The sequence below is a fragment of the Coregonus lavaretus genome, assembly GCF_964263955.1.
Source record: "Coregonus lavaretus genome assembly, chromosome: 37".
Taxonomy (NCBI): Eukaryota; Metazoa; Chordata; class Actinopteri; order Salmoniformes; family Salmonidae; genus Coregonus; species Coregonus lavaretus.
This window is the reverse complement of record NC_140024.1, coordinates 6,219,151-6,336,029: the sequence shown is the minus strand read 5'-3', so window position 1 is coordinate 6,336,029 and position 116,879 is coordinate 6,219,151. Positions and strand designations below refer to the sequence as shown.

The 116,879-nt window shown below is 41.5% G+C and overlaps 9 protein-coding genes across 12 annotated transcripts; 3 read left to right on the top strand and 6 right to left on the bottom strand.

The window, feature by feature from the left end:
- Positions 1-5,707: 5,707 nt before the first annotated feature.
- On the top strand, positions 5,708-7,219 carry LOC311111775 (FAS-associated death domain protein-like). Its single transcript, XM_084154601.1, has 2 exons — positions 5,708-6,037; positions 6,514-7,219. Exons 1-2 carry the CDS (start codon positions 5,743-5,745, stop codon positions 6,801-6,803), a joined length of 585 nt encoding a protein of 194 aa, XP_084010727.1. The 5' UTR covers positions 5,708-5,742; the 3' UTR covers positions 6,804-7,219.
- Positions 7,220-7,305: 86 nt separating this feature from the next.
- LOC311111776 (low choriolytic enzyme-like) lies at positions 7,306-10,808 on the bottom strand. Its single transcript, XM_084154602.1, has 9 exons — positions 10,801-10,808; positions 10,598-10,692; positions 9,408-9,482; positions 9,165-9,311; positions 8,929-9,046; positions 8,484-8,662; positions 8,093-8,174; positions 7,789-7,913; positions 7,306-7,577 (listed from the first exon to the last, which is right to left on the bottom strand). Coding segments are annotated over exons 2-9 (810 nt in total). The 5' UTR covers positions 10,680-10,692; positions 10,801-10,808; the 3' UTR covers positions 7,306-7,575.
- A 14,575-nt stretch (positions 10,809-25,383) lies between these two features.
- On the bottom strand, positions 25,384-28,019 carry LOC311111774 (hatching enzyme 1.2-like). The gene is made up of 9 exons (XM_084154600.1): positions 27,922-28,019; positions 27,779-27,818; positions 27,542-27,619; positions 27,301-27,453; positions 27,060-27,177; positions 26,714-26,892; positions 26,236-26,317; positions 25,949-26,073; positions 25,384-25,671 (listed from the first exon to the last, which is right to left on the bottom strand). The coding sequence occupies exons 1-9, from the start codon at positions 27,988-27,990 to the stop codon at positions 25,652-25,654; spliced, it is 864 nt and encodes a 287-aa protein (XP_084010726.1). The 5' UTR covers positions 27,991-28,019; the 3' UTR covers positions 25,384-25,651.
- Positions 28,020-44,077: 16,058 nt separating this feature from the next.
- Positions 44,078-61,637, top strand: LOC311111288 (mitochondrial carrier homolog 2-like). Its single transcript, XM_084154004.1, has 13 exons — positions 44,078-44,251; positions 45,136-45,220; positions 54,304-54,410; positions 54,754-54,780; positions 54,906-54,962; positions 55,337-55,394; positions 55,532-55,583; positions 55,676-55,735; positions 56,006-56,099; positions 56,703-56,750; positions 57,096-57,163; positions 60,569-60,644; positions 60,849-61,637. The coding sequence occupies exons 1-13, from the start codon at positions 44,165-44,167 to the stop codon at positions 60,933-60,935; spliced, it is 906 nt and encodes a 301-aa protein (XP_084010130.1). The 5' UTR covers positions 44,078-44,164; the 3' UTR covers positions 60,936-61,637.
- A 475-nt stretch (positions 61,638-62,112) lies between these two features.
- Positions 62,113-70,324, bottom strand: LOC311111287 (26S proteasome regulatory subunit 6A-B). 2 transcript variants are annotated; one of them, XM_084154002.1, is made up of 12 exons: positions 70,215-70,324; positions 69,443-69,523; positions 69,120-69,245; positions 68,822-68,926; positions 67,260-67,322; positions 66,994-67,131; positions 66,757-66,900; positions 66,467-66,615; positions 66,242-66,338; positions 62,983-63,128; positions 62,741-62,822; positions 62,113-62,491 (listed from the first exon to the last, which is right to left on the bottom strand). In XM_084154002.1, exons 1-12 carry the CDS (start codon positions 70,254-70,256, stop codon positions 62,381-62,383), a joined length of 1,284 nt encoding a protein of 427 aa, XP_084010128.1. In that variant the 5' UTR covers positions 70,257-70,324; the 3' UTR covers positions 62,113-62,380. The 2 variants fall into 2 exon arrangements, with proteins under 2 accessions (XP_084010128.1, XP_084010129.1); XM_084154003.1 differs by having other exon boundaries at positions 70,221-70,303.
- Positions 70,325-72,410: 2,086 nt separating this feature from the next.
- Positions 72,411-73,765, bottom strand: LOC311111472 (apelin receptor B-like; the record flags this gene model as incomplete). Its single annotated transcript, XM_084154207.1, has 1 exon — positions 72,411-73,765. The coding sequence occupies one exon, from the start codon at positions 73,763-73,765 to the stop codon at positions 72,443-72,445; it is 1,323 nt and encodes a 440-aa protein (XP_084010333.1). The 3' UTR covers positions 72,411-72,442.
- A 2,778-nt stretch (positions 73,766-76,543) lies between these two features.
- Positions 76,544-79,759, bottom strand: LOC311111679 (CD59 glycoprotein-like). Its single transcript, XM_084154468.1, has 4 exons — positions 79,672-79,759; positions 78,032-78,113; positions 77,379-77,480; positions 76,544-77,291 (listed from the first exon to the last, which is right to left on the bottom strand). The coding sequence occupies exons 2-4, from the start codon at positions 78,084-78,086 to the stop codon at positions 77,092-77,094; spliced, it is 357 nt and encodes a 118-aa protein (XP_084010594.1). The 5' UTR covers positions 78,087-78,113; positions 79,672-79,759; the 3' UTR covers positions 76,544-77,091.
- An 8,555-nt stretch (positions 79,760-88,314) lies between these two features.
- Positions 88,315-101,163, bottom strand: LOC311111570 (F-box only protein 3-like). Of its 3 annotated transcripts, none has more exons than XM_084154324.1 (11): positions 101,033-101,163; positions 96,578-96,667; positions 96,087-96,250; positions 95,768-95,882; positions 95,424-95,628; positions 92,799-92,844; positions 92,136-92,220; positions 90,102-90,224; positions 89,865-89,980; positions 89,453-89,643; positions 88,315-89,230 (listed from the first exon to the last, which is right to left on the bottom strand). In XM_084154324.1, the coding sequence occupies exons 1-11, from the start codon at positions 101,122-101,124 to the stop codon at positions 89,099-89,101; spliced, it is 1,359 nt and encodes a 452-aa protein (XP_084010450.1). In that variant the 5' UTR covers positions 101,125-101,163; the 3' UTR covers positions 88,315-89,098. The 3 variants fall into 3 exon arrangements, with proteins under 3 accessions (XP_084010450.1, XP_084010451.1, XP_084010449.1); XM_084154325.1 differs by having other exon boundaries at positions 89,462-89,643; positions 101,033-101,136; XM_084154323.1 differs by having other exon boundaries at positions 89,022-89,233; positions 101,033-101,136.
- Positions 101,164-103,523: 2,360 nt separating this feature from the next.
- LOC311111556 (synaptotagmin-13-like) lies at positions 103,524-116,541 on the top strand (the record flags this gene model as incomplete). Its single annotated transcript, XM_084154308.1, has 6 exons — positions 103,524-103,697; positions 106,095-106,317; positions 107,823-107,960; positions 109,755-110,056; positions 115,934-116,054; positions 116,237-116,541. The coding sequence occupies 6 exons, from the start codon at positions 103,524-103,526 to the stop codon at positions 116,539-116,541; spliced, it is 1,263 nt and encodes a 420-aa protein (XP_084010434.1).
- Between the last annotated feature and the right edge of the window lie 338 nt (positions 116,542-116,879).

Below are 116,879 nucleotides of genomic sequence, written 5' to 3'. Positions count from 1 at the left end.
TACAATGCAGGAAATATTTTTTGAATATGCAATTTTGCTAGCTAATGTTTTTATTTTGTAACTTTTGCCTTTTTAAGACACTGAGATCAGGTAAAGGAGCTTGCCATTCTGTCTGTTTACCATGCCAATTTTCCCTTATGTCATGTTTTTTATGTCCTGTTTGTTATTATACTAATTAATATCTATCATGAGCTAGGTTTCCATCCAATTGGCTTAGATTTTCATGCGAATATTCTAAAATCTGCATAAAAACAATATGCACATTTTCCCACCAGAGATATTTCCATCTTTGCGGTTAAATTCCCACCTACCGAAAAAAATGTTTGCCTACAAGTTAAAGGTTTCCATCACATTTTCAACTCTACTGATGGTTTTCTCACAAAAAAAAGTTGTGTTATATCAGAGGCGCAACTTTGGTTTTAGAAGTGGGGGGGACATGATTTGAAAAAATTCCAGTCTAATAAACACTCCAAACAGCCTACCCGACCGCTCGGAGGCGTCCGCATGGTCATAAAGCACACCGTTGTCTAGTTTGGGATCACATTACAATGTTAAAATTGGGGGGGACAAAAATGCAATTTCAGAATGTGGGGGGGGACATCACCTTGCACTTTCACCACCATATAAAGTTCATCATAATTGATTTAATCTGTAGCCTAATAAACTGCATGCTTTCCCGACGAGTCGTAGTGGCAGGACCACACAACATTTCATCGCGTGACTCCAAGTTTACTTCGATATGATGGTTATTCCACCAATATTTCTCACATAATTAATTTTACTTACACAAAAAGAGCCCACCTTGTCTATCGTATTTTGTTTTGTCGACATTTGGAAAGTTTACTGAACATTTTTCTGTTTCCATCAGGCCTGTCATGACATTTTTGGACATGTACTTTACTGGCATAAAAAGATTGGATGGAAGCCTGGTTACAGAGACTTTATAATAGTAATGTTGTGAATAAAATTCTAACAATGCTCTGTCAAACATTTAGACAGGGGGACAGTGGCCTACATTTTTGTTTCATAAGAACAAAGCACAAATTATTTTTAAGGAGTTTATTTTCTGATTAACTGAAATTTGAATGGATCCCAAGCACAGACAACTATTTCAAGGAGAGGAAGAAGGTATTTTGTCAGCTCATTTTGTACATCATTTGTAAGTAAACGATATACTTTGTAATGCATATCCAGTCAACAGTGAATCCTATCAATATACACAGTCTACAAAACATTAGGAACACCGTCCTAATATTGAGTTCCACCCCCTTTTGCCCTCAGAATAGCCTCAATTCATCAGGATATGGACTCTACAAGGTGTCGAAAGTGTTCCACAGGGTTGCTGGCCCATGTTGATTCCAATGCTTCCCACAGTTGTGTCAAATTGGCTGGATGTCCTTTGGGTGGTGGACCATTCTTGATTCACACGGGAAACTTTGAGCGTGAAAAACCCAGCAGCGTTGCAGTTCTTGACACACTCAAGCCGGTGCGCCTGGCACTTACTACCATACCCCGTTCAAAGGCACTTAAATCTATTGTTTTGCCCGTTCACCCTCTGAATGGCACACATAAACAATCCATGTCTCAATTGTCTCGAGGCTTAATTTTTTTTATTTAACCTGTCTACTCCCATTCATCTACACTGATTGAAGTGGATTTAACAGGTGACATCAATAAGGGATCATTGCTTTCACCTGGATTCACCTGGTCAGTCTAGGAGAAACTTTCATAAAAAAATTCTTAACACAAGTAAAACAACATAATTAAAAGTATTTTTTACAGAAACTGTTTTATTTTTGATCAAACCAAGGCCATATTTACAAATGAAGCACAAAAAAAATATATATCCTTTGTGGTACCATGTCCTGTTTTGCTTGTTTGTGACAACTGTTTTTTATATAGTAGCGTCTGTAATTATGTGTCTGTGTTTAGGAATGTGACAGACCTTTTGATTTAGTCCCTTTTTTGTGACATAAGACTTCTGATCAAACAGAAAAAAATGTAGATACTTCACTTCAATGGAATGACATTTTTCACAATTAACAATTATGATATTTTATATTTTCAATGATATGTAGGATATATTTACATTTTCGTCATTTAGCAGACGCTCTTCTCCAGAGCGACTTACAAATTGGTGCATTCACCTTATGATATATAACTGTCTTAAACTTATATTTTGTGTATCAACATCGACCTCTTGCAATATAATATGTTTGGAATATTACATTACTCCTGGATGCATACCCTGGTGTTTCTACTTTGATACTGATTATATGAGATGTCTTTCATTTTGCTTATAGAAAGAACTGATGTCCATTAACATAGTCTAAAATGTATTTGTTAGGACTGCAGAATATTGCATCACCTCATATTTTAATTTCTGATGCAATGACATGTTCTTGTTTTTTTTTCTCCAACTACTAATCGACTTAATATTGTATGTTCACTGTATGACTTATAGGCCTATGCTGAATGGCAGCCACAATACCTTGCTTTTGATCTAGTGGCATCTTATTCCCAACTGATCCTTTGGATATTTCAGTCCTTGATATTCATCTTGATATAGATTAACTAGAGCAGTAGAGAAAAACTTGGTGTTTAAATATTTACCTGAATTGTACAGCAACATTACAACTATATTTGATTAGGATAGTACTACAGGGCTTATATTTCCACTAGAGGTCTCTTGTCAGCCTAAAGTAAAGATTTTAGGATATTTCAATTACAATAAAATAATACAAGTTATGAGAAGTGTATGTGTATCATGTGTTCTTTATAGAATTGATGTCTACTGTTAGCAATACAATACAATGTTTTCTCCCTGAACACGGAACAAAAGCGCCCCCAGTGTTAATCAAAAGTGAAACATTGGCAAGAGCTGTCGTGTGTGTGTGTGTGTGTGTGTGTGTGTGTGTGTGTGTGTGTGTGTGTGTGTGTGTGTGTGTGTTTGGAGCGAGGAGGGGGTAAGCAGGGGACGTACGGGTGGACAATTGGGCAGAAGGTGGTAGAATATGGACTGGGGGAGAGTGAGATAGGGCCACCAATTGCATTGGGGAATGTTCCCCCGTGGCTGTTTCCGAAACCAAGTGTACACTACCGTTCAAATGTTTGGGGTCACTTAGAAATGTCCATTAAAATAACATCAAATTGATCAGAAATACAGTGTAGACAATGCTAATGTAGTAAATGGCTATTGTAGCTGGAAATGACTGATTGTAAAAAAAAAAATGAATATCTACATATAGAGGCCCATTATCAGAAACCATCAGTCCTGTGTTCCAATGGCATGTTGAGTTTGCTAATCCAAGTTTATCATTTTAAAAGGCTAATTGATCATTAGAAAACCCTTTTGCAATTATGTTAGCACAGCTGAAAACTGTTGTGCTGATTTAAAGAAGCAATAAAACTGTCCTTCTTGAGACTAGTTGAGTATCTGAAGCATCAGCAATTGTGGGTTCGATTACAGGCTCAAAATGGCCAGAAACAAATAACTTTCTTCTGAAACTCGTCAGTCTATTCTTGTTCTGAGAAATGAAGGCTATTCCATGCGAGAAATTGCCAAGAAACTGAAGATCTCGTACAACGCTGTGTACTACTCCCTTCACAGAACAGTTCAAACAGGCTCTAACCAGAATAGAAATAGGAGTGGGAGGAGCAAGAGGACAAATATATTAGAGTGTCTAGTTTGAGAAACAGACGCCTCACAGGTCCTCAACTGGCAGCTTCATTAAATAGTACCCGCAAAACACCAGTCTCAACATCAACAGTGAAGAGGCGACTCCGGGATGCTGACTTTCTAGGCAGAGTTGCAAAGAAAAAGCCATATCTCAGACTGCCCATCTTTAATCTTTTATTTTTATTGGCCAGTCTGAGATATGGCTTTTTCTTTGCAACTCTGCCTCGAAGGTTAGTATCCCGGAGTCGCCTCTTCACTGTTGACGTTGAGACTGGTGTTTTGCGGGTACTATTTAATGAAGCTGCCAGTTGTGGACCTGTGAGGCGTCTGTTTCTCAAACTAGACACTCTAATGTATTTGTCCTCTTGCTCAGTTGGGCACCGGGGCCTCCCACTCCTCTTTCTAGTCTGGTTAGAGCCCGTTTGCGCTGTTCTGTGAAGGGAGTAGTACACAGCGTTGTACAAGATCTTCAGTTTCTTGGCAATTTCTCGCATGGAATAGCCTTCATTTCTCAGAATAAGAATAGACTGACGAGTTTCAGAAGAAAGTTATTTGTTTCTGGCCATTTTGAGCCTGTAATCGAACCCACAATTGCTGATGCTCTAGATACTCAACTAGTCTCAAGAAGGCCAGTTTTATTGCTTCTTTAATCACCACAACAGTTTTCATCTGTGCTAACATAATTGCAAAAGGGTTTTCTAATGATCAATTAGCCTTTAAAAATTATAAACTTGGATTAGCAAACACAACGTGCCATTGGAACACAGAACTGGTGGTTGCTGATAATGGGCCTCTGTACGCCTAAGTAGTATTCCATTACAAATCAGCCGTTTCCAGCTACAATAGCCATTTACAACATTAACAATGTCTACACTGTATTTCTGATCAATTTGATGTTATTTTAATAGACAAAAAAATTGCTTTTCTTTTGAAAACAAGGATATTTCTAAGTGACCCCAAACATTTGAACGGTAGTGTAGATGTAGATAGGACTAAGGCCAAGAGAGAATGGGGTGAGGACGCGAGAAGGTCTGTGGAGAGATATAGAGATAATCTGTTTTATTCATTTTTAAGGACATATACAAATGTTTCAAAGGATCCAGTCAGTGGAAGGGTGGGGGCTGGGGTGTATATCCCAGATTTTAATGTTGGAGGATGTCAGCGGTTAACTGATTGTGTCAGTGAATGTGGCATAGATGATTGCCATGTTTATAGGTTTGAGATGGGTGGAGGAGGTGAAACCTTGCAGTGGTAATCTGCTCTGATTCGACTGCAGGTGTTGAGTAGTGTGAAGACGGGCAAGTCGAATAGGGGAGAAGATGGTGCTGTTAATGGGATTGGAGAGGATGGGAGTGGTGGTCATCTTTTGTTGGGTTCCCACCCATGTAGGTGTCGAGGGTAATGAGAAGGCCGATGTGGTGGCTAAGAGTGCTGTGAGGAGAGAGGGGAAAGATATTCAAGTCCTGCTGGGCCGCAGGGAAGTCAAGTCCTTGATCCGGGTAAAAGGGCTCGATCTTTGGCAAAGGGAGTGGGATGCTACTACTAAGGGGAGGCAATTTTATTGCATGCATCGGTCAGTAAAGGAAGAGGTGGGGAGTATGGGATGTAGGAGAGAGGAAGTTGTGTGGAGTAGACTATGGTTTGGGCATACAGGTTTGAATGCCACGTTGTGGATGATCGGGAGACATGAAATAGGTCTGTGTGATGAGTGTTTAGTGGAGGAAACGGTGGAGCATGTGTTGATTATTTTGTGAATTGTATGACGTAGATAGGGAGAGATTGTGTTAAAGGGTTAGAGAAGCAGGATGGGTTTGGGTGGTGTAGTGGGGGGAGGAAAGAGGAGGGAAGTGGTGTCTAGGGATCTATTTCACTTTCTTAGAGGAATAGTACTAACGAAGAGAATTTAATGTAGTTTGGCCGTGCCTGGCCTCACACTCCAGTACAGTAGGTGGCGGTGTATGTACCTTAAAAGTTGGATGCGATCCGCCAACCAAATCCCAAAGAAGAAGAAGAGCTGTCGTGTATGTGTGTGCGGTAGAACTACTTGGTTCACTACAGGCAAGATGAGCGCGTTTAACAGTTTTTTGCTGAAGATTTCAGGTGAACTTGTTGGTGATCAATTGGAGAAAATGAAGTTCCTTTGTCTCAAAGAAATAGGAAAAAATCGTCTCGAGAAGATTACCAGTGGCTTTCAACTTTTCACGGTCCTAGAGGAAAGAAATAAACTAGGACCTGACAACACAGAATTTCTAGTTTCGCTTTTGACAGACATTGGTCGCCTAGATCTTGCGGACAAAATTACCAACAGTGAAAGTCAATATGCTGGGTCACCGAATTCTCTTCCTAACGATGAGCAAGGTAAATTAAGTGGTTATCCCCACTCCTGAATATTGATGGCAAAATGTTGACATACCATAGTATAGGCCATTTTGGGGGGGGGGGGGGGGGGGGGGGGGGGGGGGGGGCTGTGACGCCTGTGACGCCTGTTTCAACAGTTAAAGGGGAGGTGTTGCTTAGTCATTCTACAGAAGGAAGTGCCCTATGTCTCGTTGAATGTATGTAAGAATGTATCAGAGATCATCGCTACATGTTATTTGGGGAACCCTGTCACAACTGCTATGAAAGATATAACATGATTGCTATCTTTCTGACATGATCTCCCATACAGTAAACATTTGCCAATGTAAATATAATATTTCCTCTGAGGGAAAATATAAAACATGAAATGCAACTGTATACCTCAGAGAATGTATAGCCTACTGTATATAGTGCAGTGTGTTGGAAATATGACTTTTGTAGGGGACTTATTTACATTCCATCTTCTCTTTTCCCAGCAAAACTTGACATTGCAACGAAAGTGATCATTGACAACCTTGGAAGGAGGTGGCGAGCATATGGCCGTAAACTTAGCTTGCCAGAGGCCAAACTGGACCATATCTCACAGAAGCACCCTAATGACCTGGAGGAGCAAGTGGTGGAGCTTTTGAAGGAATGGCGGAAAATGCACAAAGCTGAGGCCAAAACAGACACTTTGATAAAGGCCCTTCGCTCCTGTGATCAGAACTACACTGCTGATCTGATACAGACAGAACTTGAAAAACTTAAAGCCAATGGTGGACAGTGAAAGTGTGACGATCATCTTTTCTTAGGCCTTTGTTATTTTGTTGTTTACTCAATGGATTATTTATTCATTGCTTTCACAATGAGTTTGGAGCATTTATAAGATTCAGTAAATCACCACACATTGTTGGCAATATTGGTATACCAGTATACTCATGGACCAGTATAATTTTATGGAGAGTAGCCCAGTGCACTCTGGGTACATACATTCCTACTACGTACTGTAAAGGAATTTGGGAGAAACATGATTGAACTATGGATATTATAAAATTGTATAGATAATGTGCATTCAAATTTGATATTGATGTATCCACTGTTGAGATTAGTTAAACTTTGTTCAAAATAAGTCTGTTTCCCTCAAGCTGGTAAAAATGCTTTTCTAATGATTTAATGTTGAAGTAAACACAAAGGGGATTTGTTTATGATTGTATTCATGCCATTCCAATTTCAACAAAACTCACAAATGTTTGTTTGGGGTTACTGTCAAGATGTTCCATAGTTGCTGTAATACTTGTTCAAAGCATTAGAATACTTATGTTGGGTAAAGCATGTTGTATGGAGACATATTTGGAGAACTGTATTGAAATGGGAGGATCAACACAGATTAAGCTTTTGATTTCAGTTGATCATATATTTATTGTGATTATTAGAGGTTGCACAGCCTTGATGTTTTGAGGCAAATTACATTCTAATAGTTCTACCACTAGAGGTCACTCTACTCCTTCAGCGGAATGATCTTGAGTCCATCGGAAGTGAGACCACAGGTATCCAACTGTTTCTATTGGGGAGAAAAAATGTGTGATTATTTAATCCTACACATAAAGCTATGTCCATTGTGATATATTCTCCCACCTTCAATGTCGCAATTCTCACAGTTATTAAGCTCTAGATATATTACAGCTATATTAGCTCTGGGGAAGAGCAGCCTTGGCCTAGATTGAATCATCCAAACCCAAGTACTGTAAATTGTTCAGTGTGCCAGCACTCACAGCAGCCATACAGCCTGTTCAGCCTGTCGATGTCGTTCTTGCTCATCTGAGTGGCTTCGCCGAAAGACACATTGTTGTTGGGGATGGGCTCCATGGTGGGGCGGTTGTTCTTGGAGAAGGCATACCTGGAACCACACAAATCACAATGCAACACAATTTAGGCCTACTCAACAATGTCACTGCTGAAGCCACAGTATATTTTGGCCTGGATGAAAGTGCACTGAGGAATGGATGGAAATGTACGTATAGTAGGGGTCCATTACAGAAATGTTTGCAATTATTAGAAAGACATCACATAGCTGACCTCTCATACTGCATGACAGAGTTGTAGTCATAGGGAGTTCCTTGGTTCAGGGTGGCGATCTTGTCGAAGTTGTACTTCATGTCTGGGAGAAACAGATTAAAGACAAAATGTTCATAGAGCTGAGAGGCTGTGTCGCACCCTACTTTATGAGCAAGATCAATGATCAGTTACAATACTAAATAGAAATGAACAACTATAGATATATAGATTACACTACAGCTTGAAAAACAAAAAGCAGGTTTGCTGACAAGTATTATGCAGCCCCCAAAATATACAACTGAACAAATCCATTGTCTTTTGTTAGAATGAGCAGTTAGAGATAGAGGCACTCTCTTAACATGTAAAGTGAACGTCAGTTAAAGGGAAACAGGATAAACGCATGGTATCAAACCATCAATGATGTTCTCCCAGTAGACATGGATGTGGTTGTCACGGTCGCTGCGGGTCTGCTCATGGTTAAAGCCCAGGGCGTGGAGGAGCTCATGCTGGACGGTGCTGTGGTACAGGCAGCCCTGACGGGCCAGAGACACAGTCTGGGCATTACCCTGACGGCCAACATAAGAGTAGCACCTGGGAAGAAGAGCAGAGGAGGGTCAAGGTGCACCAATCCAAGGCCAGAAATAGGGCCTACCCTAATCATCTAATTCATTGTAAGTGTTTTAGGAAACCTCAGGGTAATGGGTTCATAAGAGATAAAGGTGGTGGGGATCACCTGATAGTGCAGGTTTGGAAAAACAATTTTTGTATGGATTATGATCCTCAAAGGGAAATTAAATTACATATGTATTGATGTGATATTCTAATTGTTTAATGATGTTATTTAAATTCAGGCTCACCCGCTGCGAGACTCAATGCTGAGATAGTCCCTCTCATTCTGGCGCTGGAAGAAGCGGATGCAGGTAGTTTCGGCGAAGGAGTCAAGACCACGCTGGATGATGGCTATCTCACGAGATGCTGTTGTAGAGATCAAATTAACAACAAGAGATAATCAAATTATTGTCGTGAAATTATTGTATCGCTTGTACAATATCTCAACATATGAAATTAAATGTACACAAAAGTGAACACTTACAGAAGTGGTTGGCAATAACATAGGGCACCCAGATTCTTCCATCACTGTACTTTTGCCACAGACACCAGGTGGCGGTGCAGGGGTCAGCATTCTTCTCAGAGGGCATGGCAATGTCACCCATCAGAGTAGGCTCATCGGCCTCGGGTGCTTGAGTAAAGAACATGGAGAACAGGTTACTCTGGGAGCTAGTCCCAAATAATTAATCTGCACGCTCTTTATTCCTTGAGCATTGAACCAACTTACTGAGGTCCCTGTTGGCTCTGGTCAGCAGCTCACCAACAGAGAGCTCAGCAGAGGTGTCTTCTTCCACAACATTCTCTGTAAGAAAGAACATTGGATCCATTAAGTCTGCTAAAACATTGTTTTTATTATTTATATGCTTGGTAATGTGAGATAGTGCCAAAACAGTTTTTTCTCACCTTCAAACTTTGGATGACAATGTCAAATACAAACAATGACAAAGGAGAATGCATATAAAATTAATATAGAGTATATGAACTCATGAAGAACACAATACATGAATATACATTGAGCTCCAAAGGTATTGGGACATTTGTTGTTGTTTTGGCTCTGTACTCCAGCATTTTGGATTTGAAATTATACAATCACTATGAGGTTAAAGTGCAGACTGTCAGCTTATATTTGAGGGTATGTTCATCCATATCACACATATTATACCCCCATGACCTGCTAATTAGACATGCTAACTTCTCACCATTACAATAATGGGAGTCTAGCATTTTTTGGGGGGGTATGATATTTGTGCGTCTGTAACTTTCTCACTCATAATTATTCACGATTCATTCAGGATTATCGGTAATCATGGTAGCATCCATATTAATGTAGAAGTGTTTAGAAACATATTCTATTCTTATTTACAATAAAAGTGTCTCCAAAATGACACAATACATTATTTACCATTAATTTCTATTGGGCACAAAATAATCTGAAACACAACCAAAACAAACAGCAAATGCATCCAACACATTTTTAGAGTCACAAACTTGATGTAGTCATTGCGTGCTAGGAATGTGGGACCAAATACTTAACTTTTTACTACGTGAATACACATAATACATGTTTGGTCCCCTAAAATGGGGGGACTATGTACAAAAGGTGCTGTAATTTCTAAATGGTTCACCCAATATGGATGAAAATACCCTAAAATTAAAGCTGACAGTCTGCACGTTAACCTCATGGTCACTGTATCATTTCAAATCCAAAGTGCTAGAGTACAGAGCCAAAACAACAAAACATGTGTCACTGTCCCAATACTTTTGGAGCTCACTATTTATTGTGTGAAGTATTTTTAAGGTCCCACTGTTACTGGGGTCCCAGTAGGTCCCAGTGTTACTTTGAATTTGCATTAACTGTTTGATTGAGTTTAGCAAAGCAGCGATCTTATGGCATGGTAGCTCCGTATCCTGTGTCACTCACCTCAGTCAGTTCCTCAGCCCAGGCAGAGGACACCAGCATCAGGGCCAGGAGACCCACAGTGAACTTGAACACAAACATGGCAGCAAAAGGACTGTAGGATAAATACAACCACATAGGGAAAACCAGCATTAAAACCAGCCATAGTGTTAGTCATTGAAGCTCACACATATACAGTATGAATATTGAGCACAGTCCTTACCTCAGAGCTTCGAGAAGGAATGGGTGAAATGGCAGTAGTTAGGGTCCATTTTTATATTCTTTCCTCAGGCATATACACGTAGATAATGGATTCCCAAATAAGGGAATATGGGTACAAAAATATGCTGACAGTGCAGGACATTAGGTGGGAATCTAATCCTTGAAACAGGTGTGAAACATGACATGTGTGAGGTGTGCATGTAAACTTTTTGTGTTCTTATGTTCGACCTTGAGGATATCAAAGCAGGTGTTCCCTTCTCTGTGTGCCATTTTCCTTTTCTAATTTCATTCATTGCTTTTCTCATATTCAGAAATAGTAGTTATACTTTGAGGTGTATAAAAACATAAAACATTGTTGATGGATCTTTTTCGTCATTTTCTCATTGAACAGAAATCAACTTATTTTTAAATACACAACATGTTGGCAATCTCCAAAAGACCCCTCAAATAACACACTATGAAATCTTCTGATGTAATATCTGCTGCGGTGAAATCTTTGTTGGCAGCCCATACACTCCATTATGTGTCAGTGTGTTCTCTCATTCAATATACTGTAGATATCACATTACTCTTGTGCACGTAGAGTAATCAAATGTTGTCTAATTCATAACAGGTCTTATACTGTAGGCCTATGGATGGGGCTAGAAGTAGCTTGCTATATCCTTATTGTTGTTAACTTTATTTTTCTCTATGGTGGCCTGATTTAGTCATTTGAATGTGTGCAAGAACACACTGGATAAGATTGTAAAGGTTTCGCTCTGGATAAGAGCGTCTGCTAAATGACTAAAATGTTAAATGTTTCCAGCAAGGTCATAGAGGGGCATCCGACCCAATTATCAGAGGTTTTTCAGAAATAGACTTAAGTAGTAGGAAAAACAAATAGGCTACCATACTTGACTGTACTGGTCTCTCCCGCTACAATGATTGTAACCTCCTCCCCTCATGTCATTGTTTCAGACTTCCAAAATGCAAAAAGTAACAGAACAACGTTACATTTCCTTTATCCTGTATAATAAAGGATTTTCTGTCTGTGGGATTTGCTATTATGGAACCCTTTCACAACCACTATGAGAAATAAATAGGCTACATTGTCACTGTCATCCCATATGATCTCCCATACAGTCCAGGTTGCTGCACATCAGGTGGGAATTCTGCAGGAAATCCTTGAAACGTGTGCGAAACATGACGTGTGTGAGGTGTGCATGTAAACATTTTGTACCATGACATCATATCATGGCTAAATATGTTTGACCTTGAGGATTTCCAAACAGGTGTGCCCTTCTCTGTGTGTCATTCTACCTTTTCAGGATGCATATAAGTAATTCAATTAATGAAGCCTCTTATTTAAAGTTAGATTTTCTTTCTGCTTTCATTCATTGCATTTTTTCATATTCAGAAATAGTAGCTATACATTGAGGTGTGACAGGTGTGTTACAAGTGTTAAAATGTATTGATGGATTTAAAAATGAAATACACATTTTCAAAAGGCCCCTCAAATAACATTTTTACATTTGAGTAATTTAGCAGACGCTAAAGCGAGTTACAGTAGTGAGTGCATACATTTTCATTCGCACTGGTCCCCCGTGGGAATCCAACCCACAACCATGGTGTTGCAAGTGCTAGTAAAACCAACTGAGCCACACGGGACCACAATAACACATTGTGAAATCTTCTGATGTTATATCTGCTGCTGTGAAAGTAGCTGTATCTCCTTATTGTTGTGTTTATATACTCATTCTTTCTCTATGGTGGCCTGGTTTAGTCATTTGAATGTGTGCAACAAGAACAGACTGGATAAGATTGTGAACCAACACAATTATCAGAGGTTTTTCAGAAATAGACTTAAGTAGTGATAGAAAATGGTAACACTTTAAAATAAGGTTCCATTTGTACAGGGTTTATAAAGGGTTTGTAATTCCGTTATTAACGGTTATCTAAAATCATTTGTAAATGCATTATAAACCATTAATTAATAGTGCGATAGCCAGTCGGTGCTTGCCAGATAGTGAGCCACTATTTACCTCCAGCTATTAACCATTTATAAATGCATTTACAAATGCGTATAATATTGAACCCTTATGTATCATCATGCAACCTTATTTTTTAATGGTTGCACAGTTGAACAATAGTTATTTTCTCGCTGTGTGATGCATTGTTGCTCTGTCACAGGAACAGAAATGGTTGGTTTTCAGACCAATGGTCAACTCCCATGATGCGTCTTGCCCCACGTTTCAAACTCTGATGATGCATTGGAACACTTGTTTATTCCAGGAATGAAGGCTTCATCTGAAGATTTCAAGCCATATTATTGGTGTGGTTTGCTAGTTTCTGAGAAATTCTCCCAAATTTGTGAGATCTACCAATCTGTGAAACACTCTTGAAATAAAGACGACCTGGAACGTGGGCAGAATTTTGTGTTGACACTGACATCATGTGACAGTGTGTCGGGAAAGGATGGACAGAAGTCGCAGTGTCGCTATATTTAGCGAGTATTCAGATCCCTCTAGCGACACATTTTCAAAAAAGCGACTAGCGACAAATCTAGCGACTTTTTCTGGTGTTATTGGAGACTTTTGGAGACTCTGACGTGAAAGCACGTATCGTTCTTACTCTTCTCAACGAGCAGCGGATGCTTTGTTACCCCCGTCCCAAAGCACTCACGGGCGGCCCAGTCCTGGCGCAGCAGTCCCTCCCAGCTGCAGTCAGAGCAAGAGATGTTCACCCCTCCGTGCCCAGACTGCAACTGAATCACGCATGCGGGAAGCCGCCACTGACTGATCCCGCCCTGGCTTACATTCAGGGTGGGATGTAAATGTAAAACATTAAAAAAAACAAGAATTGACAGAAGAAAGTTCATTTGTAGTTCTAAACATATTTAGGGTGTTTTTTACTCACTTTTGTCTCTCCCACGAAGTTATTCCTCTCTCCTACAGCATCCATCACAATTACATGCACATGGCCAATTATGCAAATTAGGTGATGACGTCATTTAGCGACTACTAGCGACTTTTAGGACAGCCAATAGCTACTTTCCTTACTGAGGAGTTGGCAACACTGCAGAAGTGTGCAAAGGCCATTCAGTGTTGCCAACTTAGTGACTTTGCCGCTATATTTAGCGAGTTTTCAGACCCCTCTAGCGACACATTTTCAAAAAAGCAACTAGCGACAAATCTAGCGACTTTTTCTGGTGTTATTGGAGACTTTTGGCGACTGACGTGAAAGCACGTATCGTTCTTACTCTTCTCAACGAGCAGCGGGTGCTTTGTTACCCCCGTCCCAAAGCACTCACAGGCGGCCCAGTCCTTGCGCTGCAGTCCCTCCCAGCTGCAGTCAGAGCAGGAGATGTTCACCACTCCGCGTCCAGACTGCAAATGAATCACGCATGCGGGAAGCCGCCGCTGGCTGATCCCGCCCTGGCTTACATTCAGGGTGGGATGTAAATGTAGGGTGTTTTTTAATCACTTTTTGTCTCTCCCACAACGTTATTCCTCTCTCCTACAGCGTCCATCACAATTACATGCACATGGCCAATTATGCAAATTAGGTGATGACGTCATTTAGCGACATCTAGCGACTTTTAGGACAGCCAATAGCTACTTTCCTTACTGAGGAGTTGGCAACAATGCATACAGTCTGAGATTAGATTGTGCGAAATAAACTACCTAGCTAGCTGGGAAACGTAAACTAGCTAGCATTACAGTTGAAGTCTGAAGTTCACATACACTTAGGTTGGAGTCATTTAAACTTGTTTTTCAACCACTCCACAAATTTCTTCTTAACAAACTATAGTTTTGGAAAGTCGGTTAGGACATCTACTTTGTGCATGACACAAGTAATTTTTCCAACAATTGTTTACAGACAGATTATTTCACTTATAATTCACTGTATCACAATTTCAGTGGGTCAGAAGTTTACATACACTAAGTTGACTGTGCCTTTAAACAGCTTGGAAAATTCCAGAAAATGACATCATGGCTTTAGAAGCTTCTGATAGACCCATGGGGCGGCGCACAATTGGCCCAGCGTCGTCTCGGGTAGGGGAGGGAATGGCCGGCAGGGGATGTAGCTCAGTTCGTAGAGCATGGCGTTTGCAACGCCAGGGTTGTGGGTTCGTTTCCCACGGGGGGTATAAAAATAAATTTTTTAAAATAAAATAAAAAAAGTAATGTATGCACTAACTGTAAGTCGCTCTGGATAAGAGCGTCTGCTAAATGACTAAAATGTAAATGTAAATGATAGGCTAATTGACATCATTTGAGTCAATTGGAGGTGTACCTGTGGATGTATTTCAAGGCCTACCTTCAAACGCAGTGCCTCTTTGCTTGACATCATGGGAAAATCAAAAGAAATCAGCCAAGACCTCAGAAAAGAAATTGTACACCTCCACAAGTCTTGTTCATCCTTGTGAGCAATTTCCAAACGCCTGAAGGTACCACGTTCATCTGTACAAACAATAATACATTTACATTACATTTTAGTCATTTAGCAGACGCTCTTATCCAGAGCGACTTACAGTTAGTGAGTGCATACATTATTTTATTTTTCATACTGGCCCCCCATGGGAATGGAACCCACAACCCTGGCGTTGCAAACGCCATGCTCTACCAACTCTACATTCCCTCCCCTACCCTGGACGACGCAGGGCCAATTATGCGCCGCCCCATGGGTCTCCCGGTCGCGGCCGGCTACGACAAAGTATAAACACCATGGGACCACGCAGCCGTCATACCGCTCAGGAAGGAGACACGTTCTGTCGCCTAGAGATGAGCATACTTTGGTGCAAAAAGTGCAAATCAATCCCAGAACAACAGCAAAGGACCTTGTGAAGATGCCAGAGGAAACAGTTACAAAAGTATCTATATCCACAATATGACGAGTCCTGTATCGACGTAACCTGAAAGGCCGCTCAGCAAGGAAGAAGCCACTGCTCCAAAACCACCATAAAAAAGCCAGACTACGGTTTGCAACTGCACATGGGGACAAAGATCGTACATTTAGGAGAAATGTCTTCTGGTCTGATGAAACAAAAATAGAACTGTTTGGCCATAATGACCATCCTTATGTTTGGAGGAAAAAGGGGGTTGTTGCAAGCCGAAGAACACCATCCCAACCATGAAGCACGGGGGTGGCAGCATCATGCTGTGGGGGTGCTTTGCTGCAAGAGGGACTGGTGCACTTCACAAAATAGATGGCATCATGAGGAAGGAAAATTATGTGGATATATTGAAGCAACATCTCAAGACATCAGTCATCCAAATGGACAATGACCCCAAGCATACTTCCAAAGTTGTGGCAAAATGGCTTAAGAACAACAAAGTCAAGGTATTCCCACGGGGGGCCAGTATGAAACAAATACAAATAAAAATGTATGCACTAACTGTAAGTCGCTCTGGATAAGAGCGTCTGCTAAATTACTAAAATGTAAATGTAAAAAATGTATTGGAGTGGCCATCACAAAGCCCTGACCTCAATCCTATAGAAAATGTGTGGGCAGAACTGAAAAAGCGTGTGCGAGCAAGGAGGCCTACAAAGCTGACTCAGTTACACCAGCTCTATCAGGAGGAATGGGCCAAAATTCACCCAACTTATCGTAGGAAGCTTGTGGAAGGCTACCCTAAACGTTTGACCCAAGTTAAACAATTTAAAGGCAATGCTGCCAAATACTAATTGAGTGTATGTAAACTTCTGACCCACTGGGAATGTGATGAAAGAAATAAAAGCTTAAATAAATAATTCTCTCTACTATTATTCTGCCATTTCACATTCTTAAAATAAAGTGGTGATCCTAACTGACCTAAGACAGGGAATTTTTACTAGGATTAAATGTCAGGAATTGTGTGTCACGCTCTGGCTCCGGGACTTTGTATGTTGAGCCAGGGTGTGTTCGTTTCGTGGTGTTCTGTTTGGTTGGGTTGTTCTATGTGGTTGTATTTCTTTGTTTGGATGAGTGACTCCCAATCAGAGGTAACAAGTGTCAGCTGTTGGCTCGTTGTCTCTGATTGGGAGCCATATTTAAACTGTCTGTTTTCACCTTGTGTTTGTGGGTTTTTGTTCCGTGTCGGTGTGTTAACCGTTGGACTTCACGAGTCGTGTTTTGTTTGCTTTGTTAGAAACTTTAATTAAATAAAGTCATGTTTCTTTCACACGCTGCGCCTTGGTCTACTACTCCTTACCCAGACGATCTTGACAGAAAAACCCACCATACAAAGACCAAGCAGCGTGTCCAGGAACACACGCAGGAGGTGACGCTGGTGGATGTCCTCCTCGGTTGGGGGCAGATTACCGAGGAGGAGGCCGTCCGGTACCGGAAGGCGATGAAGGGGGAGACCCAGGCAGGAGTGGAGAAGCGGCGTCAACCGGGCCGTGGTCGGAAAGGCGAGAGGCACCCCCAATAATTTTTTAGGGTGGGGCACACGGCATGGGCGACTGGGCAGCAGGAAGCTGCCACAGGGCGAATTGGGAGATTAAGAGAGGAGGCCACCGGCTTTTGGGGGCCAGAAGGCAGGTTGGTGGAGCCTGGATGGAGAGCAGAGCCAACTCCCCGTACTCAGGCATGGCAGCATGAGACTGGGCAGGTTCCGCGGTATGCGGAGATGCGCACTGTGCCGCGAGTGGTCCGGCATATTCCGGTACGTCCTGTGCGAGCACCCCGCACGTGTTGTGCGAAGGTGGGCATGCAGCCAGGACGGAGTGTGCCGGCTCAGCGCTCGCGGCCTCCAGTGCCTCTCCTCGGTCCCGGATATCCTGCGCCAGTGTCACGTGCTGTTATGCCAGTACGGGTACACAGCCCTGTACGTCCTGTGCTGATGCCTCACACAGAGTGTGTGAAGGTAGGTATTCAGCCAGGACGGGTTGTGGCAGCTCTTCACTCCAGGTCTCCTATCCGTCTCCATAGACCAGCCCGGCCTGTTCCTGCTCCACGCACCAAGCCTACGGGGTGCGTCGTCAGCCCGGCCCGGCCTGTCCCTGCTCCACGCACCAAATCTACGGTGTGCGTCGCCAGCCCTGCCCGGCCTGTTCCTGCTCCACGCACCAAGCCTACGGGGTGCGTCGTCAGCCCGGCCCGGCCTGTCCCTGCTCCACGCACCAAACCTACGGTGTGTGTCGCCAGCCCTGTCCGGCCTGTTCCTGCTCCACGCACTAAGCCTACGGTGTGCGTCGCCAGCCCAGCCCGGCCTGTTCCTGCTCCACGCACCAAGCCTACGGGGTGCGTCGTCGGCCTGGTCCAGCTCGTTCCTGCTACTCGCACCAAGCCAAGGGTGCGAGTCGTCAGCCTGATCCAGCCCATTCCTGCTACTCGCACCAAGCCAAGGATGCGAGTCGTCAGCCTGGTGAGGTCCGTTCCGGCTCCACGCACCAAGCCAAGGGTGCGTATCGTCAGCCAGGTCCGGTCCGTTCCTGCCTCACGCGCCAAGCCAGGGGTGCGCGTCGTCAGTCCGGTGCCTGATCAGGTCAGCTACTCCACTACGGAGTTTGAGCAATCCACTCCGTCTATGTCCGGTCCAGATCCAGCCAGCGGGGTCAGACCGGACCGGGGGCGCTACGGGGGGATTGTGGAAGGGTGGTGGTCAAGCCCGGAGCCGGAGCCGCCTCCGAGGAGAAATGCCCACCCAGCCCTCCCCTGTTTGGGGTTTTGAGGCGCGGTCGCAGTCCGCGCCTTTAGGGGGGGGTACTGTCACGCTCTGGCTCCGGGACTTTGTATGTTGAGCCAGGGTGTGTTCGTTTCGTGGTGTTCTGTTTGGTTGGGTTGTTCTATGTGGTTGTATTTCTTTGTTTGGATGAGTGACTCCCAATCAGAGGTAACGAGTGTCAGCTGTTGGCTCGTTGTCTCTGATTGGGAGCCATATTTAAACTGTCTGTTTTCACCTTGTGTTTGTGGGTTTTTGTTCCGTGTCGGTGTGTTAACCGTTGGACTTCACGAGTCGTGTTTTGTTTGCTTTGTTAGAAACTTTAATTAAATAAAGTCATGTTTCTTTCACACGCTGCGCCTTGGTCTACTACTCCTTACCCAGACGATCTTGACATTGTGAAAAACTGAGTTTAAATGTATTTGGCTAAGGTGTATGTAAACTTCCGACTTCAACTGTATGTAAAACCTAAAATGTATTTTTTAATATAGGAATTCTGCTAGACGATTTAGCATGAGGTCATCTTTGGCATGATATAGTTAGCTAGCTAAGTAGATCATGTTTGCTGGCTATGTAGCTTCACTAGCTAACATCAACATGACAGAATTTCCATGCAATTTGATTAGCTAGCTTTTTGGATTAGCACACTAGCTAGCTAGTTATCTAACCTTTGAACTCAGGTACTGTCTAGATAGGTAGCTGGTACAGTGGCTTGCGAAAGTATTTACCGCCCTTGGCATTTTTCCTATTTTGTTGCCTTACAACCTGGAATTAAAATGGATTTTTGGGGGGTTTGTATCATTTGATTTACACAACATGCCTACCACTTTGAAGAAGCAAAATATGTTTTTATTGTGAAACAAACAAGAAATAAGACAAAAAAAACAGAACTTGTGTGCATAACTATTCACCCCCCCAAAGTCAATACTTTGTAGAGCCTGCTTTTGCAGAAATTACAGCTGCAAGTATCTTGGGGTATGTCTATATAAGCTTGGCACATCTAGCCACTGGGATTTTTGCCCATTCTTCAAGGCAAAACTGCTCCAGCTCCTTCAAGTTGGATGGGTTCCGCTGGTGTACAGCAATCTTTAAGTCATACCACAGATTCTCAATTGGATTGAGGTCTGGGCTTTGACTAGGCCATTCCAAGACATTTAAATGTTTCCCCTTTAACCATTCAACTGTTGCTTTAGCAGTATGCTTAGGGTCATTGTCCTGCTAGAAGGTGAACCTCCATCCCTGTTTCAAATCTCTGGAAGACTTAAACAGGTTTCCTTTTTAGAATTTCCCTGTATTTAGCGCCATCCATCATTCTTTCAATTCTGACCAGTTTCCCAGTCCTTGCCGATGAAAAACATCCCCACAGCATGATGCTGGGGATGGTGTTCTCGGGGTGATGAGAGGTGTTGGGTTTGCGCCAGACATAGCATTTTCCTTGATGGCCAAAAAGCTCAATTTTAGTCTTATCTGACCAGAGTACCTTCTTCCATATGTTTGGGGAGTCTCCCACATGCCTTTTGGCGAACACCAAACGTGGTTGCTTATTTTTTTCTTTAAGCAATGGCTTTTTTCTGGCCACTCTTCCGTAAAGCCCAGCTCTGTGGAGTATACGGCTTAAAGTGGTCCTATGGACAGATACTCCAATCTCCGCTGTGGAGCTTTGCAGCTCCTTCAGGGTTATCTTTGGTCTCTTTGTTGCCTCTCTGATTAATGTCCTCCTTGCCTGGTCTGTGAGTTTTGGTGGGCGGCCCTATCTTGGCAGGTTTGTTGTGGTGCCATATTCTTTCCATTTTTTAATAATGGATTTAATGGTGCTCCGTGGGATGTTCAAAGTTTCAGATATTTTTTTATAACCCAACCCTGATCTGTACTTCTCCACAACTTTGTCCCTGACCTGTTTGGAGAGCTCCTTGGTCTTCATGGTGCCGCTTGCTTGGTGGTGCCCCTTGCTTAGTGGTGTTGCAAACTCTGGGGCCTTTCAGAACATTTGTATATATACTGAGATCATGTGACACAGATTGCACACAGGTGGACTTTATTTAACTAATTATGTGACTTCTGAAGGTAATTGGTTGCACCAGATCTTATTTAGAGGCTTCATAGCAAAGGGGGTGAATACATATGCACGCACCACTTTTCCGTTATTTATTTTTTAGAATTTTTTGAAACAAGTTATTTTTTTCATTTCACTTCAAGCTAGCTTGCATCATTTGTCAGCACACTAGTGCTGAACAATGAGTGCTTTTTGAGGTCGGTTCGGTTTCGGTTCAATTATTAAAAAAATTAATCAGGGTTTTCGATTCAGGTTTTTATTCTTTTTTTAGACATTAATTGCACTATGCATTATGTGGGTTGAATGCTGTAACAACACTGAATAAAACAATTAATACAAGTCCCATGATGGTAGTGACTGCCATTACTGCTTATCACTTATTAACCATAATTTATTTGACATTACTTTACTTCTTTAATTTGATTCCTTTATTATTTCATTCCAAGTCATCGCATCTCTATAGAGCTGCTGCCTATGCTGTCTAACAAAATCATAATTTTAGTAGTTCTTCAAAGTAAATAAGGCATACTTATATGACTGCTGAATACCAACTAGATCAGGCATTTTCAGGCTCAGGAAGCAACTCCTTTCTATCCCTCTCAATCGCATGTTCTTTCTTCTCTCAGTCTCTGTGTCTGCTCCGCAAAGACCAGACAAGTTTAAGTGGGCGTGCAATGAATTATGGTCATTGTAGTTAATTACCGCGTTTTCTGTGCTAAACTTTGAATGCTGATTGGTTAAAACCGCATTCTAGCCAGTGTCTATTCCACAAGTTACCACAGGCTAAATCTATGACGTTAACATGCCTATTTACTCTGTTCCATCTGACTGTGCAAAACGCTTTCTCATCAGCCCAGCAAAGCAATTTATAAACTTGATCTCCACTATAAAAAGCATCTAGACATTATCTCACATTTCTTTTAGATTAACATTTAGTTTTCAACAGCAGAGATTTGTATAAACCTTGTCTGTCGCTCCGACATTTGCAACATTGTTTCAATATTCGAATACGATCTCCAGCTGTCCCATAGTATTGAACATGTTGGGACGAGAGACAGGAAGGCAGTGTTTCTCAGCCAGTCTAAATCATGAATCAGCTGGCATCATTTTTATGGATATATATACAAAGAAAATGTAAATGTAAATAATATAAAAGGAAACGAAATGCAGCTAGTTTCAGTCTTTCCAGCTTCAGTTTGAAGTGATTGTGTTAGCTGTGTTGTTGGCTAGCTCCTCTGAAGTGAGCACATTTTCTATGCCAGGCAAAATTGCGCCTCATTAGCTCATTTTTATGGATGTATCCAAATAAATGTCACTAGAAAACAGCTTTAACAAATGCAAATGCAGCTACTTTGCTGTTATTCTGGCTTTTGACGTGACTGTAAGTTAGCCATAATTGGCTAGCTCGCAAGCAAGGGATAAGAACGTTGCCAGCCAGTATGGCAATGGAATATTTAGAACGAACGACTGGGTCACGTCCATAGATACAGGACAAAAAGACTGAACGACTGGGTCACTTCTCTGGCAACTGAACCGATAGAACGAACGACCAGCTGGTTTGGGTAGCAACCCTAGATTTGTGTCGGGACTATATCTTGTGGAAGGATGAAATAGTATGAATAAATTAATACAAATAAAGTTTTTAATGAAAATATGTCAATCATTATTTGAATATGTTGGTAACCTGTTGTATAAAGTGATACTGCCCTCAAAGCCGGTGTTTGGAGGATATATTGGCACGGTTGGCCGGCACTCGACTTTGTCTCAGGCCTAACAACACCCGTGCAACTATATCCTCCAAACACTGTCTTCTCTGGCATTATGACTTAAACTCCCTACTACATCGCACAGTTCAGGCTTCATCTGATTTATCTCTAAATCAGATGAAGCTCACAGAAAGAAATGTAACCCATGTCAGTCAATTAGTTGTTTAAAAAACGAAAAATAACCAACATGTTGGTTAATCACTCAGCACTACAGTACACTAGTGGTAACAATTTTAACACTAACTTACTAGCTAGTGTATTAGCAAAAATTGTGATAACTAGCTAACCCCTTTAATCTGTGGTAGCTAGCTATTAGTGTTAGCAAGTAATGTTAAACACTAGCTAGCTATTATTATTATTAGCTAGCAGTAGATAACATAACAAGCTAAGCCTAAATTGTATAAATCATGATAATGAGGATAGTAGAGTTATGTGTAGCTAGAGTGTCTATGATAAATTGTCATATATTCCTCTTCTCTCCCAGATATTCCCATAAGGTCTTAGATTCCAGGATGGGGAAATGCTTAACAAGAAAGACACAAAATGGGACCATGAGACCCTATGTTAATGTTGTATTTTTAAATAGTTAATCTGTTGTCAATTTCTATTCTGACTTAATGTTAAAAAGGGGAGAAAATACAACCCCTGTTTATCTGATGGGGAATGTTAAAAAGGGGAGAAAATACAACCCCTGTTTATCTGATGGGGAATGTTAAAAAGGGGAGAAAATACAACCCCTGTTTATCTGATGGGGAATGTTAAAAAGGGAGAAAATACAACCCCTGTTTATCTGATGGGGAATGTTAAAAAGGGGAGAAAATACAACCCCTGTTTATCTGATGGGGAATGTTAAAAAGGGAGAAAATACAACCCCTGTTTATCTGATGGGGAATGTTAAAAAGGGGAGAAAATACAACCCCTGTTTATCTGATGGGGAATGTTAAAAAGGGAGAAAATACAACCCCTGTTTATCTGATGGGGAATGTTAAAAAGGGGAGAAAATACAACCCCTGTTTATCTGATGGGGAATGTTAAAAAGGGGAGAAAATACAACCCCTGTTTATCTGATGGGGAATGTTAAAAAGGGGAGAAAATACAACCCCTGTTTATCTGATGGGGAATGTTAAAAAGGGGAGAAAATACAACCCCTGGTTATCTGATGTAACATGGGTTACTAATCTGTAGCCTATACATTTTAGTCATCCATTTTAGTCATTTTAGTCATAGTATACCAATGATAGGCCACAGATTTTGAGACACTGCAATCAACAAAAAATCCCAATGTATCCTTCTATTAAATTACATTTTGTTCTTTCTGTGTATTGCATATTTGAGGAGATTATATGCCGTTATAAATATTTGCAACTCATTCATAAATTGCCAGAAGTTTTCCACTTTCTTTTAAGGTATATTTTTTGAAGTTATAAATATTGGTAGGCCTAACTCATTAATAAAATGGTCAGTAGGTTTCCACTTTCTTTAAAGATATATTTTCAGCAATTATAAATGTTGCTAACTCTTTTGTTAATGTGTAAGGGTTGGTGTGAGGTGTGACCCAGGTGCGGTGCAGGATAGACAGTAGGCAAAGATGGTGAAACAAGGATCTTTCCTTGTGGTCCCAAAGCCAGGATACAAAATAACGGACTTATCATGAAAAATAAAGGTGGAGCAAATTGGTCTCCAAAAACAGTCTGACAGCAAACACTTCTCATGTACCTGTACTTCCGTCTCGTGATCAGACACTGATTCGTACTGCTTGACATCAAGAAACTAGCAGAGAAAACTGAGCAAGGGAACACAGGGAAGTGAGGGCATAAATACACAGGGGAACAGATAGACACAGGTGACACCAATAGGATGATGATTAGTCCCGACTGTGAGTGAGGAGGTGCCTAAGGTTGTCGGAGGATGACACCTAGTGGGTCGCTCCGGAACTGCGACCCCCTCCTGTAACATTAATGGTCAGTGGATTGCCACTTTAAAATAAGGTATAATTTTATCAGCTATAAATGTTGATAACTCAGTTATAAATGTTCATAGGTCTGTCACTTTAAAATACGGTATACTTTTAGCAGTTATAAATGTTGATAACTCAGTTATAAATGTTTGTTGGTCTGTCACTTTAAAATAAGGTATACTTTTAGCAGTTACTGTATACATGTGGGTAAATAATTTATAAATGATTTGAGAGTTCCCTCAGAGCTTAGACATACTGTATTTATAGGCAGTGTTGGGTAATCATCACTACATACATGAGAGATGATTCAACACGTTGTTAAACATATTCAGTCAATGAATAGTGGGTATGAAGACCAAAACATTCAACGTTGTGAGATGATAGCTCCTCCACTGTTTCACCAACCGAAGGTATTATGTGTGTTGATATAATCTGGTAAGGGGTAATATACTAGGAATGATGATTGAATAATATCCTGGATACTACTTTGGCCAGGGCATCAGGGTTTCAAAGGTGGGTCAAGACACATCATTAAAACCAACCTCTTCTCTTCCTGGGACAGAGCACCAATACATCACACCCAAAAGTGAGAAAATAGCTATTGTTCAACTGTGCAACTATTGAAAATAAGGTTGCATGATGATACATAAGGGTTAATCGTATAAGCATTTGTAAGTGCATTTATAAATGGTTAATAACTGGAGGTAAATATTGGCTCACTATTTGGCAAAAACTCACTAGTTATTGCACTATTTTGACCGATGCGATATAACCGTTTATTAATGGTCTATAATGCCTTTACAAATGATTAAACAATCCTTAATAACGTCATTATAAACCCTTTAGAAATGGAACCTTGTCGTAAAGTGTTACCGAAAAAATAAATAGGCTACTATCATTGAATGTGCTCCCTCATGTCGTTGTTTCAGACTTCCAAAATGCAAAAGTTAAATTTCCTTTATCCTGTATAATAAAGGATTTTCTGTGCGTGTGGGAGTTGGGACGTGTGTTATTACTGTAGGCTTTGGTGAGATAGACTTGTTAAAATACAAAAGGTTTTAGTTTTACTCACTATACCAATTGGACACCTGTGCACGTTATATGATAATCACCATCAATGTACCATTTGCAATCAGAAAAATCAACATAAACCAAAACAAACATAGAGCGTTCTATCAAATACACCTTATTACACATGTTTATTGTGATAATGCTTCAGTAGTCTACAGTACTTTGCTTTGCCATACCAATGTTATATCTATGATAAGCTATGTCCGATCTGATATACAGACGTAAAGATATACTTGCACAAAAAAATGGTTATCTGCATCTCAATTCATTCTTTCAGCATTACATATCATTTGTTGAGTTCATGTTCAAAAGTCGAAAAGCAAGCTATAACTGCAGTTACAATCCTCAGCAGACGCTCTACCATCGCACTTATCAAATCACTCCAACGGCTGTCCCGCTAATAAAAGAGAAGGGAAAGAGAAAATATAATTAGAATTAACATACTGTATTACTGCCTTTTGCGTTGATGGTGCTCAAGGCTTTAAAAAATAAGGTGTACACCCATTTATAACAGTATAAAAACTGAATATTACTACGTTCAATTCAAATACTATATTCCCAAATATTTCTAATTGATTGAGCGACGATGGGGTGAAGCTTACAGGCAGGTACAATAATCACAACTTTTATTCTTCACAGTTATGATAAACAGGTCTTCTTAAAATAGCACTTACTGCAGTTGTAGAGACGGTTGATCCGCAGAATATCAATCGGGCTCATCTGAGTTGCTCTGCCAATAACTGCATTATTGTCAGGGATTGGAAGAATGGTGGGCTGTGTGTTCCTGGAGAAGGCAAACCTGGAACCAGACAACATAGGGCAGAAAGCTCTCACGCCATCAATTGAAATTAGAGGATGACATGAGTAGACTATGAAAGGGAAAATGATTTATCTTATTTTATGTAACATTACAGCTGTTATTGTAGTAAAGAAAACCTTTATATTAATTCCCTCAACTTACCTTGAGTAGTGCATGACAGAATTATAGTCATATGGAGTACCCAAGTTAATCGTGTCGATCTTTCTGAAATTGAATTCCATTCCTAGGATGGAAAATGTATGATAAATAATTTTCTTACACATTATAATAACTTTCATGAGTAAGCTTATAAAGAAATGCTTTACAGATTATGAATGTTATAAATGCTTATTAATTGTAAAGCTTATAATGCTTACAAATCCTTGTCAATGTTTCTACATGTTTACAAATAATTAAATACTAATGTATTATTATTATAATCAAATAGTAGTACACTATAAATAGTTTAATCAAGCTTTTCCATTAATATTATTAAAGTGTTTCTAAGATTTCTTACTCAAAATGGGCAGGAATAATATTTACATATGTTGTACACAATAGTATTTATTATTTCCCTATGAAATTGTTTCAATATATATATATTTTAAAGCCAGCATCCATGGACGTAGAAAGCACTAACCAGGAATAATGTTCTGAGTCAGGATCTGAACATTGCTATCACGGTCACTGCGTGTTTGCTCGTGGTTGAAGCCCAAGGCGTGCAGCAGTTCATGCTGCACCACAGACAGAAAGACACATCCGTTCCTACTAAGAGACACCACCTGGCCATTGCCCCGGCGTCCAATAAACGAGAAACAGCTGCAAACAAGGGTGTATACGGAAGACAAGGTCATTTCTAAAAGCGATAGAGTATTATTTGTATGTAGCAATAACAGTAAAGTATATAGTCAAGTAAATACTAAGTAAATAAGAGTGGCAGAAGACAAGTATAACAGGCCTAGCAATGTAATGTGCAGTGGTCATACCCTGATTGAGACTGGATGTCCACAAAGTCCCTCTGATTGGTTCGGGGAAAGAATCGGATGCAGGTTGATGCAGCAAAGGTTTGCAGGCTACCTTCAATTACGGACCTCTCCCGGGCCGCTGCTCAATGGAGCGATAAGAAAGTCCGAAACTCAACACACACGTGCACACAGACTCATATAATATAGTAAAACCAAACCATTAGGCTCAGCATAAACTCATTTCAGAGAACAAAATACTTACAGTATTGATTAGAGATCACAAAGGGCACATAAACGTTCCCATCAGAGGACTTCTGCCACTTGCAGCCACGAGCTGTGCAGGGGTCAGCGTTCATGAACCCAGTATCTACTGCGATGTCCCCAAACATGACTAGTGGCTCATCAAGTCTTTGTCCTAGAAAACAACACCATGTGAAGGTTATTATCTGTTTTTCATTCTTGATGTCATTAAATATAGAGTAGGAACATACAGACTGCCTTACCAAGATTTTTGTTGGCCTTCTCAATGAGGGTTGAAGCAGAAAATTCATCCTCCTCAACGCTGTTGGTTCTGGTGCTGTCTGTAGAATGGGATAAAAATGATCTTAAATGCAACTGTGTCCTTAATAACTAATATAATAATAAGATAATATATGTAATTTACATTATAACAATGAATGATTAATAAAACCAGGTTTAGATGACATGATACAATGCTTATAAAGACAGGATGAGCATACCAATTTCCATGTCATCTTCACTCCTTTCAAATGAAGCTTTCTGTATGGCAATAGCAGAAGGAAATATGTTCAAATTTGTTTAAAAGTCACATAATTCAGCATCATGCAAAGCTTTTTCCCAATAGTCTCAGATAGACCCTTACCCATGTAGATCGGCCCTGAACTGAGCAGAGAACAGCGATGAAAACAGTCAGCACGAAGACGGGTGCCATGGTGAATGACTGCAGGATGCCCAGGATCAGTCTGTTGTGAACATGATAGACCCGCAGTTTATATACTGTAGGCTGACAGATGCTGTGGTCTCTCAGTATATTGGAAAATTGCAAAAGCACAGCAGATGTTAACCAATTCAACCAAAGTCTTGCTTCAAGATGTTAAAAAAAAATGTTTCTCAAATCTTGGGAATGTGGTTTTGTGATGTCCAGTCAGTTATAATCTTGCACACGCTTATATGTCATGGGTAATTAATAAGATAAATACTATACAACTGCACTATAACGGAAGGATGCCATTGAACTAAAATATTGGAAACAACTAAATGAGAGCTTGCATAAAGGAATAAGAACACTCAGGTCACACAGTAATGAGATTTATTTTTACTAAAGAAAAATTACTTTTAAGAGGACAGAATAGTAGCCTGACTGATATTTCTCAGGTGGGCAGTCCATATGCCCCATGTCTGATATTTGGACTTGGACAGAAGAGCCAGAGTTTCTGAGGATGCTGGTGGGGATGTAGTTTTAAAGCAGTAAAGGGGGCCATGCCATGAAGAGCCTTGTATGTGATTACAAATATTTTGTAGTATATTTTGATCCTATGCAGCCATATACGTTTTCAAGAACCAATAATGGGGTCTCATTATATGGTCACTTGAGAACTTGGTCAGTAACACCATATTCAAACTCTATTGCAGTCCAGTTAGGAGGTTACATAGGTATCAGTGAACGTTATGCAGACATGACAGATGCAGATGGCATGTGGCAGGTTGAGACTGTTATGCAAACTCTCGAAAGGTGGTTTATGTTATGAAATCAATGTTGAAATACTACCCTTCATGTTTTGCTTTGTTCCTGTATTGTCTTTGTGAAAACTGTTGCATGATGTTTGCAGATTTTAGGTTTGAGTACACACTTGCAAAGGTATTCAATCTGGCCATGGGAGTTTTAATGTTAAAAAACACAGAAGGAAATAAATATTGTACATTATGTTGTCATCATATCAAACCTCTACCACGTGAGAGACAGCAAAAAAAGTATTTTAAAATATCTTCAGTTAATTGCACATCATTGTGGTTTCATTGCACACCCACATGAAGAAACTCATCCAGAAAAAACTCAGAGACTTTACATGATTTTACATGACTTTACATGATTTTTTGTACAAAAAATATACATTAAAGATAAAATAAAAGATAGAAGATACATTAAAAATAAAATAAGATAGCAATTAAAAACAGAAACCTAAAGTGATGAATATAAAATCTAAAAAATTAACTTAACTGTACATAAAGTAATAGTCAACAAAATGCATATTTAAAGCTTTTTCTATGTTCATAACTTGCTACTAACAATAATTCCCTAAAGGAACTACAACATCAATCTAACAATCAACCCACAGGTAGGGCTTTTATTCATTGTTTTCAATCAAAAATATTCTGGAAGTGCATAGTTGTACATTTGTCAAATTGATGGGCAGTGTTCCTCCTCAACCCCTTCACAACATCCCTCCCCAACTCCAACCCACATTCTCCAAACACTCAGGTGACCATCGAAAAAGGCATTTCATTGTGAGTAGTTCTTTTAGAGTATTTAAGAACAATGATAAGAAAGTTGCTACCTACCAGCTTGTTGATGTCTAACTAACACAGTAACTACTGTCTTGTGTTTCTGAGCCATTTAGTCATGTTTTATTTATAACCAAAATCCTATCAAAGCCACAATTACATCATGTCTGTTTTATCTTCCATTATGCAAGGTGAAGTAGATAATTATGTGAATGATGGCACTGTGGTTAAAATAACAATTTCCATTCGAATGCCCTTCTGTTTTTGTTTTTTTATTAGATTATTTTATTAGATTTATTAGGATCCCCATTAATCAAATCAAATCAAATTGTATTTGTCACATGCGCCATATACAACAGGTGTAGACCTTACAGTGAAATGCTTACTTACAAGCCGTTAACCAACAATGCAGTTTTAAGAAAAATAAGTGTTAAGTAAAAAACAGATAAGTAAAAGTAAAAAAATTAAAATAACAACTAATTAAAGAGCAGCAGTAAAATAACAGTAGCGAGGCTATATACAGGGGGTACCGGTACAGAGTCAGTGTGCGGGGGCACAGGTTAGTCAAGGTAATTTAGGTAATATGTACATGTAGGTAGAGTTAAAGTGACTATGCATAGATAATAAACAGAGAGTAGCAGCAGCGTAAAAGAGGGGGGCAATTCAATCTTAGTTCTGTATTGACGCTTTGCCTGTTTGATGGTTCGTCGGAGGGCATAGCGGGATTTCTTATAAACGTCCGGGTTAGAGTCCCGCTCCTTGAAAGCGGCAGCTCTACCCTTCTTAGTGTGGATGTTGCCTGTAATCCATGGCTTCTGGTTGGGGTGGCAGGAAGCTTGGCCCCAGTGATGTACTGGGCCGTACGCACTACCCTCTGAAGTGCCTTGTGGTCGGAGGCCGAGCAGTTGCCATACCAGGCAGTGATGCAACCAGTCAGGATGCTCTCGATGGTGCAACTGTATAACTTTTTGAGGATCTGAGGACCCATGCCAAATCTTTTCAGTCTCCTGAGGGGGAATAGCCTTTGTCGTGCCCTCTTCACGACTGTCTTGGTGTGTTTGGACCATGATAGTTTGATGGTGATGTGGACACCAAGGAACTTGAAGCTCTCAACCTGCTCCACTACAGCCCCCGTCAATGAGAATGGGGGCGTCTCGGTCCTCCTTTTCCTGTAGTCCACAATCATCTCCTTTGTCTTAATCACGTTGAGGGAGAAGTTGTTATCCTGGCACCACATGGCCAGGTCTCTGACCTCCTCCCTATAGGCTGTCTCATCGTTGTCGGTGATCAGGCCTACCACTTTTGTGACGTCGGCAAACTTAATGATAGTGTTGGAGTCGTGCCTGGCCATGCAGTCATGGGTGAACAGGGAGTACAGGAGGGGACTGAGCACGCACCCCTCAGGGGCCCCAGTGTTGAGGATCAGCGTGATAGATGTGTTGTTACCTACCCTTCAGGTAGTCCAGGATCCAGTTGCAGAGGGAGGTGTTTAGTCCCAGGGTCCTTAGCTTAGTGATGAGCTTTGAGGGCACTATGGTGTTGAACGCTGAGCTGTAGTCAATAAATAGTATTCTCACGTAGGTGTTCCTTTTGTCCAGGTGGGAAAGGGCAGTGTGGAGTGCAATGGAGATTGCGTCATCTGTGGATCTGTTGGGCCGGTATGCAAATTGGAGTGGTTCTAGGGTTTGGTGTTGATGTGAGCCATGACCAGCCTTTCAAAGCACTTCATGGCTACAGACATGAGTACTACGGGTCGGTAGTCATTTAGGCAGGTTACCTTAGTGTTCTTGGGCACAGGGACTATGGTGGTCTGCTTATTACAGACTCAGTCAGGGACAGGTTGAAAATGTCAGTGAAGACACTTGCCAGTTGATCAGCGCATGCTCGGAGTACACATCCTGGTAATCCGTCTAGCCCTGCGGTCTTGTGAATGTTGACCTGTTTAAAGGTCTTACTCACATCAGCTACGGAGACCGTGATCACACAGTCGTCCGGAACAGCTGATGCTCTCATGCATGCTTCAGTGTTGCTTGCCTCGAAGCGAGCATAGAAGTAATTTAGCTCATCTGGTAGGCTCGTGTCACTTGGCAGCTCGCGGCTGTGCTTCCCTTTGTAGTCCGTAATAGTTTGCAAGCCCTGCCACATCCGACGAGCGTCGGAGCCGGTGTAGTACAATTCAATCTTAGTTCTGTATTGACACTTTGCCTGTTTGATGGTTCGTCGGAGGGCATAGCGGGATTTCTTATAAGCGTCCGGGTTAGAGTCCCGCTTCTTGAAAGCGGCAGCTCTACCCTTCTTAGTGTGGATGTTGCCTGTAATCCATGGCTTCTGGTTGGGGTATGTACGTACGGTCACTGTGGGGACGACATCATCGATGCACTTATTGATGAAGCCAGTGACTGATGTGGTGTACTCCTCAATGCCATCGGAAGAATACCGGAACATATTCCAGTCTGTGCTAGCAAAACAGTCCTGTAGCTTAGCATCTGCTTCATCTGACCACTTCTTTATTGCTTTAGTTTTTGCTTGTAAGTAGGAATCTGGAGGATAGAATTATGGTCAGATTTGCCAAATGGAGGGCGAGGGAGAGCTTTGTACGCGTCTCTGTGTGTGTTTTCCTCTGGTTGCACATTTAACATGCTGGTAGAAATTTGGTAAAACGGATTTAAGTTTCCCTGCATTAAAGTCCCCGGCCACTAGGAGAGCCGCCTCTGGATGAATGTTTTCCTGTTTGCTTATGGCCTTATACAGCTCATTAAGTGCGGTCTTAGTGCCAGCATCGGTTTGTGGTGGTAAATAGACAGCTACAAAAAATATAGATGAAAACTCTCTTGGTAAATAGTGTGGTCTACAACTTATCATGAGATACTCTACCTCAGGCGAGCAAAACCTAGAGATTTTCTTAATATTGGATTTATTGCACCAGCTGTTGTTTATAAATATATACAGACCGCCACCCCTTGTCTTACCGGAGGCAGCTGTTCAATCTTGCCGATGCAGCGTATATCCCGCCAGCTGTATGTTATCCATGTCATCATTCAGCCACGCCTCGGTGAAACATAAGATATTACAGTTTTTAATGTCCCGTTGGTAGGATATCCGTGATCGTAGTTCGTCTATTTTGTTATCCAATGATTGTACGTTGGCTAATAGGACTAATGGTAGTGGCAGATGACCCACTCGCCGTCAGATCCTTACAAGGCATATATCTTATCTTATATCTTCGTCTCTTTCTCATGCGAATGACGGGGATTTGGGCCTTGTCGGGTGTCTGTAGTAAATCCTTCGCGTCCGACTTGTTAAAGATCAAATCTTCGTCCAGTACGAGGTGAGTAATCGCTGTCCTGATATCCAGAAGCTCTTTTCGGTCAGAAGAGACGGTGGCAGAAACATTATGTACAAAATAAGTTACAAATAACCCGAAAAACACACACAATAGCACAATTGGTTAGGAGCCCGTAAAACGGCAGCCATCTCCTTCGGCGCCATTATACCCAGCCGACGCCAATGGCAACAGCTTGTCTTACTGGGGTCCGACACATAACGAAAAACACATTACAGACAAAATACTTTACATACATTTAAAAACATTAACATGTAGTGTGTGTGCATCTATCTGTTACACACACAGTGGGGAAAAAAGTATTTAGTCAAATCAAATCAAATCAAATTTTATTGATCACATGCGCCGAATACAACAGGTGCAGACATTACAGTGAAATGCTTACTTACAGCCCTTAACCAACAGTGCATTTATTTTAAACAAAAAAAGTAAGAATAAAACAACAACAAAAAAGTGTTGAGAAAAAAAGAGCAGAAGTAAAATAAAGTGACAGTAGGGAGGCTATATATACAGTAAAATAAAGTGACAGTAGGGAGGCTATATATACAGGGGGTACCGTTGCATAGTCAATGTGCGGGGGCACCGGCTAGTTGAGGTAGTTGAGGTAATATGTACATGTGGGTAGAGTTAAAGTGACTATGCATAAATACTTAACAGAGTAGCAGCAGCGTAAAAAGGATGGGGTGGGGGGGCAGTGCAAATAGTCCGGGTAGCCATGATTAGCTGTTCAGGAGTCTTATGGCTTGGGGGTAGAAGCTGTTGAGAAGTCTTTTGGACCTAGACTTGGCACTCCGGTACCGCTTGCCGTGCGGTAGCAGAGAGAACAGTCTATGACTAGGGTGGCTGGAGTCTTTGACAATTTTGAGGGCCTTCCTCTGACACCGCCTGGTATAGAGGTCCTGGATGGCAGGGAGCTTTGCCCCAGTGATGTACTGGGCCGTACGCACTACCCTCTGTAGTGCCTTGCGGTCAGAGGCCAAGCAGTTGCCATACCAGGCGGTGATGCAACCAGTCAGGATGCTCTCGATGGTGCAGCTGTAGAATTTTTTGAGGATCTGAGGACCCATGCCAAATCTTTTTAGTCTCCTGAGGGGGAGTAGGCTTTGTCGTGCCCTCTTCACGACTGTCTTGGTGTGTTTGGACCATGATAGTTCGTTGGTGATGTGGACACCAAGGAACTTGAAGCTCTCAACCTGTTCCACTACAGCCCCGTCGATGAGAATGGGGGCGTGCTCAGTCCTCTTTTTTTTTCTTCCTGTAGTCCACAATCATCTCCTTTGTCTTGGTCACGTTGAGGGAGAGGTTGTTGTCCTGGCACCACACGGCCAGATCTCTGACCTCCTCCCTATAGGCTGTCTCATCGTTGTCGGTGATCAGGCCTACCACTGTTGTGTCGTCGGCAAACTTAATGATGGTGTTGGAGTCGTGCCTGGCCATGCAGTCATGGGTGAACAGAGAGTACAGGAGGGGACTGAGCACGCACCCCTGAGGGGCCCCCGTGTTGAGGATCAGTGTGGCAGATGTGTTGTTACCTACCCTTACCACATGGGGGCGGCCCGTCAGGAAGTCCAGGATCCAGTTGCAGAGGGAGGTGTTTAGTCCCAGGATCCTTAGCTTAGTGATGAGCTTAGAGGGCACTATGGTGTTGAATGCTGAGCTGTAGTCAATGAATAGCATTCTCACGTAGGTGTTCCTCTTGTCCAGGTGGGAAAGGGCAGTGTGGACTGCGATAGAGATTGCATCATCTGTGGATCTGTTGGGGCGGTATGCAAATTGGAGTGGGTCTAGGGTTTCTGGGATTATGCTGTTGATGTGAGCCATGACCAGTCTTTCAAAGCACTTCATGGCTACAGACGTCAGTGCTACGGGTCGGTAGTCATTTAGGCAGGTTATCTTAGAGTTCTTGGGCACGGGGACTATGGTGGTCTGCTTGAAACATATTGGTATTACAGACTCAGTCAGGGACATGTTGAAAATGTCAGTGAAGACACTTGCCAGTTGGTCAGCACATGCTCGGAGTACACGTCCTGGTAATCCGTCTGGCCCTGCGGCCTTGTGAATGTTGACCTGCTTAAAAGTCTTACTCACATCGGCTACGGAGAGCGTGATCACATAGTCGTCCGGAACAGCTGGTGCTCTCATGCATGCTTCAGTGTTGCTTGCCTCGAAGCGAGCATAGAAGTGGTTTAGCTCGTCTGGTAGGCTTGTGTCACTGGGCAGCTCGCGGCTGTGCTTCCCTTTGTAGTCTGTAATAGTTTTCAAGCCCTGCCACATCCGACGAGCGTCAGAGCCAGTGTAGTATGATTCAATCTTAGACCTGTATTGACTCTTTGCCTGTTTGATGGTTCGTCGGAGGTCATAGCGGGATTTCTTATAAGCGTCCGGGTTAGAGTCCCGTTCCTTGAAAGCGGCAGCTCTACCCTTTAGCTCAGTGCGGATGTTTCCTGTAATCCATGGCTTCTGGTTGGGGTATGTACGTACGGTCACTGTGGGGACGACATCATCGATGCACTTATTGATGAAGCCAGTGACTGATGTGGTGTACTCCTCAATGCTGTCTGAAGAATCCCGGAACATGTTCCAGTCTGTGCTAGCAAAACAGTCCTGTAGCTTAGCATCTGCGTCATCTGACCACTTTTTTATTAACCGAATCACTGGTGCTTCCTGCTTCAGTTTTTGCTTATAAGCAGGAATCAGGAGGATAGAGTTATGGTCAGATTTGCCAAATGGAGGGCGAGGGAGAGCTTTGTATGCGTCTCTGTGTGTGGAGTAAAGGTGGTCTAGAGTTTTTTCCCCTCTGGTTGCACATTTAACATGCTGGTAGAAATTAGGTAGAACGGATTTAAGTTTCCCTGCATTAAAGTCCCCGGCTACTAGGAGCGCTGCATCTGGATGAGCGTTTTCCTGTTGATTAATGGCCTTGTACAACTCATTCAGTGCAATCTTAATGCCAGCATTGGTTTGTGGTGGTAAATAGACAGCTATGAAAAATATAGATGAAAACTCTCTTGGTAAATAGTGTGGTCTACAGCTTATCATAAGATACTCTACCTCAGGCGAGCAAAACCTCGAGACTTCCTTAGTATTTGATTTTGTGCACCAGCTGTTGTTTACAAATATACACAGACCGCCGCCCCTTGTCTTACCAGAGTCAGACGTTCTGTCCTGCCGATGTAGCGTATAGCCTGCTAGCTGAATGTTGTCATTGTTGTCGTTCAGCCACGACGATATTACAGTTTTTAATGTCCCGTTGGTAGGATAACCGTAATCTTAAATCGTCAATTTTATTCTCAAAAGATTGAACGTTGGCTAATAGGATTGATGGGAGAGGCAGTTTACTCGCTCGCCGTCGGATCCTTACAAGGCACCCGGATCTGCGTCCACGATATCTCCGTCTCTTCCTCACGCGAATGACGGGGATCTGGGCCTTGTTGGGTGTATGTAGAATATCCTTCGCGAACGCCTCGTTGTGCAAGTTATCCCACTTAAAAAGATGAGAGAGGCCTGCAATTTTCATCATAGGTACACGTCAACTATGACAGACAAAATGAGAAAAAAAAATCCAGAAAATCACATTGTAGGATTTTTTATGAATTTATTTGCAAATTATGGTGGAAAATAAGTATTTGGTCAATAACAAAAGTTTCTCAATACTTTGTTATATACCCTTTGTTGGCAATGACACAGGTCAAACGTTTTCTGTAAGTCTTCACAAGGTTTTCACACACTGTTGCTGGTATTTTGGCCCATTCCTCCATGCAGATCTCCTCTAGAGCAGTGATGTTTTGGGGCTGTCGCTGGGCAACACAGACTTTCAACTCCCTCCAAAGATTTTCTATGGGGTTGAGATCTGGAGACTGGCGAGGCCACTCCAGGATCTTGAAATGCTTCTTACGAAGCCACTCCTTCGTTGCCCGGGCGGTGTGTTTGGGATCATTGTCATGCTGAAAGACCCAGCCACGTTTCATCTTCAATGCCCTTGCTGATGGAAGGAGGTTTTCACTCAAAATCTCACGATACATGGCCCCATTCATTCTTTCCTTTACACTGATCAGTCGTCCTGGTCCCTTTGTAGAAAAACAGCCCAAAAGCATGATGTTTCCACCCCCATGCTTCACAGTAGGTATGGTGTTCTTTGGATGCAACTCAGCATTCTTTGTCCTCCAAACACGACAAGTTGAGTTTTAACCAAAAAGTTCTATTTTGGTTTCATCTGACCATATGACATTCTCCCAATCCTCTTCTGGATCATCCAAATGCACTCTAGCAAACTTCAGACGGGCCTGGACATGTACTGGCTTAAGCAGGGAGACACGTCTGGCACTGCAGGATTTGAGTCCCTGGCGGCGTAGTGTGTTACTGATGGTAGGCTTTGTTACTTTGGTCCCAGCTCTCTGCAGGTCATTCACTAGGTCCCCCCGTGTGGTTCTGGGATTTTTGCTCACCGTTCTTGTGATCATTTTGACCCCACGGGGTGAGATCTTGCGTGGAGCCCCAGATCGAGGGAGATTATCAGTGGTCTTGTATGTCTTCCCTTTCCTAATAATTGCTCCCACAGTTGATTTCTTCAAACCAAGCTGCTTACCTATTGCATATTCAGTCTTCCCAGCCTGGTGCAGGTCTACAATTTTGTTCCTGGTGTCCTTTGACAGCTCTTTGGTCTTGGCCATAGTGGAGTTTGGAGTGTGACTGTTTGAGGTTGTGGACAGGTGTCTTTTATACTGATAACAAGTTCAAACAGGTGCCATTAATACAGGTAACGAGTGGAGGACAGAGGAGCCTCTTAAAGAAGAAGTTACAGGTCTGTGAGAGCCAGAAATCTTGCTTGTTTGTAGGTGACCAAATACTTATTTTCCACCATAATCTGCAAATAAATTCATTAAAAATCCTACAAATGTGATTTTCTGGATTTTTTTTTTCTCAATTTGTCTGTCATAGTTGACGTGTACCTATGATGAAAATTACAGGCCTCTCTCATCTTTTTAAGTGGGAGAACTTGCACAATTGATGGCTGACTAAATACTTTTTTTCCCCACTGTACATGTCAGTACATACACACAACAAGTAGGTCACATGGGGAGAGCCATTGTGCCATGAGGTGTTGCTTTATTTGACTATGCAAACAATTTGGAATTTCCAACACATTAATGTTTCTTATAAAAACCAGTATTTTCTCAACTCTTAGCAATGAGAGACTGGCATGCATAGTATTAATATTAGCCCTCTGCCTACAATCAGACGTGTCGCTCTGTTCTGGGCCAGCTGCAGCTTAACTAGGTCTTTCTTTGCAGCACTTGACCATATGACTGGACAGAAATCAAGATAAGATCAAACTAGAGCCTGCAGGACTTGCTTTGTGGAGTGTGGTGTCAAAATAGCAGAGCATCTCTTTATTACAGATAAAGCTCTCCAAATCTTTACAACCATTGAATCTATGTTTTGACCATGACAGTTTACAATCTAAGGTAACACCAAGTAATTTAGTCCTGTTAGTTCTGTTAATTAAGTGTTTACAGTGCTTGCTGAGGCTACTGTCCAGATTGGATTATGGAACATAAGATGTGTAGAGTCATTGTAGCCTATAAATTAAATGTAGACTACAGTGTAGTAGCAGAAAAGCTAGAATAGAGTACAGTATAATAATAACTATTGAGGGTTAAGAAAAAATCCCCAGAGAAAATCCTGTCTCCCAACTGGGAATTCCATCCATAGACTTATGATCAAACCTTGTCATCACAGTTAGGTGAACACTACCACCTACTGGACCAATTGAGAACAGGGTTGTGTTCAGTATTGAAAAAACGTTTTGAAACGGTGTGAAACAGTGGGGATACTGAATTTGTCCAATAACGAAGCACTATTCTGCAGCAGGCGGCCCATTATAATTGTATTGCTTTTGTACTTTACTCTCATCTGCGGAAATGGCCCTCAAATATCATTAGCCCAGCGTTTCCCACACTAATCTCAAACATCCCAAAGTCACATTTTCTTCCACATTGGGCTCCATAACTGGAAACCATATCAGGCACTATACCATATGAAAGTGGCTCGTCGTTTTCCAGGAAGTAGCCTTGTAGTTTTTGAACATTTGAAGGCTTTTTGAAGGGTATTCAATGGGTAAAAACATAGTGCAATGGTCTTCCGCGCAAATTGTTTATAAAAGGCATCTGGCAGAAGTACATTCATCCACAAACACTGAACAAAAATATAAACGCAACATGCAACAATTTCTACGATTTTACTGAGTTATAGTTCATATATGGAAATCAGTCAATTGAAATAAATTCCATAGGCCCTAATCTATGGATTTCACATGACTGGGAATACAGATATGCATCTGTTGGTCACAGATACCTTTAAAAAAAAATAGGGGCCTGGATCAGAAAACCAGTCAGTATCTGGTGTGACCACCATTTGGCTTTTGAAGCGCGACACATCTCCTTCGCATAGAGTTGATCAGGCTGTTGATTGTGGCCGGTGGAATATTGTCCCACTCCTCTTCAATGGCTGTGTGAAGTTGCTGGAAAAGTTTTAATATCACATGCACAAGTACAGTGAAATGCCTTTCTTGCAAACTCAAAACCCTACAATGCAATAATCAATAATAATGTATTATTAGAAAAAACACACAAGAAATAAGAATAGGAAATATAAAAGCAAGCATACTATATATAATATAATATGCCATTTAGCAGACACTTTTATCCAAAGTGACTTACAGTCATGTGTGCATACATTTTTACGTATGGGTGGTCCCAGGGATCGAACCCACTACCCTGACGTTACAAGCACCATGCTCTACCAATTGAGCTACAGAGGACTATACAGGAAGTATTTAAAAAGTAAGTTCCAATACCAAATGTACATGTGCAGGGATACTGGAGGGATGGAGGTAGATATGTATAAGGGTAAGGGGACTAGGCAACAGGATATAAGATAAACAGAGTAGCAGCAGCTTGCATGTGAGTGGGAGTGCGGGTGTGTAGAGTCAGTATAAATTGTATGTGCATCACAGGAGGTTGGTGGCACCTTAATTTGGGTTGTGGTAATGGATGGAGCGGAATAAATGGAATGGTATCAAACACATTCTTTCCATGTGTTTGATGCCATTCCATTTGCTCCGTTCCACTGGCTATTATTTTAATGAGCCCTGAATTGGTAGAGCATGGCGCTTGTAACGCCAGGGTAGTGGGTTCAATCCCCGGGACCACCCATATGTAAAAGTGTATGCACACATGACTGTAAGTCACTTTGGAAAAAAGCGTCTGCTAAATGGCATTTATATTATTATATTATAAACAAGACCACATTTGGTTGGTCCAGACCGGACCAAATCTGAACCAATCATAGACGTCTATGTTTAAGTTTGGACATCTTACATTTGTTATTTGTTTTTTTGTTTGTTCTTTTTTTGAGAAATAATGAACACACAATAGTCAAGTGTGTGTGCTAATTGCTTTGAGCCGTCCTCCCTTCAGCAGCCTCCACTGATGAGCAAATGTTGGAGTGAGTGTTTGTGTGTGTGTTGGAGTAACAGTGTGTGTGTGAGTGTGTAGGGCCCTGTGAGTGTGCATCATAGGAGGTTGGTGGCACCTTAATTGGGGAGGACGGGCTCGTGGTAATGGCTGGAGAGGAATAGTATCGAACACATCAAAGACATTGTTTCCATGTGTTTCATGACATTCCATTAGCTCCGTTCCGGACATTTTTATGAGCCGTTCTCCCCTCAAAAGCCTCCTGTGGTGTGCATAGAGACCGTGCAAATATTTAAATAAAAGGTCAATAAAGATACAAGGTAAACAGTCTGTGTAGCTATTTTGTTAGCTATTTATCAATCGTATTGCTTGGGGATAGAAGCTGTTTAAGAGCCTGTTGGTGTCAGACTTGATAGACCGGTACCTCTTGCCGTGCGGCAACAGAGAAAATAGTCTATGGCTTGGGTGGTCTGGGTCTTTGACAATTTTCTGGGCCTTCTTTTCACACCACCTGATATAGAGGTCCTGGTGGCAGGGAGCTCGGCCCCAGTGATGTACTGGGCTGTCCGTACAAACCTCTGTAGCGCCATGCGATGGAGGGCGGTGCTATTGCCATACCAAGCAGTGATGCAGCCAGTCAATATGCTCTCAATGGTACAGCTGTAGAACCCTTTCAGGATTTGAGGGCCCATGCCAAATATTTTCAACCTCCTGAGGGGGAAGAGGTACTGTCGCGCCTTCTTCACGACTGTCTGTGTGTTTGGACCATTTAAAGCAGGGGTGTCAAACGTACGGCCCGCGGGCCGGATCAGGCCCGCAAACGGGTTTAATCCGGCTGCAATTCGGCTGCAATTTTTCAATAAAATAAACTGCTGTTCCAATTGCGTCCACTGGATGGCGCAATAGCAATCGTGTTAAGCAAGCAAACTGTTTATACCGGGGCAGAGCAAGTAGGTCAAGCACGTGCAGCCAATGAGCTACTTTGTTTTGCCCGCGATATTTATTACGGCTTCTACTTTTAACATTATGTGCTTTGGCACCCTCATTGCCCCAATATGTCTCTGTCAAAAAAGAGAAAAGTGGACGCAGAGTGCAGAGTGTTCCAAGAAAAATGGTCATCCTATTTAATCACGGAATTGAATGGGAAAGCTGTATGTTTGGTGTGTTCAGAGCATGTTGCAGTGCTGAAAGAATATAACCTTCGTCGCCACTATGTGAGTCTTCATGCCGACAAATATGACAACTTTCAAGGACAGCGGAGATGAGAGAAGGTGAATGAACTGTTGGCGGGTCTGAAGAAACAGCAGTCAGTGTTTACTCACAGTGATCTGTGAAACAGTTCTGTTAATCACTGAGGCATTGTGTGTTTGTGTGTTCTTTGTCCTCAGAACTTTCAAATAACTTGAGGTCTTTTATGATTAATAGTGATGTTGTGCTTTTGGACACTGTCCTCAGGCTCCAGCTTTATGTTTATATGTTTTTATGTTGATGTGCTATTGTTTTTAATTGATTTTATTTTATTTGTATATTTAACCTATTCTTGACTCTGTGGTTCTTGCACTTGTTTGGGGAACAGGATTTCATTATTTTTATCTACATTTCTGCCTGAGAAATGACACCCTGATATAGTTCTGTGATCTGTGAAACAGTTCTGTTAATCACTGAGGCATTGTGTGTTTGTGTGTTCTTTTTCTATAGAATTTTCAAATAAACTTGACGTGTTTTATGATTAATAGTGATGTTGTGCTTGTACTATTTTGGACACACTGTCCTCAGGCTCCAGCTTTATGTTGTATGTTGATCGTATTAAAACAAAGAAAACAATCTGAAGTTGTTGTTTTTAAGTTATATATATACCATGATTTTTCCAGTCCGGCCCACTTGGGAATAGATTTTCCTCCATGTGGCCCCTGAGCTAAAATGAGTTTGACACCCCTGATTTAAAGTCTTTAGTGATTTGGACACAGAGGAACTTGAAGCTGTCTACCTGCTCCACTGCCGTGCCGTCGATGTGGATGGGAGAGTGCTCGCCCCCCCATTTCCTGTAGTCCACCATCAGCTCCTTGGTCTTTCTGACGTTGACGGAGAGGTTGTTGCAGGCCTATCACCGTCGTTACGTCAGCGAACTTGATAATGGTGTTGGAGTCGCGTGTGTCCACACAGTCGTGGGTGAACAGGGAGTACAGGAGGGGACTAAGCAAACACCCTTGTGGGGCCCTGTGTTAAGGGTCAGCGTGGAGGACGTGATGTTGCCTACCCTCACCACCTGGGGTCGGTCCGTCAGGAAGTCCAGGATCCAGTTGCAGAGGGAGGTGTTCAGACCCAGAGTCCTAAGCTTGGTGACGAGCTTGGAGGGGATAATGGTGTCGAACGCTGAGTTGTAGTCAATGAACAGCATTCTCACATAGGTATTCCTCTTATCTAGGTGGGTGAGGGCAGGGTGGATAGCAATTGAGATTGCATCGCCTCTGGATCTGTTGGAGTGGTATGCAAATTGGATTGGGTCTAAGGTGGCTGGGATGGTGGAGTTAATGTGTGCCATAACCAGCCTCTCAAAGCGCTTCATGATTACAGAAGTGAGTGCTACAGGGCGGTAATCATTGTGGCATGAAGACTTACAGTTCTTAGGAACAGGAATGATTGTGGTCATCTTAAAACGTGTGGGGATATCCTCCCGAGTGGCGCAGCAGTCTAAGGCACTGCATAGCAGTGCTAGAGGCGTCACTACAGATCCGGGTTCGAAATTGGGGAGAAAAAGGGGTACAAATAATCATGTGGGACAAGGAGAGGTTGAAAATTACTGTGAATATGCCTGCCAGCTCTGAGAATGTGCCCTGGAGTACAATTGGGGGCCCACAGCCTTGAGGGTGTTGACCTGATTAAAAACCCTTCTCACGTCGGCCTCTGAGAGCAAGATCACCCAGTCCTCTGGGTCGGTGATGGCCCTCACACCCGGCTCGATGTTGTTGTTGTCAAAGCGATATTGGCAGGAACTGGAACACGCTGTCGTACACGTCGATCCAGAGCATCCCAAACATGCTCAATGGGTGACATGTCTGGTGAGTATGCAGGAAATGGAAGAACTGGGACATTTTCAGCTTCCAGGAATTGTGTACAGATCCTTGCAACATGGGGCTGTGCATTATCATGCTGAAACATGAGGTGATGGCGGCGGATGAATGTCACGACAACTGGCCTCAGGATCTCGTCACGGTATCGCTGTGCATTCAAATTGCCATCGATAAAATGAAATTGTGTTTGTTGTCCGTAGCTTATGCCTGGCCATTCCATAACCATCAGCAAAACGCTCGCCCACATGACACCATACACAATGTCTGCCATCTGCCCAGTACAGTTGAAACCGGGATTCATCCATGAAGAGCACACTTCCCCAGCAGCCATCGAAGGTGAGTATGGATACTGCCGAGCTGCAGGGCTTACAGTGGGTTCCCTTACTTTGATCTTCATGGTCTTCTTTTCACCTCAAGGTGTTAAAAGCATAACACTATTCCTACAGGGGTCTAGGCCTACTAAAAATGTATGTGTATGCACAAAATTCATATAGCCACTAATCTTTCAGAGAGGATGAAAACAAATTACTTCAAACGTCTATACTCCAGCACAGTAGTCTGAAGTCTTGGCCAAAGTCATCTGAAGAGTCTGCGGCCTGTGCGGTCCGGGGCGGTCTCTTCTGTGTCATGTGAGTTGAGTTGCTAACCTACTGAAGCTTCCTTCCTCTCTTCCCGGCTGGTGGGAGGAGAAGAATCCTGTCAGTTTGCTCCATAATGGCGGACACGTGTGGCCAAGTACTTCTGGGGTCTGGATTAACTGTCCTTTCCCACCCCCTCATGTACATCAAAGTTCTAGTTCAGGTAAGATATATAGAGATTAAACAAACATAACTGACAAAAATGTTTTGATCCAGCTAGCTTTACGTCGAGGCGAGGTCGGTTCTGTAACTGACAGGCTACTGTAGCTAGCTGCAACAACAGCCGTAACGACTAGCTGGCTAACTAGAACTAACGTTACATTCCGGTGTTGAACTCTACATACTCCACACAGCCGATCGCTTCAAGCTGATCTCATGAAAAAAAATATGGCCTAAACGGCAGTTAATTTATTGTTTCAATACGTGTGTTTCTATAGCTAGCTAGCTAGAATTAGTACCTACGGGTTTGACGTCACGAAAAGGTCAAAGAGCTAAACTACGCTAGCTAGCGAACTAAGTGGGTTTCGACGGTTTGGTCGCAGATAAATAATGACCTTGTGATAAAATGATTTATATCTAGCGGTTTTGTGTAGAAGGGATGCAGCTTTTTGTCAAAATTGACTAAGTAGCAGGTTATGAGAATGAAAGTAAGGTTGAGAAAATGTTTAAGGTTAGGGTTAGCTAACAGTATCCCATCTAGACATTACCCTATCTAGCCAGCTATTATGGTAACGATTGCGACATTCTCAATACCATGACAATAACGACTGGCTAACGTAGCTAGCTAAGTCTCATTCAAAACGTTCAGGACAGAATGGGCGCCCTTTGGCCCACTCACCGAGTAACGCGAGCTAGGTAAGGTTATAACACGACAGGGTAGTTCGCTGGATCATTAATGCATTATGTGCGCAGTTATCATAATTGTACTGTCAAATTTCTACAAAGAAAGTAAAATCAATTTAGCATATTGTTAATTTAGCTAGCCCTAGCTATAACTAACACATACTGACATTCACTGCAATGTATTATGTCATTACTCCTTTTCAGGTTGGACATGAACCTCTCCCTCCCTCCCTTGGAAGAAACGTGTTTGGTAGACAAGTGTACCAGCTGCCAGGACTGTTTGCCTATGGTGAGACCTGAATTTCAGTCTACCCACTTGTAAAACGATTAGCTAGTTTTCTGTGGTCCTCTATAGCTCAGCTGGTAGAGCACGGCGCTTGTAACGCCAATGTAGTGGGTTCGATCCCCGGGACCACCCATACACAAAAATGTATGCACGCATGACTGTAAGTCGCTTTGGATAAAAGCGTCTGCTAAATGGCTTATTATTATTATTATTATTATTATTATTATTATTATTATTAGCATCAGGCCGGTTGCACCTGTTAGTTGTAAGTGGGTTGTAACTCTACGTCCAACGTGAAATGTGCTTAACGCCGGACCTGAAAATGATACCTGTTACACCACCTGGGCGTAAAGGGCGTAAGCCCTTCTATGAGTTACGCCTGACCCTAGATTCTACGCCTAGTAGGGAGCATGCGTGGGGTGTTAAATTGGGACTATCTTTCATGATATGTACAGAAAATAATAGCAATTTATATTTTCAAAAGGATGTGAGTCTCATGTTCATATTTCACAACCGCTTTTCGAGTTGCCTATGCGCGAGTCAATAGCAAAATAAAACCAAAGACATTTGTTAAGTTGGGTCAATTCAAATCTGGTATTAGGAACAAAAGAGGTCAATACACGTCTTCTAAAATAGACTAGTATTTTAATTAATGCAAACCACTTCAATGGTAAATATGATGTTCGTATATACGGGTTCACTGAAATACCACGCAGGGCACTCAGAGAACTGATCCATTGTTCTAAGTTCTTCTTCAAATACTCTGACAGAGATAGTTCCCGCTCCCTGCTGGCCAATCAGAGTAGAGACTGAGCGTGGTTTAGACTTACTCAGCCAATCGTTGGCGCACAGGCTGGTCCCAGCTCCTTGGCGCTTTACCGTTGCACACTGTTGCCAGGCATACGTTGTTATCATCACAACTTGTAGAGTCAGCACCCATAGACACTGTTCCCCTGTACTCCTTGTACCTACGTCCTTGGACGGTTCAAAGATCACAGAGGCAGTGTTCGTGTATGTACAGTACAGTACAAACCCATTATGTTTAATCATTAATGCATTCCTTCTAAGCTAGGCATCACATCCAGTTATGAGAAAATAGAGCCCCACACAGTACAGTATGAATATAGGCTAAAATAGGGCTGGGTGATATGTCCAAAATATAATATCAGAGTATTTAAAAACAAAAAAATGACGGTATTTGGCGGTATTTTATGTTTTTTGAATAATAAAAGTTCAAAATGTGCTTTATGAGTAGTGTGTGACCCTACCCTAGGGTGGCAACACATACATTCTAAGTGATTTCAATGGGTCTTTCTCTATTCTGATGGTTTTATACTGTTCAACTCAACTTCAACCCAAAATAATTTTCATCATTTTTTGCAGTTCCTGCACTCATTTGAGATCACTTTCACACTGCCACGTAGGGCTGCACGATATGTGCAAACAATCTAGGCCATATTTTTAACCAAATGTTACAATTGCGATTTGACTTGTGATTTAGAGCAAAGCACTTGGGTGAACTGTTGGAATCATGGAAATAGAACGATTATTCAAATTCTATAGTTAGAATATAATAGTGGGAGGTTTGAATACAGTGTTTGATAGGACAACAAATGAAAATGCCAGTGAGGAGTTATTGTGACAGGGTAGGAACCAAAGTGTTGACAAGTGTTTCCTAGGGGACCCTATAATATTTGGCTACATTGAATGTTTTCTCTTAACTACTTAATTTAGCTAACATATTGTTGCTTCGCGTTTTCCTCATTGATTTAGAAGATACTGTTGCACAAAAAACATGCAGATTTAGGTCTACACCCCCATATTGTTAGGCTGTATAGCTAGTTAGGTTTGCTCTGACTCAGTACATTTATTAGCTAGCTAGCGATTAGCATTAGCGGCTAACAAGATTTAGGCCCAATTTACAAAGAAAAGACAAACTAGCAGTTTGCAGATGTAAGAAACACAAACTAAAAGTGTAATTATAGAACGCTAGTGGATTTATATTAAGAACAACATTGTTTCATGTGTTGCATTAACCATGCAGAGACAGAATGCAATTGTCTTGCGGTAGAGGAACAACAAATGCGATCCTTGATTGAGGGGGGGGGGGCTAGGTCTGTGTGGAAAGCGGCATTTAGAGAGAGCACAGAGAGATGACTCAAGTAGCGAAGTAAACTATAAAAATTACACACAGCATATCACATTTTAACAAACCAAACATACAAATACCATTATAAAAGGTAAAGTAAAAAACCAAACCGGTCCATGCGTCAATACCGGTATATTGTAAAATATGGTATACCGCCCAGCCCTAGGTTAAAACTGCTTCTCCAATAGAAATCCTTAATCACACTTGTAGGCGATGTTGGCTAGCTATGCTCATGCGTAGAAAGACGTCATCAGGTCTAACGATCGTCTCGCGCCGAACTGCGCATGTGTAAGCCGTCAAAACAAAGGCACCCCTTCCATATAAAGTTGTTTTTGACAAATGATAACGTGTCAGTTTGTCACTTTCACAAAGGGTTTGGAGTAATAACATGTTCAACTACTTAAGACATTTTCTCGAATCTAGGTTGTCTTTATATTTTGAGAAAATGAACAACTAAGGAATAATTTTTCACTTCTCTCTGACTTCTCAAACCCCAAATCCTGGCCTGGTCTGTTTCGCAAACGTTCCCAGAAGTCTCGTGATGTTGAGCCTCTGGGTTTAGAAACTGTGATAATACACTTGATTTATGCTACATTATAGCATGCTACATTATAGCATGCTACATTTAGCATGCTACATTATAGCATGCTAAATGTGTCTGAGCATACATTAGCAAACTAATAGATGAGCTGCTACCGCCATTTGCCAGCCAGAGATCAAATAACAAATTATACATACTGAGATTCAGTTAAATGATAATCAACCAATGTGATTTTGTTTCAGACAAGTCCAGGGCTTTTAGTTGGGATATAGCCTAGGCTACTACGCAAGTGAAGAGCAAATTAATGGCATTAGTCAACTTTATTCCAGTATTTTCATTATTCAGTGATATTCATTTCTGAGGTATTTATTGATTGATCCATCCAGTTGTGGTTAAGAAAATGTGCATGCATACTGGTGGGCTTTGCGACGTTTAGAACTTCCATGACAATGGTAATAGCCTAGTAAAGGGCGCTGCCTAGCAACCATCATTATGAAGCATCAAATCTCATGTACGTGCATTGCTTACGCCTGGCTTAGACTAGTGTTATTTTTGGTTGGTGCAGCAGGTGTAAATTCTGATCCCAAAGTCAGATGTAACTACGCCGACCTAGCATTTAAGACCAATTTTTTATGTCTGACTGGTGCAATCAGCCACTGTTCCTTAATGGTACTAGTGATTAGTGGTGCGCCGGTCAGCTGTTTGTTCACCCGCACCCGCCTGCAATTGCTAATAGCCCAACCAAACCAACTATATGTGATAAAATGAAAATCTGAGGCCCTAAAAGGCGCTGCATGGTCAATCTGATGTCTGCATCGGGGAGACTGCCTCTGCAGAAGTCAGGGCATTCATACACTATACAAAAGTATGTGGACATCCCTTCAAATTAGTGGATTCGACTGTTTTAGCCACACCCATTGCTGACAGGTGTATAAAATTGAGCACACCGCCATGCAATCTCCATAGACAAACATTGGCAGTCGAATGGTATTACTGAAGATTTCAGTGACTTTCAGCGTGGCACCGTCATAGGATGCCACCTTTCCAACAAGTCAGTTCGTTAAGTTTCTGCTCTGCAAGAGCTGCCCCGGTCAACTGTAAGTGCTGTTATTGTGAAGTGGAAACATCTAGTGGTAGGCCACACAAGCTCACAGAACGGGACCGCCAAGTGCTGAAGAGCGTAAAAATAATTTGTCCTCGGTTGCAACACTCACTACCGAGTTCCAAACTGCCTCTGGAAGCAACGTCAACACAAGAACTGTTAGTCGGGAGCTTCATGAAATGGGTTTCCATAGCAGATCTACCGCACACAAGCCTAAGATCACCATGCGCAATGCCAAGCGTCGGCTGGAGTGGTGTAAAGCTTGCCGCCATTGGACTCTGGAGCAGTAGAAACGCCTTCTCTAGAGTGATGAATCACGCTTCACCATATGGCAGTCCGGCTGATAAATCTGGGTTTGGCGGATGCCAGGAGAACGCTACCTGCCCCAATGCAGTGCCAACTGTAAAGTTTGGTGGAGCAGGAATAATGGTCTGGGGCTGTTGTTCATGTTAGTTCCAGTGAAGGGAAATCTTAAAGCTACGGCATACAATGACATTCTAGGCCAGGGGTGTCAAACTCATTTTAGCTCAGGGGCCACATGGAGGAAAATCTATTCCCAAGTGGGCCGGACCGGAAAAATCATGGTATATATATAACTTAAAAACAACAACTTCAGATTGTTTTCTTTGTTTTAATACGATCAACATACAACATAAAGCTGGAGCCTGAGGACAGTGTCACTATTAATCATAAAACACGTCAAGTTTATTTGAAAATTCTATAGAAAAAGAACACACAAACACACAATGCCTCAGTGATTAACAGAACTGTTTCACAGATCACAGAACTATATCAGGGTGTCATTTCTCAGGCAGAAATGTAGATAAAAATAATGAAATCCTGTTCCCCAAACAAGTGCAAGAACCACAGAGTCAAGAATAGGTTAAATATACAAATAAAATAAAATCAATTAAAAACAATAGCACATCAACATAAAAACATATAAACATAAAGCTGGAGCCTGAGGACAGTGTCCAAAAGCACAACATCACTATTAATCATAAAACACCAAGTTATTTGAAAGTTCTGAGGACAAAGAACACACAAACACACAATGCCTCAGTGATTCACAGAAGTATATCACAGAACTATATCAGGGTGTCATTTCTCAGGCAGAAATGTAGATAAAAATAATGAAATCCTGTTCCCCAAACAAGTGCAAGAACCACAGAGTCAAGAATAGGTTAAATATACAAATAAAATAAAATCAATAGCACATCAACATAAAAACATATAAACATAAATCTGAAAGCGTTGCTCAAACTCCCGTAACAGTCCCGTTATTTTATCTTTGAACCGCTTCATGTCTGCCACATGTTGCGTGGCGCACACATTTTTCAGACAGGGGAAGTGAGCTGCATCACCACCGGCAAGTTGCGTCTCCCACAATGACAGCTTCAACTTGAAAGAACGTATGCTGTCATAATACTGCGTGACAACTTTGTTGCGCCCTTGCAGCTGTTTGTTCAAGTTATTCAGGTGCTCTGTAACATCCACCATAAATGCAAGGTCCGGCATCCATTCTGCGGAATGAAATTCTAACACTGGTTTGCCCTTTTCTTCCATGAACTGTTCAATTTCTTCTCGTAAATCAAAGAAACGCCTCAGCACAGCACCTCAGCTTAACCATCTTACCTCAGTGTGGTATGGCAGGCCATAGATGTGGTCTTTCTCTCTGAGAAGGCTGTCAAACTGACGGTGATTCAGGCTTCTGGATCGGATGAAATTAACAGTTTGGATGACCACCTTCATGACGTTATCCATCTTTAATGACTTGCAACACAAAGCCTCCTGGTGCAAAATACAGTGAAAAGTCAAAAAATCACATCCTCCATTTGCAGATTGCACTTTCTCTCTGAACTTTGTCACAACGCCTGCTTTTTTCCCGATCATTGAGGGCGCACCATCTGTAGCCAGGCTGACAGCGCAGGACCAGTCCACTCCGACCCTGTCCAGCGCGCCGACGAGTGCGGTAAAAATATCAGCTGCTGTCGTTGTATCTGTCATCGGCACCAACTCCACGAACTCCTCGTGACGGTCAATGTGTCATCAACTCTGCGGATGAAAATGGCCAGTTGTGCAACATCTGTAATGGCCGTGCTTTCATCAATTGCAACCGAAAACGCAATAAATGACTTTACTTTTTGCTTCAACTGGCTGTCCAAATCCACTGAAAGATCGGATATCCTGTCTGCAACTGTGTTTCTTGTCAGGCTGATATTTGCAAAAGCCTGCCGCTTTTCAGGGCACACAATCTCCGCTGCCTTCATCATGCATGTTTTTACAAATTCACCCTCACTAAATGGTTTTGAAGCCACTGCGATTTCATTAGCAATGAGGTAGCTAGCTTTCACTGCAGCGTCACTGATGTCTCGGCTGTGAGTAAACACAGACTGCTGTTTCTTCAGACCCGCCAACAGTTCATTCACCTTCTCTCATCTCCGCTGTCCTTGAAAGTTGTCATGTTTGTCGGCATGAAGACTCACATAGTGGCGACGAAGGTTATATTCTTTCAGCACTGCAACATGCTCTGAACACACCAAACATACAGCTTTCCCATTCAATTCCGTGATTAAATAGGATGACAATTTTTCTTGGAACACTCTGCACTCTGCGTCCACTTTTCTCTTTTTTGACAGAGACATATTGGGGCAATGAGGGTGCCAAAGCACATAATGTTAAAAGTAGAAGCCGTAATAAATATCGCGGGCAAAACAAAGTAGCTCATTGGCTGCACGTGCTTGACCTACTTGCTCTGCCCTGGTATAAACAGTTTGCTTGCTTAACACAATTGCTATTGCGCCATCCAGGGGACGCAATTGGAACAGCAGTTTATTTTATTGAAATATTGCAGCGCATTTTTATACTTTACAAAATTATTATTATTATTATTTTATTTTTTTCAAAATCATCTCGCGGGCCGGATTAAACCCGTTTGCGGGCCTGATCCGGCCCGCGGGCCGTACGTTTGACACCCCTGTTCTAGGCGATTCGGTGCTTCCAACTTTGTGGCATCAGTTTTGGGAAGGCCCTTTCCTGTTTCAGCATGACAATGCCCCCTGCACAAAGCGAGGTCCATATAGAACTGGTTTGTTGATCAGTATGGAAGAACTTGACTGGCCTGCACAGAGCTCTGACCTCAACCCCATTGAACACCTTTGGGATGAATTGGAACGCCGACTGCGAGCCAGGCCTAATCGCCCCACATCAGTGCCCGACCTCACTAATGCTCTTGTGGCTGAATGGATGCAAGTACCTGCAGCAATGTTCCAACATCTAGTGGAAAGCCTTCCCAGAAGAGTGGAGGCTGTTATAGCAGCAAAGTGGGGACCAACTCCATATTAATGCACATGATTTTGGAATGAGATGTTCGACTGGCAGGTGTCCACATATTTTTGGTAATGTAGTGTACTTGCGCTTCGCGGAGCAGCACAGAGCTGTTGTGGAGGAAGTTGTCAAGGAAGTGAGTTTGTGTTTATACAGGACCTCCCGCCCCTACCAACCGTCAACCAATCATTTCAATGCGGAGCAATACGGAGCCCTCCGCCTTGTTACAAAATTTGGGATGCGCACGGCAATGTGGCACTTAGCTCAATTTAGCCTCTGCATGCCTCCGGAGGCTCTGCAATTGCACATTTTCGGATCAAGCATAATATAGAAAATACGCTGTAGACTACAGTCTGAGATGGCAAACAATTTTTTGACAGGGGATGCAGGATCTTTTTTTTGCCTGATTTTAAGATATGTTGGTGCTTATAATTTCCGACATTTTGGTAGGTTATTAGTTAGTCAACTTGTCTATAATTAGATACATGCAGCTTATCTTCTGTCATTATGTTGTCCTAGAAGACTAAATAAGCCCTTGCTCACCAGAATGACATAAATCGATAGAATGCTTCAATCTTGTTGACATTGGTAAAGTTTTCTGTCATCTCTGCTTCTTTCGTGGAGCAAAGACGTTTAGGGACTGGGAAGAAATTGCAATAAATAAAATAAAAACGGGAAAGATTTTGCTAAATTTCCAAATGACATTAGTTTGACCGGTTGTAAGGAAATAGAAAGCTGTGAAAATGACCCAACATGTTTCTGATAAGATTTCAGTTTGGCTTGGATGCATATTTTATGTGGTTGAAATACTATCAGCTGTTATGATGCTGATAAAGATAGCATCTCTCTACAGACGGCATCTAAATGCGCATTCGCATGCTCTCAAGATGCTGAAAGAAATAAATCATATTTCTCCACTCCTGTTCCCGAGTCAAAATGTATCCTACATTTGGTCTATCATTTTACTGAAAGAAATGCTTAATTCTGCAGGAGTTAATATTACGGCTATGTGAGAGGTTATAGACCTACAGTCAGTGTCCAGATTTCAGTTTCCATTTAACCCATCTGAACAGTAGGCTACAGTTCCCTTGATGTGCCATAGGCCTATTTGAAGTCGCTGTCTTGTGACTGTCGAATTTGTATAGCACCTCACAATCATCACACGCAACATAGCCGGCACTGCTATCATCCTCTTTTACCACTTCACCAAATCTTTCCCAAACATTACTTTTCTGGCCTTTGATTCTCTTTATTTTCAACTCTCCTATTCGCCACTTTTCTCTTATTGAATGAAATTCCGACATTGTCCTTTTTGCCTCCGTGGATCAATGTTAACTCTTTCTGCCCGTTCCCAATAGCATTTGGCGATTGGCGTGTAGTCAATTTGGCGTGTGTACAGTTAGGCCCTAAAGCTTTATAGGCTTACGCACTAATGCCAGATAGCCTAAAATAATGACAGAAAAAATTATAATTTAGCCTATAGATATAAATTGCACAAGAATGATACATTTGTGTTTTTTTCAAGGTATTGTTTTCTCTTTATTTAACCTGCCCTTCATCCACACACTATTTCATGACCCTAAACCAGCCCGCCCCGTGGATATAACCACCCCATGGGTTATGAGTCAACCTGCACATTACTACTAGTGATGGATTTAAACTAGACGTATCGTTTTATTTTTTTTGTCATTTTAGCAGACGCTCTTATCCAGAGCGACTTAAAGTTAGTGAGTGCATACATTTTCATACTGGCCCCCCGTGGGAAACGAACCCACAACCCAGGCGTTGCAAGCGCCATGCTCTACCAACTGAGCTACAGGGGATCTTGATGTTAAACACCAGCTAGTAGGCTACCGGTATTAAGACTGGCCTGTCCATACCATACAGTCTTACTAATGAACATGTTGATTTTGTTTGCTGTATTTTCCATGTGTTTGTTCTTTGATCCTCTCATTTCTGTCTTTTAGCAAAGCACATCATAAAGATTGACGGCAAGGCAGGTCTCTTTAATGGCCTAGCCCCCAGGCTCTGTGCAGGGACCATCGGCACCCTTGTACACAGCAGAGTCTTGCAGGTGGGTCTAACTAACAAGCTGGCTTTATCTAACTTACTAAATACATGTTAGCTGATATTTTCAGACCTCAGCAGTAGTCTAGCCTCAATCCTAAAAGAATGGGAAATGTGATTACATTCTGTATGGAAAGTCATGCTTGTCAGAGAATAAGCTACATACTGGCTTGGGCATTGACTCTGTGACTTGAACTGGATTGGCCTTTCACTTTCTTAGGATGGTGAGTGTGACAAATGCTATTCGTTTCTAAATTCATAAACTGACATAAATGCTCTGGATGGCAATGTGTCAACACACCATTATGAAAATGGATCTCCGTTGAACTAATCACTGTTGTCTTTTACAGAGATGCCAGGATGCAGGCAAATATGAGGTAAATATTTTGGCCTGGTTATGGGTTAATGTATAATTGACTCTTATTTATTTTATTAAATTAAAGGTAACTATCTTTTAAATGCAGGCTGTGGTTATTGATGGTCATTTTTCAATCCTTTTTAGGTCTCTGGAACCAGTCAGAAAGCTGAAGAGGGATCCTTACAGCATGTTGTGAATGAGGTATGAATGAATTTGTCCAGTAAAGCAGATGGTTTGACAGATGTTTGTTTTTTTGCATATTATTGCCTTTGGAACAAAGTTGACACAACCAAGATCAACTGAAATATTCAGATTTGTTTCACAGTTCTGTTAGACGTGGTTTGAACAGACCTTGATCTATAAATGTAGTTGTGCTTTCTTTATTGCCGTGGACATCATCTGAGCATGTCTATTGCTTGGCTGTGTTTTTTCACCGTAAGCAAGTAAGTTAATATCTGGGGTGGAGATGGTTCTTGGTGTAAGGGGAATTATCCCCAGCTAAAGCTGTCCAAACTGGATTCATGTTTCCTCCCAAATTCTGCATCACCATTCTTTCTGTTTTTCTTTTACCACAGACAACCAAAGAGATGATAGCCCGCTCCTGTGCCACGATCGTCACGCACCCCTTCCATGGTAAGTGTACTGTTTGTGTCTAGCACCTTTTTGTCATGTCATCCTTTGCCCTAAATGTGTGTTCTTGTAGGATAATGACTACTGCATGGATACTGGGTTCTTAGTTATTGGATGGTTATTTTCTGTTTGTTCCAAAGTGATCACCTTGAGATGCATGGTCCAGTTTATTGGTAGAGAAACCAAGTACAGGTGAGTTTCTCTTATCCTAAGTTCAATATGGGTTTATACAATTTATAGCCATGTAATACTGAATATTACAAATGTTTCTTGTTTTCTTGCAGTGGAGTGTTTGATTCAATCGTCACTGTCTACAAGAATGAAGGAGTTCTGGGATTCTTTGCGTAAGTATGATCTGCCTTTGGCTACATGACCAATGTTCCATCAAGGGCATCCTTTACTCTTGACCAGCTAAATTACTAGAATACATTTGACCTCAGTAAATTCAGTCAATCGTTTTGAAGTTGTTATTTTTAAAGTAGGTTTATGCTTGCTCCTGAATCTTGCAAATATATTGTTATTTTCTGGATGCTGTTTCCTCTGGATGTCTGTACCATGACCTCTTTTTCCCTGACATCTTAACCTAACCGACTAATAGTTGTGCTGTCATGCAGGGGCCTTATTCCTCGTCTGCTGGGTGACGTGCTGTCTCTGTGGATCTGCAACATGCTTGCCCACCTCATCAACACATACGCCATTGATGACTCCGTAAGTCAGATGGATTTGGGATTTTGACACTTGTTTAAAGGTCCAGTGCAGCCGTCTTTATCTCCGTATCAAATCATTTCTGGGTAACAATTAAGTACCTTTCTGTGATTTGTTTTCAATTATAATGGTAAAAAAAGAACAAAAATAGCTTCTTAGCAAAGAGCCTTTTCTCAAGCAACAGTTTTGCTAGGACTGTCTGGGTGTGGTTTGAGTGGGGAGGGGGAAACTGAAAACTATCTGTAATTGGCAGAGAGGTTTGGAACTCCTTATTGGTCTGACTAATTTACCACCTGGTGATGTCACCAGGCAGGCCAAAACTCCATCCCACCAAAAGAGGCTGAACATTCAGGCGGCCTTTTCAAACTGCTCTTATACTAAAAGGGCATCATAATTTTCACAGTATTATTCCAACCTCATAGTGTGGTATTCTATGTATATTTTTTTAAACAAGGAAAATCACGTTTTTGACTGCACTGCGCCTTTAAAGTAGATGTGGACCTCACATCAAAAAAAGACCCTGTACTGAAGTACATTGTATGTCAGTGTAGAATGAATGGGTAAGTGAATTATGACATTATTTTATTTTTAATCCTTTCCTCACAGATGAGTCACACAGGAGAAATAAAGAACTGCTCTCAGGCTGTGACCGGGGTAAGTGTAAAACATTTGTTTAAATCTATAGTTTGTCAATGTAAGGTCATAACACAGGCAACTATTATTACCATACAGGTAATAAACAGTCAATGTCATTTTTATTTGGGTCCAGTGTGGCTCAGTTGGTAGAGCATGGCGCTTGCAACGTCAGGGTTGTGGGTTCAATTCCCACGGGGGACTAGTACATAATAAAATAAATGTATGCACTCACTACTGTAAGTTGCTCTTTATAAGAACGTCTGCTAAATGACTAAAATGTCAATGTATTGCTTTGGTTGCTCATGTTCTGTCAATTTGTTGGACTGTTTTAGTTCTGTAATTTCTATCTCCCTCGTGTTCCAGTTCTTCGCCAGTATGCTCACATACCCCTTTGTTTTGGTGTCAAACCTCATGGCTGTGAATGACTGCGGGTAAGTTGCTGCATTTTGATGTTTTTTTAATATTTTGCTTTTAGTTTATTTACAAAATGTAGAAAGCTTTGAAAGCTGTCAAGTTGCAATGTGTGGGTTGGGATCAGCGGTTTTCATGACATTTGAGGAAGCCTTTATTTCCTAATTGTTTTGCCTGAAATAAGTAGTTCTGTGCAGTACATTTTATCTTAACCTGCCTTAAGCAAAACATTACTGGTTTAAAGGCCCAGTGTTTTATATGTTTTTCCACATTGAGGTTGAAAATTATAATGCCCTTTTAGTGTAACAGCTGTTTGAAAAGAACACCTGAAATTTCAACCTGTTTTGGTGGGATTGAGTTTTGGCCTGCCTGGCGATATCACCAGGTGGTGTAAATTTAATAGACCAATAACACAAAGCGTTTCAAATAGGTCTGGGCGATATATCGAATTAATTAGAATTTGTTTTTCCAAGATATTCCAAATACCTGCCTGTATCGCAAGAATCAAGTTTATTTGTTGTTTTTAAACAGCGTTTATGTCCGCTTGTTCTCATCTTGTTGTTTTGGTCTCGTCTCCTTCGATCCTTCTGTGCTTTGTACACCTTCCCATTTACACCAGAGATGCGTATATAATGACGAGATGCTCATGTCTCCGCACCAACAATGGGAGTCATTGTCCCACATGCACGAAGGCAGGTGACAAGCTAAGGTCCAAAATAAACCCATAGAAACGCATTGAGATTATTTTTGACAGATTTTGGCGAGAGTGAAACCTCTCGCTTTGCAACGTCCTCTCTGTTTACACACACACCAAGCCCCTCCCCCTGCCACTCACAACAACAAAGATGAGAGATAACTTCTTCCTCTCTGACAAGCGGATTCAACTCGCTATTTGTATTTGAGGTTTGGTCCGACAAAATCGGTCATATGGACACCGAAACATTATTTTACTTTAATAGAGAAGTTAACCTTTCGAACGATACCCTTTTTATGTCTCCACTCCTCAAATTGATCCCAGAGCAGACTACTAAAATGGGAATATCAATGAACATTGATTCTGGAAAACGTATGATCGCGCAGCATTGCAGTACCGCTAGCAGCATTTTAGCCAAAGACTGTTATACTATCTGTCTAGTCTGTTTTGTGAATGTGCATTAAGCATAAGGTAGCTCACTTGATTTCAACATCTGATCAAAGTGTACAGGCTAGCATGCTGTTCAAACAGTTGAAGGACAGTAGTATGTTCACATCAATTCAACTGTTCTGCCTTGTTAGCTAGCAAATAGATCCAAATTGGCTAAACTTGAAATAAGAAGATTAGCTGGCTACTCACTAGCACGTGGATTTGAGAGATTAAGAGACCTGTGTTAATTTTCTAGAATGTATAATTTCACAAGCCCTGAATTCATTAATTATTGCTTACTGTTTGAAATGCAGTGTATTTGACCTTTAAAGCTTATTTTGATAACTTTTATTTTTTTGGATAAATTGTTTAACAGCCATAAGTGTGTGTGTATGTATGTGTGTATATACACTGCTCAAAAAATAAAGGGAACACTAAAATAACACATCCTAGATCTGAATGAATGAAATAATCTTATTAAATACTTTTTTTCTTTACATAGTTGAATGTGCTGACAACAAAATCACACACATTATCAATGGAAATCAAATTAATCAACCCATGGAGGTCTGGATTTGGAGTCACCCTCAAAATTAAAGTGGAAAACCACACTACAGGCTGATCCAACTTTGATGTAATGTCCTTAAAACAAGTCAAAGTGAGGCTCAGTAGTGTGTGTGGCCTCCACGTGCCTGTATGACCTCCCTACAACGCCTGGGCATGCTCCTGATGTGGTGGTGGATGGTCTCCTGAGGGATCTCCTCCCAGACCTGGACTAAAGCATCCGCCAACTCCTGGACAGTCTGTGGTGCAACATGGCGTTGGTGGATGGAGCGAGACATGATGTCCCAGATGAGCTCAATTGGATTCAGGTCTGGGGAACGGGCGGGCCAGTCCATAGCATCAATGCCTTCCTCTTGCAGGAACTGCTGACACACTCCAGCCACATGAGGTCTAGCATTGTCTTGCATTAGGAGGAACCCAGGGCCAACCGCACCAGCATATGGTCTCACAAGGGGTCTGAGGATCTCATCTCGGTACCTAATGGCAGTCAGGCTACCTCTGGCGAGCACATGGAGGGCTGTGCGGTCCCCCAAAGAAATGCCACCCCACACCATGACTGACCCACTGCCAAACCGGTCATGCTGGAGGATGTTGCAGGCAGCAGAACGTTCTCCACGGCGTCTCCAGACTCTGTCACGTCTGTCACGTGCTCAGTGTGAACCTGCTTTCATCTGTGAAGAGCACAGGGCGCCAGTGGCGAATTTGCCAATCTTGGTGTTCTCTGGCAAATGCCAAACGTCCTGCACGGTGTTGGGCTGTAAGCACAACCCCCACCTGTGGACGTCGGGCCCTCATACCACCCTCATGGAGTCTGTTTCTGACCGTTTGAGCAGACACATGCACATTTGTGGCCTGCTGGAGGTCATTTTGCAGGGCTCTGGCAGTGCTCCTTCTGCTCCTCCTTGCACAAAGGCGGAGGTAGCAGTCCTGCTGCTGGGTTGTTGCCCTCCTACGGCCTCCTCCACGTCTCCTGATGTACTGGTCTGTCTCCTGGTAGCGCCTCCATGCTCTGGACACTACGCTGACAGACACAGCAAACCTTCTTGCCACAGCTCGCATTGATGTGCCATCCTGGATGAGCTGCACTACCTGAGCCACTTGTGTGGGTTGTAGACTCCGTCTCATGCTACCACTAGAGTGAAAGCACCGCCAGCATTCAAAAGTGACCAAAACATCAGCCAGGAAGCATAGGAACTGAGAAGTGGTCTGTGGTCACCACCTGCAAAACGCCTATCATTTCCACCTGTTGTCTATCCCATTTGCACAACAGCATATGAAATGTATTGTCAATCAGTGTTGCTTCCTAAGTGGACAGTTTGATTTCACAGAAGTGTGATTGACTTGGAGTTACATTGTGTTGTTTAAGTGTTCCCTTTATTCTTTTGAGCAGTATATATTATATATATATATATATATATATATAATTTTTTAAAAATAGGAATGATTTTTAGGCCATATCGCTCATCCCTAGTTTCAAACCTCTCTGCCAATGACGTCTAGTTTTCAGGTTACATATCCCTCGTCCAAATTGGTCCCTCACTCTGACCACTGACAGCCATGGCAAAATTCTTGCTTGAGACCATTGACCATTTTAATTAAAAACAATCACAGTAAGATACTTGTTACTCAGAAATTATTTGATAGAATAATTGGCTGCATTGGACCTTTTTAAAGTTTCCCTGTAGTGTGTGGTTTGTCTAAGGCTGGCTTTCCACCTAAGCACTCCTGTCTTTTACAGGCTGGCTGGCGGCCTCCCTCCCTATGCTTCAATATATCCAACCTGGGTGGACTGCTGGAGGCACCTGAGCCTAGAGGTAGGTTGCTGCTTTCAAAACGTTAATGCTACACAAAAACACAGGTGTAACAGACACGGCTTGCCACCAGGATAAGATCCTTGGTTATTCACATTGGTTAACAAGTGTTTCAACATTTTCTAAATTGGTGAAATATTATGGATAATGAATTTGTGCCATTTAAGATGTTCCTGTTTTGTCTTTGTATTCCATCTCTATTTATAGGGAAACATGAGCAGAGGCAACAGTTTATTTTTCCGGAAGCTGCCTGTGGGGAAGACTTATGCAATCGACCAGAAGAGATTTTTTTAAGTCGAACTACCTGCATAGAATCACATTGTAATAAATTGACATTGCCTGAATGGGGGTAGATCGCTGGCATCTAATCCTTTGTATGCACTCGTTTACGATACTTTTTTTTTTTTTTTAACAACCTGTCTGCCATCAAGTAAAGATAAAACTGCATTATTTTACAGCAATGTGCTGCTTTGATTGGAAACGTGAAGATCTTTATTTTAATATAAAACTCTACTGCAGGATAATTAAAATGGAGCCGTTTCACCTAAATCCAGGAACAAACAAGATTGCAATAGTGCCCATTTCACCTCTTTCTGTGATGGCAGACGGAATCATGTCACCTATTGCCAATATATACAAACTTTCAGAATACCCTGTATATCTGGCTGGCATTGTGTAGAGTGGAGGCTCCCCCCGTGATCTCCTTGTTGATACGAGTTTAAGATGGCAGTTTTCAGCGAAAATCTGCATGTAATGTTTAATTCAGAAGTTATTGGGACCCTGTGTCAATGTGTTGTATTGATGTGTATGATCATTCTACAACTTCAAAGGGTCCATGTGATAAGAAATGGATATGTGCTGTTAAGGTAAAATGGGGCCACACTGAGCTATGGAAAGTAGTTTGAGTTGACAAATGTCTATCGCCTTGTCGACGCAGTCAGGTGCTTGTATTAACTCATTTTGACTGATCCCAATAAAGATGCTTTTGACTTCTTGCTTTCTCTTATAGCATTGGGTTTTATAAGCTTTTGATTTCATGCTCATTTTAGTTTGCGGATGTGTGTAGCTGTCCCCTAAAACCTTGATTCAAAACAAGTCATTTCAGTCAAGTTACACCCTGATCTGAAAATGAATCTTTGCTACACAAACCGAATAGAATGACAATAGGCGATTAGTTTCCCAAATGTACCTTTAGTCAGAGGGAGAATACAGGTGTCTGGTGCTAGAGAATGAGGCCAGAGACGGATGCATGAACACCGATTAAATCATGTGTTTTTCTGTCAAAAGTACAACTCCAGTGAACTATTTCCGGACGAGTAGCATCTGGCAAAATATGGTGGCAAAATTTCTCTTCACTAGTATGGTACTAGATAATATGGTGACGAAGTGCCCCTTTCATAATATTTTTGTAAATGGAAACAGATGTCTTTGCCACAGCTTGTTTTCATCCAGCCAAAGAAGGGCAAATGTATTAATGGAAAAAGCCTTTTTATTTTTTCATGGACCATAGATACTGTAAGAAGCCAAAACGTGTCTCCAGTCCCTGCCTCACAACTTAACTACCGAAGCCGCAATGAACCAATGAAACCCAAAGAGAGAGGTGGCAATTAGTGTTAATGTTGCACACTAATGGGGACAATCTATTATGGCTGCATTATAGTACAGAGATTGGTTCATGTTTTGGACACACAACTGGAGAGTATCACACACACACATCCTTCCCCTGAAGAGCCAGGCCCTTAGGCATAGTACTGCAGGTTGGCCTTCTTCTTGGCCTGTACTTCCAAGATGCCTTCCATGTAGTCCTCATGATTGAGCTCAGTTGCCCCCCTGCGAAGGGCAATCATACCCTGGAAGAGAAAAGATTAAGGGAAAGAAAGTAAAATCCTTGTTTGTTCTTGTCGTTGGTAAACGCATCCAGGTCAATATAGCTGTGATTTAAAAAATGTAAAGGGGAACAAATGGCAAATTACATCTTACAATCAAAATCTTGACATGCAGGTCACTGATAAAACTTTCACCAAGGGAAAGGAAACAACGTAACTGTACTTTAGTTAATAGGGCTGGTTTGTGCATGTTTATAAAAAGGTATTACTCACCGCCTCCACACACACTGCTTTGCACTGGGCACCGTTGAAGTCATCAGTGCACCTGGCCAGCTCCTCGTAGTTGACATCAGGGCTGTGGGAACAAAGCAGTGGAGGGGATACCAATCAGATTCTGAATAATACATGACAAACAAGTGTATAACTTTGACCTTTCGAGCTAGAGTTCACTTAATTATAAATCATAACATGCAGATCAATTTGGCTAACGTAGGATGAAGCATAGTGGTCCAAACCTGACGTTCATCTTGCGTGAGTGAATCTGCATGATGCGGGCTCGTGCTTCCTCATTGGGCATTGGGAACTCAATCTTACGGTCCAGACGTCCAGAACGCAGCAGTGCGGGATCTAGGATATCCACCCTGTTAGTGGCAGCGATAACCTGGCAAAAGAGGATCAGAAAGTCAAGGTGTCAGCGTACAAAATAGTAGTCTGGCTAACACCTAACTCCAAGTCCTCCTGACCTCAGTCTGTAAAGACTTGATGTTGTCGGCACGATGCGTCGATAATGAAGGGGGCTGGGTTTTACTGATCGTTTCTCCTCCGTGTCTTTCTCTCACACCCACACACAGTCCCTGATCGCCACCACATTTCATTACAACTGTTGGATTTTCAAATCCATACAACGAGAGGTCTCAACCCCCCCAGGAAAGACAAAACATTTGAGGGTGTTTAAAATAACCGTTCTCAGCCCTCTTTAAAAGTGAACTCTGTGGTAAAAAAAAGAGCAAAATAACTTGTTTGTATTCACTCTGCCCTTGCCTTGGAATGAGGACTCAACTCTTCTGCCAGTTCACTTCACCTATTTTGTGGTCCTGAGTCCTCTTTGCAGTCACATTGCTATGTTTAGAACGGAACCAAGATATTTTCCCAACATTCACTCAATGCACTCTGGGTTTTTACAAAGTGCAGGACCAGCCATTCCATCAGAACGTGTTATCGTACAGCTAGATATACCTACTCACATTTTGGAAGCTAGATTGCGTTTAGTTAAAAGATGAGACAATTATAATCAAAAGATAATATTAACATGTAAATATGATTGGTAACATAATAAATAGCTGAATAATAACTGCAGATTAAATAATGCTGTAATTCAAAATTGTACACCCACTGTAGGCTACTGCCCCTAAAATAACTAGCATTGACTTTGTACCCTATGTTGTGACCAAATATGTTGTCTTCTCACTATTCAAACCCCACAATCGAATAAACAGCTTATGAAACTCTTAGTCTAAAGTAGAGGTCTTCACGGGTACAAAAATTTGGACCCGTTCTGAAATTGATCTGTGGCATTCCCACCTGACCCGATATGCATAAATACATCTTCAAAAAACGAAGAGCCGTTCCGAATGGACCCGAGGACAGTCTTACCCGTTCAGAAAAGGCCCATGGCAAACAGACCACTGCTGGTTCGGATCTAAGAGGCCCGTTCAGATCCAAGAGTAGACAGAGGGAGAGAAAGAAACCTCCAATTGGTCGCTGCCAACGCCATCAATAAACAAGTCGTATTGGCCAAATGATCCAGTTACGTATCCTTATAAACTGCCAATAACAAATGACTAAAAAACGATTTGTGTTTCGATTCGTACCATATTAAAAACTTTCGTCTATCGTTTACTAAAACAATAATTGTCTACCTCACGGTTTAGCTGTCAGAGATTTGAGCGCTAAATGCATCAGGGCATTGCATGCATATAGGCATAGGCGTCCACTGAATGATATTCATATATATTATTTGTTAATATTAAGGGAGACAAGCTTAGGCCTAGCCCTAGAGAGACATAGAGAAAGATAGAGCTAAGCCGGTGCCATGTTCCAGACTTCTTTACACTAGTCAGATAGGCTACTACTGCTGTACAGATAGGCGTATAGGAGGCAAATTCGTTCATTTTCAATCCGAATATTATATTGTTCGATTAAAAGGAGTAACTCTGGTAGGCATAAAACATTATTTCTCACCTCAAGTTCAACTGTCGGAGTACCAGTGCGCCCTGCCTTCATAGGCCTGCAGTAGCCAAGCCTAATAATAACCATACCACACCAAACAAAAGTTGCTTAACTTTATTAGGGTAATGAAAGTAAGTCAAGTCATTGTTCATAGGGAACATAGAACAGGTTATTATATTGTGACATTAAATTACGTTTTGCATCTTGCCCTCTTTGGTTTATCCTTTTCATGGTTTGAGCGCGAGTAGCATAGGCCTACCGGTAATTCTATTAACGTTATATTGCGGCAAACAACATTACAGCTGGAACTTAATTTGGCTAATGAAAATGGCTCAACAGCATGAAATCTTCAAAAACGTTTAACAGGCTCGGCCTATATTGCAGCTATTACCAACAAAGGCGATTACCTACCGTAGGCCTACCAAACAAATGACAGCAATAGGCTAATGTTATTTATTTTACAACAAGCTTATCATTATTATTAATGACTAAACAATTAATAATACATTCCAAAATAAATAAATGGAAGTTATAAAATTGTATCAAACCTGAATAGTGAGTTGCACACAGTCCACTTGGCAGCGCCAACGTTCTTCTATTTGTCCACTACAATATTACAACTTTTTTGTCGGCTTCTTTTCACTATACTCTTTCTCCATCTTCACAATCAACAGTAGCCTAGTCCAAGGCCCCTTTTACGCTCTCTCGCTCTCCTCAGCAGCAGGAGCTCCTGAGGTGAGCAGCTGGACCAGTTTCAGCTGGACATAAAGCTATTTGTTTCATTGAGTTGCAATTTGCTGACATAACAAGCTTGCGCAGTTCTCAACACACAAACAATAAATTAACAGAGGTCAGGTCCAATCGGGTCCAGTTGGTAAATACAGATCTGAGACAAAAGTCAGAATTTAGGACCCAGACCCGCTCTGGGTTTAGGGTCAGTTAGAATTTCAGGTCTGTTGGACCCGTGAAGTTCTCTAGTCTAAAGATCACATATTGCAAACAAATAATCTGAACATCATGTCAGTATAAAACTTCACACATATTTTGTAATGTCTGTGCATCCTTGACAATCGCTAATCAATATCCAAAAACAGCACATGTTTTTTCCAAGAACCTGCACATCATCATCTTCTTTATTTTGTGGCACCAATGTGAGGGGTTATGGCAGGGGAAACGGTGCTTTGTGTTCACATTGCCCTAAAAAAGGGAACCGGACCGCGGAATTCAAGCAAACTGAACTAAGACCACCTCTCGAGATGGTTTCGGTTCGGGGGCTCTTTCGAGGGGTCTGTTTTCCTTTGGAGTGTTCACACTGCACAAAAAGATTATGCGAAGAGAACCAATCAATAATGCATTTACAACGGCCTCCTATCCAGACCAGTGTGTCACAGCTCTCCCTGCCTTCTGAGTCACGTGAGCCAGGCTAACACTATAGGGCCTCCTCATAGCATAGTGAAACAGTCAGGTCTCCTTCTTAGGTACCAGGTCTCTTGGGTACCTCAAGTACAGCTGATTAAGAAAAAAAAGTAAAGAACTGAGTAATACCTTAACTTGCATGTTGGGCTGGAACCCATCCAGCTGGTTGAGGAGCTCAAGCATAGTTCTCTGGACCTCTCTGTCACCTGCTTTCTCACTGTCAAACCTGGAGAAATCAAAGGGATCAGAGGTTTGTGTCGATGCTATTCAACAGCTATGGAAAGCAACTGTGAAACTTCTCGTCGGTAGCTGGTTTACAGTGTATAGGACTCATAGTTTAACTGCACCACTCACCGTTTGGTTCCAATGGCGTCCAGCTCATCTATGAAGATGATAGAGGGGGCCTTCTCCTTGGCCAGGGCAAAGGCATCTCGGACCAGCTTGGCACCGTCACCAATGAACATCTGGACCAGCTGTGGGCCAGCCAGCTTGAGGAATGTGGCCTATAGTAGGATGAAAGGTAAATAAATCAAACTCCACCTGTCCACACCATTTTACCTAAAGCAGAAGAGGAGTTGACACTTCCGCACTAACAAACAACCCCTTGCTAAAATGCAAGCCATAGAGTCAGTGTTTTGTTTTACCTTGGTCTGGGCAGCACAGGCCCTAGCCAGTAGGGTTTTCCCTGTGCCTGGGGGGCCATACATCAAAACCCCCTTAGGTGGCTGAATCCCCAGGTTCTCAAACTTCTCCTTGTGGTTCATGGGCAGAACGATTGCTTCCACCAGCTGTAAGTCAAAAGAATAGCATCACATGTTACTAAAACTGCAATTACATTCACGAGTGTCTAAAGAGATAAGATTCAAATGATAATATCGGACCTCCTGGATCTGTTTGTCTAATCCACCAATGTCACTGTACTGTTCAGTGGGGCGCTCGTCCACCTCCATGGCTTTGACTCTGGAGTCGTACTCCGTGGGCAGGGTCTCCAGGATCAGGTATGAGTCCTTGTTTACCCCCTGGTTATCACCACAGGGAAAGAGAAAAAGTAAATGTGACACACAAGCATAACCAAAAAATACATCCATTGCTTGTTGAGCAGAGGGAGCTGCTACTCAAGGACTCAAGTGATCACGTAAGGGCTTACCACAAGGTCTCCCGGCTTCAGTTTCTCTGCATCCACCAAGCCAATGACCGGGAGGAAGTATGTCTGCAAGAGCACAAAAAGGGTAGCCAATGTCAACTACCACTGCTGAATAACTCCTATTAATAACTGTTTTAGTTTACTAAGGAGGACACAGGAACAGTACTGATTGAAATGCAGTTGAACTTGGGAGTATAGATCGGACCAGTGTTTCCTCTGGAAACATTTGTAGCAGTGGGGGCAAAAGGTCGCGGGGGCTGATTTATTTTATTTTGTTCTGGTGACTTTTTAAAAGGCCATTTTACTCAAAAATTAATGAAAATAAAATTATGCTGACACCATCTAAAATATAATTTCCACCTACAGAAATGAGCAAAATAACATTGTTAAATTATTTGTTACATATTGTTAATAGCATATTATCAGGTATGCAATTAACAATAAGCATTTTCACCTGTAGCCCAACTGATGCAGCAATGTGGCTATAAATAAACAGGCTGAAGCATGGGGTTGCCTATCTGCATTTACCCTATTGGGCTAATCATTAGCAGAGTCCTGCATCGGGTCGGATACCCACGGTGCCCCGTGGGTGAGCTGCAACAACAACAAAAAAAATCAGCTGGCGGGTGGAATTAAAACATTCTTTCAACCCGTGGTCGGCTTGCGGTTCAAAACCATTACATGATGGTCGGAAACATTTAAAATCAAGATAATACAAATTTTTTTAAACCCAGGATTTTGTTGTGTTGTGAATTCCATTCTGTGAGTGGCGAGGCAGACATACGGCTACTAGCCACGCACGCATTGTGTGGTGCTAAAACGTTCAAATTTGTCGACGCACAGAGCTTATGTTCCCTCTTCCCACGTGATAATACGAAACATTTCCAAGTTTACTATAGCCTAGCTCACGTGAAAATGGCTAACGTAGGCCTAACCGGAGAAATTAAAAGAACGATTATGATAAGGGAATAGGCTACAACACCATCGTGGAGACCGGTGCTGTACGAGTGACATCCCTAGTTTAGAAGGACAACAACACCGTAGATGGATACACATCCGACACAAAGTTCAAGCAGGTAGGCCTATTTGTTTTTGATAATTCAGTTCATTATCACATTAATTCAGGCGTTCGTTCATTAGACTATACGCAGGCCATATAAAGTGTAAAACGGTGCGGCTGGTAAAAGTTTGAGTAGCCTTCTAAATAGATGTAGCCTATTTTTATATTCGATTCAGGGAATTCCCTCCCTAAGGCACTCGTAACTCGAATGCACCTCAAGAGGAATATTCATCTCGCATAGAACACAAAACAAGCCGACTACATCAATGGATAAACTATTCTATTATGGGGTTGTCAGATTTTTCTATTCATTACTAGTTTTGTTTGCAGAGGAAATGTAAATGTGGACTGTTCCAGCATCTTCAAAGAGCGCCTCGGAATAAATATTTTCTCATGTTCTATATTTTTTTGTCGTGGCGGCAATGATTTTGCCGTGGCGCAGCACCACAGCTAAATGACTGCTTCAGAAAACACTGGATTGGACATATTTCTAGTTGTTACTTACCTGTCTTGTAGATGTTTTGATGACAGCACATTTGCCCTTCCTCTGGGAGTCTAGATCAATGTTTGCTCCATCCTCCTCCTGGTCATTTGGGTCCACATCCAGAAGCTGCAAGACAGTTTTAAGACATCTCTAACCCAACCTGCGATGATCCAGACACTGTTGCATGGTCATAAACTGACAATTAGCTTCAACACAGCTTCACAAGAATTGAGCTTTTGATACTAAACTGTTCAATACAATAAAACAAACATTTTAATGTGACAGAGACGAAAGCGTACATATTTCTCCATGCTCCTACCTCGATGACATTGGAGACCAGGTACGGCAGGGTCTTGTTCACTTTGATCTTCTCTGTGTTTTCTTTGATTTTGTCCTTCATGGCCTGCAGCTCATGGGTTACCCTCAACACCTCACTCTTCATGATCTACAATATAAGAGTCCAATTGAATGTATAGACCTAGGCACAACATATTCACACTTTTCATATCGTCTTTTAAAAATGTTGGGGTAAAGTATAAGGTGGAGACATAACAGATATGAAGTAAAACATTAAAATAAAAAAGAATAGTGTGGGCCATCTGATACACCAATAGCAGCTAAAATGACTACCTAGCTATTCACCTTTATTTCACTGTCCAGAAGACGTGTCCGCTGAACGATCTCTTCAGTGGACATTTTGAGGACTTCTTCGCCGATCCCATCCTATTGTTGACAAACAAAACTGTAATGTTATGATACAACGTAGCTAGCTGCTACCGTTAAGGGTATACACTAACATCTAGCTAACCGTTACTGTACTAATGTATGACGACGTTTGTGAGTTAACGTTACTAGCTAGCTAGCCGACCAGCTAGCTAACGTTAACTTAGCAAGCCATTGAAGACACACATTGATCAAAAATTAGCCAATCATGATACCTAACTAGCCTAGATTGTTAGCTAGCTAGCGGCTATAAGACAAGCAAAATAGTCAGGCTAACGTTAGCTTGCCAAGTTAGCTAACAACTTGCAGATAGGTTTACGAATCTCAGTGTGTGTAACGTTAGTTACTAGCTAACAAAGTAGATAGTAAACGTCAGATATTAAGTGACCAGAAACTTGATAACTAGTTGACTACGTTAATAGGCTAAATACCAAGCCAACTATTCGTTTTGTGACCAAGCTAACGTTAAGAAAACCTGCAAATTACCTGTGTCACTCTCCCATCAATTTAAACAGGCTAGCTAACGTTAGCTTGTAGTTGTAGCTATGCTAGCTGGCGTAAGAATAAGCTCTTTCGTGGATTGGATACATGTTGACTTCATAATTACGATCACATATTTATTCAAATAATACATGTTTTAATCAAAATAAATTGATAAGCACATGCAAACCCATTAATTCAAGGAACAAACCTCCACCTCATCCCAAACTGATCTGTCATTCAGCGACGCCATCTTTCCTCTTGTCTACTTCTTGGTGGGCGCTTCTTCTTCTTCTTCTTTGAGCTTTATCAGCAGACTACAACCGATAAGGCGTATTGCCGCCACCTACTGTACGGATACTTCTTCTGCTTCTTCTTCTTCTTCTTCAATGAGGTTTAACAGCGGTTGGCATCCAATTTGTTGCATTACCGCCACCTACTAGACTGGAGTTCAACTCCCTTATCTTTCCTTGAAAAAGAAAATAAACGAAAGAAAATAAATATCCTAACACTATACCACTATACCACCCTTCTCCACTGTTTAAATACATTTACGTCAATTAGCAGACGCTCTAATCAAGAGCAACTTACAGTTAGTGAATGCATACATTATTTTTTTTTTCATACTGGCCCCCCGTGGGAATCAAACCCACAACCCTGGCGTTGCAAACGCCATGCTCTACCAACTGAGCTACATAACGACGCTTCGAGGGTGACAGTTGTCAATGTGTGCAGAGGGCAGTGGTGAAAAAAGTACACAATTTTCATACTTAAAAGTAAAGATATCTTAATAGAAAATGACTAAAGTAAAAGTGAAAGTCACCCAGTAAAATCCTACTTGAGTAAAAGTCTAAAAGTATTTGGTTTTAAATATACTTAAGTATCAAAAGTAAATGTAATTGCTAAAATATACTTAAGTATCAAAAGTATAAATAATTTCAAATTCCTTATTCCTTACATTCCAAATTATTTGATCCCCTGCTGATTTTGTGCATTTGCCCACTGACAAAGAAATGATCGGTCTATAATTTTAATGGTAGGTTTATTTGAACAGTGAAAGACAGAATAACAACAACAAAATCCAGAAAAACGCATGTCAAAAATGTTATAAATTGATTTGCATTTTAATGAGGGAAATAAGTATTTGACCCCCTCTCAATCAGAAAGATTTCTGGCTCCCACGTGTCGTTTATACAGGTAACGAGCTGAGATTAGGAGCACACTCTTAACGGGAGTGCTCCTAATCTCATCACGGACAACTTTAGCATTTTAGCTAATTAGCAACTTTTTCAACTACTTACTTATTTTTAGATACTTTGCAACTACTTAGTATGTTAGCTAACCCTTGCCCTAACCCTAACCTTAACCCTTTTAGCTATCCCTTCCCGTAACCCTAACCCTTTAACCTAACTCCTAGCCTTAACCCTAACCCCTAACCTTAACCCCTAGCCTAGCTAACGTTAGCCAGCTAGCTAACATTAGCGTCAGTCACCTAGCCACCTAGCTAACGTTAGCCTCAACAAATTGGAATTCGTAACATATCATACATTTTGCAAATTTGTAACATATTGTATATTTAGCAAATTCGTAACATATCAAACGAATTGTAATTCGTAACATATCATACGAAATGGATGATGGACATCCACAAATTAATACATAACATATTAAACGTAACATATACTAAATGGAGTGTTTCGGATTTACATACAGAATAATACAAATGCTCTGAGACCAGGTTGCCTCCAGTGCCACACTAGTCAAGCTTCCTCGATGAAAGTTTGGCACTAAAGATTCTGTATTAATGCAATCTTATGAGTCACAAAGGAACACATCATTCACTTCCTTATAAACTGGAAATCTCCCTCTCGCTTTGTGTGTGTGTGTGTGTGTGTGTGTGTGTGTGGGTGTGGGTGTGTGTGTGTCAGGGAGAGTGCCATGTGCCTCCGTGGGAAACTATGAACTGTACCAGTACCATGGCTAAAGGATTTCATTTGGTAACAACATTTCTGCCGCCTCCACCTCAGCGGGTCACATGATTCTCATGGACCGGAGAAAGCTTGTGTGAACATCACTGTCCTTAACAGAGAAGCATTCATTTAGAAAAACAGGGATTTTCGATTCACAATTCTTAGTATTCAAATTGAATGCGTATTTCATACATATTGTTATGTAGCTATATCAAAAAAGATATACAGAAAACCCATCTGTTGGCTTGGTAGCACATAATATACATTTTCTTTGTTGCAAGTGTCTTTCTAGAAGGTCTCCTTTTTATCTCCTTGGAAGAAATGACCATTCCCAGTGGTATTTATTGAGTTTGTGTATCTCCTGAGGGATTACGTGAATACACTAAGGGTTGCACATTTCCCAGGATATCCGTCTCTGTTTATTAGTATCCTCTTCCGACTGAGGCGCCACAGCACTCCAACCATCCTCTCAGCCTCTGCCATGCCTCACGTCATCCTGCCCCTCAATTCCATTTCCCGTTTCCTCGCGTGTTCCAGAAGGAATTGCAGAACTCCGGCTGGCCTGTTCCTTATTCTCCTCCTCATCTACTGTCACTGGACTCCCACACCTACCCCTGCACCACCACCACTGCAGTAAGGCCCGGCAACGCTTCCGAAAGGCCACATCACAACAAGCATACAGAAGGGGGTTGAGGCAACTATTGACATACCCTAGACAGGTGGCGTAGGGGTGAGCTGCAACCAGCGTCCGGTCAAATGGGCAGGAGTAGGGCAACAGCTCTAACTCCATGAGCATGGAAAGTGTCTTGTTGGCATGAAGGGGAAGCCAGCAGAGGAAGAAGGCTAGCACTAAGGTGACGATGACTCGCAAAAGGCGACGTTGGCGTCGGCGGTCGGGGCGAGGACCCTGTCCAAAATGGCGGCTGAGGAGGCGGCCTAGGGAGCAGTAACAGATCAGTAAGATGATCAGAGGCAACAGAAAGCCAACCACGGTGGATTTAAGTCCTAGAGCCGCCATCCACAGTAGCTCTGCCTGCTCCCTGTCATCTTCCTCCAGCTCTGCTGAGATCAGACCAGAGTAGTCCATCATACAGGAGGAGATGAACATGGGCATGTGATCATGAACCGAGTGTTCCTCTTCTTTAGCTGTCTGCCAGTCTTCTTCATACTCACCCCCTACATCCACCTCCCTTACAGTCCTCAGTAGTAGCGCAGGCAGAGCAAGGATACCTGCCACCACCCAAACGCTCCCCACTACCCAAGCTGCTCGGCAGACGCCACTCCCCTGGGCCCTACTGGATTGCCGTCGGCCAGCAATAACCCAGTAACGCTCTATGCTCAGGACCGTGAGGGAGAACACACTGGCATACATGTTGAGGGCCACTAAATAGCTGCTGACTTGGCAAAGAGGCTTGCCAAAGGGCCAGTGGTAGTCTAGCGCTGTGTGGGCTGCCCATAAGGGCAGGGTTACCACAAAAGCCAGGTCTGCTGCCGCCAGGCTGGCAATGAGTGAGTCAGTAAGGGAACGAGAGGAGTCCGGCAACTTGGGGGTAGAGCTCCTTCCAGGTTGCTGAAGACGCCGCTTGGTGCAGGTCCCCATGCCGGCTGGTTTACCCTCAGGTTGATCCAGGTATGCCCAGAGGACAAGCCCATTTCCAAGGGAGCCCAAAACAAATACCAGGAGATAGACTGAGGGTATGATTACCCATGTGGGTCTCCATTCTCTGTAGTCACACTGGTGAAATGGGGGCGGAGAGGTGGATGCTGAGGGCAGCAGCTCAGAGTCCGACATAAATGTGATGGGCAGAGGGGATAAATGTGAGAGTCTGTGACCAGCCACTGTCTCCTGTTGCAGGGTTAAGAAAATAATATATTTTCTCTTGTTTTCAATGTCTCCAGGTCAATGTCTCTGCTTTCATGGAAACTTCTGTGTTGAGTCTTGTACACAGCATCTGGAGAAAAAAAATGAATTCATTAAAATATATATATAGACTCCTGTTGTATGCCATATAACAGGAAGCTAGGACTCAGGGGGTTGACGGAATCACCATCGGTCAAGCAAATAAGAATCTAGTGTTTGACAAGAACACTATGTACATCAAATAACAATATTTATGTAAATTATTACAAGGCTTACCTCAACATCTGAAGACCAGGGTATTCTTCTTCTGAACTTATTGAAAACTGACTTCAGTGATGATAGCGTGTTCCCATATTCCACTGAAACTACTCTTCTCCTGTCTCAGGTCCTTTTTGTCCAGGCTTGGAGGTGTGTCTCGCTAGTGCTCTGTGAATCCCCCTGCTCCAGATATAGTAGATCTCCCTGTCTCTCAGCCCCACCCACTCCCCTGCTCTCCTCTTCTCAGACCACCCCAGAGAAGCTTTGTGAGACCTGCAAACAGACCTCATTCTCCCTGTCCCACAGTACACACAAACTGTGCACAAATATTACAAAATACACACAATGTATACATACCAATACTCTCCTTTGCACACTGTCGGAACAATGCCAGTCACATTGAAGCCTAAAAGACAATAAGAGTTGCAAACATTAAACAGTCTGTTAATAGATGCTCACCAGGGCAAATACATACAGAACATGTGGGGCACATCCAATATAAGCCTGTGCTATTGTCTTGATGATACTCAGGGGAGTACTACCATTAGAATTCTGGGGAAAAGTTATTCATGTTATCTCCAAGGTCAGGGTGGCTGTGTATCCTGTTTTCGACTAGTGACTTACTGTGCCAGCAAATTTTGGGGCATTTTGATAAAGAAATTGATCCAATAAGTGCTTCAGCACAAATTAAAGAAATGTTAATAACACAAAGTTAACACGAATCCTACTATTGTCAATATGGACATATACGTAATTGTGTCATACTGTACAGCCTTCAGTGGTTCCCATTCGGTCATGTCCGGGAAACTGACTAACAGTTAATTCCCGTAATATTGTGTCTCTACGGGCTTGCTCAGCATCATGATTTGACCCGAAGTGCTACAATTTGATTTGCTTGTTGTGATGGCACACATCTGTTGCCAGAGCATCCCACATTCTTTTAATTTAACAGTAAATAGCACAAACATTGAGGCATCTTACACAACACTGGGCCCTATGTCTGTGGTCTGGAGAGTGAAAAGACAACGTCAATAGAGGATGAGTACCTTTGAGTTAAGACTGTGGCATGCCGTTAGCATAACCAATGGGCCAATGGTTTATAGGATGTCACAGTGACACTGTGTAAATATTGAAACACCACTTTCTCCTCTCAAATGTGTGAAAGAACAACAGGTGGCCACATCTTGTCCCCAGAATGGTTAATCTCAGCAACTCTATCTGAAACACTGGGATGTAGGCCTATTCAGGCAAATTTGGTTGCTAAAATTGATATACAGCATTTATGAAGGAATAATTCAAATCTCACGTCCGAGTTATGAAAATCACATTTGACAAATTCTACTTGACACAGGCCAAGGGCCATAATGCACTTTCTTGCTGTGCTCTGTATCATGGGTTACTTTATTAATGGCTATTGTTCATGCTATGTATAAAAGTCAGGCATCAAGACACCAAGTAAAAGCTGTTTGATAGTGCCCACTCAAGCCATACTAACTTGTAACCTCTTAACAATGCACCAAAACTATCTCAAGTTCCTACCACTGTGCATCCTTTTTACTTCTATTTGCTATTGCTCTCTGCTTTCTCACTTACTTCCTTTCTTGTTCTATGCTATTTGGCTCATCCAGCTGTCCAAACAGGATGACATTTATGAAGGGCACGGGGTCAAACGGTAGTGTACTGGGGAATATGGCCTCTGGCATCTCTCTACTAGGTTTTCAATGATAAGCCATGGATGTTGTCAATAGTTAAGGACCTTGGATTTGGCTGCAGTGTTGATCAGGAAAGCCAACTCCCCCACAACAGAACATATCAGTATGAGTGTAAAAGGAAATGGGGAAATTAAGCATAATGGATTTTTATATGCACTTACTTCAAACAGTCAGTCTCCCAGACTGGATAAAATTAAAACACTCTGCAAATGTTCTATATGATGCTTTTCTCAATGCTTGCTCAGAGTTTAACTCTAACATACTAAAAGTAATGGAGAGTATTCAAAACATGTTTTGAGATCCTGCCTTGTTCATAAAAATCTATAATCAACAATCATTTTGCTGAGATATTAGCATGCATTTGGAAACACATTTCCAATCACACTCAAGAACCTGCCATTTTCACTTATAAGATACACCATTAGTTAACCACTAGAGGGATTCTTTGGCTCATGCTGTAGACTAGTGGCAAATTAATAAGTATGCCAGTCTGCACTACTCTTCTAGCTACTCTTTCTAACCAAAGATGTGGAGAACTTTTACAAAACAAACTCCATTCTTCAATACTAAGACTAAGATTGCTGTAGTCCACTGTCAAACGACGCTATGAATTCCTCTGAATCAAAACATGAAGGTAAACAGAATAAACATGAAGACAGCCTTCTGACAAATAAATATGGCTTTTTTGGCAATATCTTATTTATTGGCCAGAGATTAAAATGAAAAAAAGACAACACCATCCATGTGAAAGATTTAATCCAAAAAGGTCTATAGAGTGCCCTTTAAAAAAAAGACAGGTTGGTTTAATAGACTCCTATAGAACAGGCAAAGCAATGTTCTGTAACAGGGTATGCCGCTACGCATTAAAAAGAGCAGTGAAGGCATTGTGTGTGAACAAATGTCTCACACAAAATGACCTTAACTTCCAAATTCCACATCATGAATGCTGCAGTATTTGCATTTTCAATTATACAATACTTTGTCCACTCAATCACACAAATACAAAAACTCAAACATTTCTCAAATTATCCCTTACATTTAAGCACATTACAGTAACTTTGGTCAGCAAACTATAGACAACCTAATGGAGCAAACCCCCTTAGATGGAAATTGTTAAGTGCCAAAGCCTATTTTACAATTACATTGCAGTAAATCAGGCAAATACTAATAGGGCATAATTTCAGCATGAGCCATTGGCCCATATCTTCCTGCTTGCCGTTCCATCAGCGGCTTATGTTGATTAGATAGGCAGCATTAGAGCTTCTAAGGCGTAAGTGTGGGGCGAGGTTAGTGCATACACCACCACATCACTGCCAATGAGGCCAGAAGGCCCAGCAACGGCTTGCCAGTGCCAATGGATGTGGCTCCGTTGCATAGGTCACTGGTGCAGCACTTGAAGGTGAAGCTTGATACAGCTGGGAATATCTGGGCCAGTCGATTGAAGTCGCAGTCAGAGTACTTGACGCACTGCCGATATTTCTGTCCCCCTGTGCCAAAGAACATAGGAGTTACAGGATAATGCAGAAACATGGAGTACTTTCATCATTTGTTTCAGATTACACATTTTACTGCACCTCTCTCAGTCAGTGTCAGGCAGGCATCCTCAGAACTGCAGTCCTGTGTTTGTGTGCAGCTCCCTGTGTAATCCTGGCATTTGACACAGCGGATGGCAGAGCCTGAGAAAACAAGGTGAGACACTTAGCCGTTCTCCTGACTCGAGTCATTCCACATCCCTTTTGATTAGCTGATGTGATTTGGTCAAATGTGAAATGCTCCACCTAGATTGCGTTATAGTTTTGGAAAACTTGAACACAACTTGATTATCATCCATAAATAACTTTACAAAAACAAAACATACTGTTTTACCACAAATTTCAACTGATGTTTTTTGTCTAACACAGCTTCAAGCTTTTGTTTCCTCCTGAGTTTCCATTAGCTCAGGAAGTGCAATGCAAAACACCTCTGTGGGAATCTGTTAAAACGGCACACAGTAAATGCATATTTTGTATTTGTACAATTATTTTAGGGTGATATAAAAGTACAGTTGGAAGTTTCCATATTGCATAACCATATTGCATGCAGTGATTATTAACAGTTAGACAGAGCATTGTAAATGCAAACCCTATGGCTGTATGGCCTTCAGTTCTCGAGAACTAGGCGAGACTCAACAGTATCGAAGAACCAACTTCAATGGCAGAGCGTGAAGACAAAAAAAATGATGGCTTACCCAATCCAAATATTGCAAAACAGAACACTAAGCATATCCCAAGATAATTGTTCATGATTTTGATTTCTGCTGACTGTCACGTCTGGAGAGAAAAAAAGAGACAAGAATCATTTAAAGCTAGAATCCTTAGCTGCTACATCCATTTTTGGACTTATCAATTAATTATATATACCCATTAACTCTTGAAAAATAACTTATAAATGCCTCATAAGCTTAGTTCAACTGTTGTATCCCACCAGAGCCCAAAATATAAGCTTGTTTTAATCTAATGTGTGTAAACAATGTAAATCTAAACAAACACTGTATAGCCTCAAAACATGGTTAAAACTATCATTTTGATAGTAGTTTATGAATTTCAGAGTGGTTACATTTCTCCAGGCCAATCCCTCAGCTTTTTACCAAAACAGGGGCGTGGTGCCTGATTTGTTATTGTTTCAATTAAAAACGGACTTTAACGAGTGATTGGGTAAAAATCTATACAGTTACATATCGGGATAAAATGTTTGATGATAATATCATATAATTTTGACAATATCGCAATATACATTTTGCGCTAGTTGGCTGTACCTGCACCAAACCTCCAGTATTTTTCCTTCATAGTTTGTTCTCCATCTTTTTAAATAGGGTGCCAATTTGTTTTCAGAAGTTTTATTTCCCTGACTGATCAAAACTAGTTATCATGGCTCTCTTGTCCCTCGGCAGCAGACATATGGTGAGATATGTTTGGAACATCGAATCGTAATACATATCGTATCCGCACCAGCTATGTATTCTATCAATGGGTGCGTTCGTAAATTCACTCTGGCCATCTACTCCGATTTCAGAGCACTCTCGTCTGAGTGTGCCAGAGCGCAGAATAACTGATGAATTTATGAACGCTCAACACCGGTTGAATATGGTCGGTGTCGGTAATGTCGGCAAAAAAACGTAATTAAAATTGTTGCCAGCAGCACAGTTACAGTTACCAACGCTCTGGATAACATGAAAACAGCCTAACCAGCTCTCATTTGTGTCTGGAAGTAGCTAGCCAACGTTAGCCAGTTAGCTCGGGTACTTGACTGCTGTTGTGAGGTCAGAACGCTCGGATCAACCCTACTCCTCCGCCAGAGCGTCCAGTGTGCAATCTGAATGCTCCTATAGCGAAACTCTCTGAATTTACGAACGGACAATCTGACAACGCTCTGAATTTACGAACGCCCAGAGCACCTTCTGGCACTCCAGATAGAATTTACGAACACACCCTGACGAATCCTCAAGATTACTCCCAAACTCATTGCCTAATGGAATTTCCCATGACGTATGCATTGTTAACACACTGCAGAGATGACAGAGACAGCTTTATATCTCTACATGCATATGATATGGCTCTGGTTTACAGTAACCTAACCAACACAGTAGCTAGTGATGGCCAAAAAATTCCAGACTTGATCAGCTGGCAGGACAAAGGTTACGTTAGCTACAGGAGCTAAAATTAGCTGTGTAGCTAAAGCTATGCTAGATAGCCAACCACACCACATTACCTCTCAAATAGTTACGTTAGTTCATACATTGTTCATATTTTCGGTTCAAATACACCTATAGTTATTGTTAAGTAATGATTATGAAGCTGGACATTTTTAACGAAACAGGTCTTTACTTACCCTGCTTGCTCGAACAACAACGAACGCAAAATGACAAGCAAGTGCTTCGGACTCAGAAATGACAGCTATGGCCCTTCCCCTTCGGAATAAGAAACTGCCCACTACTGGGAAGCGTGGTTAGGTGGTGACCTTATTTGATCCAGATTGGTTGTGACACACCAACCTATTAAATACATTCTGTATTATTCAAGGTGTGATGTTATATTCAGGGTAAAACCATTTCAATTTCCAAATACTGTATAACGAAGCATTAGTAATTTAATGAATGATTAATACCTTATTAATCTACACATGACATGAGCCATACCAAAATCGAGGTTGAACTGCATTTAAAAATGGCCAACTATTTGGACTGAAACTCTTATCTTCCGGTAGACTAATGTCGTAGTAAATATATTTGTCGTAGTGAATATAAAATGTTATAGATTGATCTGAGTAATATGTTGTGTAAAATGTTGTGCAAGACCTATTTAGGTCAGGAGCTTGTTTTCAATAACAGCGTACTGTTCTGTGTCATGTGTCTGATACTAACAGCGTACTGTTCTGCGCATAAACTGTTGAGTAGCAAACAAAGGACAAAGGAGAACACCATTGTCACCAGATGGCCTAATCTTAAAGGAGTGTGATAACAGGACAATCAGTTCCTCCTCGGCCCCCACTTGTTGCTTCTCAAGAGTTCTTTGACACACAAACCTTTCATTTGCACGCACACTCATTCTCAACTCCCTTTCTACTGGTCGGGTGCCAAGGGCAGAGGACTCTGCCGTGCACCAATGGGGCATCTGCTCTGGACAGAGCAGACCCGCCTCCTACGCCTCGGGAACCAATCAAGGGACTAGAAGAAGGACCCCTTCCTTGCTGTTACATTGTATAAAGAATGTTGAAAACTCTGTTTAAGGATCTTTTTCAACTGTCTCCATAAGAGGCAATTGATTGGGTCCATGCAGAGGGCCCATGCATGTAGCTTGAGCAGATACCAGCTATCTCTGTGTTTAATAAACTGCCTTTTTTGCTTAAGCATATTCCTCTCCGTCTAGCGTCGTTGGTATTGTACTTCCTCTCCTTATGGTTTCACCAACACTAACTGATTACCCCACAACTGTCTACACCAGTCTGTTTCAGAAAATGAATATCAGGGCCAAATGTAACAGCTGTGTTTTATAATGCATCCTTGGAATGTGCTATATTCATTGGAATAGAGGACTACAGGAACTGAACTGAGAACTGTAATACAGTTGTCATATCAGACTGAATGCTAGTCACAAGAAAGACCAACTTATTGCACCCTACTTTACATTCATGACATGAATGGGTGAAATGAGGCTATTGGTTTACACCAGTAGGCCAACACAAATCAACAGCTGAACAATGGAACATTGGTCAGGCCACAAGAGGCCACTTGAGGAATATCTGGCAACATCAAGACAAATTCCAAAACAAACAATAGACAATTGTGAGCTCGTCTCAGTATGCCATTTGTGTGGGATCAACGTTGTTGTTTTAATGAAACAATTTGATGAATTTCTTTGTGAATTGTGCTTTTAATCTGACAATCTCTGCATAAGTGAAAGTTGAAAAGTTGAACTAAGATCGGCCTATTAAGAAACATTTTGTACAATGTTCTTCAATAGGCATCTTAGTTCAACTTTTCAACCTTTACTTCTGTAGAGATTGTGTAATGTACTGTATGCACACTTTTTCTCTACCAAAAATAGTCTTAAAAACATTGATCGCATCCCATTTCTAACTGATTTTTTTATTCTTATGAATCTATTTCTCAGTAGCCTCAGGTAATTGCACATAAAAACACAAATTATATCAATGAAATAAATCCATCACAGCAATTCATGAACAAAAATCAATGTGCTTACACATTCAGCATTTAGTGTTTATTTACCCCAAACATAGAAAAACAAAAACACACATTTATGAAGTAAAAAACTATGATACTGAACAAACACCTAAATGCAAATCAAATGAGGTTTGAAATGATCATAGAGAATAACCAGATACTATTGCACAGCTAAGTTAAGTACAAGGGGAAAACAGGATTAAAATAATAAGTTATTACCCACAAAATATGTCTTGCCATTCACAGGCAAGAAGAACAGAAGGCAAATGCCTTAATTCCATATTTAGAGAAAATTATTTTCAAATAATACATAACAGCACACATCTTCCTGGCAACATTATCAAAGGTAAAACATCTCCTTGGAAAAACTGAATTTGCTCTGCTGAGCCAGGGTATTTTCATGTCCAGTTACATACGTGCTGAGATGAGTGATACACGTGTGCTCAAAGCTGAGATAATATCCCTCTAATGACCTGAAATTGCACCAGAAAGAAATATAAACCAGACAATATACAGTGGGGAAAAAAGTATTTAGTCAGCCACCAATTGTGCAAGTTCTCCCACTTAAAAAGATGAGAGAGGCCTGTAATTTTCATCATAGGTACACGTCAACTATGACAGACAAATTGAGAAAAAAAAGATCCAGAAAATCACATTGTAGGATTTTTAATGAATTTATTTGCAAATTATGGTGGAAAATAAGTATTTGGTCACCTACAAACAAGCAAGATTTCTGGCTCTCACAGACCTGTAACTTCTTCTTTAAGAGGCTCCTCTGTCCTCCACTCGTTACCTGTATTAATGGCACCTGTTTGAACTTGTTATCAGTATAAAAGACACCCGTCCACAACCTCAAACAGTCACACTCCAAACTCCACTAAGGCCAAGACCAAAGAGCTGTCAAAGGACACCAGAAACAAAATTGTAGACCTGCACCAGGCTGGGAAGACTGAATCTGCAATAGGTAAGCAGCTTGGTTTGAAGAAATCAACTGTGGGAGCAATTATTAGGAAATGGAAGACATACAAGACCACTGATAATCTCCCTCGATCTGGGGCTCCACGCAAGATCTCACCCCGCGGGGTCAAAATGATCACAAGAACGGTGAGCAAAAATCCCAGAACCACACGGGGGGACCTAGTGAATGACCTGCAGAGAGCTGGGACCAAAGTAACAAAGCCTACCATCAGTAACACACTACGCCGCCAGGGACTCAAATCCAGACGTGTCCCCCTGCTTAAGCCAGTACATGTCCAGGCCCGTCTGAAGTTTGCTAGAGTGCATTTGGATGATCCAGAAGAGGATTGGGAGAATGTCATATGGTCAGATGAAACCAAAATAGAACTTTTTGGTAAAAACTCAACTCGTCGTGTTTGGAGGACAAAGAATGCTGAGTTGCATCCAAAGAACACCATACCTACTGTGAAGCATGGGGGGTGGAAACATCATGCTTTGGGGCTGTTTTTCTGCAAAGGGACCAGGATCCGTGTAAAGGAAAGAATGAATGGGGCCATGTATCGTGAGATTTTGAGTGAAAACCTCCTTCCATCAGCAAGGGCATTGAAGATGAAACGTGGCTGGGTCTTTCAGCATGACAATGATCCCAAACACACCGCCCGGGCAACGAAGGAGTGGCTTCGTAAGAAGCATTTCAAGGTCCTGGAGTGGCCTAGCCAGTCTCCAGATCTCACCCCATAGAAAATCTTTGGAGGGAGTTGAAAGTCTGTGTTGCCCAGCGACAGCCCCAAAGCATCACTGCTCTAGAGGAGATCTGCATGGAGGAATGGGCCAAAATACCAGCAACAGTGTGTGAAAACCTTGTGAAGACTTACAGAAAACTTTTGACCTGTGTCATTGCCAACAAAGGGTATATAACAAAGTATTGAAAAACTTTTGTTATTGACCAAATACTTATTTTCCACCATAATTTGCAAATAAATTCATAAATCCTACAATGTGATTTTCTGGATTTTTTTTCTCATTTTGTCTGTCATAGTTGACGTGTACCTATGATGAAAATTACAGGCCTCTCTCATCTTTTTAAGTGGGAGAACTTGCACAATTGGTGGCTGACTAAATACTTTTTTTCCCCCACTGTACACTTCCCTCAATATTTACTTTTAAAATGTGGCTCTATACTCCAGCATTATTTATTTGAGATCAAACGTTTCATATGAGGCGACAGCACAAAATGTCACCATTTACTTGAGGGTATTTTCATACATATCTGTTGTACCGTTTAGAAATTAAAGAACCTTATGTATCTGTTTTTTTCCCTTCATAACTATTTGGACAAATTAACTTATATTGTATTAAAGTAGTCAAATGTTTAGTATTTGGTCCCACATTCCTAGCATGCAATGAATACATCCAGCTTGTGACTACATACTTGTTGGATGCATTTGCAGTTCGTTTTGGTTGTGTTTCAGATTATGTTTCACCCAATAGGAACTGAATAGTGAATAATGTATTGTGTCATTTTGGAGTCACTTTTATTGTAAATAAGAATATATGATGTTTCAGAACACTTCTACATTAATGTGGATGCTACCATGATTATGGATAATCATGAATGAATCGTGAATAATAAAGACTGCGAAAGTTATAGAAGAACAAAGATCACACCCCCCAAAAAATGCTAACCTCCTCTGTTAATGGTAATTGTGAGAGGGGAGCATTTGGGGGGGGGGGGGGGGTATGATCTTTGTTCCTCTGTAATTTTCTCTTTCTCCTCTAACTTCCTCTGTAAATTCTTTGAATTTGTCCAAAGACTTATGAGGGACAAAAAACTAATGAGGGGACTAGATACAAAGTCTTCAGAAATTATTCATACCCCTGGACTTATTCCACATTTTGTTGTGTTACAGCCTGAATTCAAAATGGATTAAATAAAAAACAATTATCTTCATGCTCTGTCAAATTGGTTGTTGATCATTGCTAGACAGTCATTTTCAAGTCTTGCCATATATTTTCAAGCCTATTTAAGTCAAAGCTGTAACTATTTAAGTCAGGAACATTCAACGTTATCTTGGTAAGCAACTCCAGTGTATGTTTGGTCTTGTGTTTTAGGTTATTGTCCTGCTGGAAGGTGAATTTGTCTCTCAGTGTCTGTTGGAAAGCAGACTGAACAAGGTTTTCCTCTAGGATTTTGCCTGTGCTTAGCTCTATGCCATTTATTTTTATCCTAAAAAATGTCCTAGTCCTTGCCGATGACAAGCACACCCAAAACATGATGCAGCCACCACTATGCTTGAAAATATGAGAGTGGTACTCAGTGATGTGTTGTGTTTGTCCCAAACATAACGCTTTGTATTCAGCACATAAAGTTAAATCTTTGTCACATTTTTGGCAGTTTTACTTTAGTGCCTTATTGCAAACAGGATACATGTTTTGGAATATCTGTTATTCTGTACAAGCTTCCTTCTTTTCACTCTGTCAATTAGGTTGGTATTGTGGAGTAACTATACTGAACAAAAATATAAACTCAACATGAGCTGAAATCAAAGATCCCAGAAATGTTCCATATGCACAAAAAGCTTATATCTCTTGAAATGTGTGCACAAATGTGTTACATCCCTGTTAGTGTGCATTTCTCCTTTGCCAAGATAATCCATCCACCTGACAGGTGTAGCATATCAAGAAGCTGATTAAACAGCATGATCATTACACAGTGGCACCTTGTGCTGGGGACAATTAAAGGCCACTCTAAAATGTGCAGTTTTGTCACACAACTCAATGTCTCAAGTTGAGGGAGCATGCAATTGGCATGATGACTGCAGGTATGTCCGCCAGAGAATGTAATGTTCATTTCTCTACCATAAGCCACCTCCAATGTTGTTTTAGAGAATTTGGCAGTACATCCAACCGGCCTCACAACCGCAGATCTCGTGTAACCACGCCAGCCCAGGACCTCCACATCCGGCTTCTTCACCTGCGGGATCATCTAAGACCAGCCACCAGGACAGCTGATGAAACTGAGGACTATTTCTGTCTGTAATAAAGCCCTTTTTCGGGGAAAAACTCATACTGATTGGCTGGGTCTGGCTCCCCAGTGGGTGGACCTATGCCCTCCCAGGCCCACCCATTGCTGCGCCCCTGCCCAGTCATGTGAAATCCATAGATTAGGGCATAATGAGATTTCCTTATGAGAACTGTAACTCAGTAAAATCGCTTAAATTGTTACATGTTGCATTTATATTTTTGTTCAATATACTATCTTGTTGATCCATCCTCAGTTTTCTCCTATCACAGCCATTAAACTCTGTAACTGTTTTAAAGTCACCATTGGCCTCATGGTGAAATCCCTGAGCGGTTTCCTTCCTCTCCAGCAACTGAGTAAGGAAGGACACCTGTATCTTTGTAGTGACTGGGTGTATTGATACACCATCCAAAGTGTAATGAATAACTTCACCATGCTCAAAGGGATATTCAATGTCTGCTTTTTTTTTTTACCCATCTACCAATAGGAGCCCTTCTTTGCGAGGCATTGGAAAACCTCCCTGGTTTTTGTGGTTGAATCTTTGTTTGACATTCACTGCTCGAACGAGGGACCTTACAAATAATAGTATGTGTGGGGTACAGAGATGAGGTAGTCATTCCAAAATCATGTTAAACACTATTATTGCACACAGAATGAGTCCATGCAACTTATGTGACTTCTTAAGCAAATTACTTACACATTTACTCCTGAACCTATTTAGGCTTGCCATAACAAAAGGGTTGAATACTTGACTCAATACATTTCAGCTTTTCATTTTTAATTAACTTGTAAACATTTCTAAAAACATAATTAAACTTTGATATTATGTGGTATTATGTGTAGGCCAGGGACACAACATCTCAAATTAATCCATTTTAAATTCAGGCTGTAACACAAAATGTGGAAAAAGTCAATGGGTATGAATACTTTCTGAAGGCACTCATTTTTAAAGTGTATTAATTTGTAAACAGTAAAACATATATGTATGGAAATACCCTCAAATAAAAGGTGACATTCTGTACTGTCGCCTCATATAAAACATTGGATCTCAAATTCAAAATGCTGGAGTATAGAGCCAAATGTACTCATTTTAGCTTCACTGTCCAAATAAATACGGAGGGGTGTGACGCTGTAGCTCATTGTTCAAACATTCAGATTTCTATGAGAAACTGCACACTGATTGGTTGCTTTACTAAACAATTGTTTGTTTCTGCAGACTTTCAAAGAATCATAGTCATAATCACATTGCAATTAATAAGATACTGATCCATGAAATGCATTAATGCATGACAGAGGCAAGCCCACATTAAAATGTTCCTGAATATCTACAGTGGGGAAAAAAAGTATTTAGTCAGCCACCAATTGTGCAAGTTCTCCCACTTAAAAAGATGAGAGGCCTGTAATTTTCATCATAGGTACACGTCAACTATGACAGACAAATTGAGGAAAAAAAATCCAGAAAATCACATTGTATGATTTTTTATGAATTTATTTGCAAATGATGGTGGAAAATAAGTATTTGGTCACCTACAAACAAGCAAGATTTCTGGCTCTCACAGACCTGTAACTTCTTCTTTAAGAGGCTCCTCTGTCCTCCACTCGTTACCTGTATTAATGGCACCTGTTTGAACTTGTTATCAGTATAAAAGACACCTATCCACAACCTCAAACAGTCACACTCCAAACTCCACTATGGCCAAGACCAAAGAGCTGTCAAAGGACACCAGAAACAAAATTGTAGACCTGCACCAGGCTGGGAAGACTGAATCTGCAATAGGTAAGCAGCTTGGTTTGAAGAAAATCAACTGTGGGAGCAATTATTAGGAAATGGAAGACATACAAGACCACTGATAATCTCCCTCAATCTGGGGCTCCACGCAAGATCTCACCCCGTGGGGTCAAAATGATCACAAGAACGGAGAGCAAAAATCCCAGAACCACACGGGGGGACCTAGTGAATGACCTGCAGAGAGCTGGGACCAAAGTAACAAAGCCTACCATCAGTAACACACTACGCCGCCAGGGACTCAAATCCTGCAGTGCAGACGTGTCCCCCTGCTTAAGCCAGTACATGTCCAGGCCCGTCTGAAGTTTGCTAGAGTGCATTTGGATGATCCAGAAGAGGATTGGGAGAATGTCATATGGTCAGATGAAACCAAAATATAACTTTTTGGTAAAAACTCAACTCGTCATGTTTGGAGGACAAAGAATGCTGAGTTGTATCCAAAGAACACCATACCTACTGTGAAGCATGGGGGTGGAAACATCATGCTTTGGGGCTGTTTTTCTGCAAAGTGACCAGGACGACTGATCCGTATAAAGGAAAGAATGAATGGGGCCATGAATCGTGAGATTTTGAGTGAAAACCTCCTTCCATCAGCAAGGGCATTGAAGATGAAACGTGGCTGGGTCTTTCAGCATGACAATGATCCCAAACACACCGCCCGGGCAACGAAGGAGTGGCTTTGTAAGAAGCATTTCAAGGTCCTGGAGTGGCCTAGCCAGTCTCCAGATCTCAACCCCATAGAAAATCTTTGGAGGGAGTTGAAAGTCCATGTTGCCCAGCGACAGCCCCAAAACATCACTGCTCTAAAGGAGATCTGCATGGAGGAATGGGCCAAAATACCAGCAACAGTGTGTGAAAACCTTGTGAAGACTTACAGAAAACGTTTGACCTGTGTCATTGCCAACAAAGGGTATATAACAAAGTATTGAGAAACTTTTGTTATTGACCAAATACTTATTTTCCACCCTAATTTGCAATTAAATTCATTAAAACAATGTGATTTTCTGGATTTTTTTTTCTCATTTTGTCTGTCATAGTTGACGTGTACCTATGATGAAAATTAAAGGCCTCTCTCATCTTTTTAAGTGGGAGAACTTGCACAATTGGTGGCTGACTAAATACTTTTTTCCCCACTGTATTACATATACAGACAGCATCCAATGTAGCTCAACAGCTTCGATGTGGGCTTCTCTTTGTCACTGTTGTTAGCATATCCAAACATCCCAGCTTTTATGAGTTGTGTGTTTCCATATAATTCCTTGGGGTTTTTGTTGGTTTGAAAACCACTGGCAGTGACCATCTCTGATTAAGATGTCAAATAAATGTCCTTTTTGATGATGCATTAACAATATACCTACAGTGGACCTGTAGGGATGGTGTGGGATTTTATATAAGGAATATGACTACACACACTACATATGCCAAGGAGAAAAGGGAATACTTAGGATTTAGATAGAGCACAATCTGCACTTGAGCTCTAGGCACTAGGCAGCCAGCTAGAGAATGAACAATGTTACTATTGAAAAAGAGGTGACAACCCTGCTCTCAATCGTCAATGTCCAGTTCCAGATCGCTCCATTGTTGAAAAAAAAAGAAAAAACAATGGAGCGATCTGGGATTTGCATGGGAGGGCATATTGCAGAGGGTGTGGTCGTATCTCATTGGGGTAGAAAGGTTCACATAGGGCAATGACTATCAGCCAATGGTAAATACAGCTTTACAAATAATAAAAACAAACTTTACTCTTAAGTAACTGTGAAAGTCCTTCCCAGCCCCTTTCCTAATTGAGTCCTGTGGTGAGAAAATTGTGTCAGATGTGGCGTGGACATCGTCCCCCTGGGCCTGCCATGTTAATGCCACGAATCTCACCCTCATTATGGTCATCGGTGTCTGATGAGTTTTCTTCGTTAAAAGATGCACTGGAAACATCCCTTGCCGATCCCTGCTGATGGGGGGGAGCAAATATTAAACCAAGTTCTTGTTTCAAAACTTTACCATTTGTTGTATTCCCAAAAAGTGAGAAAAATAAAATGACCAACAAAACCTTTTAATTTAATAACCCTAACCTAAAAGTTGGCCCTGATCATTGATTTACCAAGTTTCTTAAAACTGAATCCAATTATTACTCATCTCCTTCTCCTTCTCATACACCATAAACACTTACCGACCGTACCATTGACTCACGGAACGGAGGGCAAACCATGTGAAAGCGGGGGATGCAGACGTCGAAGATCTCCTCTTTGTTCTTGAGGCGGTGGAAGGTGTAGTGGCCTTCCATGTACTCAGAGGTAGTAGAGAAGGTCGTGCAGCTGGCGTACTCATGTACTTTACCCGGAGTCATCACCGGGAACTCTCCTGCAGACAATGTCATGTGGTTGGTATCTCTCTTGCATTAATTATTCATGGTTTTAACTTATTTAATTAATATATATAACACAAAAATTACATTAGTAATCTGTTAGCTGTAAATCATTCTTAGATCGCAACAGGTTTTTGTCCACTGCTACCAAATGGAGACAATGCAAAATGAAACATTATGGTAAGTCCACAGAATCCTCTCTAGTCTAGTCACCTACCGACAACGCCTGGCCCACGGACCTCCTCCACGTTACCATTAGCATTGGTGATCTTCCAATAACGACTGTCCAGTTGGCAAGCATTCTCAGGGAGAGCATCCTTTGCCATTTCAATCCTGAGGGTAGAATTTAACGTATAAGGTTAGGGTAGTTATGACAGTTGTATTATGATCCATTTACACATGTATCTTTTTAATCATTATCAGGAGCTGAAATCAGTAGGGGAAATAGTGGTACCTGATCCGATAGGTGAAGAAGAAATGTGGAGGATGCACTGAGCTGAGCTCCGGTAAGAATGAGGTAGACACTGAAACAGTAATATCCCCCGTGGTGGCAACACACTGCTTATCATGGACGTACCTGTGAATAGTGATAAAGCTTAAACCTTCAAAATCCTTTGAAAGCCTTGATTTGAATGTTTGTTAACTACATATTAGGGCTGTCCCTGACCCCAAAAAATATTGGTCGAACAAGAGTTGTCTGTTCTTTCGACCAATCGATTGGACGACATTTTTAAACGTGTATTTTTCCATATACAGACACATCCTATGTGTTTTAATCAAATCAACTATATTCACTGAGCTTGTCTGATGCTTTAAGCACACTGTTTGATTAAATAATTAAGACCCCCCCCCCCCAAAAAAAAAAAAAAGACACACAAATGACTAGTCTGACCAACAACTGATTTGATTGTGCAGACTAGGGGTGCTGTGTTTAAAAAAAAAGCCAGCAAGTGACTGTGTGACTAGCACCCGTTGTCCCGCTCTGCTCCCTGCTGCAGCAACCACCACAGTGTTTATCGCGCTGTCCGTGTTGCTGAAGCTGCAACATAATTACAGCCATTTCTGACTGAAAAGTTGTGAAAAACATTCCCTATTCCCTCAACCCTCGCTCTCTTTACGTGACACATGTATGCATCACATGCACGTGACCAATAGGGCCTGAACTATAGCATATCATAATCACATCAATAAATTGGTTATAACAAACTCTGAACACCGTAACAGTTTAAGCTAATTATTCAATGCTCAATGTATTATTTAAAAAATGAACATTCTTGATTGGATTTCAAATCATGAATGACTCATATGCTGTGTGATGACATGAACGAATGAATTATTGATTGATACAGTAGCCTATATAACTATTGAAATATAGGCCTAAGTAAGTTACGGTATTAAGACTAAACAGGATGCGCTCTTAGGCCTACAGCTCAATGGTGGTTATACAAGGCTGCTATACTAAGCCTACTAATGATCATGACATTACTTGTGATCATAATAATAGTAATAATAACAATAAGAAGGAGATCAAGAAAAAGGAGCATTATAATTTTTATAAATATAATGTTTCTGACAATTTGGAACAGTGTAAACACTAAATAAAGTATAAATAATACCAGAGAGGCTGTTCTTACAGAAAAAAGTGCAAAGCCTTTATTACAGCAAAGCAAAGATTAAAAACTGCCGAATTTGTGAAATTGTTTACTTGACATGACGTTGCGTGACGCTTGGTGCTCACGGAATCAGTAGGCTATTAAACAAACACTCAAACAGGCAACAGAAGCAGGATCTGTCTTATTTCTGTAGATATATATGGATGATTTATAAAGCCAGGTACATTTAACAGTTAGGCTATTGATTATAGACCTAATTAAGTTGGGGTTTCCTCTCTCCTCACTTTTCTTAGACAATAAGGCAAGGGCTGTTTTCTCATCTCCTCATTCTGCTGCTGCCTCCGCCACATTGTTCTCAACACCAATATGCTGGTTAACTTTGCTATTATGCACATAGCAAGATGGTCTAGGAAAAGGCACCAATTCAACAGCGCACTGATGTGTTTCAGAACCGCAGACAGCGACCACTATCCAACGCTGGAGAAAGCGCATTTGTTATAAAATATTATTTTTTATTAGTGTTGCACCATTGTTCTTATGTAATATAACCATATACAATTTCAGTAGCACATCTCTTAGAGTGATAGACTGTGCCATCCCCACAGCCTCCACAATGGAGTAGTCCACTCAGACAGGCGTGAATCAGACAGGTGTCTTGTACACCATGATATATATATATATTTTATATTTTATATATTTATTTTGCTACTGCTCCACTAAAGAAATCTCGGTCGACCAACAGTCTATCGACCAGTCGAGTAAATGGGTTCAGCCCTACTACATATTGTTGAGTATTGCCATCATGACACAGAAACTACAACCTCCCTGCCTGTACCAGTTAGGTATTCCAAAATGGGAAAGTCAATGGAGGTTACCTGAAGATCTGATCCCGGATGATTGGGTATTCTCCTGTTACCACATTACGGACGTAGGAGGTAAACCACTCAGTAAAGCTGGACCCTAAGGTGAGAAATTACCGTGAGAAGAAGCAAAATAATGAGTAAGTGTGAGACACTGCATAAGAAGTTCAAACCCATTTATTTAACATTTTAGTCATTTAGCAGACACTCTTATCCAGAGCGACTTACAGTTTTTAGTGAGTGCATACATTTTTCATACTGGCCCCCCGTGGGAATCGAACCCACAACCCTGGCGTTGTAAGCGCCATGCTCTACCAACTGAGCTACACAGGGCCATTTATGTTGAGGAACTAACACATTGAATATCAATAAATATAAATTTTGCAAGCAAACAATCCATTCATTCCATTCATGTAGTGCTATGTTGCAATACAACAGTTTACATTTCACATCTCCTAGAATGCAGTTAGTCCACAATCTCAAGAATGTGAGCAGTGCCTTCCAGTTTAAGTCTGATTGGGGAGAGATTAACGGGGCGCCGCACCTTGAACACTTCCTAGATTTGCGTAATAATGTTTCATTGCAACATCTCACTGCAAGTTGAGCATTCCAACATTTTCACACAACATAACTGAAATATTGTTATAATATATGTAACAAACTAATAGCTCATCATACCTGTGATGAACATGTCAATTGCAGATGGATCTTGTGCCATTTGATCCTATAATAGAAAAATTTAGAACAATCCTATTAGTCATCCATTAGTACTTAAGTAAAAATACTTTAAAGTACTACTTAAGTCGTTTTTGGGGGTATCTGTACATTACTATTTATATTTTTGACTACTTTTACTCCACTACATTCCTAAATAAAATAATGTACTTTTTACTCCATACATTTTCCCTGACACCCAAAAGTACTCGTTACATTTCGAATGCTTAGCAGGACAGGAAAATGGTCAAATTCACACACTTATCAAGAGAACATCCCTGGTCATCTATCCAATACATTTACAAACATCCCTACTGCCTCTGATCTGGCGGACTCACTAAACACAAATGCTTAGTTTGTAAATGATGTCTGAGTGTGTGAGTGTGCCCCTGGCTATCCGTAAATAAAAAAATAAAAATAGAAAATCGTGCCATCTGGTTTGCTTAATATAAGGAATGTGAAATGATTTATACCTTTACTTTTGATACTTAAATATATTTTAAACCAAATACTTTTATACTTTCACTCAAGTACTTGAGTCATTTTCTATTAAGATATCTTTACTTTTACTCAAGTATGAAAATTGGGTAATTTTTCCACCCCTGCCATTAGTTATTTTCCATTATTCAACATTATCTCCTGCCTGTGGTGAGATCACATACAGTGAGGGAAAAAATTATTTGATCCCCTGCTGATTTTGTAAGTTTGCCCACTGACAAATACATGATCAGACTATAATTTTAATGGTAGGTTTATTTGAACAGTGAGAGACAGAATAATAACCAAAAAATCCAGAAAAACGCATGTCAAAAATGTTATAAATTGATTTGAATTTTAATGAGGGAAATAAGTATTTGACCCCTTTGCAAAATATGACTTAGTACTTGGTGGCAAAACCCGTGTTGGCAATCACAGAGGTCAGACGTTTCTTGTAGTTGGCCACCAGGTTTGCACACATCTCAGGAGGGATTTTGTCCCACTCCTCTTTGCAGATCTTCTCCAAGTCATTAAGGTTTCGAGCCTGACGTTTGGCAACTCGAACCTTCAGCTCCCTCCACAGATTTTGTATGGGATTAAGGTCTGGAGGCCACTCCAGGACCTTAATGTGCTTCTTCTTGAGCCACTCCTTTGTTGCCTTGGCCGTGTGTTTTGGGTCATTGTCATGCTGGAATTTCCCATCCACTAACCATTTTCAATGCCCTGGCTGAGGGAAGGAGGTTCTCACCCAAGATTTGACAGTACATGGCCCCGTCCATCGTCCCTTTGATGCGGTGAAGTTGTCCTGTCCCCTTAGCAGAAAAACACCCCCAAAGCATAATGTTTCCACCTCCATGTTTGACGTGGGGATGGTGTTCTTGGGGTCATAGGCAGCATTCCTCCTCCTCCAAACACGGCGAGTTGAGTTGATGCCAAAGACCTCGATTTTGGTCTCATCTAACCACAACACCTTTCACCCTGTTCTCCTCTGAATCATTCAGATGTTCATTGGCAAACTTCAGATGGGCCTGTATATGTGCTTTCTTGAGCAGGGGGACCTTGCAGGCACTGCAGGATTTCAGTCCTTCACGGCGTAGTGTGTTACCAATAGTTTTCTTGGTGACTATGGTCCCAGCTGCCTTGAGATCATTGACGAGATCCTCCCGTGTAGTTCTGGGCTGATTCCTCACCGTTCTCATGATCATTGCAACTCCACGAGGTGAGATCTTGCATGGAGCCCCAGGCCGAGGGAGATTGACAGTTATTTTGTGTTTCTTCCATTTGCGAATAATCGCACCAACTGTTGTCACCTTCTCACCAAGCTGCTTGGCGATGGTCTTGTAGCCCATTCCAGCCTTGTGTAGGTCTACAATCTTGTCCCTGACATCATTGGAGAGATCTTTGGTCTTGGCCATGGTGGAGAGTTTGGAATCTGATTGATTGATTGCTTCTGCGGACAGATGTCTTTTATACAGGTAACAAGCTGAGATTAGGAGCACTCCCTTTAAGAGTGTGCTCCTAATCTCAGCTCATTACCTGTTTAAAAGACACCTGGGAGCCAGAAATCTTTCTGATTGAGAGGGGGTCAAATACTTATTTCCCTCATTAAAATGCAAATCAATTTATAACATTTTTGACATGCGTTTTTCTGGATTTTTTTGTTGATATTCTGTCTCTCACTGTTCAAATAAACCTACCATTTAAAATTATAGACTGATCATTTCTTTGTCAGTGGGCAAACGTACAAAATCAGCAGGGGATCAAATACTTTTTTCCCTCACTGTAGCTAGGTATAGGCTGCCCCCAGTGGCAAAGAGTTTTCCTTTGCCCAGACAATTTATGATATGTAAACACTGGAAGCTGTTTGCAACTGACTTGGTGACATAACTAGAACATGGCTACCCCAGTTGCAATGAGTTGCATCTGTCCCAAATAACATATGAAACATAAATACTGAAAGTTATATAAAGCTCAAATTAAGGAGTTGTTTATCATTACTAAGCAATGCTACCCACTTTCTTCTTCTTTTCAACCCTAACCTGTGTGTGAGAATAAAAGTCTGTCTCCCTGTTGTAATGGGGGAGGGGGCCGGGGTCTCATATGGAAACTGACCGGGCAGTGGTAGAAGATCTCGCTGCGGCTGCGGCCCTCAGTGCCCTCCAGGGCCATGTATTGGCTGAGGCCTGTGTGGAAGCAGAAGGTGAGGGGCAAACACTGCCTCATGCCCTTGCGCTGCTGAAAGCCACCTGCTGCCGTTTCAATATCCAGCAGGTCCTCTGAGCGGTAGTGGTTAGACAGGGCCATGCTTCCCATTAACCTGGAAGAAAATAGGGGTAGATCATTTTTACCATAAGTATACTTTTCATGTCAATTTTTTCATGTAAATTCATCTTATTCAGCTCAGTAGCACAAAAACAAATAGACAAAAAAATATTTGGATTCAAGTACTCGCATACCCAGGAACGACCAGCTTCTGCCCATTGTGTATTCGGTACGAGCACCGGTAGTCATTTGAAAGCTTGCAACCAATCTGGGCCTCAATGCTATCCAGCTCTTCCTCCTTCGCTCCCTCTGGGGGAAATCATAAAAATGAATTAGACAAACATAAATGACAAATAAATAAAAAAGGTATGGATTTTCTATCCAATACATTTGGAAATCCATCAACACATTGGTTGAGGATTTTATGATAATAAGGCCTAATGGTTCCATTGAACCATCTCACAGCTATCAAATCACTTAAAGTGGCAGAGTGTATTCCTTGTGGAGGCTTACCTTTGAGAGAGGCAATCATCCTGGGGCACCGCTGGTCAAGGTATCTCTTCAGGTCATCCCAGGCTCTCTTTAGGGTGCCATAATGATCAATGTAGTGTCCCAAGTCAGTATAGAACTCTCGGAAGAGTTCCTTCCAGGTTTGAGCCTTCTGGATTTTGTCTGACCTGCTCAACAACAACAAAATATTTTGCTAAATAAAACTACTCAGTACTATTCAGTTTGCAAAATAAACACATATTCAGTAATCAGTACAAACATTCCTGATTAATACATCAAATAAGAGATCAAAAGAATGTTGGTACAAGCCATTTTGAATCCTTTTCAGTTTGAAACGTTTTTATGTGAATGTTTTGCTGTTACTCTTCATCACAAACCACAGGAAGTTAACTACAACTCTACTCTTTGCTACAGACAAGATTCTCATACACGGGCTTTGAACTGTCCATAGGCTGATGAAATCCATGTTTTTTGTTGTTTATCAACACACTTACTCGGTTAAGAGCCAATGTTTGAGACAGAGGCCTTTCCATAATGGGTTGTGACTGGAAAGCTCGTTGAGTCGTCTACTCACAAAACTGCAACTAAGGATAGAAAATAAAATAAAGTTATTGCTAGTAAGCAGGTTCTTTGCATGAATTTCAGTGTTTTGCCCAGACTCTGCATATCAGGACATGATGGTGCGATACCTGTAGAAATTCAGTCAGCTGACATCTAGCTAGGAATGCAAAGCTAGCTTGCTATTTCTACTAGCTAGCCAATTTCTCTTGAAATCACACTTCATACTGGGGAGATCATTTGAGGCTTATAAAATAACAGAACCAGGTTAGCATTAGCTAGCTAGGATGCTAATAATCTGGCAAATAAGTAGCTCTGAAGAACACAAGGGGTATACCAAAGATTATAGATATCCTGTCAAGATACATGTCTCTCCGCCCTAACAATGTCTGCAAAGCGGCACGGCGGGCTGTCTTGCTCCCGCCTATCGTTTCCACCTATATTCAATGGAGAGAGATGCTATACTACGAGCCTCATACCATGAATATGCATAGCCATTTCGAGACAACTCCAATATAAAGTGTTTTATCTCAAAGTTGCCGGGATGTACAGTGAGGGAAAAAAGTATTTGATCCCCTGCTGATTTTGTACGTTTGCCCACTGACAAAGAAATGATCAGTCTATAATTTTAATGGTAGGGTTATTTAAACAGTGAGAGACAGAATAACAACAAAAAAATCCAGAGAAACGCATGTCAAAAATGTTATAAATTGATTTGAATTTTAATGAGGGAAATAAGTATTTGACCCCCTCTCAAATCAGAACGATTTCTGGCTCCCAGTTGTCTTTTATACAGGTAACGAGCTGAGATTTGGAGCACACTCTTAAAGGGAGTGCTCCTAATCTCAGCTTGTTACCTGTATAAAAGACACCTGTCCACAGAAGCAATCAATCAATCAGATTCCAAACTCTCCACCATGGCCAAGACCAAAGAGCTCTCCAATAATGTCAGGGACAAGATTGTAGACCTACACAAGGCTGGAATGGGCTACAAGACCATCGCCAAGCAGCTTGGTGTGAAGGTGACAGCCAAACAGTTGGTGCGATTATTTGCAAATGGAAGAAACACAAAAGAACTGTCAATCTCCCTCGGCCTGGGGCTTCATGCAAGATCTCACCTCGTGGAGTTGCAATGATCATGAGAACGGTGAGGAATCAGCCCAGAACTACACGGGAGGATCTTGTCAATGATCTCAAGGCAGCTGGGACCATAGTCACCAAGAAAACAATTGGTAACACACTAAGCCGTGAAGGACTGAAATCCTGCAGCTCCCGCAAGGTCCCCTTGCTCAAGAAAGCACATATACAGGCCCGTCTGAAGTTTGCCAATGAACATCTGAATGATTCAGAGGAGAACTGGGTGAAAGTGTTGCGGTCAGATGAAACCAAAATCGAGCTCTTTGGAATCAACTCAACTCGCCTAGTTTGGAGGAGGAGGAATGCTGCCTATGACCCCAAGAACACCATCCCCACCGTCAAACATGGAGGTGGAAACATTATGCTTTGGGGGTGTTTTTCTGCTAAGGGGACAGGACAACTTCACCGCATCAAAGGGACGATGGACGGGGCCATGTACTGTCAAATCTTGGGTGAGAACCTCCTTCCCTCAGCCAGGGCATTGAAAATGGGTCGTGGATGGGTATTCCAGCATGACAATGACCCAAAACACACAGCCAAGGCAACAAAGGAGTGGCTCAAGAAGAAGCACATTAAGGTCCTGGAGTGGCCTAGCCAGTCTCCAGACCTTAATCCCATAGAAAATCTGCGGAAGGAGCTGAAGGTTTGAGTTGCCAAACGTCAGCCTCGAAACCTTAATGACATGGAGAAGATCTGCAAAGAGGAGTGGGACAAAATCCCTCCTGAGATGTGTGCAAACCTGGTTGCCAACTACAAGAAACGTCTGACCTCTGTGATTGCCAACAAAGGTTTTGCCACCAAGTACTAAGTCATGTTTTGCAGAGGGGTCAAATACTTATTTCCCTCATTGAAATGCAAATCAATTTATAACATTTTTTAGATGCGTTTTCCTGGATTCTTTTTTTGTTATTCTGTCTCTCAATGTTCAAATAAATCTACCATTAAAAAGATAGACTGATCATGTCTTTGTCAGTGGGAAAACGTACAAAATCAGCAGGGGATCAAATACCTTTTTCCCTCACTGTAAATGTCTTACTTATACCAGTACACACCGTAACAACATAAGCATTTTGAAACTTCTATTAAATCAAATAAACCTCACGTAGCAAATAAGTCATTCATATATTTGTTGACCAAATTCAACTCTCTTATTGACCTCCATACAAAAACTGTGCGAAACAACAACAAAACACCACCTGCTGGAGGGAGAAAGATTTTCAGCCAAGTTGGGCCTCTCTTCCTCTTTGGGTATACCCAGTTTACAGCCTGTCCCCCTTGGGTTCTCAGCTCATGGTACTGATCACAGCTGACTCCCTCATGAACTATAATCCCTACACTCTGTTTAACACCGACGCTCTGTCTAAATGCAAATCAAATCAAATGTTATTTCATATACAGGGGGTACCGGTTAGTCAAGGCTAATACAATTGGTTAGAGTGCTGTAAAACGGCAGCCATCTTCTCCGGCGCCATCACTTGCGATAAGGTTTTGGAAACTTTTGGAACTTAACTTTCATACTAGGGAGAAATAATCTTTCAAATATAAAAGATACACTAAAGATGCGCAGTTTAGCAAAGCTGCAACCGGCTGTTTTTCACATGCTGCCTCCCTACAACATACCCTCTCACCTTGCACGCACATTTCCATTGGACCATTCCATTCCACATTTTCTGTTTCTCAAAATACAGCCAGGTGAAACTTTCATAAACTGCATAAAGTAAGTGTATATTTTGTATTTGAAAAAGTATTTATTGTTAATATTAAAAGTTAAAGCTGCAATATGTTACTTTTTGGGCTATGACCAAATTCCATAGAATAGTGCGTTATAGATCTGTCATGCTGTCATTAAAGCAAGTATAAGAAACAATAGATATGTTCTATGTGTGCTATTTCTATGCTTCCCCATCCTAAATTTCGTTTTTGAGTCTTTTACTTTTGGTTTTGTACAGCAGGTTCAAACAGATGAAAACACAATATTTTTGGTTATTGAAAATATATTTCACAGCGGTTTAGATTGTACAGTGATTCTCAACACTATGCATTGCTTGTTTTGTCACATAAACTAACATTTGGCGAACTATTATAATTTTTGCAACCATGAAATGGCGGAGCGATTTCTGCATATTGCACCTTTAAGTTCCAAATCTTTCGAAAATGGTATCTTGTGCTGGGCTCTTTTTGTTTATACAGAGCATTTGTGGACAGCGTCGGACCGTCTGCAAAATCTCCTCAGGCGGCAGACAGCTTTGTGAATAGACGCGGTATAATGTTTAATAACATTTACCGTCTAATTTGAATGGGATACCGGATAAGTAACGTTAGCTAGCTACAACAACAAGGCATCTGAAAGCAAAACAAACCATTATGCTGCGTTCATATCCAAGTGGGAAGGTGGTAATTACTAATTGTGAAGACGTATTTACATTTAACTTTTTTTTACATTTTAGTCATTTAGCAGACGCTCTTATCCAGTGCATACATTTTTCATACTTTACCAGTTGGCTGCATTTAAGTGCTTTGAACTCGTTGAGAAACAATGATTGGCTGATGTAGTATGAAAAAAAAAAATATGCACTCACTAACTGTAAGTCGCTCTTAGCGTCTGCTAAACCATCACTGCATCAACCAAAGCTGCATCAACCATCACTTAAAGTAGCGCTATCATGCTTGTAAACAAATTAGTGTTAAAAAACCATATGAATAAAGCTATTTATTTTTTTATAAATAATACATGTTACTGCCGTAAATGCTGTTATCGAGGTCATTTCTTAGTAGGTGATGTCAGAGGTCAGCATGTGGGAGATGTCGGAACACATGGATGATATATACACGTTTCCCACTAGTAATTACAAGTTGGAGGGGCGTTAAAGTGGAGTCGTTATCAAACTACTAAATACCACTTTCCCACTTGGTTATCAACGCAGCAGTAGCTGTTATGCTACTAGCTAACGCTAGCTAGCGATGCTAAATTAGCCCACGGCTAATTGAAAGTTAAATGTTATGCAATAACTATTCCTGAAACTGTCATATTGAATAAGACCCATGACCAAACAACCAACAAAGACAACAAACTGTCATGCGATAGCAAGCTAGCTAGTAAACAAAAGTTAATTATTTGCTTAGCTAGCTAGCCAACAGCTTCTTGAGAACGTTATAGCTAGCGTATGTGGCTAAGCATAGCTCTATTACACAACATAAACTCGTATGGCATTTTGTGCACAGGCATTTATCCATCTGAAGTGTCTTATACATACCTGATCAAATCTCTAAAGTCAAGAAAGGATAACATTAACAGCAAAGGATCGGAGGGTAAATTGTTCAAGCTTAGCTCCATGGACGCTGCCATTTTAGAACCTGGAGTTTTGTTTCAAGTCCCGCCCCGTCTATTGTGACAGAGGTCGTTTCCGCATGGTTTCTTGTTATCAAATAGTTCGCACATGGGAAGTGGGACTAGGGAGAAGTTTATATAAAAAATGTGGTCAGGTTTTTCTCAGCTATCTCAGCTTCTTGTGTAAATATTTACACATCAGATTAGTAAGAGATTACTTCAAACTAATAGGATGGTCAGGTGGGTGGTTGATATAAATAATCATAAAATATTTTCATCAACCGTATGCCCTATTCAGGGAATTTCCAATTATAGGCCATGTGTGCACCTACGGTTATTGTGTGCACTCTCGATTGTAGTAACATACTGTGTAGTAGCTTCCCTGTATTTGAGACCGGTCTTCTGGCCAAGCTTGGTTGATAGGCCTATGTGGCACATAAAATGATAGGGACATTATATCCTTGTGTATAGTACCAAATATTATTATAGCTGGTAGTGCAGTGTTCATGCTATGTATGATTGATTGTTCAAGCCACCTGTTAAATTAGGAATCAGTAGTTGCATCCATAGACAGAGCTATGGATGCAAGGACTGACAAGCCATGATATCAATTATAATTTTTTACCATGTTTTGAGGCTATATAGTGTTTGTTTACATTTACTTTGTTTACAAACATTGGAGTAAAACAATCTTATAATTTGGTTCTGATTGGGTACGACAGTTGAACTAAGCTCATGAGGCATTTATAAATTGTATTCTTCAAGAATCAATGGGTACATATCATTAAGTTATACATCCAAAAATGAATGTAGCAACTACAGATTGCCCCTTTAAATTGCTTACAATGTAGGCCTTTTTTATTTTATTTTTTTACTTGCTCTTACATCCTCAAGGTGGCATCAAAGATTAGGCCTACATTCTACATTGGGTTGTCCTTCAATTCACATATTGTGCTCTTGCATGTTCAATTCACATCCATTAATGAGTATTGTCTTAAAAGGAACTACCCTCACTCTCTGAAATTATAATAATGTAACAATGGATGTAGATTACTGGATACATTTAAACCTATAGAATGCTATCTTTTTGTTTCAAATGTATAGATGAGCTGTGTTAAAAATGAGAGTTATGAACCAGTATTGCCATCTGAATGAAAGCGGTCAGGAAAACCAAACTGAGGCATCATAAGTCATACCTCATCACACAGTTTGGAGAGACGGCCAGTGCCCTGAGGGAAATGTCAGGATGTGATTCATCTAGACATGGGGATAGAATGTAAAAGAAGACTGAAGTGTTATTAAGTTATCCAGACAGCCATGATGATTGCTTTCATTATACAGCATGTTTCCAGAAGAGCTTGCAAAGTGAAACTACTTGCAGTCAGCTACTGTTGTTAGTAAATTAGCCTTTTCATATGTCATGTTCAAGTACTGTACTTTTGGTTACGGTAGTGCTAAGAACAGTGCTTTGTCCCAAGATGTTCACAGGTTTTGGGGGGTCTGTTTGTAGTGTGGGTTATGTTGTTTCCATGGAAACTGGATATTTAATGCCAAAGTTGGAGGACCAAATATAGAATTTGATGAGAGATTTTCCCCCACAGCGAGAATATATATTTTTTTACTGTTCATGTGGCTAAATTAAATGTCTTCTTACTCTAGCAATTTCAGATTGAGAGAGATGTTCAATTCAGAGAGGTATCCTGTGCCTAACCATGAGGAATAAACAGCAATATTGTGGTGGTGCACATTCTCCTGGCTGAACAGCATAATTGGGATAGTGCATTGAGAGAAAGGAATGAGATCAGCCAGTTTTTTAAAACTTTCTGTTGGTGTGTAAAAAAGGTTATTCTGGGGAGCAGGATTTTTACCTCTGACGTCATTCAGATATCAGACATGGATGTGTCTGACCGTGACGGCAACAGGAAAGTGGTAGTGGGGAAGAGAAGGAAGGAAGAGAGAGAAACTTAGAGATAAAGAGCAAAAGAGAGACTGGGAAGGGAAGCATCAATGAAACAGACATATTCTGTCCTAACCAGCTAGCCAGCCAGCCAGCCAGCCTGTACCCTCCCACTCCTTTCTCTCCCTTTGTCCTTACCCCATCCCTCCTCTCACTGAATCTATGCAAGCAGACTGCATCTCTCTCACACTGTTCTCTTCTGCAGACAGGAACATTCTCCCTCTGTCTCTGGATGAGGGAACTGCATACTGAAAGTGCTTGCAACCAACTGCTGGGACCCGAATGAAGTGCAGCCTGTCTCCTGAAAAATCTTCCTATTTTTGAGGGACATTTGCTGCAGACTAACCAATCAGCATCTCAGCATCTTTATTTGTAATGCTGCCTGAAGAGTAACTTGGACATTTTTAGCTTCCTTTCTTCTTCCTCTTTATTTTTTCCTGTGTTGCCCTTGTTGACCAGCATGATTTTCACCACAGCTGCTGTCCTTGGTGCCACACTGGGCACTGCGTCAGGCATCCTCACTCTCTTTGGGCTCTCACTGATCTGCAGGTCCTGTAAGAAAGGCAAGCTGGAAAGTGGTGAAGATGCAGACCCAGAGAAGGCTAAACCCAGTGTTCTGCACTCCTCAGAGCAGGTGAGCTGCCCTACTTCAGTACTTGCACATGGACTCAGATCTTAGAGAACTTACTTTCCTGGGAGGGTAATTACCAGCACCGCAGGTGACTTGGGGAATCTGTGTGACTAGGTTTATGTGACGTGGGACTGGAGTGAATGCCATGGTTATTGAGTGAGAACATTGACTAAAGGTCATGTCACGTGTAGAGCTGTTTTTATCTCATAGGTGATCTATAATTGTAGTGCAGAAAGCTTTGTCCTGTCTGTTTGATTTGAGTAACTACAGTTTCTCTGAGTGGCATGAAATCCTGGTAAATAATATAGCTAACTACAGTTGGTTAATACACTGACATAACAACTAGTCTTTTGATTTTTGAACATAGAAGTTGGTAGGCTAAGACGATTCCACATATCTGCTTATGACAGCCTTTGATATCTCCCTTAACTGATATATAGATTGTAACACAGGAAATGCAGCAGTAAAAAAACATCAGATAGGGGTTACATTACAATAATGGACTGCGGTAAGATAGGGCCCTCCAATTGGCTCCTCTAATGACCATTTGTTGTCTTTTTACTGTTATGGGCACTGGAGTACAGTTAGTAAAGCACTGTATTCATGTTCCTATGGGCTGCAGGAGGCTTAACCTGTGACTTGACTTGTGGCATTGTATCAAAGTTCTGCTCCTTTCTTTGGGAAAGATTGATTGTCTGTTGCAGTCCCCTTTAGAGTGAACCCACCCATCCTCTCTCTGAGCCAAGCGAAAGGTGTCGTACGTATGTCCACATTTGACCTTGACTGATTAGTCATAGAGTGAGCTCCCACAGCTTTGAAGCAGACTTAACACCTCAGCAACCACTTTGAAGAACTACAGTGTGTTTATTTGAAATTCCTATGGCCTTATGGGCTGTCTAGTGCTCCTGCATATGGGTCTTATTTGAAGATGGCTAAATAATGGTGTTAGAAGCAGATAACAATTTTAAAAAAAGACATGCACATGTTTGCACCCACCCATCCGATGAGTTTGGGACTAGGTGATGAGTGATTCAGAATCTTTTAGAGCGGAAAGAAACTGCTAGAACTAGCCTAATAATGAATGCGTAGGTTCCCTGCACATCTGTGTCAGTGTAATTTGGGGAGGAGCAGGATACCCCTGCAGCTCACGCTACAACCTGGACTCAGGGGTAGACTTAATATAGTAAATGTAAATCCGGGACACTCCAGTTAGTATGATATGTTAAGTTTCGTTTAGTATGTATTCATTTGTGGATGTCCATCATCCATTTCGTATGATATGTTACGAATTACAATTCGTATGATGTGTTATGAGTTGCAATTTGTACAATATTTTACAAATTTGTAATTCGTACAATATGTTACAAAATCGTAAAAACGTATGATATGTTACGAATTCTAATTTGTTGTGGCTAACGTTAGCTAGGTGGCTAATGCTAATGTTAGCTAGGTGGCTAACGATAGCTAGGCTAGGTGTTAGGGTTAAGGTTAGGGTTAGGAGTTAGGTTAAAGGGTTGTTAGGGTTAAGGTTAGGGTTAGGAGTTAGGTTAAAGGGTTAAGGTTAAGCTAACATGCTAAGTAGTTGCTAATTAGCTAAAATGCTAAAGTTATCCGTGATGAGATTCAAACACGCAACCTTTGGGTTACTAGACGTTTGCGTTAACCCTTTAACCTAACTCCTAACCTTCTGTCTTATGTAACCATACCATACCAAACATAACATATCATACTAATTTGAGAGTCCCAGATTTACATTTACTATGTTACGTCTAGTCTACGAGACCAGGCTGCACACAGCCTTCCTTTCCTCAGCTTACACAAGCCCTCACACATGATGCATGCAAGTACTTCAAATGTGCTGCTAAGGAGGTAAAAGAACACTTGCTGGTTGGAGAGATAACAACCTTACTCTTTAGTCCTCCTCTAAAATGTTTATATCCCATTATGTAATGTAACTTAACAATGTGCAATTTATTCCACAAGCATAAATACAGTTCTATACTTCAATATAATAGCTACCAGTTACCAGTTTTAGAGTTTGATTTGGGAGAGTAATGATGCAAGCCCAGGAGAATGGGTGGAAATTCTTATCAGTGTAACCATAACTCACCCATCTGAATGGCCCACACTTAGCTGACTGTCAGAGAGGTGCATTCACTGTAAATTGGTGTTCCATGTTTTCCTGTGAATTGCCAGACTGCAGTGATAATGGACTGTTATGGCCATAATGAACCCCTCTGGGATTGGTTGCATACAGCAGGCTTGCTGTCTTTGAACTGCACCACCAACACTAAATCTTCATGAAAGCAGTCTACAAACTAGCTGTGATTTCTCACCACACCTTGTATCATAATACAGTTTTATTAGCCTGTCTTGAACCATATCTTCCTCCTCCTCTAGTTCAGTGTGGAAAAATCAACAGAGCCCATCCAACCAAGGACATTGTTGACATTTCCCAAAATATACAAGCCCAAACCGTCTGTGACCTCATCTGAGGTCATCAGCTACCCTGATCATGTCTCAGAGAAGGGGGGCGAGCCCTCTCCCGAGGGACCCTCGACTGAGCCTGATGCTGGTAACCAAGCAACGGACAGCTCTGACACGTTCACGATCCTCAGACAAGGTAAACCCCAACCAAGAACAAACACCCTGATTTAAACCAAATAAATCCCTTTATCATTTCCTCTTCTTTTCGTAGCTACTGTGCCTTCATTATACAATGTGTAATACTCTTCAGTTGTTTAGATTCAACATTTTTCAGGTTAAATTTTACTTGGAATTTAAATGGATTTTTGGACCTAGATTACAACCACTTTTTCTCTGTAAATCGGAATAAAATGTCTTGGCAGTTCATTGGCAGAAACAAATGTTATTGGTAATTACTGTAGTTAATCACTTCCTACTATTGTATTAGAGTTACCACTCACTCAGTTTAGATAATTGTGTTTGTGTTACTTAACTCACGTCTTCTCCTGCCAGAGCATTGTGATCAAAGGCTTTGCCCCGCTCTCCCTCCTTCCCTCCCTAGTCCCTACACTCATCCACTCAGTGTTATTGATGTGTCCAGTCAATGGAACCTAATGCATGATGGATAGGACTTGTCCCAGAGGGCTAAGAGCTTCCTACTGCTATTCTTGGTGCTTTCTTACACCTGAATGCAATTGCCTTGCAGTAACAGCCAGTTTGGCTATACTTGGCTATACATGGATAGGTGGATTTACTATTTGAAAAGCAATTAGCACACACACTTGACAATTGTGTGTTCATTATTTCTCAAAAAAAGAACAAACAAAAAAACTAATAACAAATGTAAGATGTCCAAACTTAAACATAGACGTCTATGATTGGTTCAGATTTGGTCCGGTCTGGACCAACCAAATGTGGTCTTGTTAATAATATAATAATATAAATGCCATTTAGCAGACGCTTTTTTCCAAAGCGACTTACAGTCATGTGTGCATACACTTTCACGTATGGGTGGTCCCAGGGATCGAACCCACTACCCTGGCGTTACAAGCGCCGTGCTCTACCAATTCATGGCTCATTAAAATAATAGCCAGTGTGTAGAATAATACCCAAATATGCAAAGGAGGATATTGCATATTTATACCTGTGTGTACCTATTTAGGATACATCACCAGGAAGAGAATGACATTCATATCCATAATTATGCATTTCTGTGTAGTACAGATCAGGGACTCATGAATAAATTATGTTAACACAATTCCATTACCGGGTGTAAATCCACTTCACTTACTGTAGTTCAATAACCAATATATATTCATTTATTTTCAAAGTCAATGTGTCATGTCATAGCTGACACCCCATTCTTTCTGCAGACATCGTTGAATCTTAATTAGGAGCGCACATTTAACAGACTTTTTGGAAAACGTGGACACATAAAAAAACTCAGGGAGATTTTCCTGAAATTCTGTTACCAAACTTTGCATCTGCACATTTCTTCCAGTAAATGTGTTTTAGTAAAATGTTCACTGTAAATTGTTGAAAGTAGTTATTGTGCATAGAGTTGTATGGTTTGTTAATCTTTGAAATCAATTGTTTTTGTTTGTCTCAGTGCAATTCCGTTACCGTGGAATTGCCCAGCCCTAACCCAGCCTCCTTTCCCAGACTCAAAGGAAGAAACCCCCTGTGCCAGGGATCTTACCAATGGGATGACAACAAGCAGCTCCATCCTCCACCCTAAGCTGCATTTCTCTCTCACCTATTATACCGAACAGAGTGAGCTACACATCACTGTGATAGAAGGTAAGGCAACAATCTCAACAGTATCATCAGCCAGTATGTAAACTTCATGTAAATTAAGAAGGTTGAGGTATCACTAAACATGTTGACCCTAGTTTACCTATTAAACATATTTAAGTACTTCCTTGACAGTGCATTTCTTTCTGTCAAACCTCATTTATTAACATTATCAAAAGAGGTAAACAAGCAGATGTCTTCTGCAAATGAAAACAAAGATAAAGGAAAAAACAAATTGGCAGTTGTCTGCAAATATAATAAATAAATGTGAGGCAACAGTCAATCAAGAGTGACAAATAGATGGAAATTGTAAATGGAGACCTCACAACCCAATCCCCTCAGTGCATCGTGTCTTGTGGAGCAATTCTCCGAAGCCAATAGAGTGGCAAAGTGATGACGCACAAACACTGCCACAGTCAACCTGGCTTCATCTATTTCAGTATTCTGCCTTGTTTCTTTTATGTCCTCCATCTACAAAATAATTCATTTCATTTGTGGTGAGACAAAGCAATCCTCCGGCCTCCCCCCTTCATAAGACTGTGGGTGATTTGATAAGGGGATGAGTGGCTCAGAATTTTTTTTGCGTTGGCACTCTGCTGGCTGGTCCCCATATGTGGACGCTTATCGACTGTAGATGCTGATGCGTCACCCAATGAAAAGGTCAGCAATGCATCTACTTTGCCTTGCGGCAGGCTGGTGGGTGGGTGGGTGTTAGTTGGTGGTGGGGTAGGGGTGCAAGCTGTCATACTGTTCACACCAGCATCATACGCCTGTTGAGATATGCTAATGGCGGGCACAGGTTCTCTGCAGGCTAGCTGTCTGTGAGTCCTGCCTCTTAGGTTTGTTTATCACATGCCGTGTGCTCAATTATATCTCATTATATCCAAGCCCTTAGCTTCACTAATTACTATTTTTATTCAAGGCGTACAGTCTGCTTTGCTGTTGGAGAAACTGTTGGAGAGACCTATGCTGGTGTTGTCGAGCACTGATTGTGCAAAGGGGTAAATGCTGTGTGGGTTTACAAAGTGCTTCTGCATTGTTTGTCATAAACACATCTACTAGGTATATGCATACTCTCCTTATAAATACATACCTTATAAAGTTATACCATCAGTGTATTCTACATAATACGATATTTCGCAGACCTTGTCATTTATCCTTATTTCAGAAATAAGGAATTGGGAATAGCTAATGAGATTCTCTCCTCTGCACACTCCACTGGCTTCGAGTCAAAGCTCGCATCCACTACAAGACCATGGTATTTGCCTACGGAGCAGCAAGAGGAACTGCCCCTCCCTACCTTCAGGCTATGCTCAGACCCTACACCCCAACCCGAGTACTCCGTTCTGCCACCTCTGGTCTCTTGGCCCTCCCACCCCTACGTGAGGGCATCTTCCGGTCAGCCCAGTCTAAGCTCTTCTCTGTCCTGGCACCCCAATGGTGGAACCAGCTTCCCCTGAAGCTAGGACAGCAGAGTTCCTGCCCATCTTCCAAAAACATTTGAAGCCCTACCTCTTCTAAGAGTATCTTAAATAATCCCACAGCCACTTTACTCCCCCCCCCCCCCCTCCCCTCCCCCTTACTAGCACTGACTTTACTGATAGCTACTTTATTGAGGAAAAATGTATTAACTATGACTGTGATATGTGGTTGTCCCACCAAGCGATCTTAAGATGAATGCATTAACTGTAAGTCGCTCTGGATAACAACGTCTGCTAAAACTACATCAATAGACTGCTATTCTCAGGGTTTGCTCCCCTCTCTCTGTTGCCTCCTTCCCCTTTCTGTCTTCCTCTGTAGCGAAGCATTTGAGTGTGGGGTCGGGCTGTGAGGGGTATGTGGCCGCAGTCCTGTCCTCAGCAGCAGGACAGAGGGAGGCCCAGACCTCATCGCGACGCCTGACCAGCCACACCCGCTGGGAGGAAGGCATGGTGTTCTCCCTGCCAGGGGGGTATGAGGTGGAGGGCGAAGTGGCTCTCTCCCTGTACAGTTGTGACCGCTTCTCCCAGAACACCAACCTGGGCGTCATGAGGTTCAAGCTGGTTGATGTGGGCATGATGTCCAACGCAGACTGCTGGGTCGACCTTCAACCACCAAAACAGGTAGGCTACCCTGTCCTTGCCATGGATATACTGTATAGTAGATGGCATTGGCAGCAAAGTTAAAGAGCAACTGCCCCTAAAAACCAACTAATCCCTTTGAAAACAGCCTATGTGGCATTGATTTAAATCAGCAACATTTATTCTAGTTTCAAAAGTGACTGCAAAGTGTAAATAGGATAGTTCTGGTCATAAAGTCAGTCTCGTCTAAAACGGAGTAAAAGAAGGTTGGGTTTGGATTACAATTATGTCAACAAATAATGCCCCCTTTTGCCAAGCTCCACGTGCAAATCGGCCCTCTGCCCACTTCGCTTCCCTTTGCCCACTTCGCTTCCCACTTCCATTGTTTCATCGCCCCCAACATACATGTTCAAAGGATCACGGCCGTTTGAGACTGAAAAGTGGATTGACCATGCAATGCATGCCTCCAGCAGGATGCACAGCCAACAACTATGGTTTGCATGCCCTGCCGAAGGACCCTATCATGCGGAATAGGTGGTTGGAGTTCGTTGGTCCCCAGTGGTGGTGAGTATACCGGTAGCTAGAACATAGACTGCTGGTTGTGTATCTGGTTATGTATATTGATAATCATAACTTTCATCGCTGGCTAACTTTAGCCTACCTAAACTCAGATTTGGCATGTAGACAAGATAACATTTCAAAAGAAGGCAAATAATTGAATTAGTAGGCAAACCTTTTGTCATGATTGTGATTTTGCCAGATTGACTTCAGATGCAGTACAACTTTAGCCAGCTAACTAAGATTGAGGGGACCACCTTATTTTAGCTAACTAACATTAGCATTGCTAGCTGTTTTTGACGAACTTCGCTAGTAACAGTAATGGCAACATTGCCATCTCTCTAAAGTAAATTTGACAACATCATAATATGGCAAAGTTGTTTCCTATTAATTATTTGGCTACTTTAGCTAGGTAATCGTATTTCCATGCACTCGTGTCTAGGGCACAAATAGATATTGGATGCAGCTATGGTGGTACTAGCTAACTCATGTCTGACTACAACAGTGTACGAACTAACAGCAACAAACTCAAAGAAACCCAGGGCCATAGCAAAACATTTCAGAGTTGGTTGCATAGTGTAATGGCGTCAACGGCCTGGATCTAATCCAATCTGGAGTTAGTCAATCTACATCTGTTAAGTATTAGTTTCCAAATGAGATTATGTTATTTCTCAAGCTATGTTTATAATTGAGGGATGATCACAATCGTTGACCCTGTTTTTCTGTTAGACAAAATGCACAATTGGGTGCCAGACTGATCCCCTTGTCATGAATGGATCACAGGACCTACCAGAAGGCACAAAGGTGGGTATCATAACATCTCCAGCAATGTGATTGTAATGGTTTAGCGACCCCAAAAAATATTTTTATTCACTGTTCACTTGCTATTTTCAAGCATGTAAGGCAAGACCACAGAATATAAGTGTGTGATGCGATACAAGTACCCTTGTGACACCTCCTCCATTGTTGCCAGTCTCTCTTGACTCCTATGGACACGCCATCATGAGGCCTCTCATAGTGACCCACGTTACTGCCCTGAGGAAACAGATTGCTTCATCAACAACAACAGGTAATGTGTGCTATGTGAAAAGTTGTATTCCAAAATATCTGGCTTGATAAAATAGTAGGCTAATTCCCTAGCGTTGTAGATACAAATAGGAGACTATTTTTGGTTGTTAAGTGCATTAGTAAAAAGCTTTGTTATTTATTTAGAACAAAATGCAATTTACCACTTGGCTGTCTATTAAATTACTCTGTCACAGGCCATCCCAGCATAGAGAAGACGGGCAAGGGGGCCCTCATCAGCATCATGCAGACATTCCCTTGCTGTGAGCGTTCCTATGAATGGAACAGTCAGCCACATGTTGGCAAGTATCCGGCCAGCAACCACCTGTCAGCGGCAACAGATTTCACAGGCTCATAATTTGTACAAGTACAGAAGGTAACCCACTTTATTACTTTGATAGATTTGATATCCCTATAGTGAAACATAATTTATGTAAACTGACATTACTTGTTGCTTATTTTCTACTTCTTAGATGCATACAATGTCCAGGGCATATCTTAGCCTGGTGGAACCAGCCTGATCGCTGTGTTCACCATTCTATTTCACTTCACATTTTATGATATCTGAAGTGAAATAGAAAGGTGAACACAGCGATCAGGTTGGTTCCACCAGGCTAATCATAACCAGTGTTCTGTGTGTGTGTGTGTGTTTGTGTTTGTGTTTGTGTATGACCGACTAGTATCTTTGATTAGGGGCCAGGAGCTGTTCTACGCTGCTATGCCCGTTAATGGGGCTCTGTCAAAGATCTCACCTCCAGCCTCACCTCTTGCCTGCTCACCAACGGTCGTCGATGGGGAGAGCAGATTTAGCTAGGTTTAGTTTGACTTGTTCAAACTTCAACATAGTACCTGCTTGTGTGTCAGATATTACCTATCCTAACTACCATTGGTAATAGAACAGTGACTATGTGTGTATATGTTTGGAGCCAGCACATGGAGACTTGCAAAATTATGTGATAAAGTCCAGACTGACAGATACTGATACTGATGTATCTGAATGGAGAGAGACCTTGCACTCTGCATTAAAATTTTACTAGAAACAACTTTTACTTGTATTGTATTTTGTTATTATTGAATTGAATGGTATCAGTCAATATGGGGAGGGAGAAACCCTATGTATTCTGCACCATGATCAGGGAACTCCTGTTGTATACGGGACACCACACAGGAAGGTATGACCACTCTGACATGTTTGCCAAGGTAGCCCCATTACCACCAGACAAAATGCTGATAGGCACAGTATCTGTATCGGCTGGGAATGACAATGAAAGATGAAAAGTTCACATTATCATACTAGCAGAACACTGCTTCTAAGGGTTGTTTATTCTACATGGACCTGTTACTACATTTGAAAGTTATGTCTACCTAAATTCAGCAATTGCATTCTTCTCATATTACTCTGTAGGCTGCTGACATATTCAAAGCTTCCTCCAGCAGCTCATCATACATCTGTAGTTATTGAACTCAACCTGCAGGAGGTTTGTTTGTTGCGATTGAGTGGAGGGGGGGGGGGGGGAGAACAGCTGCGGACAAGGTTCTGACAGATGGGTGTGTCTTGGTGGTGGCAAGGACACACCTAAGAAACACCCACATCAAACCACACCCCCAACCCAACTCGAGTTTGGCTTCTGTCATGGCCGCCCGCATTTCTTGCGGAGCAAGCCAAAAAAAGGGGCCAAATCAGCGGGTGCAGTTCCCCTTTAAAATTGTTATATTTTTGTAGATGGAATTGTATAGAACTGTGTTCCTCTTCGAGACCATCATAGATATCATTTTTAGTAATGAGGAGCACTGTAACTGTTTATCTTCTTTTGAAGAATGGGTGGAATCATGAGATATTTTGAATTGGGGTGAGATCTATTCCCTGCGTCTCTGAGATGAAGTGTGTTTCCACTATCTATCGCTAACCTGTGCTAATTGGCTCTCCTCTGCTTCTATGAGCTGTCAGGAGGTGTTCATTATAAAAAGGAGGTGTTGCCATGGCATCCTTCAACAGCCCCTACCCCTCGGTGATCTGATAGTGACGTGAGCCATCCCAGCTCTCAAACTAGACAACTGTTCTGTGGATCTGGTGAAACTGAATACTAGGCACTGTGATCAAAATAATTTTTATTCAAGGCCAAACTCATTTATCGCAATGGCTAGGTTTGGTCTGCCTGTCTGTATGGCTACCCTGTAACAAGCACTGTTAAGCCTCTTCAAGATACAGTGATAACCATCCGACTTTATGTTAACCTAAAGAGGATTTAGGTAAAAAGGACAGCTACTCAAGCTGCTATAGAAAAAGGTAATCCCATTTGACGTCTCAGTCTCAGTGACACAGGGAGGATTTGCATACAGGGTTGAAAGGGAGATTGTTGTTGGACGTTTTGATAGAAATCTCTGAAAGGATTGAGTACATACAGAGAGACAAAATATATACTGCAAGTCCTTTTCAGATTATTCAGGCTCTGATCCATTTGCGAGGCTGGGAAACCTTTGAAAAAATGAATTTATTAGAAACCCAATATGATCTTGTTTCTCTTTTCTGTCGGGAACAGCTCATTCTGTCCACCCACAAGCTGTTCTTTAATTAAAACTTCAGCTACAGGGACACCTGAATGCAAATAGGGATTTAATAAAAAAACAGCCAGTTCTCCAGTCTTTCCTGGCTGCTGCATCGTGAGCCTCCAAGCTAGGCAGGAGATCAGAATCTACATCATCACAAACCCTGGGGATTTCTTTTTTCAGGGATGCGCAAGAGAGCATGAAGTCCTGCCAGGAATCACAAACAGGGATGATGGAGGGCTGGAGAGGGAGCGGGAGATGACGGAGAGAGATACGAGGATGACATGAGATAAAGAAGTCACGTGAAAGATGAAAAGGAAGAGCAGATAGAGGAGATAGCGAGGACAGGAGGAGGCTGAGAGATGTAGGGAGGGAAAGGCAGGAGTTTGTATGATGTAGGTTGTGACGCAAGTGATACACCGCTGCGGAAGAATAACTATAAATTATTTGTCATTTAACACAGTGTGAAGTTTCTCAGTCCTTTATTTAGTGGTCATAGCTGCATAGAGAGACCACAGGAGCAGATGGGGCTGACAGAAGCCGGGGATGACACACACAGCAGTGTACTGTGCTGTAGCTCCTCAGGAGATCACACACTATGCTACTCCACTGAAGAAAGATAGGAGATATTTTATTTATTAGATGTTGAAAGAGAGAAAAACATTTTCATGAAACCGTTGATTTGGTTGTAGTTGAGTTATGACTCAGAGAAGAACACTGTTCAAAGAACAAGACTACCCCAATCCCTTTGCATCGATTACTTACCACTCCTTTGATATATTGCTCACAGCAAATCAAAGAGTGAGTCAGGCTGCTACTTTAAAGTGTTTACTTGCTGTGGATCGCAGACTATAAAGGGACGCTCAAGCTGTAAAATTGTACTGTGCTCTTTGGTGCTGTTAAAATGATGTAGTTAACATGTCATTTCCAAGCACCCCCTATAAAAGCCAATTGTGCTTAGTCTATGCTGCATATTGGCTAATGCAAAATCCTTGACTTTTTGTCCATTAGTGGGCTCCATATTTTTTGTGTGTGACCTGTTTGGAAATAATATGAACCACTTCCTCATATGTGCACTACTGGATGACCAAAGACCCTAGATATCAATTACTTTCACTAATCAACCCTCCACACAGTTGACTATGCATGATAACAGTTTGACAAAAGGTGGAGGGTTGACTGTAAAGCCTCTCCTACACACACATTACATTTATATGATATTACTTTTACAATAAACTCTTTCCTGGTTGTAAGAGTCTCAGATATTCCACTTAGTAAAGTGACATATTGGGGCATATTGCAGTATGTGTAGGACTTTCAATGCCCCTAACCCACGCACGAAGACCATTTACTAAATTGTCACGATTTCAGATCAATATGAGATTCACCGGTAGCATCAGAAGCATAATAGCAGTTATTATAATCATTTGTGCCTAATGAATCCTAATCTTCCTGAGGCACAGAGGTGACTCACACAGCCATTCATCCAGTCCATTTGATTACTAGTGAATCAGACCTTTGTGTCCGTTAATGATGGTGTCAAGGTAACAGGCACGTGTACACACCTTATTGTAATTCCTTAATGGACATTGCTTGTTTGATATTTGTTCTAACCTATGTACTGTATATCAAAGTCTGTTGTGTGTTGAAGTTTTCTGCTGTGTGTTATTGACATTATTTGCAGAATAAACGTTTTTAAGTGACCTGTTCTAATCACAGTGAATTGGTGTAATTGACTATAATCAGCAGGATGTCCAGTCAGCTGGAGAGCTCTTGCTCTCCATAAATTACCTGCCTGCAGCCAACCGGCTGGGAGTGGTGGTGATGAAGGCTAGAGGACTACAGTCGGACAAGCTGAAGGACTCCATAGGTACACCCTGCTTATTAATACAACCCATTGCAGCTCATACTGTATGACGCCTACAACTGCTCATCAAATCATACAACCATGAATGGATAATCCATCCTCAGGTTGACGATAGAGTATACTAAGATAGAAAAATATGTGTTGGTGGATTTCACTGTAGTGAAAGCCTCGTTCCTTCTTCCTAGACCTGTCTGTGAAACTGGCCCTGAAGCACCAGACTACCAAGCTGAAGAAGAAGCAGACGCGACGAGTCAAGCACAAGATGAACCCAGTGTGGAATGAGATGATGATGCTGGAGGTTCCCCGCGAGCTGCTGTCTAAATCCAGTCTGGACTTGGAGGTGTTGAACCAGGCAGGTCCTGGTGAGCAGGAGTCCCTGGGCCGCTGCCAGCTGGGTTTACAGGCCTCTAATACTGGTCTCCAACACTGGCAGCAGATGCTAGACAACCCCCGTAAGCAGATCGCTATGTGGCACCCACTTTATGACTAAGATAACCACCTGTCCGCTTTGCCCTTCCAAATACCAAAATAGTATACTACACATAAAATGTTTACCATACAAGGCTGGATTGAGTAATTCCAGAACTCAGGATTTAAGAGCCTAAATCTACAGTATTTATCCACTTATATGGAAATGATCCTATTACCTGCAATTATTTATCCCACAGCATCCCATAACATATCAACAATAGCATACACTGAACTGACATATCACTGGATATCACAGAATTTCCCAAGATTTCCAACCATGAACACATTTTATATATTCAATGAAACTCATCAATGCAATGTAATACTTCACCTACAATACCTACAGTGAGAGAAAAA

Excerpts from the sequence above, each read along its gene's own strand:
- LOC311111775 (XM_084154601.1), top strand. The coding sequence starts at position 5,743 with ATGAGCGCGTTTAACAGTTTTTTGCTGAAGATTTCAGGTGAACTTGTT. Across the intron at positions 6,038-6,513 it reads TCTTCCTAACGATGAGCAAG|CAAAACTTGACATTGCAACG; the intron begins GTAAATTAAGTG and ends CTCTTTTCCCAG.
- LOC311111776 (XM_084154602.1), bottom strand. The coding sequence starts at position 10,679 with ATGTTTGTGTTCAAGTTCACTGTGGGTCTCCTGGCCCTGATGCTGGTG. Across the intron at positions 9,483-10,597 it reads TGAGGAACTGACTGAGGTGA|AGAATGTTGTGGAAGAAGAC; the intron begins GTGACACAGGAT and ends TCTTTCTTACAG. Across the intron at positions 8,175-8,483 it reads CTGGGAGAACATCATTGATG|ACATGAAGTACAACTTCGAC; the intron begins GTTTGATACCAT and ends TGTTTCTCCCAG.
- LOC311111774 (XM_084154600.1), bottom strand. The coding sequence starts at position 27,990 with ATGGCACCCGTCTTCGTGCTGACTGTTTTCATCGCTGTTCTCTGCTCA. Across the intron at positions 27,819-27,921 it reads TTCAGGGCCGATCTACATGG|AAAGCTTCATTTGAAAGGAG; the intron begins GTAAGGGTCTAT and ends ATTGCCATACAG. Across the intron at positions 27,178-27,300 it reads TGTGATCTCTAATCAATACT|CGGCCCGGGAGAGGTCCGTA; the intron begins GTAAGTATTTTG and ends TCCATTGAGCAG.
- LOC311111288 (XM_084154004.1), top strand. The coding sequence starts at position 44,165 with ATGGCGGACACGTGTGGCCAAGTACTTCTGGGGTCTGGATTAACTGTC. Across the intron at positions 54,411-54,753 it reads TACACAGCAGAGTCTTGCAG|AGATGCCAGGATGCAGGCAA; the intron begins GTGGGTCTAACT and ends TGTCTTTTACAG. Across the intron at positions 60,645-60,848 it reads GGAGGCACCTGAGCCTAGAG|GGAAACATGAGCAGAGGCAA; the intron begins GTAGGTTGCTGC and ends CTCTATTTATAG.
- LOC311111287 (XM_084154002.1), bottom strand. The coding sequence starts at position 70,256 with ATGGCGTCGCTGAATGACAGATCAGTTTGGGATGAGGTGGAG. Across the intron at positions 66,616-66,756 it reads CCTGTGCTGCCCAGACCAAG|GCCACATTCCTCAAGCTGGC; the intron begins GTAAAACAAAAC and ends ATCCTACTATAG. Across the intron at positions 62,823-62,982 it reads TCACGCAAGATGAACGTCAG|CCCTGATGTCAACTACGAGG; the intron begins GTTTGGACCACT and ends TTGTTCCCACAG.
- LOC311111679 (XM_084154468.1), bottom strand. The coding sequence starts at position 78,086 with ATGAACAATTATCTTGGGATATGCTTAGTGTTCTGTTTTGCAATATTT. Across the intron at positions 77,481-78,031 it reads TTTTGCAATATTTGGATTGG|GCTCTGCCATCCGCTGTGTC; the intron begins GTAAGCCATCAT and ends TTGTTTTCTCAG. Across the intron at positions 77,292-77,378 it reads CCTGACACTGACTGAGAGAG|GGGGACAGAAATATCGGCAG; the intron begins GTGCAGTAAAAT and ends TCTTTGGCACAG.
- LOC311111570 (XM_084154323.1), bottom strand. The coding sequence starts at position 101,124 with ATGGCAGCGTCCATGGAGCTAAGCTTGAACAATTTACCCTCCGATCCT. Across the intron at positions 96,668-101,032 it reads GACTTTAGAGATTTGATCAG|TTGCAGTTTTGTGAGTAGAC; the intron begins GTATGTATAAGA and ends TTCTATCCTTAG. Across the intron at positions 89,644-89,864 it reads CCGTGGGCCAGGCGTTGTCG|GAGAGTTCCCGGTGATGACT; the intron begins GTAGGTGACTAG and ends CATTGTCTGCAG.